The sequence below is a fragment of the Typopeltis vanoorti genome, chromosome 23 (assembly GCF_054136105.1).
Source record: "Typopeltis vanoorti isolate ZY-2024b chromosome 23, IOZ_Tvanoo_1.0, whole genome shotgun sequence".
NCBI lineage: Eukaryota > Metazoa > Arthropoda > Arachnida > Uropygi > Thelyphonidae > Typopeltis > Typopeltis vanoorti.
Genome location: NC_143571.1, coordinates 26372163 through 26485867, shown reverse-complemented (window position 1 = coordinate 26485867; position 113705 = coordinate 26372163). Strand labels below are relative to the sequence as shown.

General features: G+C 34.7%; 2 protein-coding genes and 1 pseudogene across 2 annotated transcripts; 1 reads left to right on the top strand and 2 right to left on the bottom strand.

The window, feature by feature from the left end:
- The first annotated feature begins 26750 nt into the window (after positions 1-26750).
- LOC150093704 (transmembrane protein 45B-like) lies at positions 26751-30111 on the top strand. Its single transcript, XM_090412503.1, has 2 exons — positions 26751-26769; positions 29411-30111. The coding sequence occupies exons 1-2, from the start codon at positions 26751-26753 to the stop codon at positions 30109-30111; spliced, it is 720 nt and encodes a 239-aa protein (XP_090268629.1).
- A 5635-nt stretch (positions 30112-35746) lies between these two features.
- On the bottom strand, positions 35747-72444 carry LOC150093702 (thymidine phosphorylase-like). The gene is made up of 8 exons (XM_090412754.1): positions 72102-72444; positions 59197-59399; positions 55981-56209; positions 54532-54650; positions 53149-53311; positions 49344-49574; positions 43529-43657; positions 35747-36054 (listed from the first exon to the last, which is right to left on the bottom strand). Exons 1-8 carry the CDS (start codon positions 72256-72258, stop codon positions 35879-35881), a joined length of 1407 nt encoding a protein of 468 aa, XP_090268880.1. The 5' UTR covers positions 72259-72444; the 3' UTR covers positions 35747-35878.
- On the bottom strand, positions 38828-39353 carry LOC150093703 (rRNA-processing protein UTP23 homolog; annotated as a pseudogene).
- Positions 72445-113705: the final 41261 nt, after the last annotated feature.

Here is a 113705-nt window from a genome sequence, read left to right as displayed (position 1 = left end):
GCGAAAATTGACCAGAGAGCTAGTTGGAATACCCCGCCGCCATACTGCGAGTTGCCCTAGCCGAACCTTATAGGAAGTCACGAACACTCAAAGTGCCCGTATATTCGTCTCCTATTCATGACGAAGCGACTGCTTTCCAAATTCTTGATGGGGAGGAGGTGGAGAGGATCCAGAGGCGAGTTACTAAGATGATAACAGGTCTATGGAATGAATCATATGAGAACAGGTTGAAGATTTGTGGGTTGCAGAAACTAGTTGATAGGCGGAAAAGGGGAGATATGATTGAGACATTCGAATTGCTAAAGGGATTCTATAGGATTAATTCAGAGGATATTTTTGAGATCAGGACTGGTGGTGGGAGAACTAGGGGACACCTATGGAAGCTGGGCAAGAGTGTGGTTAGCAGGGGTGTTAGAGCTGGGGTCTTTACTTTTCGAGTGGTAAATGAGTGGAATAAGCTGCGAGAGTCTGTTGTGGGTGCTATGACGGTGAACGAGTTCAAGGCAAGGTATGATAGATACTGTGAGAATGTAATCACATAGTTGTGTGGACATGATGTTTAGGGCCTCCCTCGATGAGTCTAAGGACTCCTCGAGTCGCCCGAAATAATAATAATAATAATAATTCCAGGCTTCCAACAACATAGATCATGCCGCCAAAAAAAAGGGGTGGAATATTAATATTTATCAAACAAAAATTAATAGCAAAAGAAACGGCCTATCAGTTTGAGCATGCTGAAACCCCATCCCACAATACTAAATGCTATTTACATGCCACCAAATCTAAACATAATAAAATTCTTGCACGAACTCAATTGCTGGCTTCCACGCCGAGAAAAATGCTCAGCCGAATACCTAATGATAATTGTCGATATAAACATAAATATTGCAAACGAAAACCAGAACAACACTGTAGAATACCTAGACACGCAAACCATGTATAATCTAATACCAACAATAACATCGTGTACTAGAGAAGAAATATTCGGAAATACTATCACTACCTCCTGTCTAGATCATATAAACATCCGAGCACCACCAAACAGTCGCACTGCATCAGTCATAAAGTGCAAAGTAGCAGACCATTACTTAACAGCTCTAAACCTGCACACCGAGACAATATCCATGCAATGTCCCACAGAAGAAAAACGACAGAAAACAATAATAGGCGATGAAATAGTCAACCACGAAATACGAGAAACAGACTGGGAACACCTGGCATCAGATTCAGCCGATATCTTATACAACAACATCAAACTCACACTGGAGGAAATATATAAGAAAGCTACAAAGAAATTCGGAATTCATTCAAAAACAACACAAAATCCTTGGATAACACAAAACTTAACCCTAGAATTATACAGAAAGGACGCTTCATGGAAAGAATTAAAGCGATATCCAAATAAAACATCTTTAAAAACTGAATATAAGATAATAAGGAATCGTTTTACAACACCAATCAGAAATGCAAAAAGAACCTACTACAGAGAAAAAATAACCTCTGCACAAAACAACATGAAACACACCTCTGATCAATAAGATACTAGATTGTGTTCCCAACACTACCGCCTCCGAAACCATAAAACACAGCTTCATTAAAGACGCAAAACCTATCCAACAACTAGCAAATGACTTTAACCAATACTTTGCAGACTCCATCCAAGAACTGCACAGAAATATTCCCCCAATCACAAAACTGACCCTCCACTTGGACCACAATCAAAACAGACATTATGGTTCCCAACCATAAAAGAAGCAGAACTTCTCTCTCTCTCTCTCTCTCTCTACAATACATCAACTCAAACCAAACAAAGGCCAAGAAATTGATGGTATAAGACTTAAAGATATAAAGCACATGCACCTAGTTTAAGTCCTATCCTACTAAAATTAATAAATAAAATATTTAAAACAGGACAAATACCAAATATGCTAAAGACCGCCATAATCACACGCATATGCAAACATGGAAAAAGAAATTTAATCAGCAATTACAGACCCATAACAACATACCAATTATCAATCAAATTATTATTATTATTATTATTATTATTATTATTATTATTATTATTATTATTATTTCGGGCAACTCCTTGGTGTCGACAGACTCATTGAGGGCGGCCCTAACATCATGTCATGAACAACTATTCGACATTCATACAGTATCTATCATACCTCGCCTTGAACTCATTCATGGTCATAGCATCCACAACTGACTCTGGCAGCTTATTCCACTCATTCACCACTCTCCAAGTAAAAAACCTAGCTCTAACACCCCTGCTAACCACATTTTTGCCCAGCTTCCATGTATGGCCCCTAGTCCTCCAACCACCAGTCCTATTCTCAAAAACATCTTCTGGATTAATCTTATAAAAACCCTTCTGTAATTTGAATGTCTCAATCATATCACCCCTTTTCCGCCTGTCCACAATTTTTGCAATGCACAAATCTTCACCCTATTCTGATAAGGTTCATTCCACAGACCTGCTATCATCTTGGTCACTCGTCTCTGGATCCTCTCCACCTCCTCCCCATCAAGAAGAAACCCTGGCGCCCATATCTGGGCACAGTAGTCTAGATGGGATCTTATCAAGGCTTGATATAGAGGAACAATAACTTGTTTGTCTCTGCTTGTTAAAGTATTTTTCAGCAACCAAGTGATTCGATGAGCTGATTTTGCCACTTTTGCAATGTGCCCCTAAACTTCAACCCCTATCCACCGACACTCCCAATTCCCTGGCCTCATCAATCTCCTGGAGTACGGTTTCACCAGTGTGATATACTGCTGCTAATCCTTTCACTCCAAAATGCATAACCTTACACTTTGCCACATTAAATTGACATACATTTCGCCTAGCCCAGTCCTCCAAACTATCCAAATCATCCTGCAATATTTTGACATCCTCTGCACTCACAATTGCTCTACCCAACTTCGCATCATCAGCAAACAAGTGAATAATTCCTCTCAGATCCTTCCCTATATCGTTAATGAACAAATTAAACAGCAGTGGTCCAAGAAAAGAACTGGTCACAAGCCGTCTTTTAAACTCCACTCCTGAATAATCCACTGTCTGGTATCTCTCCATCAACCACCCTCCTATCCATCTCACCAACCCTATATCCATTCCTATCTGCTCCAGTTTACTGATTAGAGTTCCATGTGGTATCCTGTCAAAGGCCTTGGCAAGGTCCAGTAAAATCACTGTAAACCCATTACCCTTATTCAGTTCAGCCGTCACTGTGTTATAAAACTTGAGCAAGTTACTGAGGCATGATCTACCCTTCACAAAACCACGTTGTCCCCCATACAATATCCCATTTTCATCTACCCAATCCTGTATTCTTCTCTTGACTAATTTCTCCAAGACCTTGACAACGATTCCTGATATGCTAATCGGTCCGTAATTTACAACAGAAGTCTTGGAACCTCCTTTATGCAGTGGAACTATTTTTCCCTCTTTCCACCCCTTGTGACTAACCCAGACCTGAGACTTAAATTAAACAAAATGGTCAAGGGTACTGACAATTCTTGAGCCACTTCACATACGACACGAGTTGATATGCCATCCATTCACACAGATGTATTGACATTGAGGTTTTGCAATAGACTACTAACCTATTGGTGAGTAGTCTATTGCAAATTATACGGGAATTGTGGTGAATTTCATTCACCACAATTCCCGTATAATCTATTGGTTTATTCATTTCTGCTGGAAGACCAGCTGGAAGATATATTATTGCAAAGTGCTTGCTCAGTAATACAACTATATCAACTGATTCGGTTACCTCCCTACCATCGACATTCTTTAAAATCATTCTACCATATACATTTTTTCTTTTACTTGCAACATATCGTAAAAACTCTTTAGGATTCTCTTTAGCCTGCATGGCCAATGTTCTTTCGTAATCCTTTTTTGCTTTTCTTACCACACTCGTTACCCTTCTGGCCTGCGCTTTATACCGTTCATGTGCCTGCGGTCACCTTTCTCCTTAAATTCCCTCAATAGTTGTTTCTTTTTTTTGCAGCTCAAGCTTAAAGGTGTTATTCATCCATTTAACCACTACTTGATGTTATTCGTACTCTAGGTATACAGTCAGCCATTGCTTCATGCAAACACTTCTTAACCGCCTCCCATGCACTATCATCTTTTAGCCCTTGCAGTTGTACATGCCATGGAACTGAACTAATCAATCTCCTAAGCTTGTCATACTTACCAGCCCGATAATTCCACATGTACCCTGTCTTAATTGTAAATTCCACACCTTTTGCCACCTCCCAAGTGAAAACCCTATGATCACTCTCACCAATTAGTGGCAACGTGGTCATATTTGTTACCAAATTCTCAGATGCAATTACCAGGTCAAGCACTCTCCGACCCCTAGTATTTTCCATTACATACTGTCGCAGATAGTTATCCCTTAATAACCGCATAAAATCCAAATCCTTCTTCCAATGTGTCCTCTTTCAATCAATGTTACCATAGTTGAAATCTCCCATAATAATTACCCTCCTTCGGCTCATTTCTGCTATTTGCTCATGCATACTATCTCACCATCTATTCAATGACCTGGTCTATAGCAGCACCCAACTGTATATTTTGTTCTGCTAGTTTCAATCTCACACCAAATAGCCTCAAATGTGCTCTTTTCTCATTCCTGCAGTTCCACTTCTATTCTTCTTGGCTGTAGAATCTCATCAGCTATCATCAATAACACTCCCCCCCCATTTTATTCTCCCTGTCACTCCTGAACACACCATACCCCTCACATTTAATCCCACTAGCTGTGTCATCTTCTGTCAGCCATGTTTCGCTAATGCCAATAACCTGTAGTCTGGAAGTGCCAACCAAGGCCAAAAATTCTTCTTTCTTGTTCCTAATACTTCTAGCATTTGTATACATGAATTGCAGAAGCCGATTTGTCCCATCCCTATTTTGATGCCTTATACTAACTATCCCATTCTGATTCGTGGTCTTTTCTACTCGCTTGGGCATAGTACAGTCTCCCTAAAATCTGCATATCTACTCCCCCCCTCCCTCCTTAATAACTCTAGTTTCCCTGATTCTGCACATTCACTTCCACTACATTCGACAACACCTTTTCAAGTCTCAGTACACCAAATCCATTCAAATATATATAATCCATTTAATATAAATCCTTTCGCCCATTGAACTCATTCCACACATCCACAAATTCCACACATCCACAAATTCCACACCACTCATCAAACATAATTCACGCATAAAGTCATTAGCAATTATGGCCCTCCTTCTATACTCTTCACTGTCATACCACAGCAACAGACTTACCATTGTAATTCTCTCACTCTTCTCTTTGGCTACCACAAGCAATTCCTTCACATCCTCACTCATAGCCATTTTGTTTTCTTTCAAATCATTTGTACCTGCCACCACTATCAATTCTTTCACCCGCTGCTTTTGCATTCTAATTGACTCGCTTACATTCTTAACTATGGAGCGGATCATACCGAAGAAACTCACAGCATACACAGACACCTTTCATATTATCCCCAAAACACAATATGGTTTTCAGAAAAATAAGGGAACATGTCTGTTGGAAGACTTTACAGACGTAATTAATACCGCCTTAGACAAAAACAAAATTGCCATGGTAGTCTTCACTGATCTAACTAAAGCATTCGATACACTCACATATCAAACCATGTTAGAAAAGCTGAGGCATGTTGGAATAGACGGGCCTCTTCACAGGTAGTTTACAAACTACCTTTAAAGTAGAAAGCATATCACACGTATCGGGTCAAACCGAAGCAGAGAACTACCAGTAACCTGTGGAGTACCACAGGGAGCTGTACTCTCCCCAACTCTATTCAACATTTACAAGCACGATATTAATCAGCTACCACTCAAAGGTAAGATATTCCAATACGCAGACGATACAGCAATAATATCCATCCACAATAACGCAAGCATAGCCCAAACAAATATGCAACATGACATAAATCTGATCACCGACTTGCTCACGAAAAACACCATACACCTAAACTCAGAAAAGACAAAAATAATGATATTCATAAATCCACTGACTCGACCAGTTGATAACAAATATATAACCATCCAACATCCACTTTCCAACATAAAAAACACACAGAACAGCAAAACCACTACACTCACTCGGGTTGAAACAATACGATACCTTGGAATTTACTTCGATGCAGATATGAACTGGAATAGCCACATAAGCCATCCACCAACAAATTCCGATTAATAAGTGGCACATTCTACAGGGTAAAAGACATAGTTCTCATACGCCAAAAAACAGTAATAATATACTAAATACCAAAATATACTAAGATACGCTATAACAACGTATGCTTTCTGTGCACCCTACAAATTAAATAGATTAATGTCGCTACAGTACAAAATGATAAAACTGATCTTTTGAGAACAAAGAGAAATTAACAACCTTATGTACATTGCAATGTCAGAACACAAAATACTGACAGCAAAACATTTATGTCACTATGGAGCTTTGCTAAAACATCATTTCGATGCCAACTACAGGACAGTCAGAAATACATACCGTATAACAAGACCTCAGACAACTAATTATATCACATATAAATACAATAATCACTACGGAAAGGCCATGCGATACTTCTACATCACAGACATGGTAAACAAATTACCTTTTGAATATAGAAACCTTACAAACTACAATAGCCTGAAAAGAGCTCTACTATAAACATACTATAAACAAGAAACACGCACCCAAAATACCATACAAACTTAATGAAACAATGTATTCGTTCAGGCTTCTAGTTCAGCGACGCATCAATACATTCCAAGTTATTGTGCGTGCGTGCGTGCGCGCGCGCGCGCGTGTGTGTGTGTGTGTGTGTGTGTGTGTGTGTGTGTGTGTGTGTGTGTGTGTGTGTGTGTGTGTGTGTGTGTGTGTGTGTGTGTGTGTGTGTGTGTGTGTGTGTGTGTGTGTGTGTGTGTGTGTGTGTGTGTGTGTGTGTGTGTGTGTGTGTGTGTGTGTGTGTGTGTGTGTTAAGTAGACGCGCATTCGAAGTTGCAATCATTTAACAAGATAATTCTAAAAATTTGCTTGAAAAAATAGATGGTGCCCGTCGCCCTATCGGTATTTTAGAATGTGCTCTAGGAAAGAAAAAGGTTGGGAACCCCTGCTCTATAGGGAGAAGGACAGGGGTTTTTAGCCCTATCTAACTTTTGGAGACTGAGGGCACCGTTCAGTTTCCACTGGTAGTTAATCAGAGATAACTGGCTCAAAAGTAACACTAATCATTCTCGGCATTGGTGAAGATAGATGTGGTCCCTAATCCTAACACTATGTTTTACTGTCTAAAAAATAGCGTAGGCTCTGTAGTGGCTTTTCTTGAGTTTATAGGACAAAATAAACGTCAGTTTCCTGGAGAAAATCTTCGTTGCAAGTGCCAGAGATCAACTAATTTTGTCATCATTATTATTATTAGTAGTAGTAGTAGTAGTAGTGGTGGTGGTGGTGGTGGTGGTGGTGCTGGTGGTGGTAGTATTTATACTTCTGTTGTGCATTAAAAATTATTGTTATTAGATGACAGCATTTACAAAGTTAAGAAATCTCATCTCATTTAGCACTGTAGTTGGAAGAATGGCGGGACAATGTGCTCATCACTTGCAAACGATCTCATTTCGATCGGCGTCATACCAACAGATATCTTTACGTGTAAATAAGGTGAGTTGACTGACCTTATACGAGGTAGCTTGGTTTTCATCTGAAATAAGGTAATCGTCTAGGGGAAAACATGCAACTGACAAAAATACCAGCAAAGGGAGGAAATGTGATGACTTTCATAATCTCTATGAAGGTGTAAGGTGATCATAATAATAAACAAAAGGCATTAAACTTAAATGAACTAACTAGAATTAAATCTTAAAAAAAAGATCTGAATTTTTGCCTATGGAAATGACAATTGCATCTATAGCATCTATAGGCAACTCAAAGAAACAACATTGTAAGTTCCATGCTAGTTACCAAATAGATGAACTTATTCTGTCTTTCTTCAGCTGGCTCCTGAGTTACTCAATTTCTGCCATGAGCATGTCGGTTTATTCTCACGAAAATGGGCTTTTGATCCCTGGACTCAAGATTTTGTTAGTTGAGAGATGAAATCAAGAAAACCATAGAGTTCACAGCATTCCAGACTATGATACACAATATTAGTGCTAGAGCCCGCGAGCTGAGGGCAGTTGTTTGCTATGATCTCTCCCCATGTGCCAATTAGGTTTAAATTTAAATACCGTTATACGCTGACTCCTTTTATTCCCCGAAGGGTATAGGCGGGATCATTTAGACCCTTCGCCAATTACAGAACTCTCACTTTGATAGTCTTAAATGAGCGTTCGGTGATTGGGGAAGGGTCTAAATGGCTTTGCCTACACCCTTCGGAGATCAAAAGGGATCAGCGGACAGTGGCATTTAAATTTTTATAAATAGAAGTGCTTTAACTTATCTTCAACTCTTTTTTATTCTTTTCATTGGCTTTCATACTATTTCTTTAATCGTTTTCCTCTCTCTTCCTCTGGTATATATTTTTATGTTCTTGCTGTAATCTGTTTGGTGGCAATCTTTTCACGTGATACTCCATTTGCTTCCATAATTATCTGTTGTTTGAAAAATTGATTCTTGTGTAAAATTTCTATTTCTCTGTTTAGTGTATACTACCATTCTTAAAATTTTCATTTCTGTTGATGTTATTCTTTGTCGGTCTATTTTTTTCATTATACATTTTTCACTTCCATATAATAAACGGGTTTAGCTAAACTATTGAATATTCTTAATCTCGTATTTTATTTTTTACTAAATTTGGTTTAACGATATTGTTAATCATGTCTATAAGTTTGATGAATTTCTTAATTTTACATTTTGGATTTGTTTCTTCAATGTAGTTTATAAATCCAAGATAGTTAAAATTATTAACTCACCTTCCACAATGAAAATTTGTTTTAGGTGCAAAGGTTGGACCAGGGAGTTATCGAGGAGCCACCTCATTCTTGCTTGAACTTCTGAAAATATTATTATCATTATTATTATTATTGTATTGGTACCTGCATGGAGTTCTAAGACTTATCATGGAAGTCCTCAATTATCCACACAATATTTCTCTTTTCTCTCTCTCCTTGAATCCTTTCACAGACAAAAAAACTCACAACTGATTCTGGGTGCCTTTTGCAATCATTCACCACTCTCCAAGCAAAAATCTTGCCATCACACCCTTACTAACTACACTCTTACTAAACTTCCAGGAAAGACTTCTCCTTCCCTCCCTTGAGCCAAGTCCTAAATTATTTTCTTCATATTAATCCTGTATAATGCTTTAAATAACTTGAATGTTTCTATCATATCACCCTATTCTTCGCCTAAAAACCAACTTTTCAACCCCAAAATCCCCAATCTATCTCCATAGGGAATATTTCACAGACCTCTCACCATCTTAGTCACTCACCTCTGGGTCCTCTCTGTCGCTTTCGTATCCTCGGAAAACCACGTGACAATACATGAGCACAGGAATCCAGATGTGGTTAAATCATGGCTTTATAAAGAAGACTGATAACTCCCGTATCGCTGCTTATTAATGTATTCTTCAATACCTAAGTAATCCTGTGAGCTATCCTGGCTACTTCAGAAATATGTCCTCTAAACTTTAACTCTGTATCTACTACTTTCCCCAAATCCGCAGTTTCATCAATTTCCTTGAGTCCCGTTTGTCAATGTGGTACACAACTTGTCAATGCATAACTTGACACTTTTCCATATTAAATTGCCACCTTTTCCATAAAAGTACTTCACCTGGATGATATACCCATTCAAAGTGTCACTTATTAGCTTATTAATTTCGTCTACCTCTGTGACATCTCTACCATCATCTCATTAATGAAGGATCAATCCTCATTCCAGTCTATGTCCACTAAGTTGAAGTCCCCATAACAATTATTTGATCTACACTCATTCCATTAAGTTTTGTACCTCCTGGCGTATAGCAGCAACCAATTTTCTATCTCATCCTATTGAACTCAGTCTCACACCATATTGACTGAACAGAACTCCAATCTGCACAACTGACTCCTACTCTTGTTGGCAGCAATTCATCCTATCATCAGTGGTAACCCATTCCCTGTCCAGTCTATTCTATCCTCCCTTAAAATACTAAATTCATCAAATTATATCCCTGTTACTACATCATCTACCGTTAGCCAAGCCTCATTAATTCCTAAACCATTTGGCGAGGTTGCACTCACCAAATTAGAAAAGCCCTTACTTTTATTTCTGATGATTCTACCATTAGCATATAGAAACCGTATATCCCCTTAGGTTACCAACCACCCTTTACATCCTGAATTGATTATCCAATTAGATTATGCGTTTTTTTTGTGTTAATTAATTTCATGGATACACTCACACACCCTCGCCTGCATCCACCCTAATTTCTTCAGTCTTTCTGACTTTTCACTTTCACACCCTCAAATAATGAAGTTCTATGTAGATACATAACTTTGAATCTACTTTGCAATCTTTCTGATCATTAAAATCAGATCATAAATCCAAATGTGACGTGACGAACCTTTATCATGTCCTTTCAATCAAATAGTGAGTTAGCTGGTCTCATGAAAAACTCTGTGTGTGTGTGTGTGTGTGTGTGTGTGTGTGTGTGTGTGTGTGTTTTGGTGGATTTTTTGTGTATTCCTTCTTACTTATAAATTTAATTAAAACTGAAAACATAATATTATTTATCATTATTTTGTATTATTTTTAATTCGCTTTAAGTGTATTGCTATTGTTTATTTATTTTTCGTTAAAATTGTCAATTCAGTAATTTTCTTATAAGTCCGGGTAAATGAATTAATTTGGATCAGTGGAAGTCAAACAGCTAGCCGAGTGAATACGAATATAAACAAAGTGTAAAAAGTCGATTGTAGCTTAAATATTAAATGTTCCAAAGCACATTACATCGATTTTTTACTTAGGTTAAATCCCATGTGAATATTGTAAAAAAAAACTTTGTTTGTCTCAGTATAGTTTGTATTAGATGTTTTTGTAAATAACTCTTTTGAAGCTAACTGTATATACTGCTTTAATAAGAATATATTAGTGTTAAAAACAAAGACAATGCTTTTGTCGCAGAAGCTGTACATGATGGCATTAGAAAGATTGTTATTGAAACTTGTATGTATGAGAAAGGCTTGCAGGCTCTAAGTGTAAACATCTCCGCAGTCAGGCAGAAAGAGTTCAAACAACTTTCCGATGGCCGACAACTTACAATCAAAAGAAAGCGGAGGAGAACAAAAGGCGTGCCGAACTTGAAACTTAAGATGAAAGACTCATACCGATTCTTTGGGGTGGCCAAACTTCATGCGAGGTCTCAGAGGAGGCCTAATAAAAAGGGACTGAAGCAAGCAGAAGGGGTCCCGGTTCAAGAATCTGTCAGAGAGGAGGCCGCCCAGTCCAGAATCGCCATCACAGAGACTGTCCGGATTCGCGTTGCTTGAGAGAGGAGTTTCCCGCTTCCAGAAAGGAGCTTCTCGATTTGAGAGGTCGCTAGAGAGAGAAACTACTTCTAGGCCGCAGGCAAGGTTTCAAATTGCCGAATGGAAGAGTTCCAATTGCCGGAGAAAAGTTTCCAGGCCAGGTTAATGTCAGACATTCACCAGTGTGTTGCGTTTTCATTACAATTTGATGAATCAAACGACTTCACTGATATTGCTCTGTTATTCGCATGGTATTTCAAGATTATTCAACTAAAGAAGAACTTTTGAAAATTATACAATTGGGAAAGACTAGGAGAGAAGACATTTTTTCTGCATTTGATGAATTTGTGAAACAACACAAACTTCCGCTTTTTAAACTTATGTCTATTACTACTGATGGTGCTCCTGCAATGATAGGTAAAATCGATGACAAATATCCCGATTTTTTAACGTACCACTGTATTATTCACCAACAAGTACTGTGTAGTAAAAGATTAAACACAAAAGCTGTTTTGGATATTACATTTAAAATTGTAAATTCTGTTCGACAAAAAGCCCTGCAACGGCGGTTATTTAAATTACAGACAGATAATGATAGGGAACTTCTGTTGTACAATAATGTTCGCTGGCTCAGCAGAAGTCAAATTTTAGAAAGATTTCTTGTATTAATTAACGATATAAAATTTTTTCTTGATGAAAAAGGAGATATTTATCCACAATTGAGTGATAAAGATGGTTACACATCATTTTTAGTAGATATCTGTACGAAATTAAGCAATTTAAATTTATTATTATTATTATTATTATTATTATTATTATTATTATTATTATTATTATTATTATAAAAACCTCCATGCAGTCAAAGACTCATCGTGGGAGATCCACTGTTATACACACAGTTTATCATACTGCGCCTTAAATATATTCACTGTCTCTGCACACACCACACTCTTGGGCAAAGCATTCCAATCACTCACCACTCTCCATGCAAAAAACCTGCTCCTCACTCCCTTGCTCACACCCTCCTTATACAGCTTCCAGGAATGACCTCTTGTTCTCCTGCTATCCTCACCCATTCTGTGCAAAACCTCCCCGACGTTAATCTGGTAATAACCACTCAACAGCTTATATGTCTCAATCATATCCCCCCTCCTCATTCTATCCACCAATTTCTTCAAATTGCATTTTGTCAATCTGTCTTCATACTCTACATTCCAGAGACCAGAAACCACCTTAGTCAATCGCCTCTGAACTTTTTCCAACAGAATTTCATAATTTAGAGTTACAAGGTAGAGATAAAAATTTAATTGACATTTTAAGTTCAATAAAAACTTTCCAACAATACTTACTTTTATTAAAGAAAAATATAAATGACTGCGAATTTAGACATCTCCCATATTTATTAAAAATTTCTGAACAAAATCAAGAAATGCTTCACTATGATTTAAAAGAATGTATTCGTAAAATAGAATTAGTTGAGGAAGAAATTAATTCAAGATTTAAAGATTTTAATAAAACTGAAATGATTGTATCTTTTATCAATAATCCATTTCAAGAAAATTTGAACATCACAGAAATTTCAAATAAAATTAGTGGGCTGTTTGCTATAAACCAAACTGAAGTAGAACTTGGGATAATAAACATTCAGAATAGTTTACATTTAAAATCAATAAACAATGAAGTCATTTGGAAGAATGCACATGAACAATTCCCAATATTAACTGATATTGGGCGAAAAATTCTCTCATGTTTCGGATCGACATACTTGTCAGAATCCGCTTTTTCAAATATGACCGTCATAAAAAATCAATTAAGAAACCAAATTACAAATGATTATTTGGATGATTGTCTGTGATTGGCCACTTCTTCATATCAACTTGACTATGAAAATATCACCATGTCCAAACAATGCCAAATTTCACATCGACATTTTTTTTTTTAATCAACCCGCATTTCCTGTAACTTGTGAGTTTGTAATTAGTCTGTTGTTTTTTCTAACTTTGGTTTTCCAAAATAGAGAAATAAATATTTTATTTCATTATATTTGTTTTTTTTTGTTGTATTAAAATATTTGTTGCATTAAAATAATTAAAAGTGATAAATAAATTTTTAAATACACAAATAAATTTTTTGTTGCGTATTTTTTTAGTTGTTTATTTTTAGTTGTTTATTTGTGCATAATCAGATATCAGCTTGGGGAAACGTGATCTATATAAGGGAATAGATCGCCGAATAAATTTTTATAGAAAAGTAGCTCGGTTAGTAAAAAAGGTTGAACACCACTGCTATAGAGTATTATATTTCTATCCACCCATTCCTAAATTTTATTTTTAACCAACTTTTCCAATACTTTAGTTACCACTACGAAGATATTAATTGGGCTGTGATTTGCTACTTCTGTCTTGGAGCAACTTTTATGTAATGAGACTATCTTAAATCTTTTCATTCCTGAAACTTAGATTAAACAACTTCGTCAGAGGCACTGCCAGTTCACTTGCACATTCTCGTAGCACTCGAGCTGACATACTGTCCAGGCCCACTGCTGTATTCACATTGATATTTTTCAACTGAATACCTCCAGTTCATCTACCTCAAAGATGACATCAGTCTCTATCACCTCGGTAACTGCAAAGTCACCGCCTGGATGATATACCCTTGCAAAGTGATCACAGTAACTGAATTATTTCTTCTGCTAATGTCACTTTCACACCATCTGCATGAATAAAATTATCTTCTCATAATCATTATTTCTCTTACTTGCTACGTAAAACTACGAGCATTTTGTTTATTAATTATCTTGAAAAGGGTAAAATAATAACCGGGGAATATTATTCCGATCTTTTAACCAGACTAGACAAAATAAGTCGTGAGAAAAGACCCGGTTTGCAGAAATAAAAAATCATATTTCATTAGGACAATGCACCTGCCCACACAAGTGTTTTGACAATTTGAAAATTAAGGGATCTGCGCTATTATTTGATGGAACATCCACTCTATTCCCCAGATTTGGCTCCCTCTGACTTCTATTTCTTCCCAAAACTAAAACTCTTCCTCGCTGGGCAGCGATTTTCTTCGAATGAAGAGGTGATTGCAGCTGTAGAGGGGTATTTTGCAGATCTTACTGAGAACCACTACATGAACGGGATAATGGCGCTGGAGCATTGCTGAAATAAATGTACTAGTCTTAAGAGAGATTATGTTGAAAAATAAAAATAATTTTGAAATTATAAATTCGTTTTTTCATTGTCAGACCGAGAACTTTTCAGACCACTCTTGTATATGAATTTGCTTTGGCCTTCCCAGCTAATTTTTATCTCGAAATATGATTTAGCTTTTCTTAACATACTGGTTTCACTCCTTGCTTGTGCTTTTACTGCTCATGGGCATGCTGATCATATTGTTGTTTATATTCCTTTCACAATGCATTCTTTTTTTGCATCTCCTGCTTTATACTTCTAGTCATCGACTTGATTCTTACGAAAGGATCAAGTCGATGACTTGATGTATGCACTCTTGCTCAAACAATTCTCAAACACTTCCCATGCACTAATGACATTCATTCCATGGAGCTTCTTATGTCATGGGACTGCTCCAATTTGCCTCCTAAAGTAGTTCATAAAATTCAACTTGGACTGAAATATCCATATGTTGAGCAACCTCCCTGGACAAGACTGCATGGTCACTTTCCCCGATAGGAGGTAGAGTTGCTACTGCATTTAGATAGATCTTCTGATGCTATTACCGAGTGCAACATTCTTTAGTAACATCATTCATTAGTAACTGCATAAATTGAATTTCATTTTGCCATGTGCCCTTTCTTCCTTCCAATCTATATAACGACAGTTGAAATCTCCCATGATAATTGCTCGGCCTGCACTCATTGTGCTATTCTGCTGACAAATGTCTCCCACATCTTCTTCTGAAGCCCCAGGTGTATAACAGCAAACATTTTATTTTAAGTTTAAGGGAGATGGTAAATCCCGTATTATTGTACAGCCGGGTACGAAACTCAGATCGAAATCAAAATTTCGTACCAGGCTGTACAATAATACGGAATTTACCATCTCCCTTAAACTTAACTTATATCACTTAAATTAAGGGGATATTGAATCCCACATAGTTTTAAAACCGAATAAGAAACTCAAAGATTGGAATCAGAGAGTTTCTTGCCGAATATAGTAAACTATAAAGTATCGGCGGACACTAGCGTTAGCCAATGCAAGTGATCCTAGTACATAGTACATTACTGGGCAACTCGTTGCAAAGGTGGAGGAAGAAGTTCAGATCGCTATTCTTAGGTATTTTCCATAATGTAAAAACACATTTCTTAGGAAATGTATGCTGTTATTACATTATGGAGGGAGGTCACTACCCAGACCGGTTTCAGCCTTTTTTGAGGCTTCATCAGTGAGCAGCTAGACCTAATACCATAGTGTATAGCGAAAAGAACTTATGTACTTTGCGAACGAGTTTTCCAAACAGGTGCAACCATTAAGTTACTAAAGTATAAAGAGCTAATAAGCTTCATTTCGGCAATGAAAACATTACTTAGCATTGGCTAACGCTAGTGTCCGCCGATACTTTATAGTTTACTATATTCGGCAAGAAACTCTCTGATTCCAATCTTTGAGTTTCTTATTCGGTTTTAAAACTATGTGGGATTCAATATCCCCTTAATTTAAGTAATGTTTTCATTGCCGAAATGAAGCTTATTAGCTCTTTATACTTTAGTAACTTTATTAACTTATATCGCCGGTAAAATAGTCTTTTGGCTTGTTATAACATTTTATTTTGTCCTATTGGCCTCTATCTCACACCAGACAGCCTCCTCCTCCTCCTGTCCTAATTCTTCTATCTTCTCTGAAAATACAATGTCCATTATGTTTTATTCATGTAACCACATCGTTCTCTGACAATCAGGTCTTACCTAATGCTAATACTTTTTGGTCAAGTTGAGCTGATGATCTCCTTCGACTCGTAGTTACCCTTACATAATATTATTCCATTCACATTCGCATTCGAATCCTGGAACCTGCATTATGTCATGGCCCAGCTCTTTACAATCATTTTTGTACTCATCTATACCAGGGATGACTATTTCCTCACAGTCATTTCTGTGTACAAATATTTATGTAGCTCTAAAAGTCCAAATATTTTCACAAAAAGTTTACAAAGGTCGAGCCCAGTAAGATCTGTGACTTGTACATAGATGTATGTTATATGTAAATAATCCCAATGAGAGTTTGTATATTGCTCTATGCCAAATAAGGGAATATTCTAGAAGGTGTAGTATTAAGGCAATACCTTGTCACTAGTAAACAGTATATTCAGAGCTTTGTAAAGACGTCAAACTTTGTGTGTGTTCTACATGGAAAGCTCAAGGTCAGTGCAGGTGGACCGAGAAAAGCTTCAAACGAATGTCCGCTGCCAGAACGAATATGATTTAGGGATTGTAGGAAGGAAGGGTCAGTCAGAGAAAAGGATCAAGGGATATCGCCGAAATATTCGGGGTTCACATATCTCCGCACAAGGATTCGGAAGTGACCGAATAAAATGCATAGGCGAAAAGATCGCATCATCGGTTCGAGAAATTTTCGTCAGTGATCCAGAGGTCGTGATCGAGAAGTCGCCAACGATTGTCCGGCAGATGTAGGCCATCGAATACGCGACTTCAGGAGAAATCATGCAAGAAAGATGACGAGGAGCCTATCTTCCAGGCAAAGCTGATAGTTGACGACGAATTGACGAGTCTTCGCCAGGAGCTGTTGTCAGAGGGAAGAAATTGCTCCGTTAATCCAACGCGCATGCAAGCATTCCACAAGCCGATAATCTTCGCCCGAAGTGCGGCAGGACAGAGTATCCTTGAAACATCAGTAGACCTATTGCCGGCGTAAAGAGGGATTGAAAAATCTGACAGGGAACGGAAGTCCAGTTCGAAGCCAAGTACACAGTGGGTAGCAGCTATAGAGTGAGTTGACCCGTTTGTTAAATTTCCTTAAGCTTTTAAGAGAACACTTATTAATGGACTGTAAGTAGAGACTGATCTAAATAGGCATATCTAACAGTTAATTAAGTGTCAGGAATTTGTAGTTTGAATTAAGTCATAGTATAAGTGTTTGCTGAATTGGTGAAATTTGCCTATAGAATATTCCCAGCATAGAAAGGAAAGAGCAATTGTGTGTAAAAGATATTGTTTGTGTTCGATGAGTAAGAGTTAACATTTAAGTAATAAGTACCATTGCTCAGTATAAATGATTTATGTGATATTAAGAAAATTAGTTAAATATGTGATATGATTTGTGTGAGAAAATGTAGGAACTTAACTAGTCTATTTATGCAGATTTGAATTGTGATGTATCTTTTTACTATTGAAAATGTAGTGTAAAATTTGTCTTATGTGAATTAAAATTTTGTTGTTTAAATATTAATAGAGTGTTGCCTGATATTTTAGTTTTTTGATGCACTGTTCCAAAAAAACAACCGAGCTTGTGAGCGGGGAAGATTGATAATTAATACGAGAATTAGATAAAGGGATAGCCACGACTGCATATAAGAGTAAGGAATGATATCTACCGAAAGTAGTAATATTTAATGCCATAAAAGGATTTCCTGAGGCACAGTCACTAATTCAAATAAATATCTAGAGATCCTTGGTATAATAAAAATAGGAATACTGGAGGTAAAAATAAGGAACAGGAGGATATAAGTTTAAAGTTAATAGAGTTGTATAAGGGAAAGAGACAAGTTAAAGATTTGGGAATTGACGATAAGATATATAATGTAGAAGAGAGATATAAAGAAATAAGATGAAGTAAAATATAGAAAAACCCTAAGATATTACAATGGCGCAGTAACGACAGGATATTAAAGAAATAAGGATAATAAGGATAATATAGATTAAAAACACCTCATATTTACATCTGCACTCACACTCATTCGTCCCAGGTGTGGCTATATACATGCTCGATTTCTTTCCCCCTAATATCTCTAGTTTCCTTGTTTTGCACTTCCAACCGCTCAATGAACAACATTTTCTCCAGTCATCTAACGATTTAAGTGCACTCCATCATGAATATACAGGTCCTTACATCCATCAAATTCACTTTCCACATCTACAACCTACACACCATTCCTCCTGCATAGTTTTTTCTTATTGACTTATTGCTATCATGACCAATCATTGCAATTTATTCATTGATAATCCTTGTTTGCTCTCATTTTAATATTTCAAATTGTATATACACACATATCAATGAAAAGATCATATAATTCTCCTTGATAATCTGACTATATCATAAAATATCATGTCATTTTTCTTTTTATTTCTTCATCTTCATTGCTGTTATTTGTTAAATTTTAAATTGCTTTGGATATGGAATAAAGAGCATACGGATTCAAAGATTGGGATATCCATTGACATAAAGTAGTGATCTGCCCAATTTGGCTTTCATGGTTGCTGATATAAATCTGATTTCTGTGGCATGAATATTAATATCATTTCTTTAGGACTGTGTGCTGTTTTCATTCGCTATTTCTTCTCTAGTATAGGATGAAATGGCTGAAACTGCTCCGAAGTTGGACATAATTCAAGTATACTCTGGGTTGCTTGATTCAGTATTTAAAGTATTAATGTTAACGTCTTCAACTATAATTATAAAAGGATTCATGTTTAATGCCTATTTTTGTCGGCAGATTTCCAATTCCTCCAAATATGAGTTAATGTTTTCTTTAGGCAGCCTCTAAATAGAAATTAGTATGAAACTCTCCCTCAATAACACAACTCTTAAAAGTCAAACAAAAGTTTTTCTCTAAATAATATTGATTTTGTTAACTAACAACGTATTTTAATTTAATTTAGATAATAATTGCCACATCCATTTATGCTGTAGTAACTCTACGTTTAGGGATCACTTACATGTGTACAGTGGATTCCCATTTGGATAATGAAGTGATTGTTAACTTTGTGGCAGTGAGGTAAGGAATTTGATTGATGAATCAACTCAAGATGCTTACTTGAACTAAATAATGTTTTAAGAGTCATTTGAATATGCATTGACATGGTGGTCGTCTTCATCTACATTAGGTCATATGTTTCCTAATTCCAGAAGTATCCAGGAACAAAGTCGATGAATTTTTATTATTAGTAAATGAAACAGAAGTACTGTAGGCACAATGGAAAGGGTGTTTGCATCTATAGTACTAGGCAAGCTAAAGAAATATCGTTATGAGTTCGATTCTAGTCATCGCCTAGAGGAACCTTTTCTAAGCCTTTCTTGGCCATATCCAGAGTTAATTGATCTATGGCACAGGGAAGCGGTTTTTTCCAGTGGAAACTAGCATTTTTCATCCCTTAAATTCAAGAAAATCTACGGTAGGAGTCATAATATTTCAGACCACGAGATGGCTGTAGCCTCTGCTATGCACCCCTCCCTGGACACAAATTAAAAATCACTAATATTCTTGGATCAACTATTCTATGATTGGTAAAGGAGGAGACTAGGTGTCCACTTGTCTTCAAAAATTTAGTAATCTAAACAGATGGGCTTTGAAATAATGCCGGATCTAATATACACTTGACATATAATTTTGCATCGCCGAACCGAAAGCCTTTTGACTCTTTATTTTAGTAAATACTTTACACATCGACTGAGAATTCGCCTACGAAAGATACACCACTCCGACATTTCAAGTTCTTCAATACTGAACAAGAGTTTTTGCTCTCTTAAGGTTTCTGCCTGGTCTCTGAGGAGAACCAACCAGTTAGAAACAGCTGTCAGGTCAGTGAAACCCTATCAAAATGGACTAATAGATGTTTAGGCAGAGTTCATGTTTTCTAAGTAGTCCGCGCTAAGGCAACTCATAAATGCCGGTGAGTGTATTCTCGTAAGCATTCTGGTCAAATTTATTTTTACAAAACTTTCATATTTTGATAGTTTTGAAATAATGCTGTATCTAATGTCCACTTGACTTATATAATTTTGAATCCGAACCGAAGCCTTTTGGCTCCTTATATGAAGAACTATAAGGCAAATGGTTATAAAAGAATGAAAGGCAGATTAAGGCAGAAAATTTAGCATAAAAAACAGCAAATACAGTAGATCCAATATCAGAAAGAATGTGATAACTCGACCCAGAAGTAATACATAAATTCCTGGATTTGAGGATATGTACAGAAGGTTTAAGTTTAGAGGGCATATTGTAAATGTGGACAGAAGAACTAACCATATTACCTGACTGTCGAAGAATACACTGACAAGCAAAGTTAGATAACTGTTGCTCTGTCAACATCCAGCACAGCGATACTCAAGGTGTGTCCTACACTGGCGGTAGGAAAGGACTTGTTTGAGTTGAATCTCATCTTTTTAACTTGTGTAATTAAGCATTCTTTTGCTGATGTTATTATTTTTTTTTTTCAATAGAGTTGTTCTTCATACATAACACGCATGTAAGATTGTGTACTCTGCAAGATCCACTTCACTTCTGGGATTTCCTTCAGACATGTATTACAACTTACATGATTGTATTCAAACTTCACTGAGAGAAAGACACTCAGTGCTTTGTAAAACTTGTTTTTCCATACTGTACTTGGAGCACATGTTTCAGGGTCGCCTAGTCGGCGAGAACAGTGATTGAATCACCCTTCGGTTTTGATGAGATTAGACTAACGTCCTAATGCTATCTAAGTATTTCTGATTAATCTTAACATTAGCAGGGAGATTGAATGGCACGCTTTCAACATAGCAGCTTAACGTTATGCAGTATCTTGTAGACTGCTAATATTAGTAGCATAACCTTTCGATTAGCTGGCTTAATCTATAGCTGTCACAGTGTGTGTGTGTGTGTGTGTGTGTGTGTGTGTGTGTGTGTGTGTGTGTGTGTGTGTGTGTGTGTGTGTGTGTGTGTGTGTGTGTGTGTGTGTGTGTGTGTGTGTGTGTGTGTGTGTGTGTGTGTGTGTGTGTGTGTGTGTGTGTGTGTGTGTGTGTGTGTGTGTGTGTGTGTGTGTGTGTGTGTGTGTGTGTGTGTGTGTGTTTACAGTCCCTCTCAGAATGGCGTTAGCCATCTTGATAAGGCTATACATGCATATGTTACTTTTCCATATCTTTGAACCACCAGAAGAAATACCGCAGTAAGAAACTTTTTCTGAACTTTTATATATTTATTACGCATATATTATACACTAAGATGTTCCTAGAGCACTTTGCAGATTAACTGTTCCTATTTTATTTAAATAAAGAAATACTTCAAATTAAGCTTATCTTATTTAATAATTCCGAATATTTTTGATATGTTTAATTTTTTTTTTTTTTTTTTACTTCCTTTAGTTTTCTACAAAACATTTATTTCAGTTTCGCTAGTTACGCCACCTAACCACAGGAAAATGTTTGCAATTTAGAATGGTAGATGATATGTTTTCCGTTAAAGTTTAGTTCCTGCAGTTAACAGTTCATAAAACCAATCATTTTTGTATCCTTATAAGAAATATTACATTTATATGGATACTTTTAAATTTAGAACTTGTATTATAACTTACCAGATTTGAAATGTTCACTTTGAATTGGCATGATTCGCAGTTATGAAAATATGGCTTGCAGCAGTTTTGAAGCTTCTTTTAAGTACAAATCCATGGGAATCAAATAAACTGGTAGGTACATAATTATCGGAAGATTTTGTTTTTAGATACTTGCGAGTTTTAAAGAAATGTTTCGCGCTTGCATGCTGCATGGCTACGTTATTGATATACGATATTTTATTTTCAGATTTTTAGGTTGTATCTCAATTTCGTACTAATTAAATACTTCTACCATTAACCTATAATGATCTCATAAAAAATAAAGCTACTCACACACACACACACGCATTGCTACATGCACATATGCATGTGCATGTAGCAATGCGAAGATTCTGTGAATCAGATTTTATTGGAGGTTTTTACATTACGAAGTACATCGTAACTTGAAGCTCGCTGTTCAGGCTATGTGCACTGCCGCACACGTATGTATAAGATTCGAAATGCTTTGCCAGGATTGTCAATGGAATATTAAGACCTTCTGCAGAATCAAAAAATCAAAAATAAAATAAATAAAAATTAAGAGGCCGAATTACAAAAGTGACTCTTATTGCTTTATTTGATGTACTTCAACAAAAATTTCGAACATAATATTATTTATGGCACATGTCTTATACGTACCATAAAAATGGGTTGGCAACCATTAACATAGCTGCCCAACACGGTACAAAGGAAAGTTTAAAAAAATTAAAAAAAACTGACAAGAAAAAGCGAGATAATAACAAAACCAATACAAAATATTTTCTTGATATAATTACATATTTATTTGTATACTTTTGCATAAAATATAGTTTCATTGTTTAATTAAATGTTTTGTATACTGTATAATAGTTTTAAATTCCAAATTTATATTTTGCGTCCAGCTGAACATTAGAATGAAAGTTGTTGTAAATCATGAAGCACGGCAAAAATATTATTGACTCGTATCAGCTTTTTACGGTGAAAGCAATGATATGTAGAGATACACTGCTTCCGTATGCTGCAGATTGGATTGCATTATACAACTAACATAGCGATTACAGCCAACATAGTGCAATTGGATTAACAACGGGAATTGCACTCTTCGAATGGAAAAGACCTGAGTTGGATTCTTGTCGTTAAGAGGAATCTTCATGGATTTCTCTCGTAATGGGTCTTTTCAATTGAAAGTGAGTTAGCCGGTCTCATACAGGCAAACCGACCATGATAGCACATACAACTGACATATAAAAAATACTGTTGGTGGTATATGGCGTTCGTGTGTAGTATAGAGAACTGTCGTTGGAAGGCTGCCAAGTAGAGTCCATTCATGTTGAAGGGGAGAAAGAAATAAGGCGATGTACGAATTGGTCACCAACACACGAATTTACGTGCTTTATACGTAAAAGTTTCCAACTGTTATACAAGCAAAATAGTTATCACTTAAAAAAAACTACAATGATCATAAAAGAGAAGTTAATTTTCCGACGTGTAGCAATAAACAATCCAGCCCACAAGACGGATTGATTACCCTATAATGGGAATGGATTCTCCTTCTTTTCACATGCGCAGAAGAGTCGAAGGGTCTCGAATCTGTGGGCGTACTATAGTGTCTTTGTGGTAGTAGCAGTTGGACGATTAAGTAGGGAAGGTGAGTAGTGTATAGTAAAGTATATTGCCCTCCCGCGATGAGTCCTTGGGTTCCGTGGACGTGTCACGTAGTAATAATAAATAGATAAATAATATTGCGATGTGATGTGATTGGAGGAACTTTTCATTGATAGTAACAACTAATGACAATTTGGGATTTTTTTTCTTTTTGGTAAGAGATAATATAAAAAAGTAGTACGCGCTGTAATATGCTGTGTATTATTTAATTTAATTCAATTTTATTTAGAGAATAGAATAGTAAGATACATAGAAATAACTAATCTTTCATCAAGTTAGTGGTGGGACCGTGAAGTTTTTCCACGGCAATCAAGTCGTACTGTACGTTCCTCTAGAAATATTTGAGATGTGTAACGTGGCCGATGTGCGAAAAGACACGAAAACGAGTCACATGACACACTGATATTGTGTGAAGAATACGTACATATAGATGTAAAAATATAAATGTAAATATCAATATTGATACAAAAAATATAAATGTTAATTAGTAGTCGGAAGCCACACGTAATACGAGTGTTACATGTAATATGCATATATGCATTGTATGCAATGAAGCATGTGGAAATAAATTACTTCCCGGTAGGGTTACTATTGGGAGGAAAACGCAAAATACACACACACACACATACACACACACACACACACACACACACACAGAGAGAGAGAGAGAGAGAGAGACTAAAAACAGGAAAAAGTTAGCTATCCTAACTTTTCAGCTAAAAATTAGCTGGTCTCATAAGAAAGCGGTAGGATTCCTCCTTAACGTGGGGAAATAATCGAAGAAAAACTACAAATAAAAGACTGAAAAAAGTAGTTTTACGCCTTATCAGAAGTAACAGCATGTCGTACTTTGATACTCAGGCACTTTGATTTCAACGTTTTCATGCTTGCGTCTTCTGATAAGACAGAGAAAAATAAAAGTGAAAGGAATCAGAAACGTTCTTGATGGAGAACAGAATCTCTCAGAATTTAAAAAAAAAAGATGGTTAACCTTGAATATAATATTAAAATAAGTATACAGTTCAGTAATAAAATACAGAATTAATGTTGTTTTCTAATTAAATTCAAGGTGTTACCGTGTTTCCTAATAATGAATGGATTTTGATATTTATATATAAATATTCAATATTCAAATATTCAAATATATAAAAAATTTCGAGAGCGGGCTTTCGAAATGTATTTCGAAACTTCGGGTTTTTCACTTTCTTTATTCTGATATTGCATTTGAAGGATGACAGTGATTTTAAATATTAATTTCACCTGTATCCGAATATCACATAATTTCCTGATTTATAATAATCAGGAAATATGTATATTGTCTGATTTATAATTTGCTAATTTATAATAATCACCACATAGTTTCAGTATCGAAAAATTAAAGTTATGTGGAACAATTACTAGAGAAAAATAACGAATTAAATAAAACTGTACCTATGTTTCATAACAGTTTTCGGGTGTGTGATAGTAATGCAACGGGGGGGGGGTTAAACTATCAGAGGCGAAATAAAGTTCAATTCTATTGTAAAAATATGGAAATGAAATTTCACATTTGATATACATATTTTGAATGATAAAAATAAGCAAATGTATCGCTTACTTTAAAAATTGGAGAATAAAATATCTGAATTATGCAGAAAATATAAATTTAAATCATAACTGTTAATTTCGTTTTGTAATGACCAATTATACAAGGAAACCAAAAAAGTGAAAGTACAGATTACTATACAACATGAAGAAAAAATTTAGTAATATGATTAAAGAATTTCATGTTATTCTCTATAAAGCAAAGTTGCTCAAGCGTGTCCTAAAGGAAATCTGTTAAGTATTATTCGATTTCGATGGTTTTGTACAAAAATAAAATTAATATAACCTGGAACGTCGGCAGCCGGTTTTCTTTTCTTTTTTTAAAAGAATATTCCAAATAATTATCGTGAATTGATGTCTTCGAGAACTAAGAAAAATCTTTTGTCTAGTAGCGATTAGAAAAAAATTAGCGCAAAAAAATAAAAAATTAAATTGGTTAAGTGAAGAAATTATGCAAGACCATTATTTTGTCCAGAAATTAAAATTGTATTGTACAATAAAAAGAGAAAACAAAAATATAAATAATTTCTCTATTTTTAGTCTATCATATATAACTAAAATCCAGTTCACCAGCATTGAACAAGAAAGTCCGTTTCTTGTTATAGGCAACTGAGAGGCAGCTACGAACGGGAGATAATCCGATTAACCTTTCTCTTCAGCGTGAGGGTTTATCACACCTTCTAATGGACATGACAGTCAAATTGCACTTCTTATCCAGGTTCTTTAAACAGGTGGGCTGAATCTTATCCAGATTTAGTTGGACGTCTGTAGACGTCCTAGCCGGTAGGAAGGTTAAAATGTACGTATTCCTAATTCCCACCTAACTTATGTTATGCATACATGTATATTTGTTATTTTGTTATGCATATAGCTCATTTATTAAAGTACACCAATACGTCACTATTCTTTTATATGACCTTGATGCAAGCACAGGGTGATCTGGAAAAAGAAAAAAAAGTCCCATTTAAAATCAAGTCTACTTTAAATGAACTCTTTTGTGCGGAGTTTCAAATGAATAAATTCCCCTAAAGCCGCATTCCTGCGTTAGGTGAATGAATTCATGAAATATGGCCGTATTAAATGTTATACAAAAATTTGATGATCGTCCAAGACACTCGGAAACCATTTCTGGTTTCACCCTAAAATTGTAGAATACAAGGAATACAAGACAGCTTCTTTAAAAAAAAAAAAAAAAAGAAGTCAGCCACTCAGAAATGTTCAGGATGCTTTTGTCGATAATCTGTTGTAATTTTCTGTCTTCATTTTGGCACTATCCTATTACACAGGTGGTAGATGTAGAGAATGGATTCATCGCCTGGTATTGTATCAGACCACCATACTGATTATTGGAGATATGAAGTGACTTTAACCATGTTTCTTAACTAGACTTTCCAGAGTATCCAACCATTATGCCACCAGCAGTATTGATATATTGTAGGTTAATAACCTTTCTTGTGTTGGATCAACATAAAAATGACGGCTCATATGGCAGGTATTATTATTATGTGAGACACTTCCATGGAGTCAAATGAGTGTATGTGGAAGAGCACTCACTCCACACCACACGACCCATCTTCTGTACCACTTAATCCACCGTCTATAGACACTGCACCACGGTACATAATTCGCCATCCCCACTACGACTCACTAATAGTATTTCTCATTTATAATATTTTTGTCTGTTAATTGCATGTGCTCTCTGGCTTATTTTCCTGAATGTGAGATGAAAAAGTTGTTTCCAGGAGAACTCACCCTACTACCTTCGCATGAGAATCAGCAAACTCGCCTTTAATTGAAGTAGTCCATACAGAGATTTCTCTCGTAACGTGTGCATCGAACTCAGGTCTTTTCCAATCGAGGGGTACATTGTATTCCATACAATATACCCTTCAATGATCTTATCAGCCAATCACATCACGATTCCTTATCTTATCTTGATCTTGTCACTAGTTCCTCCCCTACCACTACCATTGCTCCCTCTGGCCTGACTGTACACGCACAATCACACACACAAATACGTACGTCCGCACACAAATTAAGAGATCTAGACCATTCCTTATATCGCAGACTGGATTTAAGCTAAGATCTCTCTTCCCCAGCCGAAAAACAAGAAATCAGACAAAAAGACTATATTATTAATATTAAAACGGAAAGTAAAATGTTTAATATGTCCTAGTTTAGGTATTTCAGTGTTTACAATAATTCAAGAATTGACGGCAGAAGCAGACCAATTCTGATGACAGTGTACTATAACTATTAACTGCGTGAGTTCTTCTGGTTGGTTTGCTTATTTTCCGTGCATCCCAGACAGGATTCGAACCTAGAATCCTTCCAACCGAAAGGTAAATGTTTAGTCGTTTCTCGCCACCGGCACTCTTGAACCACGTTCACCAATTTGCTCATAATATTGACCAGAAAATGCAATTATTATTAGGAAAGACTGACCAAACGCAGGAATGTAAGTCTGATTCAGATTAATTCTGACTTTGCTCAGTGAGTATAGTACTTATTAACTGCAGCTAGTTAATAAGAGCTCCAGGTGCTCCAGAAACACATCAGAGATTCCTTCCTTTTTCCTATCACTTACACACAAATGCCTCTGTTGTGCTTTACGTTTTCCAATCACTCAAGTGCGCGGGTACGGGAAGTGATATAAAAGAATCTGTTTTTACTTAGATTTTGAACTCTGCCTTAAGATATATACATCTGCTTGGAAAGAAGTCAATCATAGTACGAGGAACAAACATCCATAGTGCTCACCTTAATAAGGTGTAGAGCCTCCTTTCGTTGCGATGATTGCAGCAATCCTACGGGGCATACTTTACACAAGATACGATAGCAATCAATGGGAATTTTGGACTATTCTTCCTATAATGAGGTCCTGGACTGTTGTGGGGCGGACGTCCCTTGACCTCATTTGACGCTCCAGTTCATCCTGCAGATGTTCAATAGGTTTGAGATCAGGGCTCTGTGGAGGCCAGTCAAGTGTGGTGAAGTTCATGTCCACAAACAACGTATTTACAGCAGCATCAGCCTTATGACACGGTTCATTGTGTGTAGAAACGCCACAAGTTAGGAAGCATTCCATTGTCCAGAATTCTCAGATACCTCTCGGAGTTTAATGTTCGTGGCACCATAATCAGAGATCCGTGGCCAAACCAGGAAAAACAGGATCATACCATCACACCGCCACCTCCAAATTTAACAATTGGGGTTACGGACTCTGGTAAGACGCTCACCGATCATCCGCTACACCCACACCCGTCCTTCTGCTCGGTAGGGGGGGGGGGTAGCTTGATTTGTGGCTCCATAACACAGCTTTCCAATCTTCCACGCCTCACTGTACACTTTGCACCACTGAAGACGAACGACGCTGTATGTTGGTTCGGGTAGTGTAGGACTTAAATAATTACGGTCCTACCATGAAAACCCAGTTTTCATGGTAGTAAAAACTGGGTTGTGAGCCTCGGTTCTGAATGTTTTTGTGCACATTTGTGTTTCTGTTGATGCCCTGAACTCCGCATTGAAATGTGTCGGCCAACGAATAGCGGGTTTTACATATTATCTTTCATAGCATCCTACGGGCACGTTAGGTGAGTGTGGTGGGGTCCACTGCGGATTGCACTTGCAGTTGACTCCATGCTCTGCCATCTCAATATGTATCACTGATTATTGACCTGGGATGGCCCAGTTTGTCAACAATTTGTGGAACAGATAGGCCTGAAACATGGCATCCTATCACAACGTCTCTTTCAAACTTCGTCAGTTCCTTTCTCGCAGCCGTTTCACAAGGACACAGTTGCACTGACTTGGGAGCATCATATTCCTTTAATTTATATCAGGCTACAAACACGTGACTCGTTACGTGGCACGATGCACCTTACCCATGGAGGTGTCCGTTAACTTATTTCCAACCAGTGTGCGTGTGTGTAATATTGATGTAATGTTTGTATTTAACTTTTTTATTAAACATTATTAAAGACATGTGATGAGTACATGCGAATTTGTTTATTTCAGAACTGAGAAGAACAGAACAACTTTGATAATATATACATCACATATTCTCTTCTCCTATTATTCATGGGCTCCTTCATTGGTCATATATTACCTGGTTCAGTATTCCTTTTGATCAGTATTTGGTGAACATTTAGATTTTGTCCGACTAATAAGACAAGATAAAAAGACAAGGTATCTTAGTACAGCAACGTTTCCATCTCCATGCTGTAGAAAATTTCCACTGGAAAGTATTATTAAGATCGTGTTTATGTCTGTCGGGATTACAGGAGAAGCATTTTATGGATTTGTAAATGGAACGGTTGTACGTATTGGAAATGCACAACATATTACCATGTACTTTTTCTTCGGACTGAATGGCCTGACAGATATTTTGATGTTTTACAAATTTCCTCTTCCACCCGATTCCGACTATTTTACTGGAATTATGGTATTCTGTGTAGAAGCCTTGCTATTTAAATTTCACCTAGAAGGACGCAGTAAACTGGACGTTCACGTACATATGCTTTTATTATATGTTATAATTGCCACTGCATTTGCGAGCGCCGCTGAGATGAGAAATCACAGTGTCATATACCCGGTAGTAGTTCGAATTCTACTCACCTTGGTACACGGTACCTGGTTTTGGCAAATTGGCTTTATCCTTTACAACCCAATACCTGATGCAGAACCCTGGAACCAATTTAGCTTCGACTATGTGATGCTTATTACTGTGATATTCATTTGTCATCTTGCAGGAGCATTCTTTTTCATAACCTTACATGGTTCAAATATAAATACACAAAAGTTTATCACATTGCAGATGATCATAGCAACGTGAACGTTAAAAAGTTTCAGGTATTAACCACAAATTCTCCAATTGTAATGGAAAGCCCATACTTATGTGACCCTACTGAAAAAGAGGATTGCATTCCTCTACTGAAACAAAACACAGTTTAAACTCCAATATCGATTTTTTGGTTAAAATCTTGAAACATTAATATGGTGGATCGAAAAGAATTTCGCTATGTTAGAAGAGAAATGGAAGAAAAACTGGTTTAAGCTTATTTGAATAAGTGGACATTTCTTTTAAAGGCTACTTTTAGAGAAAACACTTTTCGAGTTTGTAACTGTCTCTTTGCGAACGATTGTGTTAAAGAATTACCTTGCAAATTTGCTCTTAACAGTGCTTTAATTCATTTTGTCAAAAATGATTCGTCAGTATTTCTGATGATTTTATAAAATATATGCAGTAATCAAATATAAGACGACTTTTTTAAAGTCTAACCGTGAAGAACAATTATATAATTTTGTTTATATTTTGCTAATTAGGTATTCCTATATTGCCAATTCCTGTATATTTCCTATATTGCCAATTCCTATATAGTGACTGTATTGCCTATTCTAAATTTCCTAATCTATGTTGATAATATCTTAAAATGTAAAGCGAACGATGCACTCATAAACAAATTAAAAAGTCGTAATAATATGTTTAAAGAATAAGGTGTGATTCATATAATGTTGTAGTGTACTCTATACAACATCTTCAATTTTATATCTACTTATTGTTGTTGACATGGATTAAGAGAATTAAGTTTAATAGTTTCAAATGCGTTGTAAAGTGGTGTCTATTAGTAGATATTTCGCGTCTGCTTGTAGAGTTGCACATGCATATCGTTTTATTATGCTCTTGAGTCGTTGTTTATCTTTGTTTTCTCTTTTCATATAATTTTTTTCCCAATTTTTATGATAATTCCACAAATCTAAGAGGTAGCTTAACCTATATTACTGATATCAGTAATATAGGTTAAACGTTTATTTACACTCTGTTGACATAAGTAATTAGACATCTTACGTGGCATGCACATTTCGGATCTTACCACATGCAAATATTCAGGGAGTGTCTGTGAACGTCTGGTAATCAAAGGTGGGATGTGGTGCGGGTTTCGCACTGTATTCAATGTCAAGATGCCAAATTCGGCTGAACTGACAGACTTACAAAGTCGGATGGTAGTTGGATGTCACATCTGTAGTCTTTCTAACATTGCTACCCGTCTCATTATACCGTAATCCACCGTTGATGGTGCTACCACAGCAGGAAAACGCCCTGAGAGGCCACCCACACTCACTGATCGAGATCGACGAGCTCTGTCTCGGAATGTTCGAGCATCCAGCACGTCATCAAACGCGAACCTCGCAGTCACCTGCAAAATGCTTCAGGAACATCTGAAGTGAGAGTTGCATATCTTAAGTTACCAGGGCAGAGCTGCTGCGAACAAGCCACACATCATCCTCCCTCAACCCCAAACGACGTTGGACTGATGTCTTTGGCACTGTTCCTGGATTGTAGATGATTGGAAAAAGGTTTGGAGCGACGATTCACGCTTCCAACAGCACTGCATGTTCGAGACTGGTTTCCACGACACAACGTTGACGTGTTGGATTGGCCGGCCCAGAGTCTAGACCCCAATCTCATCAAACATCTCTGGGGCGAATTAGAACGCCGAATTCGCTGCAAACCATATCGGCCGTTATCAGCAATGGGGATAGCTTGGCACGAGAAATGAAAGAATATTTCTGTTGCGACGTATCAGAAATTGATTGAAAGCATGTACCGAAGGGTAGTTACTGTTATTCAGGCCAAACGTGGTCCCACTCGTTACTATAAATGTAATTAAAATGATTTTTTTTTATCACAACTAGGTGTCCAGATACTTTTGTCAAGATAGTGCATATATAAATGGAAAATTATATGTCTGTACTAGCAAAACTGCCAAGACTACTTAATAGTTTTAGAAATGAAAACAATTTGAGCGTGTACAATATTTAGTGGTGCATTTAAAGCTCTTACATAGTGTAGTTTGGACTAGAGCGATACACGATAAGATATTCCAATTTGGCGCTCATACATAATAGTGAACTTTCGCAATTCGAAATCGGCGTTTGAATGAACACCATTTCCAACTGATTCAGTATTTTATCTCAATGAATAACGGCCTTCTAAATGGTATATCACTTCGTATTATGCAACCGTCTAACTAGGTTTCAAATATATACTTTTCTGAAGCATACACACCGAAAGGCAGATGTTAAAGAGAATGGTGGTCATATACTGCATTGTCTACACCAAATCAACCTAATTTAGAATAATGAGTTTATTGTACTAAGGCCTATTATTTAGACTTCTTTCACGACGATATGATCTCCGAAGGATTTCTCTTCAACTAACACAGTTATGTAATTTTTTCCAAAGCAAGTAGAGTATCTGAAGTTCCATAAACCATTATCAATTATGGAATATTTCTTATGGATGTTGATAGGCCCTGCTTACAAGATTCAATATGTTATGTTGTGTTGCGTTATGTTGTGTCTGAGAATATTTTGGTACAACCATGATCTGAAGATCATGGTTATGATCGTCGACAAGGAAAATTCACTGTGAAAACTTCTTTTTTTCTCTTCTTTCCGAGAATCATTAATTCTCGGATGAAATCTGAGAAGTAATGATTTTTATTGGTGAAAAAGATCAAGGCTACTCTGTGATTAGTGCTAATCAAGAGGTGGCAAAATTCGACCTTCAGATACCTTACCTACGTTGGGAATGTGTACTAACTAAAGCGAAATCCCCCAGAGATTACCAGATCATTGTGGAAGAGGAGTAACTAATAGATTGGCCTTCATATAATAAACTCATGAATCTGGTTTTCCTAAAATGATAATTGGAAGTGTCCTGTAGCAACAATCTCAGGAGGACAGAAATTAGCTAGCTGTTTGTGGAGCATACGATGAAATAAGTTATACGTCATCAAACTTTTCTGGTTTTCCCATATCGTTTGTATGCTTTGTATCCTTTGTATCTAGGAGTTCTGAGAACTTCTTTTAGAGGATGTTGAGAGAAATTGTCCGTAATTTTTTGGGTTTTTTGTTGTTGTTGTTATAACCATTCAATTCAATAGAGCCACTTGTTTGTCAGTTTCCAATTTCTGTTGAAGAGATACTTCAGGAGAGCAGATTTTGTGTGTTGTTGATACTAAGGCTTTCATAATAATTCCGTATTTTTAAGATGGATGGTGGACACATAATAGGAATATAGTAACCCGTAAAATTTGGTTTGCTGTAGACCCAGAAGTGATCTTAAATATAAATAAATCTATAATTTCAGATGGAAATTCTTCGAATGAAAATTCTGTGTCAGCATGCGGACTATTTGTGATACAATATTGAAGATGACCATAATTATTTCTGAAGATTTGAGATTTATGCCTTTTATCTGTGAGAGAATATCTGTATTTTTTTTTTAATCAAAGAAACCTAGTGACCACTTAGAGGACTGAGTATGTTAGACGAAAATTTTGAGATTTTGTATGTAGAACTACCTGTAGAATCATTAATAGCACAATTGTTTTTATGGAGTTTTTATGTCATATAGATTCCCGACTGCTTTGCTTTTTTTCTTTTTTTTTTTTGTGGAATCCCTACTCATTACAGAAAGTGGGCGAAAGTGTGGAGACCCTTGTTACACCTTCAATTTGTTTAAAGAGCTAGTTGTTTCAGCTAAAATACTTTAGGTGCAAAGCAAGCAGATGGATTTCTCATATGTTCAGTTTACCGTAAGCCCACACATACATGGAGATATCAAAATGCCACTTCACACCACCATCCTGCCCAAGAACTTGAAATTTTTAAAACTTTAGCTTCCAGGTCAAAGCGAATTTCGTCCTCAGTACCAGCACTGTATCTTGAACAAAAGGCTTTACTCATATCATTCCCAACAAAATGGATACAACAAAATACCCTCGCCAAATTCAAAAGAAAAAAAAAGAACAACAAGTCTCCATTCTCCATTGACTATACATCTAAGGCAAAATGATAAACTTGGCTCCCTCCTGAAACGACATAGAATCAGAACGGTATACCAACCTCGAAACAAAATGTCTACCTGCCTAAGACAAATCAAGGATCGCCTAGATCCCCCCCCCCCCTCTCTTTTCCAGGCATCTACAGCATCCCCTGCCAGTGTGAAACTCAATATTTCGGACAGACAGGATGAACTGCTTTGGTCCGAAAAAAAAAAAGAACATAAAAGATACACACTATCGCAACATGCATCAGAGAAAGACTTTCATAAGATGCAAGAAAGCCAGGCTACTTTAAAAATCTCAGTTTAAATTGGGGAAACTGTTCCTAAAAGAGGCACAAGTTTTACTGAACCCTGTTAACTGTAACAGAACGGACGGTATGATTTGAAATAGATTTTGGCGCATTGCCCTGTCTATCCATCAACATCAATAGCAATAATCACTACGAAGAGTACCATAATATATTGTAACCTGCACAAATAATGTGAAGGTTACAGTATATTATGGCAGGATAGAAGAAACGGAAAAGGCGAAGAAAATTTTAAATTTTAACTGATGAATCTTATACGTTATAGTGGAGAACTTGGAAGGAAGGAGTAACCATAGCATGGTAGACATTTGTGCCATTTGGGGTGTGGCGTTAAGGTAAATATTTGGTATTATGCTTGTGTAGGCCAGGGTATATTCAAAACATGAGACCAAAATGTTTTAACGAATAAAATTAAGGTGGTGGTCATTATAGGTAACTTTAAATATCGTAATATTGATTGGGCGCACCAACCTCTTGATACATAAGAATAAATAAAATAACTTTTTCGAATTACACTGGTGTCCAAAACTAAGAACGAACACTATTTCTGAAGATTACAACCACAAATTCAGACGAATCAGCTTGTGACAATTTGTATAACTGAAGTGAATGTTCCCAAACTACAGTCTGACTGCCTCGTGGTCTCCTATATTTAATTCCACATTTTTTCGTCCTGATTGAAAAAGGTATGTACCTAACATCCTTCCTCCCAAAGGTTAATACCACATGGAGGCACATTCTACAATTTAATCACTAAATCTAACATATGGGATGTCCGTATTATCTTTTACCACATGCTGTGCTAAGTGATATTCTCTAAGTTTGTATAACTGTTGTTGTTGTGCGAGGGCATACAACTGATTGTATGCCCTTCATACAATCACTGAATCATATAACTGTACAGCAGCACAGTTATATGATTCAGTGATTCATATAACTGTGCTGCTGTACGAAAGTATATAACTTATGAGCACATTCGATCTCCAGGATTTAAAGGGCGACAGGGTTCTAAGATGATTTGAGGCCTGTGAAAATTTGACTGTGAGGACCGATAAGTGACTGTGGCTTATGGGGGAGGGGGTTTATGAGAGAAACATATACAGTAAGTTGATGAGGTGGATTTGTAGGATTTATAGGATGGATGGGAAATGTTTCAGTGAGAGGGGGAAACAATCCTGGGTTATTCTTGGAAGTTGTATAATAGTTCAGTCAACAGGGGAGCTTCTCGCTCCCCTGCTGATTGACCTGTGTTTAAAATGAACATATATTCATTTTAAATACAGTTATAAACGAAAACAAGAAAAACATTATTTCTGACTGTTTCTTTTATTGACAAACGGTTTTTATGTCTCTTAATACCATTGTATTATGCATTTTATATGCTGACATAGAAAAATGGAAATCATTCCTTTTTTTTTTTTTTCAATATTTACAATGAGTTACTGATTGGAGTTCGAGTCTTTCTTCTTCTTCTTCCCCTTTGATGGACTTCTTATAATATCAAGAATTCTACTTCGTATTGCACCGTCCTGTAAGAGAATTGCTTTACTCAGATACTTCATTTGAGTTTCACTCAGAGAGCTACTATCGTGATGAACCTTGACCCAAACGTCCCCTGAAATCAAAACAGTAATTTCGTTGTATTATTGAAATGTTTAAATTCTTTTACACTGATTATTTTCAAATATTACATGAATAGTGATCGTAAGCTTAAAAGAAACAAAGAAACGTGTAACATCTACCCACAGAGATCTCAGTCGTAAGATCTCTGTGGATTGACTTTGACTAGCTATTAAGTGTTTTAGAAGGCAAAAAATGAAAATAAATGGCAACAAGTACATTGACTACATTTATAATGCTTATAAATGAGCATGTATATTTAAAGGGCCTTATTTCAATTTCTTAAATTTTAGTATTGGAAAATTATTTTAAAATTGTATTTTCTTTTTAAACTAATAGATATAATAGTTCCGAGGAACCTATAGATAAAGACTAATATTATACAGAGTCCGTCAAAAAATGCATACACACTTCAGCAAAAGAAAAACTATAAAAATTGTAATACTAAATTTATACAGACATCAAAGGATGAATAAAAGTTACCTTTGACTTCTACAATTACACGAGGTCCTCAAAGTGGTTACCATTAGCTTCCAGACACTTATTATTACGGCGAATTACTGCTTGGGGTAACGTTGACCAAAGTGTCCAGTGAGATTGCTGCGCATGCCATTTCAATTTCTTTCCGAAGGGCCACCAGTGTAGCTGGTTTTCTTACGATACACTACATCCTTTAGAGTCTCCCCATAGGTAGAAATCCATGAATTGTTAAATCAGGAGAACGTGGGGGGGGGGGGCTCACCTCTTCGTCCTATCCATTGCCCCTGCAAACTCTCATCGAGGTAAGCTCTCATCATGTCTTGGTGGTAGTGCGCCATCTCGTTGGAAGAGAAATTGATCATTCTCATAAAGTGCATGAATGACAGGTAAAATGGATGTGCGTAGCATGTCTGGTACCCTTGACAAATAACAGTATCTTCAAAGAAGAAAGAACTTCAATAACATTCTCAAATTTGAAATACCACTTAAAAATGGTTTTGCGTTCCTCGAACGACGATCGTGCCTCGGCCATTTTGTTTGAGAGTCCTACCGGTCACGTGTTGATGCTAGTATTTATGTGAGTAACCACATATTTTGAGAGAACATCATACTACACATTGCTACCGTAATTCGATCAAACTGCGAAAAAAAGTCCATAGATGGCATCTGTTAAAATGTGTATGCATTTTTTGACGGACTCTGTATATTAAAATTAATAAAGAATCTTTCCCTACACGCTGTGTTTTAAAGTGTTAGAAAAACATTTATCCAATCGCATAAAATGGATTTAAGAACCTGACCGCCGGAACAGCATGTTTCCTCTGTATCCTATTTACTGTTCTTAAGACTTATTTTTTGTTTCGGTTTGATCACTGCATCATATATTCTATACACCAGACCGAGCTCTAGTTAGTTGTTGTTTTTCTCCATTGGAGAAAAACAGCAATTAACTAGAGGAATAAATTCTTTGCTTTCTTTGTTAGAGGATTCTAATTTCACAACGACTGTGATTAATCTGAAAATCATAATTAAACCGCTACCTATTTCTTTGTAAACAACATGTCTTTGTTTATATATATATATATATATATATATATATAATCACTTCTCTAAGAGGCCTGCTGTTTTATCGATAATCTCATGACATAATTCATACGAGAAAAATATCAAGGTAAGAAACATAAATAGATGAAAAATGAATATACAAGTTTAATATACAGGTGAGAAATGAAACATTTCTCACCTGTGTATTTAAGTTTGTAAATCGACTTCTCGAAAACCCAATTGCCCCCACTTTTGGCGCATATCCAGAAAGTATTGAACAAACCCTTAAATTAAAATATTTTATTTCTTTTATGTATATAATTTTGTTTTCTTTATAACTGATGAAACATTAATAGATATTAATAGAATCCTGATATAATCGTCAATCAGACACGCGACTATTCAATTTCAGACAGAAAAAAAAAAAAAAAACTAATGTAAGATGAAACTTCCATGAAATTTAATGCTAGGTAATATTGCAGTATAAATTATTCATGCGACGTTAATATTTATAGACATAAAAAGAAATTATGTAATGTAACATAATGACTAGTAATAGCACAGCAGCAGTGCTGTTACATGTAATAAACAAAAATAGTGAATTTATGATTGAGTGCGACAACTGAAGAACATAATACGGGAACTTACCTATGAATCACATAGTTAAGTTCATGTATTTTGTAATTTAGCCCGGATTATGTATTTCATGACGGAAGCAGCTGGCTAGAGATAAATCATGTTATTTACTGGTTGGGTTAAAAAGAAAGGGTGAACTTTTCAACACAGGCAAGTCCCACTTTGACGTGCTTTTCAGTATCGATACTTGATAATTCAAATTAGTGGGGAATTTTTTTAAATAAATATTAAAACGAATTCAAATTCTTTGAATTAATTTTAATATTTTAATACAATAACCATAAAATAAAAGTATTTTGTAAATTAAACGTTATTTAATTGTTTTAATTGTTGTCAACTATTATTATTAAAATATTTTTTTTGTTATTTATTATACAATTTATTTAAGATATTACATTTTTATCATGTTAGTATATTTTTTTTGCATCTTTCCGAATATTTACTTCTTCTATGTCTTTTCCTCTTGTGCATCATTGAGTAATGTTTCACAGCTTCAGATAACTGGTGTGTTTTCTTCTCTTTGTAAGAAAGTGGATTAGGTTCTTTGATCTTTTTTCTTTTTCTTTTATTTTGCACACATTCAGCAAATATTTTCTTTTTTATTTTTGTCAAAACACTTGTCTGATAATTTGATGGTTCAAATTTCTCACTGGGTTTTGGGCCATTAATGTTTCAGTGATTGTCGATGGTTTTTCAAGTATAATAGCATTGGGCTTCCTATAAAGAAGAGGAACTCCCAGATTTTCTCTTACTTTGTCACTCAGTTCTGGGTCTTGTGTTGTTGTGAAGTAATGACAGTGATTGCCATTTTTAACATAGAAAGCAGATATTCAGTTGCAGATAATGGATTTTTCTCATGTCCACATTCTCTCACCGGAAACTGTTTTAGAACTGACATTGCACCATATATTCCAGAGCCAAGTTTCTCAATTTCTATTATGACACAAGCGGTAGTCATCAGCTTCACTTCGCCATCCAAGTACTTAGTCGCCTGCTCTCGTATGTTTACTTTAAACTGTAGAGCTGAGTAACAAAACGTACATCAACGAGAATTTGATATCATAGGCGAAATCCAAAGTTGACTTTATAAAACGATAAATAACGATTTACACGCTTATGTCTAGTAATTTTCATTATGGAAAACACATATACTTTAAGCGTTAGCACAAATCCTTCCCATAAAAAATGTTAATGATAATAATAATAATAATAATAATAATAATAATAAGATTAATTATTATTTAAATTAAGGGGATATTAGATCCCACATTGTTTTAAAACCGAATAAGAAACTCAAAGATTGGAATCAGAGAGTTTCATGCGGAATATAGTATAGTATATAGTATAGTATAAAAACTATAAAAGTATCGGCGAATACTAGCGTGAGCAAATGCAAGTAGTCCTAGAACGTAGTACAAACACAGGCAACTCGTTGCAAAGGTGGGGAAAATTAATACCAAAGGGTATAGCGAAAAGAACTTATACTGTATACTCTGCTATACGAGTTGTCCAAAAGGTGCACCCATTAAGTTACTTAAATATAAAGAGCCCACAGGCTTCATTTCGGCGATATAAACATTATTTAAATTAAGGGGATATTAGATCCCACATTGTTTTAAAACCGAATAAGAAACTCAAAGATTGTACTACATTCTAGGACTACTTGCATTAGCTCGCGCTAGTATTCGCCGATACTTTCATAGTTTTTATACTATATTCGGCATGAAACTCTCTGATTCCAATCTTTGAGTTTCTTATTCGGTTTTAAAACAATGTGGGATCTAATATCCCCTTAATTTAAATAATGTTTATATCGCCGAAATGAAGCCTGTGGGCTCTTTATATTTAAATAAGATTAATATTAATAATAAGCTGTTTTAAAGTAAGAAAAGTGCTTCTTTAAGTTACTTGAAAATCATGTCTTACCGTAGCCTACATTTTAATCAGATGGTCACATGTGGGCAAAGAATTAGAGTATAAGCACATAAATGTTTTCCTATAAAAAGGCATTTACAATTAAGGACTCAGGGAACTCTCTTTCCTGCTATGTTGTTAGGCACAGCATTTCCCTAATTCTTTGAGATTGATGGCATATGAAAGATCGTCATAAGGGATCTATTACAGTGTAAGATGTTTCTAGGGAATGCTGAAAGTCACATAGTATTTAAAATTCATATTTTCCTGAAAAGTACACACCGTTAGCATGTGTGCTTATATTCCTGCATTATACAATGTGTTGTTAAAAGTATTTGAACACAGGGCCGCCGAGAGGAGGTGACATCTGAGACTTTTGTCACGGACTCAGCATCGAAAAGGGCCCCGACGTGTCACATAACTGTGTTTATAATGCATGGTTTTAATTATCGTAATAATACAACAATGATCAAGGATAATGGCACATCGAGAATGATACTGTGTTTTGTTTTAGACAGACGGCTACGCTCTTCAGCTCGCCGTGAGTGTCCGGAAGACAGTGATTCTCTCGGCGCAGATCGTTGTAGTTATAGCGGGTGATGACGTTAGTAAGCGTTCGTGCAAGGTTGTTGCAGTCAGCTGCGCTAGCGCTAGCTAGTAATTGCATTCACAGTAATGTTCCCTGCCAGAACGCTTCGTTCTTGTTAGTATTTTAATAGACGAAGGTTTTGTGATCGTTTGTAAAGTGTGCAACTGTATAGTATAGGCCTTGCACTAAAATATTTTTAATAATAAAAATTTAAAAATTCTCTTTTTATATAATGTTTGTATTTTGTATGGTATGTAATAATGTATCGGATTTTGAATTTATTGTACACTTTTTAAATAAATGTTTAATGTTTTATATGACTTTTTTTATTAAACAAAAGTGATGCACTTTTTTAAGTGGGGCACGGACCACAGACTTGTCACGGGCCTGAAAATTTCTCTTGGTGGCCCTGTTTGAACATCCCAGCAAAAGCTTGCATAATGCAAATTGAGGTTATTGAATGATGTATCTTGGCTTTCTAGGAAGAATATATTTATAAGGGAGATGTCAAGTTAGTCATCACGTTCGTTTTTTAATTAAATGAACTCCTGTTATAAAGCTTAAGCTCCACAGAGATGAACTGTAATAGTTGCTGTGACGCTTAAATCCACAAAGATTGATCTCTGAATTGCCAGAAGTGGATACAATTTGGAACGATGAATCTCGCTGCAGTAGGTTTTCATTTGCAGAACCTGCATATAGTTGTGCCATCCTGGCGAATGCCTTCCTGACTATGAAGCATGATGGGAGAGGTTGCCGGGATATGGTGATGTCTTTTGTTATGGAATTGATCCATTGGGTTTTATCGATATCGTCACCAATTACCATTCCCCAACAATAGCTTGGTTTGAGGATAACATCGAGCATCTAATGGCGTGGCCAGTTCCAATTCCACATTGCAATTCTACTGAACCCTTGTAGAAAGATGTGTAAAGAATCGTCTCCGGAGGCCATTATAACGTGCAGAATGCAAAACAGTTCTGCATTAAGAATGGAGTCCAGAAGTACATGGAAGGTAAACATAGTAAACGTACACTAAAATGCTATGATATAGGCTAAAGATGCAAGCACATTATTTAAAAAAAAAATTTTTTTTTCGGTATTTCATTGCTTTCGACAATGCAGTGTATAACTTTATCAATTTGTAAAAGCATCTAACTTACTGCAATTTTCCATGCGTACACTATTTAGTGTTAAACAGGAAGATAGGATGCTTGTTATAATCGAAGACTGACCATTGTTTGCAGAATCCAGTCAATTCAAGATTATGATAATCATTTATCGTTTATCTCTTTTTTTTTTTCGTATTCGTGATCATATGACATTTTATAACCAAACGACTTTTAAACTAATTTAGTTAGTCTCATGACCATAGCTTATGGTCCTCAAATGCGTACATTTATTATCGTTTCAGAGAAAATTCTCCACTTTCGTCTCTGCAGAGGTAGCAAGAACCTCTTTCAAGAAGGTTAATACCTTTTATTTGAGAAAGAGGAGGAGGTTTTGAGCCTCCGTAGCGCTCAGTCGGTAAAAACGAAGTCTTTGGGTTGGAAAGACCTGGATTTAATCTTCTAGGAAGCAAAGAATCTTTATCAGGGCTTTTCAACTGGAGGTGAGTTAGCCAGTCTCATACGGCGGTGGTAGGATATTTTCCTCCCTGAAACTGGGGGGGGGGGGGCTTCATTCCGCAACCAAGCAAACCAGTCAGTAAAACACACGCCATTTACAGACTCAAGAGTATTTATAAGCATTGGGCTAACCACCTTGTCTTCGAATAATGATTACAAAATCCAAGGCTACTTGAAAGGTCATGGGCGCTTAAGTGCCTGTTAGAGAAACTAGTGATGATCATGATGATGGAGGCGATTTTATTTGTATAATGCATAAACCTGAGTTTTTTTGGCGCCCTTGGCAAATTCGTAGTTACGCTCTTTTTTGTTTTATGATAATTTTTACGATTATTCGAGTATTTCCCGACCCACGAACTAGGAATCAACTCATATCAGCGCACAGGATTAACCTCTTATCGATTTAATTTCTTCCTCGGTATTTCGGCTGAACACTGAGAAAGAACTAAATCTATTTTTTCAATGTCAGAGCAGGATTCCCCAAAAACTCCGGTATCATTACTAATGTTATCGATTTTCGAGGCTTGGTGCTGTTGACATAAAAAAGGAAAAAAAATTGAATGCCAAACAATTCTTTACCCATGGAAGACTGCATGTCATAAACACAATACAGGGAACATCAGAAGTTGAAGAATTATCCGATCAACTTCTGATGTTCCCTGTATTGTGTTTATGACATGGACATTAACCATCGGCGTTGCTGTTACAAATGTTTGGCAAAGAGACATGTTTGGCCTTAGAAAATACTGTATACTCCAAAATGAGCAAAATAGTTCGTTTTCTTAAGTATTTTTCGTAGGTATCAAAATATTAATATTTTCATACACTTCTAGATGGGAAAGTGGCTTGAGAAGATTTTGTAACACCCAAGATCTCTAATTATATATATATATATATATATATATATACTTATTTTTTCATGGAAAATAGCTAATTTTTAGTTAATTGATTTTTCTAATTGCTTAAAAGCAATTAGAAAATTGCTAATAATTAGTTAATACTTTAAATTTGCGGTAGAGTTGTTAGGCTTCAAATTATGGATGTTTAAAATAATATGGATGAATACAATATATGGCGTCCATGTTGCGGACTTCAAAATTATGCTCGATTACTGCTCGCAAATTAATAGGAATTTAAGTTTTTGCTTTGTTCTATCAGTACAGGAAAGTTATTCTCACCCTTTTTAATGGTATCTCCACACTGGAATTTCAGCTCCAAACCCACTGCGTAGTTTAACTTCTTACTATGATCCATTTCTTCTTTCCACACTCTCGCTAAGCATTCGGCATCAATGTATCCTATACGACCTATCCAACAAGGCAATGAAAAATGTAAAAAATGTAGTAAAAATGAATTCCATTTTGCAAGTCAAATAAATATAATTTCGCAAGTAAAGATGCGCAATCCCTGAACATGTTGAGATTTAAGAAACAGACAGGTCGTCTCTGTAAAAACATTATTAAATAGTAAAGAAAATTGTGATTATGATGATACCAATTCTTATTCAGTCATTTAAAGAGGTAAAATAATTAAGAAAACCTTATTGCTACTTTATTTTGCAGCTATATTGAACTAAAATAAATTAAAACACATTATTGTCTGCATTATTAGCTTTTAGGAGAGATTGCTTATAAAACATAAAAAAGATTATGCACATTATTAGCTGTTCACAGTTTTTTTTTTTTTTTTTTTTCAGTCAGCATTATCATGGTCATCAATTTCCCTTCACATTAATTTGTTATTTGTAGACTAATATTGTTATATCTTATATTTGGGTCATTAAGGCATTTCTAATTGTATCAACCTTTATGACTGCAAGAAAGTAATCCAGATCATTCTCTGTGTCTGCTTTCCTGCCATCATGAACTTAAACACCTGTTTTGTTAACATTTCCTCTCATGGTCTGTTTAATTGTCTATACCAGTGTTTCCCAACCTTTTTGAAGTCGCAGACCCCTTGTAGCGAATGCTAATATGTCGCGGACCCCTGTAGCGTATTAATTCACCGCGACCCCCATAAAATCCAAAATGGAAATTTTTTTTCCATTTTGGATTTTATATAAAATATCATCTTTATGATATTTACATATCATAAAGACTGATCGTTGAAGAATTTGGCAGTACATACAATAATAGAGATCCATTAAATGTTAAATAAAAATTTCAAAATGTATTTTTCTTTACTTGAGTATCGATATGTATTTGGTATTTGCGCCAACTGAAAAAATCGTGCGATGATAATAATAATGAATGCAAAAAAGTACTACTATTGCTACTCAAATATTTCGTGTTGGTGAGATGTTACGATGAAATGGGAGATCGTGCATGTACTCTGAAGAAATCTGAGATTACGAGTCAGCACCGGAATTCTGCCTTTCAATCGTGTTATGTTATGTTATATTATGAAATTTGCATATATGCAAACATGACTATTATTTGTTCTCGTTTGGTAATGCAACTGCAATGGGAATTTTAACATAATTGGGTCCATACGAAATGTTGTCGAAAAATGTTACGATGTGAATGGAAATACTCTCAAGGAAGTAAATAAACTTTATTATTATTATAATAATTATAATTATAATTATAATTATTATTATTATTATTCCAGGGTCAGAACTTGTCTGACCCTAGAAGAGAGAGACCTAGCAGATCTGAGGGCTCTGAGTCAGTATATATCAGAAGAAACCTTTCTTCTTTGGAGAAGAGCCTCACCTGCTTGACTATGTTGCCTTTGCTTATATCTGTCAGTTCATCTATATACGCTTCAATGGCATGAAAGAGTTCCTGGAATCTGAATGCTAATCTTATCCAGTTTGCTGAACGCATGAAAGAACGTTATTGGTCAGACTGGGAGGAGGTCTGCAAGAGTGCTGAGGTAAGTTCTCATCTTCCAAAGAACACTGAAGAAAAGAAAGAGAAGGAAAAAGAGGGAAAAAAGAAAATTTAAAGGAAACAATGAAAAAATAAGTGATGCTGATGAGAAGGATAAGGAGAAAAGAAAAAGAGAAAGAGCCAAAGAAGGATGGAGAAAAACCTAAAGACAATAAAGAAGAAAACGGAGAAAAGAAGGCTGAAGGAAAAAAGAAGAAAGAATAAGGCTTCTGCCAGAGCATTCCCATTCTTTGAACTTATTAGTGACAGCATAACTGAATTGTCATTACCAATGATGAAAGGTCATCTTCATCATCATCATGCGTATCAAGGATTTAGGCCTAGCATGGCCTGTTCCGGCCTTAGAAGTCATCGTTGAATTAGGAGGACGTCCTGGTTTTCTTTTCCCTAATGGCTTGTACTTTAAGCTTGTTTTGGTAATCTTTCTGTTTTCATTCTTTGAACGTGTTCCATCCATTTATATTTATTTTTTTTAATTTTTTCTATTAACGATTCTTGGTTTAATTCTTTCATAATTTCATCGTTTCTTTTGTGATCAAATAGAGTATACTTCGTAGTTTTTCTCATAAACTTCATTTCTGCTGTTATTAATCTTCGTTTGTCTTTTTGTTTTATTGTCCAGATTTCACTTCTGTACAATAAGACTGGTAGGGCTAATGTATTGTATACTTTTAGTCTGGTTTGTTTTTGAACTAGGTTTGGTTTAAATATTGAGTTAATTACACCTGTTATTCTGAGATCACCTGTTCTTGTTATCTATTACTATCTTAGTTCTTGCTGGATCTTCTCCTTTGAAGGCCATAGGTTTTGATTTTTCTGTTGATATTATCATACCATATCATACCATAATGATGAAAGGTAGTGTGTGATTTATGAACATTTAGAGATGCGAAGTGGTATGTGGTAAACAAACAGGACAATGGTTAGGTGCGAATTTTAACTGGCTGAACTTATTTTGGCATTCCAAGATCAGTATTAGTTTTTCTTGTGTGTGCTTAAGTGATGTGAAGCCTTTTTAGTATATTTACACTTTCTTCCCTTTTTAAATTTAACACATTTGTCAGTGGAGTTGCTCAAGTTTTATCGTTTCTAAATAGGAACAGTTCATAATGGCTTAACTGAGGAGATGATTATGTGCAAGTTGCCTTTTATTGGTGCTACATATTGTTGGGTGCCGGTTGTGTTAACTTCCATATCGAGGAAGTACAGCAATTACTTAGACCAATCAGTATATCTGGAGGGGTGGTTAAGGTTTTGGAGAAATTAGTAAAAATTAGAATTCAGGACTGGGTATGATACTTTATAAGGGGCAACATGGTTTCGTGAAGGGTCTTGCTTCAGTAACCTGCTTACTTTCTATAATAAAGTAACAGTAGAATTGAATAAAGGAAATCCTTACTCAGTAATACTACTGGACTTTTCAAAGGATTGACATGCAATTTATGCATTTGACAGGATTCCACACGGAATCCTGTTGCATAAATTGCATAAATTAGAGCATAAATTGTTGCATAAATTAGAGCAATATGGATCCGAAACTATTGATTTGGATTACAGGGTGGCTGTTGGATAGATATCAAAGAGTGGTTTATGGAAGAGCTGAGTCCAGTAGAAGGCAGGTGACTAGTGGTGTACCTTACGGCTCAGTGCTTGGTCCTCTATTGTTTAATTTGTACATCAATGTGGGAATACTTTGAAGGGAAATATCTACTTGTTTGCTGATGATGCAAAATTAGGAAGAGCGATAGTCAATTCAGATGATTCCAGTTAACTTCCATATCGAGGAAGTTAACTGGAATACTTAGCCACCTTATACTTAGCCACGTTAAACTGATAGCCAGTTACCTTAATCCATATCGTCAATAGGTTGACGATATGGATTAAGGTAACTGGCTATCAGTTTAACGTGGCTAAGTATAAGGTGATGCATTTCGGGATGATGAGATCACATGCTGTTTACTATATTAACGGAACTGAACTGCAAGAAGTTGACGAGGCAAGGGACTTGAGAGTTATTGTGGACAGAGAACTTAAGTTTAAAGGGAATATTGCAATCATTGCCAATACATCACATCAAATTACATAGTTGTTGAAGAACACACTAACAACAGGGATAAGGAAGTTATTGTTCTATTTTATAAGGCATTAATAAGACCCTATTTGGAATTTGGACTATTGCGCATAGATCTGGTCACCTGTATTTCTTGGTGATGAAGAAATGGTGAAACGGATTCAGAGGCGAGTCACAAAGATTGTTGCAGATCTGTGGGATGTTTCCTACGAGGATAGATTGAAGATCTGTGGGCTCCAAAAACTAGCTGATAGACGTAGGAGAGGAGATATGATAGAGGCATATAAATTATTAAAGGGATTTTATAGGATTGATACTGATGACATTTTAAAGACCAGTGCAGGAAGGGAGAGAACGAAGGGCCATCACTGGAGATTGTGTAAGAGTGTGGTTAATAAGGGTGTTAGGACTAAATGTTTTGCCTAGAGAGTTGCGAATGAGTGGAATGCGTTGCCAGAGGTGGTTGTGAATGCTTCGTCTGTGAATTAATTTAAGGAGAAGTATAATAGGTATTGTGTAAATAATGGTTAGTGCCTCAATGTAAGGTCTCCCACTATAAGTCTTTTGATTCCATGGAGACACCGTTATAATAATAATAATAATAATAATAATAATAATAATAATAATAATAATAATAATAATAATAATAATAATAATAATAATAATAATAACCTTCAGGATTTAGTAGACTAGTAAAAATAAATTCATTTAAATAATATATTCATAGTTTTATGAGAACTTGTATAATAATAATAATAATAATAATAATAATAATAATAATAATAATAATAACCTTCAGGATTTAGTAGACTAGTAAAAATAAATTCATTTAAATAATATATTCATAGTTTTATGAGAACTTGTATATGCTCGAGGCACTACTTCCGTCTTCTAAAGAATTGTTCCTATTTAGAAACTGTAACCATTTCTATTTCTCTTGGTGTTCAGAAAAAAGTAACGCACATGATGGTTGACTCTAGATCACCTGTACAATTGCCATTAGTATTTCTATATGACACAGCCTGATAGTGACCAAAACAGATGAAAAAAAAGTAAATCTAGGCACCTTTTTAGTGTTATATTAAATATACTAACAACCAGACTATGCTCAAGTTCGTTTTCTCACCCTCTATACTGGTTGTGTTACAAGGGCCAATGAGAATTATCTTAAAATCTGCAGTCTTTTTTATGCTCATTTTATTTGAGAAAGGCATTGTGATTTATAAGGAATCATTAACTCTTGAAACTTTTCCAACTAATTGTATAATTGTGGCAGTTGATCAGTTTTTCTAAATGCAAATATTTAGAACTAGTCTTCTTACTGAAGAATTAATAAGGCATGTATTATTGCACAGACCTTAAAAAGAACTGTGCATTTTTTAAGCATCTAATATATAGTTTACGGCTCTCTGTTTACCTACTTTTTTATACAAAGATTTAAGAAAATTTTATAGCATCGTATGCATCCCATTTAGTATTTTGAAATGGGGATGTAGTTGAATCTTCCCATAAACAGTCTTGCACTATAACGCAGCACTCCTGATAAACTGTATAAATGTTTTCATAAATCAAAATCAAACCTGTAAATTCACTTCACAAAGAGAAAACGAACTGTGAATCAGGCTTTGTTCATCATTTTATTCATAAGTCATTTAAATCCACCTTTGAAGTGGAGTAAATGAGAAAATCCTATTAAAAAAGTCACTTATCCAAATGGATAATTCCATGAAGGTGACTCATTGAGTCGAGTAGAAATAGATACCTGTTTCATAGGTAAATAGCAGTTATGTAAAAGGTTGATTGTGTCGCATGCAATTAGTTTCATGTGTAAGTTTAGCAAGGAAGTATTTGGTGTTTTAGTCGTATATCTGATTCTTATTTTTTATTATTTATTATTATTTTTTTTTGCATTTGTAACCTACAGCCTGTAAAATGACCTTCAATAAATTTATTATTATTATTATTATTATTATTATTATTATTATTATTATTATTATTATTATTATGAGGATTTAGATATCTTCTTACCTCCTTTTTCATTATAAGTTATGTCTGTTACATGTTTAGCTTTCGGTAGATATTCCAAAGGGTTAGAATTGCCATAACAAAGTTTTTCTGCAATTTCTGGATGTACTCCTTGGGCGATTATCATCTGGTAAAATTTTTTTAGAGCCTCTCCATTTTTTAAAGCCTTCTTTATCTTTTCTGTTCCTTCAGTAATTGTTGAGACCTGTTCGGTCTGATATAACAGCTCAGCACCTATGAAATCAAATAAAAATAAATTCAGAAACTAAAGATACAGCAAAACAAACATCCAGCTGAATGGAGTAAATTTAAAATTTTGGTTTGGATTTTGTATAATTTATGATAAGGCTATGAAGAAGTATATTGTGTCTATCAATCGCATGCATTCACTGACTTGTTTGTCTGTGGCTGGAAGTAAAATCTCCCACCCCCACCTTCTGAGCATGGTTAACTCAGCATCATCTGCAGAGGCCTAGGAAGTGTTCTCTTATCCCTAATAAGTTTCCTTCCGAATGGTTTACCAACGAAAGGAAACATGTTTTACTAAAGTATTACAAAATATTGCATATTTAAGAATCATTTCAGATAATACAACAGATTAATAAAATCAGAATGACTGACCTATTATTGTGAAAAAAACTCTTACGAGGATGGTCTGAAAAGTTCTCGGCTTCGACAATAGATGGCAACACTATCGACACGATTTTTTTCTCTAAGTTGGTACATCTTTCATAAGCATAAGCATTCATGTGAAATTGCAAGTCATTCTATCAAGTGGTTTATTTTATACAGCTGTCTGACTGCATAAAATGTGTTGTCTGTATCCCTTGAAATGGATAAAATTGAGTATCGTGCAGTTATAAAATTCTTTGTAAAGAGAATGTTTAACGCCAAAAGAAATTCATTCGAAGTTCATAAACGTTTATGGGCACTCTTCTCCTTCGTTTTCGATAATTAAAAAATGGGCTGCCGAGATTAAGCGTGGCCGTACCAGCCTTGAAGATGATTCAAGTGAAGGACGTCCAAAAAGTGTAACAACACCAGAAATCATTGATCAAGTGCACGATATGGTATTGGATAACCATTGAGTCAAACTGCGTGAAATTGCTGAGACTATAGGCATTTCAAAAAAACGTGAAGGATATATTTTGCATGAAGAATTGCATATGAAAAAGCTTTGCGCAAGATGGGTGCCGCGCTTGCTCACAGCAGATCAAAAACGCACTCGCATGAAAATCTCTGAACAGTGCTTGGAATGTTATAACAAGAATAAAAGTGATTTTGTGCGTCGATTTATTACTATGGATAAGAATCGGATTCACCATCACACACAGAATCCAAACAGCAGTGAAAACAGTGGACAGAAGCTTGTTGTTCAGCGCCAAAAAGACAAAGTCGGTTCCGTCAGCAGTAAACGTCATGGCATCGGTGTTTTGGGATGCTAAAGGCGTTTTTTTTATAATTATCTTGAAAAGGGTAAAACAATAACTGGGGAATATTATTCCGATATTTTAAACACACTAAACCAAAAAAAATTCTTGAGAAAAGACCCGGTTTGTAGAAGAAAAAAATCATCTTTCATCAGGACAATGCACCTGCCCACAAAGGTGTTTTGGAAATGGGAAAATTAAGGGATCTGCACTATGAATTGTTGGAACATCCACCCTATTCTCCAGATTTGGCTCCCTCTGACCTCTATGTCTTCTCAAAACTAAAATTCTTTCTCGATGGTCAGCATTTTTCTTCGAATCAAGAGGTGATTTCAGCTGTAGAGGGGTATTTTGCAGATCTTACTGAGAACCACTACAGGGATGGGATAATGGCGCTTGAGCATCGCTTGAATAAATGTATTAGTCTTAAGGGAGATTATGCTGAAAAATAAAAATATTTTTGAAATTATAAATTCTTTTTTTTTTATTGTTAGGCTGAGAACCAGAACACCCTCATAAAAGCCAGAATATCTGGCTTTTATGAGGGTGTTCTTTTATGAAAAGAGTAAATAAACTGATAATCATTTAGTTATATATATTAAAATTATGGTAATTTTTCAAGGTCTGTGGTAAATTAATCTTAAATGGCAAGTGTCGTGACGTGCTATTTTCATGTTATGTTCTAAATCCGCCATCTTGGTTCAAGTCACTCTTATCAATAACAACTAAATGCAAATTGATCACCGATCCAAAAGTAGGGAAATTTATAATTATACTGCGCCACCCTATTTTTAGATTAGTCTATATAAAATAGTAGGATCAATTCTTAATTAAGTTAGCAGTCTCCTCATTTATTTAGGCCGAATTATTTACTACTCTACTTGGGGTTCTCGCAAGATTCGAATATTTATGAACGGTGCAATAAAAAGGAATTCAGGCAAACACAATATTTAGATTAACAAAATAAAACATTTAATATATAATATATAACAAGTACAAGAATTCTGCTTTAAAATGAAATAATACAATCAACTTAATACATCTTGCTAAGTCACTCATGCCAATTCAATGTTCTAAACTTTCACATACAATTCACAGCTTCAAAATCACAAGCTTTCTTAACTCAAGTTAATAAAACGAAACTTCTTATTGAATCAGCCTCCACATATCTATCAGCTGTACTTAATGTTTAAATTCACAGGAAGCACTAATCAAGGTACACAATATTCCAAGCAATCTTATTTCGGACTTTGAACTTCGAAGATATGTTAATGTTAGAATAAACAAACAAGTATGACTACTCTTACCAGATACAATCTTCAATACATCAATTAATTGTGAGCACACTTATGAATTAACTTATTTACGTTAGCGGAGCACATTAATAAAAATTCTCCAACGATTTAACTGATCTATTGTTAATTGCGCTTCACTACTCAAAAAAAAAAAAAAAACACATCAATAAGGCACTGATATCTTTCCTTGTTTACTTTTCTCAAACCAGTTAATTTCAATATAATTCTTCTCAGGGCAACATAGAATTAAGGCGTAATCCTAGACTAACTGGAATTAATCAGAATTTTCCATTGAATGTCCAGTTCTTTATTTATCCGGTTACAGCATTAATTTTCCTTTACAACACAGCTGACTTCACTTGCAGCTAAGTATATGATTCACTACGTTTTGGCTCACTTCTAAACACTATTCTCATGAATTTCTGCCCTAGAGAATTTATAAATTTCTTCTACTTCTTTTACTTGTATTCTACCTTCCTTCCCGCTCCGCAAAAACTTCCTCTCTTCTCTCTAATTAATAATCTTCTATATATTTTTCCTCTCCTTTCAGTACGAAGTCTCTTCGACTCGTGCTTGTTTACTTCATGCGTCTCCATGACAACAAATGAACGCAAACATTTCGCTAATGTAATGTATGCTCTACTACTACATGAGTGATTACATAACGTTAAATTTTCACAAATAAGAATAAACAGAATATTTGAGCTATTTAATCAGCTTTTTCATTACGTATAGAATTAATTATAATAATACTTCTCGTTACATCATATATATATTTTAGTTATTATAAATTCTGCATATATTATTACTTAATAAATTAATAGTAGGTTAAGTTTAGAATAAATATTTAAATAGTAATCCTAAATTAAGAAATAATAATTAATTTTCATACAAATCATGATTAATACATAATAAGCAATGTTAAATGTGAATGAAAAAATATAAATTACACAACATAGTTTCATTCACAATTTAACACAAGCATTAAATTATAAAATATCATGCTGTAATGTAATAATGATACCAGATCACAATACAGCCTGCAATTAGAGTATCGAAATCTAAATACTGGAAGAATATTACCCATTGCTTCTACAAGTTCTGCAATGTCTCCTGGTGCTTTTCCTTTTAGGCAATGAAGTGTTTCTACAATCTCCAATGAGTTGCCAATCATTTTACCCAGTGGTATTTCCATATCAGTGATGAAGGCCGTCGTATTCACCCCATTAGCGAAAGAAACGTCAACCTGCAATGAACGTAATTTGAGATAAGCAACATATTATAATTTATTGAGAAGTAAATCCTTCTCCCCCGTCCCGTCCTACACATAATGCATATATCACTTGAAACTTCAGAAACTTTAAAATGAAAACTAAAACTATACATGTACGATCTAGTCGCGAGAAATCTACTAACCCATATTTATACCATAAGCTGGACATTTGAACGAGCGAACTCAAGACAAAGAAATGTCGAGTGAAGTACATCACAGTAATAAACAAGTTTTCTCTTTATGTTCACTGTATTATTAATGAATTAATTTTGTGGGATCATGTGGAACAAAGTATCCGCCGGTAGATGCCAATGTCTTGTTTGTTCGTTGACTTCCTGTACGTTTATTTAGAATACCTCAGAACACCTTCCGTGCTTTAGTAGAATCAATGCTATGATGGGTGCAAGCAATTATTTCGGCCAAAGGAGGCTCAACAAGTTACTAGTTAAGCTACTAGTAGCTTAACTAGTTAGATGGATAATCAGAATGTTTATTTGTTTATTTTTATTTTTCAGAATGTTTATTTTTCGACTTAGTTTTTTTTTACTTTATATATAGAATAATTATAATATACGATTATGTTATAATTATAGAGACAAAATACAAAAAATATATACAGCAAAACGTCAATTATCCGTGGTAACTGGGGAAAGGGACACTAAAAGCTGAATAATTTGAAAACACGGTTAATCCAAATTACGTTTTATTGGGTTAAATACATATAAAAATCTATAAAAACATAAGATAAACATTCTTGTAGTATGTAGATACAAAACAACATTTTTAAACTTATTTAGATAGAAGATCCGTGAATTATTGATGAAGAGTTGCGCTCAGAGAACCAAAATATTGTTATATCTTTCACCAAAGCAGAAGATTAAAGAATATCATCTCAAGGTTGATGTGAATGCTGATAAAAGTACTTCATCAAAGCAAAAAATAAAGAGAAAAACGATGAGATATGAAGGTGGCGGATACAGAAAAGGAATGGTAAGCCGCATACATTAAATTGCCGAAAGTCCCAAATCAAGGGACTCAACCTGTCTGAGACGGAAAAGAAATGGATGGAATCAAAACTATCGCGAAGTTCTTATGGTATAAAAATCGGCACCACATTTATCGATCCCTGCTAATAAACATTGATATTATTAGACTGAATGTTAGCTCTTTGACAACTTCATTTAATCCCCTACCATTTTCTTTGCTAATTCATTTGCATCCTGCCTTGTCTTCATAAAAGATGCTTTGCCAACCTTCACATCCAACACCAAAGCATTGAGTCCTTCCGCCAGCTTCTTGGACAGAATTGAACCTGAAATAGTAGGAAAAGGAGTAAAAATATTAGACGTCTTTGAATATGAATTTTATTTAACATATTACCAATCAGCTTTATGCATTACATTAAAATTTTATTCTTAAATTCATTGGTAAAAATGAATGATACAAACATATTGAATGATTCATGGTACAGAACATTTCATACTCGGAGGATGAAATAATTTTTCTGATTAATTAATTTTACTAATTAAATCCATGGTATGATTCGTGCCAATGAAAAACGTTAGTATCAAGAGTGATTAGTTTGTATACGATCTGATTGTCGCCATTATACGAAGATGAGATAGATTATAAACGAAGAAGATGCAAAATATGGACGTACATTAATAAAAATTGGTTAGATCTATTGAAATTTCTTGGACACCAAATTAAACAGTGATTGAACATTCATAAATGGATGTTGTTATCGAGATGATAGATAAATACTCCATCTTCTTGATAATAAACCAAATTTGCATAAATGCTTTATACCAAAACTAGAGGGGAAAAGAAAAACAACATCCAATGCACATGCAATACGCACAACAACATATTGACCACATTGATTTAATGAGATAGAGTCTTGGGTGGTAAATTTTTGAGAAATACTCAAAAATATTTAAAAGTATTAGTTCTGAATTCTTGCCAGAGATGTTAAGAGAATAAAAAATACATTCTGTTGACTTAGATGCATTGATAACAAGAAATTGAATTTCCAGAGTACTTGTCAGTTCAAAATCGCTGGAATTGTTGTGTTCCGCTGGGTAAGAATTAGTAAGCTCGTAAATCTATCAAAGCATTTCTTGATTTGACTGGAAGAGGAGAAACTAGGTAAAGGGAATTGGGTGTGTGGGGGGGCAGTGAAGATTGCCATTATTAAAATTAGGTTTTGGTAAGTGTGTGGTCTGAAAACCTGAGTGTGAAACATACTTCTTTGAAGTAAATCGGGGTGCTACACGATGATGAGATGCTAAAGTATTTGCAATAGTATAGTTTGGTAAACTGAGTATATTCACTTCAGTATATTCAATATAATTCACTTCAATTTTGCATTAATAACATAATTTCGAATTTTTCTTTGTAATATAATTCAAACAAGTACATCCAGGGAGCATAAAACAAAATATAACTGTAGATAATTATATTTGTTGATATTTAACTGAAAATCTACGAGATTTTTTTCTCTGTATATCTTAAAGAAGGGACAATTCAGCTACCCGGATCTTAACCATGAAATGCGTTTTTATGTTTTTTGTTTTTTTTTAAGTATTCATTGAACGCAGGATTGAATTTAAGAAAAGAAAAAATGAGCAAAAAAATCTTACTTATTATTAAAGGCATACTTCCAACTGTTCCGGTGATATCTCGCATGGGATACATTATTTTATCTGCTGGCACAATTTCATCCGTCTGTCCTACGATAGTGAGACCAATGTCCTCGACGCGCTTTATGATTTCTTCTTTAGTAGCGTTCACGTTGAAGTTTGGAATGGATTCCAGTTTATCGAGCGTTCCTCCCGTAAGGCTTAGAGATCTTCCAGTAATCATTGGTACCTATGAGATTTAAAATGGTAGTTATAGACTATTTAACCTGCTCGTATTTGGACTGCAAGGAATAGTGAGGTGGAACCAGAGATGGCATCCGAAGAGTTCATCGAAAAGGCAATTAATCGAATGAACAATTCGTCGAAAATGCAATTCATAGAAAAAACAATTCACCGAAAAGTTTAACTTTTCGAAAATGTTATGATAAAAGTGATCCATTTAGAATAAATACTGAACCCTGCAGAGAATCCTGCTACTTTAATAGGGAATGATTATAGAACAATACGGTTTCTTATTGTCTTTCTTGTCCGATAACTGTTTCATGTCTGTGCATGGGACTGATTTGCCTGTTTCCGGGAGGAAAATCCCAGCCTTACGCAGACTCCATTATTATTATTGTTACTAGTAGTGATATGCGACTTCAGTACAGCAATTATTGTGGGATGAATTTTATTCATCCCATAATAGTTCTATTTGAATTATTATGGGATGAATAAAAGTTTCAAAGAGCGAATCTGATTCAGATTCGCTATTTGAAACTTTTACAAGAAAATGTCGAACCGTTCCAGTTTTCAGTTCAGCTATATTCGGGGCAACAAAGAAATCACGTGTCCAAATTATGTATTACAATAACTCTCTGACTTAAACGACTTAGTAGAAGTTGTTGGTACAAGAAGCTGTCTGCACGGTTCAGTTTTTGTTCTAAATGGATCACTTTTATCATAACATTTTCGAAAAAAGTTTCCAAATGATATTAGCAATTCCGCTTTGCCTTGATCAATTCAATGAAATTTTAGTTAAAATTTTCGAATTGTACATTCGATGAATTGCATTTTCGACGAATTGTCGTGCAATGAATTATCTTTCGATTAACTGTTTTTTCGATGAATTTTCATGGAACCAATGTTCATGCATTTTTTTTCTTACTCTTCAGTTCCCCCCCCCCCCCCCACACACACACAAAAAAAAACATAATATAAAAAATAAAACATTGTTATAAGACTACGGCAATGCCTTACCTACCCTGTTCAGGTCGTACCTGTCCAAAATTTAAAGTTGCATCATGTCTTCGAATTTTTAATAATAATTTCGATTGCATGTTCCCTAGGAGTGGGGAGTCTTGTAAGTTGGGCACCGTATTTCCTACACAAGTTCGACTGTATGGCTTTTGCAACCCGATTACCAATTATGCTTTGATTTATTAACTGCGCAATCTTGCTGGAAGAACTGATGAAGGAGTCCTCTGTTTCATCTTTGTCTTTAAACAGTCCGAATTTGCTATAACTAATCTTTTTCAATTTTCATCATTATTAAATTCATTTGCAATGCTTGTTCTAGAGCAGCAAGTAAGAAACAATTTGTTTCTTTCTTGATCAAACAGCTGCTGCCATCTTTCCCTTCGATTTTCCCCACCTATTTGCGTAATTCCAGCTCTTTATACTGCTTTTTTTTAATCTACAATCACTTCACTTTTTCTTTGTCAGCTTCCATTAGCATATTTTCTATGCTTACCTTGATGCTTGTTTCTCATTTTTTTAAGTGACTAAATTTTGTCTTCGGTTTTTGGTTTTCTTTCGGTGTCGATAATCATTTTGTTGTGTTGTACTTTTGACCTGACTCCACTTCTCTACGCCTGCCACTTTCGTCTACTTTTTTCCTTTATTTATTTATTATTTTTTTTTGAAAGATAATATGTAAAACATGCTAACAAAAATAATGCAAAAATAATTGAAAACACAAAAGTGCTTAATGCAAAATTAAGATTAGAAAGAGTACGAAGAGGATAAAAAAAAAAGGGAATAAAAATTATGCTAATTAGAATAGAATTATGCTAATTAGAGTAGACGCTAACGAAATAGTTTGATTAAATTATTTACATCCAAACAAGTTGTAGATTCCCTGGTCATTTTGGAATAGAATGTGAACTGCTCTTTGTTTTTGAGTTACCACTGCAGACTTATAACTTGTAAAGCCATTTTTAGAAATCATCAGTTCATCCGAAGCAATGTGAATCTCACTGGATCTGCTTGATAATTACTATTAAAGATAGCAATAATAAGGATACAGAGATTTCAAAGTGCCGTAGTTACAGATAAATTTTATCCAAATTTATTTACAATTTTATTTATATCCAATTGTATATATCTATTTACGTATAAATAAAATTGGATATAAATAAAATTTTAAATAAATTTTGGATAAAATTTATCTGTAATTTATCCAGACAATCCGCTGGATCTGTTATTACATAAATAAACATAAATAAACATAAATAATGTAATTTATGTGGGAAAATGTATGGAAAATTAAGCTACATTCTAAAGTCACGACGAGAAGACATGATACCAAAAAAGCAGTGGCTTTTTTTTTTCATGCGAAATGATAGCTTATACATACTCATCACTGCCACAGTTTTGATTCATTGCTTACCTCGCGATTTCGACAATCATGCAATCAGATCAGAATTGTAGTGATGATTATTTTTTGAAAATGTACTCGAAAGACAGTATCTATAGAAGGAATGTGTATATAGAAACTACTCGAAAAAAATTGCCAACTAACATTCTACGCGCCTCGCCATTCGATATAAAGCAGTTCAACGTTTGTAGAATCATGTCTTACAGAAATCCAATCATCAGCATGTGTACCACCAGAGTGGCAGTTATAATAAATATTTTGTTTTATTCTAATTATATTTATCCCTCGAAATATTTTAATTATACGAGTCTTCTGCAGGTCGTAGTAGAATTAGACAAGTAATTCTACACAGTAAAATTAGTCAACATAAAAATTTGTCAATGATAAAACTGTTCAGCTTCTAGATTCAGTGCTTCATTTCAAGCGGGGTTACAGAACCTAGAAAAAAATTCGAATATTTAGCATTTTCTACCACTTCTAGTTTTTTTTTTTTTTAATCATATTAGATGTCTTATTTATTATTGAATTTTAGTACAAAAGTATAGCATAACCGCAGTTTTTAAAAGCCAAAAGCCTACCTTTAAACCACATGCTGCGAGCGCAGGGACAAGAACATGACTGATTTTATCCCCAACTCCTCCAGTACTGTGCTTGTCTACTATAAGCTTCTTTACCTCTGGCTTCCATTGAAACACATGACCGGAATTTTTCATAGCCTTTGTGAGGTCGGTAGTTTCTTTATCGGTCATCCCATTAAGGTATACGGCCATCAGGAAAGCACCTAAAGAGAGATATATGCCATTTACAGACCGTTCATAATTTGACTATATTAGTTACGATACAATCAATAATAAGTAAATGTATATATTTTGTTATCTTGTATTTTGAAGTACTATAGTTTATTCTCTTTCTTTTGTGTAAATATTATTAAATAATATATATATATATATATATATATATATATATATATATGTGTGTGTGTGTGTGTGTGTGTGTGTGTGTGTGTGTGTGTGTGTGCGTGTGTGTTAATACATACTACAAGTAGGCAAGTGCTATGAAGTCTCTATATACAAATATACAAGTAACTATATACAAGTTACTATAACTATATGCCTCTATATACAAGTAACTTAAATATATTTCACGCGCAAAACTTTGTTTTGCTTAGTTGGGAAAAAAGATTAAAAACCAAGTACAAAATTTCTTGGTATGTATCTCATAATGCAAAAGCACACAGGCAGGCTCACTCTGCCACCGAGAAGAACTCTTAGCGTTGACTCTACCCGTGGCAGGCTCATCCCACAGAGTAGAGCCGCTCGTATTTCATCTGGGGTAACAGCAACAGCCGTGCCTCAGTTAAGTTCATTGGCTACAGCATTGCCATTCATTACCCCTCAGGACTTGGGTGACAGCAAGAGGCGAGCCTCAGTTAAAACTTCATGGGCTACAGCATTGCCATTCATCACCCAAGCTTCCAACCGGTTTCGACCTTTATTGAGGTCTCTTCATTTGAGCCAGACTCGGGAGATATACCAAGGTTTTTTTTTTTTGGGGGGGGGGGGGTAGATGGGCTGAGTCCCTGACTCTTTATCCCGTTATCTGATTGAGAATCTATGAATGGGGTATTATTATTGAGCTATATAAACTCTGATCATGGCAGGAGGGTAACAACAATAGCCGAGCCTCAGTTAAAACTTCATTGGCTACAGCATTGCCATCCATTACCCTCCCTAGGTACCCATTTTAGTCGCCTTGTATGACATGCATGGACTACAGTGGGATTTTTAAGTAAAGCTGCCTCTAAAAATTAAGACGATCCCCCGGACCACTCCCTAAGAGTAGCCGAAAGACCGTCCAATTCAGCGTTGGTTCCACTCAGTGACACCCCACCACTAAGCAGAACCGCTCATATTCCAGTGAAAAGCATCCACCGACAAGGCCCCTTACTGGCCACGCCGGAGAACACCCTCCCCAGAGACTCAAAATGCTCTCTCTCTGGGAAAACTCCCCGAAATCTAAGCTCCCCCCCTCATAGGGAGCAAAATTCCGGAAGAAACCTGAGAGAGCGAAACTCTCGTTCATTTCAGTCACCTCTCACGGCATGCATGGGTTGCAGCGAAGCTATTCTTAGCCCGGCCAGAACAGAACACAGGGATATACCAATACCAAGGTTGAAGTAATGCAGAAATCATATATATCTCATATACAAGTAGACAAAAGGTGCTTGCCCTCATTGACGTGAAATATATTCACGTCTAAGCTAATTGTATATACAGGCTAATGACTTCATACCACTTGCCTTAGTGTGCTTTGCATTATGGCAATAATGCAAAGCACACCCCCCTTTCGGGAGTGTATAATGCAATGCATAATGGAGGGCCACTATCCAGAACGGTTTCGACCTTTATTGAGGTCTCATCAGTGGAAGTAAGACCAGGGAGAGAGTAATGCAGAAGCTATATATATATATATTTATTTATTTATGTGTGTGTGTGTGTGGTAAGTTGTGCATGGTGGAGTAGAGGTGTCATTTAATAATAATAATAATAATAATAATAATAATAATAATAATAATAATAATAATAATAATAATAATAATAATAATAATAATAATAAATAATAATAAAGTTTATAGAAAGTGAGAGTAGAAAAAGTTAAAAGCAGTTTCTATTTGCATTTCTATGTTTTCAGTCGGTTACTGAATTATTCGATCTTTGACAGAGAACATTAAGGCTTTTCTATCGGAAGAAACTCAGAAAAAAACTGCCTGCAGAGCACACTTTTACATATATAAATAAGTGCACGTTAGAGTTCAAAACATTATTATCATACAGTACTCCTGTGTAATGCATTCAACCGATTCGACCATAGTGAGAGGCATAAGCTGTCTGTTTACCGATTTCCAAAACTTTCACTCTAAAAGAGGGCACCCCATTCCACTGCTACAGAAGGTTTAGTTTTATATTTTTATAGAAAATATCCTTATGACTATACAACTTAATGCAGCTGTGTACTTCGCAGACAGACACGTAATATCAATGCATATTCCAAATTAATAATATTTATCATATATTTTTCTGTTTCCTTCCAAGAATCTTTAACTTGTTCGGAGGCTTTGATATTGCTATGTCCAGATGCATTGTGGCTTTGAGTAATCAGCTTTACAGCTCAATTTCTTCCGTACTTAATTCGAAAGCATTTATTTTTTTCTCAATAATATCAAGAAGTTCCGAAATGTTGCCACAACCCTTGAGGACTTACCAAGATTAAAACACAATACTGATATATTTATAACATAGAGACGCCTTAGTAGAAACAAGATAATATTATCTTACTTTTTTTAAAACTGTGGCACTTAACACTCCTTTAAAACGATAAGACAACAATGTAAAGAAAGAGATATGCCAAATATTTATTGCTATCCAGTTAAAAGGTACTCAACAGGAAAGACAACAGGGACTTTCTAAATATATTTGTTTACAGTTTTCACTGGTGAAAAACAAGGTCCAATAAATGCTGCATAAAAAAACAAGCAATAACAAAACAACAGCACTAGTAGTATGGGGGTCACTTCTGACAAGATCAAGATCAAGATAAGATAAGGAATCGTGACGTGATTGGTTGATGACGTCATTGTGGGCGTGGCTTCATGGGATTGGAATGATAGGAATTTCCCTGTGGGCATATGTGTTAATGGCTTCAGTTGTTGTGTTTTGGTTCGTGTATGGAATTATGGGTGATGGTTGAGATAAGGAATCATGTCGTGATTGGCGGTGCACTTCTGACAAGATCAAGATCAAGATAAGATAAAGAAACGTGACGTAAGTGTTTGTTATGAGATGTAGATAAGTGACGTCATTGTTAGTTGTAAATAAGTGACGTTATTGTTTTGAATGGGAAGGATAATTTTAGTGGTTAAGGAATCGTGTCGTGATTGGTGGACACTTCTGACAAGATGAACATAAGATAAGGAATCGTGACGTGAATGTTTGTTGTTATGAGATTCAGATAAGTGACGTCATTTGTTAGTTGTAAATAAGTGCCGTTATTGTTTTGAATGGAAATGATGATTTTAGTGGTTAAGGAATTGTGTCGTGATTGGTGGACACTTCTGACAAGATGGAGATCAAGATAAGATAAGGAATCGTGACGCAAATGTTTGTTGTTATTATTGAGTTTGGAATGTTTGGAATTTCGCTGGGGCCCTTGTCTGTCAGAAATATCACGGGATGTTTTTGGTTCGTTTATTGCCTTGTGGGTGATATTTAGAGATAAGAATCGTGACGTTATCTGTTTGGAAATTCACAGTTTTGAGGTTTTCTGAATAATTTAATTATATGCTATGTCACTCAAACATACAGTTTTTTTTCTTCTTCTATAGATGGTTGTACTAATTTTTCCAATACAATTTGGGGTATTTCTTTACTGTTAAAGGGTGGGAATTCTTAGAATAAGTCATGATGGCAACAATCTTTCGAACTTTTCTGAATAACTAATTTTATACAGGTGTCACTCAAACACACACACACTTTTTTTTCTTCTATAGATGGTTGTACTAATTTCCAATACATTTTGGGGTATTTCTTTATTGTTAAAGGTTGGGAATTCTTAGAGTACGTCGTGATGACGGGTGTGATTAGGTAAAAAAAACTATTCAGTATTAGAATTATGCTTACCAAAAACATACGAGCAGTTGTTATGTTGAAGTTAAAAAAGTACTTACAGCTTTCCAGATGACTCTTCTAAATACGAATATTCCAAAAATAGTTGAATTTTATATCCACAACACAAACACAAAAACCACAAAGAATGAAATTTCTGTAAATACTGTAACCTGAACTAGTTACTTCGTCCTTTAGATTACAGACCGTAGATGCTGTGGTTTCGTCATTTGCAATATCCCCCAGCGAGCGATTTTCTTCAAAGGGGAAGACATGAGTCACATCCGTAAATTGGGGTATTGTTCAAAAGGTAGCATTTCCTCAAGTTTGGATATTTCTCAAATACTTACATATGACTAAGGGATTAGTATCCACATGTTTGAATGACACATATCCTAAAATTATTCATTCTTCATTACCGTCGGAGTTCATTGGTGTAGTAAATTAATGCTTACATTTAATTTTAATTTAGATTACTATCCGATTGGTTCTCTGTATTAATTCTTTCCCACTGTTGCCCAAGCTTGGTGGGAAAGTCTATGCGCCGTTTTGTTTAGGTTAAGTGTTATTTCCGGTTTCGAATTCCGATTGTTGTTAGAGTATGGAATTCTGACAAGTGAAATTATTATTTTTTTTTTTTTTTTCAAATTGAATGGTTATTTTTTGTATTTTACTTTTAAAGGTCATATTCTAACAGAATAACTGAGCAAAATTAATTCTGAATATTCTAAATTGTTGATTATTAACATATATTCACAGAACACAAATACAAGTCTGAAAATGCCATTCACTTTTTCATTATAGGTTACTGTGGCTAACATATATTCACACCACAAAACACACAAAACATAGGAGTTGAAAGATATTTCTGTAAATAACCAGAAAAGCTAGTGGACTACTTAATTTACATTACTATCCGATTGGTTCTCTTGTATTAAGTCTTTCCCACCCTTGCCCAAGCTTGGTGGGAAAGTCTATGCGCCGTTTTGTTTAGGGTAAGTGTTATTTCCGGTTTCGAATTCCGATTGCTGTTAGGGTATGGAATTCTGACAAGTGAAATGATTTTTTTTTCTTTTTCAAATTAAATGGTTATTTTCTGTATTTTACTTTTAAAATTCAGTTTAATTACATATTCTAACAGAATAACTGAGCAAAATTAATGAATAAATAAAATGTGAATTTATTTTCCAACACTGTAGATTTCTCAGTAAGTCTTATCTTAAAGATATCTCTCTTATCCGGTCGCCAATTTGTTGTGCCTAAGTGAGAAATCGTGTGTGTGTGTAGTAACGTGTTGGTTTAAAATATCTAATGGCTCTGTAAAATAACCAAATTCTAGCAGTATTGTAACATTTCAGGTGAAATCTTCTCCACTAAAATTCTGGTTATTAATTTAATATACCCGATTTCTTTTGCTTCCAAGAGTTGACAGTTTCTTGATATATTTGAGTTTTTGCATGAACAAATAAGACTTTTAATTCACTGAGTCAAAAAAATAAATAAATAACATAAAATAACAAAAATCTGGTTAGTTTGTGGCATTAAATTTTACAAGGATAAAAAAAAATGTTATGGTCTTACTTAAATTTGTATTTTGACTGTTGTCCTCTCACCCCGACTTTTTTTTTTTACAGTAGGGATATTTATATATTTTAACACAATTATTATATTAGATATTCTTTCCAACACAAAAAATAATTATGTATTCTTATTTCAAATGAATATAGCTCAGAAAGAAAGAAAGAAAATTGTAAAGAAAAAAATGTTTACCTTCAAATAACTATTTTGGAATCACAGCAAGCAAGAAATTTATCACCTTTTCAAAGTTTTGTAATTCCTACCCATATTGTTTTCATCATTTGGTATCCTTTAAATGAAGAACGGTTCTGGCTATAAACTTTGTTAATGTTATTGATTTTCTATTCCAATGGCGGTCATTTTTTTTTGATACATTTATGCTGGTTCCTTGTTATCTGCACGCTACGATACCTTTTTATTTTCTACAACAAACGTTTTAAGAGTTTAAGTAACGTGATTGGCTAAAATAGCAGCTGTTTGTCTCTGTAAAATAATAAAATTCTAACAGTCGTATTGTTAGAATTTGGTGCGACTGCTTTTCTAGTCTGGTGAAGGTATCTACAGATGGTAACAAATTGTCACTTATCAGTTCATTTTTACTTTATTCACAAAACTACAAATCCGTTATTTGGTGTGGTCTCTGTTTTTAATTCCCCCATTACTAGAATGTACGGGTGGTAAAGTTTTGAAATAAGTTTCGACTCGCAAGAAAAATAAAATATTTACCTTTAAATAAATATTTATGATCATAGTAAGCAAGAAATTCATCAGCTTTTCAAAGTTTGGAAATTCATACCCATATTGTTTTCATCATTTGGTATCATTTAAATGAAGAACGGGTATGGCTATTAAGTTTGTTAATGTTTTTGATTTTTCTCTTCCAAAGGTGAGTATTATTTGATATATAGATGTTGATTCATTTGTTATCTGCATGCTACGATACCATTTTTATTTTCTACAATAAACTTTTTTAGAGTTTAAGTAATGTGATAGGCTAAAATATCAGTTGTCTCTCTGTAAATAACCAAATTCTAACAGTCGTATTGTTTGAATTTGGTACGACTGTTTTTTTCTAGTCTCGTGAAGGTATCTACAGATGTAGTAACAAATTGTCACGTTTCAGTTCATTTGTACTTTATTCACCAAACTACAGCTATGTGTTGTCAAGTTTTGAAAAAAAGAAAAAACTTTCGACTGGCAGTGATATATTTTCAAACTTTTATCATGTACAAATATTTGAAAAGAAAAGAAAAATGTACCTTCTTTTCTTTTTTACATCAAGCTTTTTTAAGAGTTTGGTAACGTGATGAGTTAAAATATCTGCACTCTGTAAAATAACCAAATTTTTATCTTACTTTGTGTGGGAAAAGGTAAAATTTGTATTTATGTTATCTGGAGAGTACAAACGATTTTTCTATACCAAACTTTAAGAGTTTAAGTCGCGTTTTGGGTAAAATTATCTTCTTTCTCTCTGTAAAATCACCAAATTCTAACAGGTAGGATTTTCGAGTATGCGAAAGAAATGTTTACAGATAACTCAAAAAATGTCAATAGGTAGCATTAGACAAATTTCTAAATAATTAATTACAGGATATCAGGTTTCCCATGTTCCTGGCATTAATTTCACAGTAGTGATTTTTTTATACAATAATTAAACAGAATTGCATTAAGGTATAAAGTTATGGATTTAATTATCAAATTCTAAACTGAATAACTGAGTAAAAATTTCACTGTGGAAAACACAACAACACACATCTTTGTTCATTTAAGTTTTACAAATGCTTATTTTATTTTGCTGAAATATTACTTACAACGAAAAAAAATCGAAACTTGTAATTACCTAAAAATATTTCACAATATTTAGTTTACACTATTTTCCTGAAGAAAGAAAATTTCAAAGACATTTGTGGTTCACTCATTATTTTACTTTACTGGACACAAACACCACAACACAACACAATACGATAGTTGCACTGGATGAACGAATTGCAGTAACTGAAAAGACACTCGACTCGATTGTTTTTTCTTATAGTACTGTTTACCTGTCCCTTTACCCTGACCGTTCCTTCCAAAATGAAACTTTCGCGCAGATGACTCGCAGACATGTTTTCGCATGCTGGTGGATTGATGTGCGTTTATCTTACTTTGTGACATTATGGTACAAACTTTATCTCTGTGGCTCGAATTCATCCAAAGGAAGATGAGCGAGCTACCCATTTGTAGATATAAAGGAGATGAACGATCTCGCCATTTGCGGATGTCCGAAATTGTTGGGATGGAAAAAAAAAGTAGCATTATGTGTTGGGTGTGAAAGGGTAGTCGAGAGGTTGACAGTGGTCTTCCATGCAAGGCTCCCCCACCCTCCCTCTCCTCCAGAAGATGTCTGCTTATCTAAGGGAGATGAGCTAGCTTGCCGTTTTCGGATTTCTTTTAGTCATGTCACCTCCAACTGATGCTAAATGCTCCCCCACCCCATACCCTAACCCCATCATCCCTCTCTCCTCCAGCAGATGTCTGCTCAGGCTAGCGGAGATGAGCGAGCATATCATTTGCAGATATCTTTTAGTGATGTTACCTCCAACTGATACTGATAACTTTGGAGGAAAAAAAATAGCATCAGGTTGTGGAAGTGAAAGGGTAGTCAAGAGGGTAGACAAATAACGGATTTGCAGTTTTGTGAATAAATGTTTGCAGTTTTGTAACAAATTGTTACTACAGATGTAGTAACAATTTGTTACTACATCTGTAGATACCTTCACAAGACTAGAAAAGCAGTCGTATCAAATTTTAACAATACGACTGTTAGAATTTGATTATTTTACAGAGACAAACAGCTGATATTTAGCCAATCAAGTTACTTAAATTCTTAAAACGTTTGTTGTAGAAAATAAAAAGGTACCGTAGCATGCAGATAACAAGGAACCAGCATGAATGTATCAAAAAAAAAAAAAAAATGACCGCCATTGGAATAGAAAATCAATAACATTAACAAAGTTTATAGCCAGAACTGTTCTTCATTTAAAGGATACCAAATGATGAAAACAATATGGGTAGGAATTTCAAAACTTTGAAAAGGTGATAAATTTCTTGCTTGCTGTGATTCCAAAATAGTTATTTGAAGGTAAACATTTTTTTCTTTACAATTTTCTTTCTTTCTTTCTGAGCTATATTCATTTGAAATAAGAATACATAATTATTTTTTGTGTTGGAAAGAATATCTAATATAATAATTGTGTTAAAATATATAAATATCCCTACTGTAAAAAAAAAAAGTGTCGGGGTGAGAGGACAACAGTCAAAATACAAATTTAAGTAAGACCATAACATTTTTTTTTTCTCCTTGTAAAATTTAATGCCACAAACTAACCAGATTTTTGTTATTTTATTTTATTTATTTATTTTTTTGACTCAGTGAATTGAAAGTCTTATTTGTTCATGCAAGCCCTCAAATATATCAAGAAACTGTCAACTCTTGGAAGCAAAAGAAATCGGGTATATTAAATTAATAACCAGAATTTTAGTGGAGACGATTTCACCTGAAATGTTACAATACTGCTAGAATTTGGTTATTTTACAGAGCCATTAGATATTTTAAACCAACACGTTAATACACACACACGATTTCTCACTTAGGTACAACAAATTGGCCACCGGATAAGGGAGATATCTTTAAGATAAGACTTACAGAGAAATCTACAGTGTTGGAAAATAAATTCACATTTTATTTATTCATTAATTTTGCTCAGTTATTCTGTTAGAATATGTAATTAAACTGAATTTTAAAAGTAAAATACAGAAAATAACCATTTAATTTGAAAAAGAAAAAAAAAATCATTTCACTTGTCAGAATTCCATACCCTAACAGCAATCGGAATTCGAAACCGGAAATAACACTTACCCTAAACAAAACGGCGCATAGACTTTCCCACCAAGCTTGGGCAAGAGTGGGAAAGACTTAATACAAGAGAACCAATCAGATAGTAATGTAAATTAAGTAGTCCACTAGCTTTTCTGGTTATTTACAGAAATATCTTTCAACTCCTATATTTTGTGGTGTGAATATATGTTAGCCACAGTAACCTATAATGAAAATGTGAACTGTCTTTTCAGACTTGCGTTTGTGTTCTGTGAATATATGTTAATAATCAACAATTTAGAATATTCAGAATTAATTTTGCTCAGTTATTCTGTTAGAATATGTAATTAAACTGAATTTTAAAAGTAAAATACAGAAAATAACCATTCAATTTGAAAAAAAAAATCATTTCACTTGTCAGAATTCCATACCCTAACAGCAATCGGAATTCGAAACAGGAAATTACACTTACCCTAAACAAAACGGTGCATAGATTTTCCCACCAAGCATGGGCAACAATGGGAAGGAATCGGATAGTAATCTAAATTAAGTAGTCAACTAGCTTTTCTGGTTATTTACAGAAATATCTTTCAACTGCTATGTTTTGTGTGTTTTGTGGTGTGAATATATGTTAGCCATAGTAACCTATAATGAAAAAGTGAACGGCATTTTCAGACTTGTATTTGTGTTCTGTGAATATATGTTAATAATCAACAATTTAGAATATTCAGAATTAATTTTGCTCAGTTATTCTGTTAGAATATGACCTTTAAAAGTAAAATACAGAAAATAACCATTCAATTTGAAAAAAAAAAATAAATAATAATAATTTCACTTGTCAGAATTCCATACTCTAACAACAATCGGAATTCGAAACCGCATATAACACTTAACTTGAACAAAATGGTGCATAGACTTTCCCACCAAGCTTGGGCAACAGTGGGAAAGAATTAATACAGAGAACCAATCGGATAGTAATCTAAATTAAAATTAAATGTAAGCTTTAATTTACTACACCCATGAACTCTTACGGTAATGAAGAATGAATAATTTTAGGATATGTGTCATTCAAACATGTGGATACTAATCCCTTAGTCATATGTAAGTATTTGAAAAATATCCAAACTTGAGGAAATGCTACCTTTTGAACAATACCCCAATTTACGGATGTGACTCATGTCTTCCCCATTGAAGAAAATTGCTCGCTGGGGGATATTGCAAATGACGAAACCACAGCATCTACGGTCTGTAATCTAAAGTACGAAGTAACTAGTTCAGGTTACAGTATTTACAGAAATTCATTCTTTGTGGTTTTTGTGTTTGTGTTGTGGATATAAAATTTAACTATTTTGGAATATTCGTATTTAGAAGAGTCATTTGGAAAGCTGTAAGTACATTTTTAACTTAAACATAATAACTGCTCGTATGTTTTTGGTAAGCGTAATTCTAATACTGAATAGTTTTTTTTTACCTAATCACACCCGTCATCACGACGTACTCTAAGAATTCCCAACCTTTAACAGTAAAGAAATACCCCAAAATGTATTGGAAATTAGTACAACCATCTATAGAAGAAAAAAAGCGTGTGTGTGTTTGAGTGACACCAGTATATAATTAATTATTCAGAAAAGTTCGAAAGATTGTTGCCATCACGACTTACTCTAAGAATTCCCACCCTTTAACAGTAAAGAAATACCCCAAATTGTATTGGAAAAATTAGTACAACCATCTATAGAAGAAGAAAAAAAAACTGTGTTTGAGTGACATAGCATATAATTAAATTATTCAGAAAACCTTGAAACTGTGAATTTCCAAACACATAATGTCACGATTCTTATCTCTAAATATCACCATATTTAGAGATAAGATCCTGTGATATTTCTGACAGACAAGGGCCCCAGCGAAATTCCAAACATTCCAAACTCAATAATAACAACAAACATTTGCGTCACGATTCCTTATCTTATCTTGATCTCCATCTTGTCAGAAGTATCCACCAATCACGACACAATTCCTTAACCACTAAAATCATCATTCCTATTCAAAACAATAATGGCACTTATTTACAACTAACAAATGACGTCACTTATCTACATCTCATAACAACAAACATTCACGTCACGATTCCTTATCTTATCTTCATCTTGTCAGAAGTGTCCACCAATCACGACACGATTCCTTAACCACTAAAATTATCCTTCCCATTCAAAACAATAACATCACTTATTTACAACTAACAATGACGTCACTTATCTACATCTCATAACAAACACTTATGTCACGTTTCCTTATCTTATCTTGATCTTGATCTTGTCAGAAGTGCACCACCAATCACGACATGATTCCTTATCTCAACCATCACCCATAATTCCATACGCGAACCAAAACACAACAACTGAAGCAATTAACACATATGCCCACAGGGAAATTCCTATCATTCCAATCCCATGAAGCCACGCCCACAATGACGTCATCAACCAATCACGTCACGATTCCTTATCTTATCTTGATCTTGATCTTGTCAGAAGTGACCCCCATACTACTAGCACTAATTACAGTTCTTGCATATCGCGTGTCCAATACCTCTGTTGTTATTGTTTAATAACAAGTATGCAGCATAGTAATACCAAAGATAAAGGTGGAAATATTTTTGTAATTCTACGATGAAATGCAATTAAATAATTATTAGGATTATTTGAGAAGTTTATTTTCAGATAGAAAACCAACGAATCAAAGCATGTTTGCCGGAACATTTTTTGATTCGTTGACATGTTTGCTGAAGGATTATGTATATAGAATTGAGAATTTTAAATGCTTTGGAATTTAAATTAACTTAAAAGAATGTGAAGTACAACTGCAGTCACTTTAACACAATTTCTGGATGTTTTAAATAAACCATATAAAAAAATAAATATTTAAATATTGTATGAAGACCGACCAGTTTGCACTAATACATCAGTACTATCAGACTAGTGAAACATTGGAAAGACGGATTGCAATGAATATTATTCAATCCTTAGCCTACACACGTTACAAAATGTAATATAGGTTTACTAATAACCTTTCGTGAGTGTGAGTAACATAGTCTAAGGCGGAGAACAAGAATGCACTTATTACCATACGTTATGTTGAATATTTGATAAATGACTTTGACGAGGGTATTCATTTAAAAATTTTCATTTAAAAGAGAAGCAAACTCATGCAAAATTACATTTGCACTTACCCTCCCCCCGCCTTAATGCAAGCAATTAAAATGTCATCTATATGTACACAGCAATCTGTGTTCTATTATTTCACATCTGTATCGTAGATCGCATATTTATTCGAAGTTAATAAATATCGTTTGTTTGCCGACTCTTCTATTAAAAATATGTGGTTCTCAACTTACCGATTTGAGGCTGTTTCACTTGTTCGGAGTCCTTGATGTTGTTATGACCAGATGCATTATGGCCTTCAACAGTCAACTTCACAGCCAGTTCAATTTCTTCCGTACTTAATTCTAAGCCGTCTCTCTTTTTCTCAATAATATTACGAATTTGCGACATGTTGTCACAACCTTTGAGGACTAAATAAGATTAAAACACAATACTGATATATTTATAATAGAGGGACGTAAGCTTAACCGAGATAATACTGTCTGACAAGATTATTTCTCCTATTGCTGCACTTGACATTACTTCAGAATGATACACAGTAATCAAAAAAATAAAAAAGGATAGGCTGAACTTATCGCTTTCCTGCTAAAGTTACTAGACAGGAAACACAACACGAACTTTCTAAGTTTACACGTACTTTCACTTTACTATGCAAAGCGAAAGTACTTTCTTTGAATTGATAAAACGTATTGGCCTCGTTCCATTGGATACTGGATAAACACAACAAAAAAAGGAAAATGTAATAGCCTTCTCAGTATCGTTTAACCTACGTAGCCAGCTGTCACTGTTTTTTTTTTTTTTTTTTTGCTTGACAACAAGTAGGCATTAAAGTTATTTCAAGGTAATGGTGAAAAAAATTAAGTTTATGATGAAAAGATATTAAAAATTACTAGAATTATTTGAAATTTTATTTTCAAAAAGAGAAACTGAAGAGCGAATTTTAGGTAAATGTTTAGCAAAGGAGTAGGAGGATTATTGTTATAGAGCGGTCTATAAGTTTTAGGAAAAAATGATAAAAATGTCAAAAATCCATGAGAGAAAGATAAAACATATATGTTATTCGAAATATGATTCATTAGCAGCTATGTTTACAGCTTTTTAGATGGCTGGAACCTTCGCAAATTGGTGTCCTTTCAGCTTCATTTTTAACTTAGGGAACAGAAAGTATTCCGGATGAGATAAATCTGGCTAAGTGAGTGATAAAGAGTGGGGATACTTATGTATGTCAAATAGTAATGCGCATTTGTGAGTGGGCGCGTTATTGTGAAAGGAAAAGTCTCGCGACCAGAATGCGGCTGGATGAACATGTTGCATGCGTTTCAGGAGATGATCCATGAATTCTTTATAAAATTCCACATTCACTATTCTTCCCACAGATATGAATTCTTTGTGCACTAGGCCTTGAGAGTCAAAAAAAAACTATCAACATTGTTTAGATGCGTGACTTTTGGAATCTCGATTTCTTCGATGTGGGAGATGTCTTGTCAACCCATTCAGAACTCTGTCGCTTCGTTTCGGGATCGTAGACGAAATACCCACTTTCTCATCATCCGAAATGATTTTGTCAATCGTCCACATCCACCATCGCGATAATGTCCTGACAAGACGGGACTCGATCTTCTCTTTGCTTGGCTGTCCAGGAATGTTAGAAAAAACGTGCGCACAATTCCCTCTTCCTAAATCTTCACTCAGAATTCATGACGCTCGTAGGGATGGATGAAGTCTCCGCTATCATCCGTTATGTGATTCAACGATAATTCTTCACCAAGGCAGCTACAGTGGCAATGTTCCCCTCACGAGTCGATGTGGAACGGTTAACTTCTTTCGTCATCTTCTGAGGACTCCCTTCAGTTACGAAATCGCGAATACCACCGGAAGACTTTAGATCGGTACACAGCCTCATTTCCGTAGGCCTGTTGTACTTTCTAGGGTTTCTGTAGCAGAAGGACCCACTTTAAAATAAAATCTAATCATAATTGTTAGTTCACTTTCACATCCATGATGTACGAACAAAAAACACTTTCGACTACACGTCATAACTCGTACACTACGGAACGTAAATTAACCTCACTCTAGGGGCGTAGATATTAGTTGGTATTGCTTAGTGCATTCGCCGATAGATCGTTCCAATACTGTACACGCAACAAATCAAGTCCTAAAACTTATAGACCGCACTGTATAAATAAAAAAATCAACACACACAATTTATGTGTTCTTATGGCCGAGTTTGCTTGTTATGCGAAATGAAAAACCTGTTTCCAGGAGAAGAAACAAACCTACTACGCCTCCCCCGCCCTCGTATGAGAACAACTAACACATCTTCAATTGAAAAATCTTGATAAAGGTTCTTAGTGTCCTAAACGAGATTCTAACCCAGATTTTTTTTTCTACCAAAGGGCATTGTCAATACCGATTCAGCAATAGAGTCTCCTCTCAGACATATGAAAGGATTTTTTACTCAAGCAAGCTCAGTTTTATCATCCCGAAAACAGACACACCCGATAATAATTCCAGACTCGACTGTCTGTTGAGATCTCATTTGTGATATGATGAAGGCGCGTTCACCAAATAATACCATTTGTTCTACAAAATATAAAGAAGCTATTTTATCCTAAAATAAGCTAAATAGTCGGTTTCAGTTGAGAGATCCTTGTCAGTCGGAAGACATATTCCCACATCTCTGAAAACTTTCAAACGTTTCAGACTCTGAAGAACAAGGAAATCATTTTCAAATCTGAATTTGTCCAAAGACAAAAGGGTGGTGATTTGTGCTCTTGAATTTGTAATATCAAAGTGAAGTGAAGCACGCAAGAACTGAAACGCCAAATTTGAAGTCTTTGAAACCATAGAAATGCGATTCAAATTTCTAAGACAAATTTTTCATCCGTTTATATAGCTTTCTCTTCAGGTCTAATAGATCACACTCCTCATTTGTTTCGAGAAATCTTGCAGGTTAGTAAAATAGGTTAAGTGTTCTGAATTTGATCCAGGAGAAGGCACAGTTTTGACTTTTCTTGAATATGCTATTAGCTGTTGCTCACATATTCTTTTACTTCTTTCACATTCATTTTTCATGAGTAATGATATTGCATAGAATGTAAATCATGCTGACATGAGAGACTCTCAATTTCAGAAAAATTTCTCAATAAGACATTTCTCAACTTAAAACTTTCAAATTTGAGGAGGCAAAGATGTAAATCGTTCTAGTACTTTTCTTCTACTCAGCTGTCTCACATTCACAGTCAGTAAGATCTTCGAAATCATAGTCACTTCGTTCTTACTAAGATTCAATGAACTGTCGATGGATGAGAGAACCTCCATTTGAGAAGTATTTCATGATTTTCAGAATCATATCCATTCACTTTGTTAACGTGTTAGTTCGGGGCGGCACACAAATTCTCTTGATGCAAAATGCAATGGAAAACGGGCATCTTAGTTTTCATGCCATTCTAATTCAAATGCTACTTCAAAAGATAAATAAATCCCGATTTCCTTCCAGGCATGGCAAGTACGCAACTCCATTGTTACAGAAGCTAGTCTTTTTCATCTCCGAGTAACATTTTCTTGAAACTTCCAGAAATTGTAGAGTATATGAGTTCCACATGTTCAACCTTGTAGTCCACAAAAGAAAAGGATCTCTTTCACGAGTTTTAAGATCAAGAAGCACAAACCGAATTCAAAAGATTAACTGCACACTATCAGTATGATCGATTGACTGGTCCTAAGAGAAACATAGACTTTTAATTGTTCAAGTAGCTATTATTTTGTTTTCAGATAATTCTGACATTCTATGAACAACAATGATGGACTTAGCTACAAGTTTTGCAGGAGATCGTTCTTCATCTTTGTATCGTAATTCTCTAAGAGAGATCCATCACTGTGCTAGAAATTCCCTCTACCATCTCAGCATCGGAAAATGGTTTCTTCTTCTTTCTAGTCAAAATCCGGACTACTTTTCGCATGTTAACGTCAAATGCTGAATCAGCGTAAGAAACTCTTCAGGGTGCTTTTCTGATCATGAATTTGCGATCACAGATAACTGTTTCACTCATACATATCAGTCACGCATTCAGTGTAGACGTACTGTCTGTAAGAGTTTATTAAGTATTTTATTAGAGGACTTGGTGTATCTTTAGTATATTATTGTAATATTTAGTGTTATTATTGTATTTAATGTATTTAGTAATATAATTGTAGAAATAATATTAGTTTGGATGTATAGAGCGAGTTTCATTGTAGAAATGACCCGTATAAGAGGAATAGCCTGAACTTGAATGGATTTGGCATCAGCAGCTTGGAGAAATTATTTATTGGGGTGAGACCTAATGCCAAGAGTCAAGGAAACTAGATCATCATAGGAGGAATGGTGAGAATACATGTGTAAGTTCAGCTATGGTATGCAAACATGATAATGATATGAATGTCACTGAGCGTGTTATGTATCTGGCGAAGGGATTGAAATGTATTCTTTGGGTTAGGGTATTTCAAGTGTATCTGGAGAGAGAAACGAGAAAGTTGTCCAAGTGGTCCAAACAGATTCTAGCTTTCTTCTTCTTCTTCTTCTTCTTCTTCTTCTTCTTCTTCTTCTTCTTCTCTCATCCATTATCTATGTGGATGATGATGAGGCCTAATGAACTCTTTCCACTTCTGTCTGTCCCCGGAAAGTACAAACAATTCTGTCCAGTTTGGTGCCGCATGGTTTTGTTCTGATTTGGTTTTCAGTTCCTCTTTTATTTTGTCTATCCATCTAATTCTGGGTCGCCCTTTGGATCTTTTATCTTCCATCATTGTATTTAGGACTTTAGATGGTAATCTTTCTGTTCCCATTCTGGTCACATGGCCAAACCATCGCAGTCTTCTTTCTTGGATTTTGTCTACTATTGTTATTTCTTGTTTTAGTCGTTTCCTTATATCTTCGTTTCTTAGTCTATCAGCAGAGATACTCCAAGTAATCTTCTTAGCCAACTGATTTCAGTAGTTAATAATTTTTTTTCTCTTCAGCCTTTTTTGAGAGTATAAAAAATCCAAGTGTAAATGTTTTGTCTGATTACTGACGTATCCATAACTCTAAAGTGGTGGCGAAGATTTTTAGAGAAGTTTGGTGAGAACACGTATACAGAAATGGGTTGATAGACAAGCTATACTGTGTAAATACGAGTAACAGCATGGGTTTGATAAAGGGAGGTCATGTTTTATTAATTTGCTCCTTTTTATAACAATGTTACAAGTGAGTTGGATAAAGGGAATGGATGCAGTACGATATTAAAAAATATGACTTATTGTTAAACTGACCATAGATTTTAAATTCGTACGTATGTTCGTACAATATTGCCTACCGGTTTCGCTATTAACTGACTAGCTTTCTCAAGGCTTGCACAGTACAAAAAAAATGATAAATGCAAAAAAAGGTTTAAGAATACAAAAAACGTTAGTACCTGTTAGGTAGCTAAGGTAACACGTTCGCGTGACATGTCTGTATGAATTGTGACTTTCTACTCAGTATCATGAACACACGTTACATGCCAAAGTGTAATATGATTATTCGCGTACTGTAGTTCTGTTGAACTAAGGGAATTGATTAGATTTTTCCAAGTATCGTTCAGTATTGTCCCTTGATTTCTGTTTAGGTTGCTGCCTGTACGTAGCACTACTGCTGCTTCTTTAAATAATAGATGTCTGTAATCTTCGTCTACGTTGGGCACAGAGCTGTTATTCCAGTCTATAATGTGGTTCAAAGTTGAAAAGTGATGTGCTAACCCAGAGGTGATCGTTCTGTTGTGATTTACATCGCCAACATGTTCTTTCTGTCTTATTTCCAGGGTTCTCGAAGTTTGTCCAATGTAGGAAAGACCGCATGTGCATGGAATATTATACACGCCTGGATATTTATAAAATGGAACACTGTCTTTGGGAGATCTTAGAACCTGTCTGATACTAGTAGTTGGTTTAAATACAACCCTGATATTATGGGCCTTTAACAATCGCGCAATTTTGGTGGAAATTGAACCCATAAATGGGATGACTGCTGTTTAAATTTGCTGGGAGACTGTTCTTTCTTGTTGGTTATCTTTGTATAGAAATTTGTTGATGATGTTTCGAGGATAACCATTTTGCGATAATGTTATAGCGATTTGGGACAGTTCTGTTTGAACTTCTTCATCGTTGGAGATAAAGTATCTGGCTCGATTTCTCAACATGTGGATGATGCTCTGTTTATGTGACCTATGATGGTTTGAAGAGTAATGTAGATATCGTCCAGTGTCCGTAGGTGTTTTTGTAAATGGACAGTTTGAATTGTTACCTTGTCTTTTAACTAGTATGTCCAAGAAGTGTAGTTGTTCGTTGTTTTCTACTTCTAGAGTAAATTTGATTTTATTGTGGAGTGAGTTGATTCTATTGACAAATATATGTAGGTTTTCCATGTTGTCCTGCCATATGATGAAGATATCATCTACATATCTCCATCATATTGAAGGTTTAGGGGTAATGTTGGTGAAGATTTCATTTTCAAATTTCTCCATGAAAAGGTCTGCACATGGTGGTGACAGAGGGCTGCCCATGACTAAGCCTTCTAATTGTTTCTATACCTTGTTGTTAACTTTGAAGAAATTTGATTGTAGGCAATGCTTGAACATCTTTGTAATATCAGCAGGAAAGAGATCTTTGATAATGTTCATGACTTCTACTGGTACATTCGTGAATAAGGATACTACGTCTAAACTGGATATTATGTCTGTTTGTGTTATCTTCACGTTTTTGAGTTTATCAACAAAGTGTTGAGAATTTTTTATGTGGGATTCTTTTTGTCTAATTGAACCAATTAACATTTCTGAAAAGGTGTAGGGATTTATCTATCATCCTTAAATTCTTTATCATCAAAGGACACATTCAATCCATACAAGGATTCAATCCAAAAGATTTACCAAACGACTTCATTGGCACTACTCAGAGAAAGAATCCAACATATCAGGTACGAATTGAATATAAGTGTTGTTAATTGCCGCAACTATTTTGATGACATTTCTAATAGTATAGATTACACGACCTGGAATAATATAGACCACATGATAGAACAGAGCTACGAAAAAACTTTCAAGTTAAATAAAGTCAAACAAATAGAAAATTTGAAGAACTTTACAAGAAAAAATACCAGACACACACAGGCCTCCCAGATAACAAAGCGATTTTCAACATGTTGGATTACTGCCTTTCCAAACATGAATCAGATATCCTAAAGAAAGGTTTTAACTTTTCAATACTCCAAATTACATTCCTAAAATGGACTTTATGTGTGGAATTGAAAAAAGTCTCTACCCGCTAGCACAAGTTGTTGCCAACGATATTAGATTCCAAAGCACGATCATCCTAGCAACAGCAAAACAACCAAAACTGAATACCACTCCATATGATAGTAAAGATATTCGGAACTTGAGGAAGAACAAAGAAATAATAATAACTAAAGCGGACAAGGGGAACACAACGTCATCCTAAACTCAAAAGACTATTTCAAGAAGATAAACGACTTACTATCCGATAGTTCCACGTACAAAATCCTCAACAAAGATCCTACCATGAAGAACCATAATGAGACAAACTTTCTGATCCATAACATGAACACTTGGCCTGAATAACTAAAAAGAAAGCTTAAATCCTCACATCCCATTACTCCTAGACTGTATGAGGCGCCTAAAGTGCATAAGGAAGAAGTGCCACTTCGTCCGATTGTGGATGGCAGGTCCTCCCCCACTTACATATTGGTTAAGCACCTAGCGAACTTACTTAAGGGAAAAATTAGACAAACAGACTCCTACATAAAAAATTCTCAACACTTTGTTGACAAGCTCAAAAACGTGAAGATAACACAAACAGACATAATCGCCAGTTTAGACGTAGTATCCTTATTCACGAATGTACCAGTAGAAGTCATGAACATTATCAAAGATCTCTTTCCTGCTGATATTACAAAGATGTTCAAGCATTGCCTACAATCAAATTTCTTCAAAGTTAACAACAAGGTATAGAAACAATTAGAAGGCTTAGTCATGGGCAGCCCTCTGTCACCACCATGTGCAGACCTTTTCATGGAGAAATTTGAAAATGAAATCTTCACCAACATTACCCCTAAACCTTCAATATGATGGAGATATGTAGATGATATCTTCATCATATGGCAGGACAACATGGAAAACCTACATATATTTGTCAATAGAATCAACTCACTCCACAATAAAATCAAATTTACTCTAGAAGTAGAAAACAACGAACAACTACACTTCTTGGATATACTAATTAAAAGACAAGGTAACAATTCAAACTGTCCATTTACAAAAACACCTACGGACACTGGACGATATCTACATTACTCTTCAAACCATCATAGGTCACATAAACAGAGCATCATCCACATGTTGAGAAATCGAGCCAGATACTTTATCTCCAACGATGAAGAAGTTCAAACAGAACTGTCCCAAATCGCTATAACATTATCGCAAAATGGTTATCCTCGAAACATCATCAACAAATTTCTATACAAAGATAACCAACAAGAAAGAACAGTCTCACAGCTCATTTAAACAGCAGTCGTCCTCTTTATGGGTTCAATTTGAACCCATAAAAATTGTTAAAGATTGTTAAAAGCCCATAACATCAGGGTTGTATTTAAACCAACTATTAGCATCAGATAGGTTCTAAGATCTCCTAAAGACAGTGTTCCATTTTATAAATATCCAGGTGTGTATAATATTTCATGCACGTGCGGTCTTTCCTACATTGGACAAACTTCGAGAAGCCTGGATATAAAACAGAAAGAACATGTTGGCGATGTAAATCACAACAGAACGATCACCTCTGGGTTAGCACATCACTTTTCAACTTTGAACCACATTATAGACTGGAATAACAGCTCTATGCCCAACGTAGACGAAGATTACAGACATCGATTATTTAAAGAAGCAGCAGTAGTGCTACGTACAGGCAGCAACCTAAACAGAAATCAAGGGGCCATACTGAATGATACTTGGAAAAATCTAATTAATTCCCTCAGTTCAACAGAACTACAGTACGCGAATAATCATATTACGCTTTGGCATGTAAGGTTTGTTCATGATACTGAGTAGAAAGTCACAATTCATACAGACATATCACGCGAACGTGTTACCTTAGCTACCTAACAGGTACTAACGTTTTTTGTATTCTTAAACCTTTTTTTTGCATTTATCATTTTTTTTTTGTACTGTGCAAGCCTTGAGAAAGCTAGTCAGTTAATAGCGAAACCGGTAGGCAATATTGTACGAACATACGTACTAATTTAAAATCTATGGTCAGTTTAACAATAAGTCTTATATTTTGTAACATTTTACGTCCAAAAGCATGTATAATTTAAACAGTACGATATTGTTGTAGTTTGCTATGGCATTTTATAGGATACCACATTAAAGGCTGTAGCATAAACCGGAAAATATGGAATTGGTATAAGCATAAATGGATGTTTGATGGATAAGTATCAGAAATGGTAAATGGTGGGTATTAATCTATTAGATTTAAGGCGAACAGTGTTCAAGTATCTGTTCTTGGAGCGTTGTTGTTTAATCTAATTAATGTTCAGTTGTGTACTAATGATGTCATCAGTAATTGATAATAATAATAATAATAATAATAATAATAATAATAATAATAATAATAATAATAATAATAGTAATAATAATAATAATAATAATAATAATAATAATTTGAGTAATACTGTGATACTGCTTTGCTTAATGACAAAGAATTGCTGGGAAATAAGATCAGGGATGCTTTTAATATATAGCAACTACTGAATGAGTTGAATAGGCTGAAGATGTGAACAAAACACAATATCTATCAATTCAGTGTTAGTAAGTGTACAGTTATGCACTTTATCGTGATGAGAGTTCCAACAGCATATTCTGTTAGCTGGGTTATGCTTCAAGAAACTGAAGTTTCTTGAAGCATAATGAGGCCGGAGATCTTTGAGGTGGAGAGGAATTTGAAGTTCAAAGGTCACATGGCAAAAATTGCAAATACAACTCACACAAGGATAATTGCCATGTTGAAATGAACATTGCCATTTGCGTTTCAACGAATATGCAAGGATAAGAAAACCATTTTGTCTCTTTACAAGGCCTTGATATCACCACTACTGTAATCAAATTTGGTCCCCTTGGTTCGACGGGTTAAAGGAGGCTGTGGAACGGATATAGAAGAGTTACAAAGATAAAATCGGGAGATTACGGAATGTAGATTACGAGGACAGATTGAGAGTATGATATATGGACTGCAGACATTGATGAACCGGAGAAAAAGGGGATGATATGACAGAGGTATATAAACATCTGAATTGGTGTTACAAGATATCGTCTGATGAAATTTTTCGTTAAATGAAGGGTGAAGAAAGAACAAGGGGCATCCGTAGAAGTTAAATTTGAGAGCGATTAAGAAAGTGATAAGACTCTGGTTTTTCTCTAATAGAGCAGTGAGTTGATTATATAGAGAAACTGTGGAGAATTCATGAGTAAATTTAACACACGTGAACCACAGTAGTAGGTTTGTTATTACGTAAATATTTCGTCCTAGGTATATCTTAGGACATTATCAAAACTTGTTACCCTCGCCTAAAGACAAACTTTCACCTATGCTACCACCTGGTGTATACGAGGTTCCATGCTCCTCTAAACTCTCTTATTTTGGACAGACAGGCAGATCAGTTTTTAAGCACATTTCGGAACATCAAGACCATATCCGCCTCATCAAACCGCAAAAATCAGGCCTTGATTAACACGGAGTTGAAAACCCAAACCACAAGATCCATTGGAAAAAGGCAAAACTTCTACACAGATCTTCATATAAATATGAACGCTTATATAAAGAAAGTGCTGAAGCCCTACTCCACAGACCAAATCTAAACCGCAATGATGTTCTTGCCATCCCTAAAGTATGGGAAATTGTCATACAAAATTGGGTAAAATAATAACTTAACTGTAATTAATTTAATTTAAGTAATTTAATTCAATTTAATGTAATTTAAGTTCAGGCTGCAACGTGCCACTACATGTAATTTGATTCCATTGTACGTACGCGCCCTTTCTTTTGTCATTCCTAGTATTGCGATACTGTACTGATGATGCCCTAAGATACCGAGGACGAAATATTTACGTAATAACAAACCTACTACTGCGGTTCACGTGTGTTAAATTTAGAGCAGTGAGTGGAAAAATTTGCCTCTTGAAATGGTGAGTGCATTCAGTGAAAATGAGTTTAAGAGAATATGTGATGTATCTTCTCTGGTGTGGATGATTTATGGTTTCCTTCGATAGGTCTTTGACTACCTGGAGGTCTTAAATAATACTTTTCTGTCCACTGTGTTGGGCATGATTCGAGTGGTGTAATGTTCAAAGTTTTGGTCGAAGAATTTATTGGCTCCTCTAAACTAAATAGACTGTTCCAGTCAGTAATTTATAATAATTTTTTTAAATTTATTTTTTTAATATTTTTATTATTTCTCAGATAAATTACATACATTATAGGAGCACAATTATGCATAATAAATACTTTCTCGTACATAAAGTTTTTTTAAAATAATAATAATAACAATAACTGTTTACAACGTATATTATTATAATATTCATAATGATGATTATTACAGATGTTTCTTTGCTATTTTACACTCTATATATACAATATCAATGGATATAATCACTCTATATTGCATACTTTTGTTACAGTTATTACATACATTACATACATTTGTTTACATGTGATACGTACATTACATGCACTTGGTTACATATGATGCATCTTGGATGAGAACTAATTTCTCTGCTTTCATCCTTGAAGCTTATATGTAAGCTTATCTGAGGAAGACACCAGTTGGTTATTATGTATTGTTTTTTTTTCTTGCTGTTGGGATTTAATCGTAGTGATTAATGCAATCACTACGATTATATTTAATCGTATTTATATGTGATATAATTAGTTGTCTGAGGTCTTGTTGTACGGTATGTATTTCTGAACTGTCCTGTAGTTGGCATCGAAATAATGTTTTAGCAATGCTGCATAGTGACATAAATGTTTTGCTGTCAGTATTTTGTGTTCTACCATTGCAATGTTTATAAGGTCGTGATTTTCTCTTTGTTCCCAAAAGATCAGTTTTGTCATTTTGTACTGTAGCGACATTAATCTGTTTAATTTGTAGGGTGCACAGAAAGCATACGTTGTTATAGCGTATCTTAGTATATTTTGGCATACTGCTTTGTATATTAGTGTTTTTAGACGTATGGGAACTATGTATTTTAACATGTAGAGTTTGCCACTTATTGTTCGGAGTTTGTTGTGTAGATGGTTTATGTGTAGATGGTTCCAGTTCATATCTGCATCGAAGTAAATTCCAAGGTATCGTATTGTTTCAACCTGAGTGATTGTAGTGGTTTTACTGTTCTGTGTGTTTTTTATATTGGAAAGTGGATGTTATATATTTGTTATCAACTGGTCGAGTCAGTGGATTTCTGAATATCATTAATTTTGTCTTTTCTGAGTTTAGGTGTATGGAGTTTTTCGTGAGCCAGTCTATGATCAGATTTATGTCATGTTGTATATTTGTTTGGGCTATGCTTGCGTCATTATGGATGGATATTATTGCTGCATCGTCTGCGTATTGGAATATCTTACTTTTGAGTGGTAGCTGATTAATATCGTGCTTGTAAATGTTGAATAGAGTTGGGGAGAGTACAGCTCCCTGTGGCACTCCACAGGTTAGTGATAGCTCTGTACTTCGGTTTGACCCGATACGTGTGATATGCTTTCTATTTTGAAGGTAGTTTGTAAACCAACTGTGAAGAGGCCCGTCTATTCCAACATGCCTCAGCTTTTCTAACAAGGTTGGATGTGTGAGTGTATCGAACGCTTTAGTTAGATCAATGAAGACTACCACGGCAATTTTGTTTTTGTCTGAGGTGATATTAATTACGTCTGTAAAGTCTTCCAAGGGAGATGTTGTTCCCTTATTTTCCTGAAAACCATATTGTGTTTTGGGGATAATATGAAAGATCTCAGTGTATGCTGTGAGTTTCTTCAGTATGATCCGCTCCATAATTTGATTGATAATTGGTAATGTTGCTATGGGTCTGTAATTACTGATTAAATTTCTTTTTCCATGTTTGTATGTGGGTGTGATTATGGCGGTCTTTATCATACTTAGCATACTTGGTATCTGTCCTGTTTTAAATATTTTATTTATTAATTTTAGTAGGATAGGACTTAAACTAGGTGCATGTCGCTTTATGTCTTTAGGTCTTATACCATCAATTCCTGGGCCTTTGTTTAGTTTGATTTGTTGTATTGCAGAAATAAGTTCTGCTTATTTTATGGTTGGGAACCCTAATGTCTGTTTTGTTTGTGGTCCAAGTGGAGGGTCACGTTTTGTGATTGTGGGAATATTTCTGTGCAGTTCTTGGATGGAATCTGCAAAGTATTGGTTAAAGTCATTTGCTAGTTGTTGGATAGGTTTTGCGTCTTTCATGAAGTTGTGTTTTATGGTTTCGGAGGCGGTGGTGTTGGGAACACAATCTAGCATCTCATCGATCAGTTGCCAGGTTTGTTTCATGTTGTTTTGTGCAGAGGTTATTTTGTCTCTGTAGTAGCTTCTTTTGGCATTTCTGATTTGTGTTGTAAGGCGATTCATTGTTATCTTATATTCAGTTTTTAAAGCTGTTTTATTTGGATATCGCTTTAATTCTTTCCATAAAGCGTCCTTTCTGTGTATTTCTAGGATTAAGTTTTGTGTTATCCAAGGATTTTGTAGTGTTTTTGAACGAAATTTGACTTTCTTTATAGCTTTCTTATATATTTCCTCCAGTGTGAGTTAATAATAATAATAATAATAATAATAATAATAATAATAATAATAATAATAATAATAATAATAATAATAATAATAATAATAATTAATTTGAGTAGTCGTATTAAGTACTCCTTTTGAAGAGTTTTTGAATTGTGTAATTTACAATTTGTCCGATAGATGGCGACAAGCGCACGAGTTAAAGGCACTTGTTAAAGGCGCTCTGGAATTTTTGTAAATTTGCGAAACAACTAATTCTAGATTTTTTCAGGTTGGAAAAAATTTGTGGCACCTTCTATTTAGGAAGTTTATGTGGCTAACAAATCACACCTAGCGACAACTAAATAAAATAAAAGAAGAGGGATTGTGAAATTAAAAGCAAAAATGGATTTAGAATAAAATGAGAAAGTTCCAAAGTGCCGCATAACTTGCACGCAGATTTATTTTTATTTGTATATTTATTTATATTTATTCATATACCTTCCATTAAATTTTACAAGGCAACTTTTTTTTAATAATGAAACACATAACTGCAGTAAAGATATTGTACTAAAAATATACTGATAAATTATATTTCAGTATCACAGACTGTCCTCAGGCAGAAGAATAAAATATTGAAAAATTCAGTTATTATACAAGAAGATAACTTACAGTTACAGGGAATTTGATAAATACTAGGTAGCAACAAAGGGGAAATTTGGTCTTTAGGAGAAGGAAAAATAGGGTCTGATTTATTTCATAGGTTTGTATGCGGGTGTAAATTAAAATTTATAACGACACGGATACATGCTGAGAAGTGCTGTCTTTAATATATATATATATATATATATGGATAAAATTTCTATGAAAGTCATCTTTTCTCGTACAATTTGGAGAAAAAATATCGATAACTTTGTCGATGATTCCCTCTGGAAAAAAGAGCCACATGGAATTTTACTCTGTGTAGACGTTCTTGTCAAGCGAGAAGTTGACCGCTCTTTCACCACCTCCGTTTAAGGAGGCATTATTCATCAAGCATTATCCTTCACAAAAAAAAAAAAAAAAAAATACAGTATTAACAAATCGCTGCTGTCAAGAGCTCACATCGTGTGTTCTTCACGAGTGACTTTTTCAGCAAGAAATTTCTACTATCAACAAACTCTGATCTTAATGGCTATAACCAAAAAAAAAAAGAATGGTCGCTAACTTCTCAAAGTTAGCGACCATTTTCTCTAAATTCCACGGAAGAGGTGAATCCCATGGGATCTCTATCCCATATATTAAAGTCACTTTTGACAGTGTGTCCCGTGTCCTTATGAAATTTCAACTTACAGCCGCATACAAAGCTATTAACTAAGCTAGTCTATTTTTATCATTTCCTAAAGAAAGAAAAATATCCCCATTTGTTTCTACACATACTGGCTAATGAATTAGAAACTTGAATTTTATTCAGTGGTTTCCGTATAGGCATACGACTGTCAATACCGATTCCTTGATCATAGTTCGGTGGGATATCGCTCGGAACAGCCTTCATTAAATGCTTCGGTCAATTGCTACACACAGGAAATTCTGTTCGTCTGTACAAGCCTTCTCAGACGACAACGATCTCTTTCCTGACAGTCTTAGGACCACAGTTTACGTTTCTTAGACAAATAATGTGGGTTATTTTCCCACTGATTAAACACTCGGGATGTCTCACCTTTTGAGAAACCAGTCAGTTCTGTTGTTTTTAAAATGGAGGTTCCACCCACAATAAGCCCTTCATCGAACTCCGAATGATCCTTTCTTTTTCCTATTGTGATCAAGACTATTTCAATTACGGACCAGCAGCATTCTTAAATAATTGCCTAGAAACACTAAACATTGTGCATATACGCTGCATGAGTGATGTTTATGTACATCTACATAAAAGTTTCTAATTCAGTAGCCAGTATGTGTACCCGGCGTCTATCAAATTCCGTATAGCTGCAACTTATTCTGTTTTGAATAAATGGACCATTCCATTTTAAAACGTATTTCTGAGCATTAATCATATATCCAACTGATGCGAGTTGGCCTTGCAGAACATGGAATTAATAATATTAGTCCGAGTATCCTTTGGAATGATACAAAGTTGCTAGAAATTCGAATACCTTTACAAAAGAAAGTGCTGAGTGCTTCCACTTTCTTTGGACATGGATAATGATCGATTGTCCCTCTCCAAAATTTGGGAAATTGCTCTTAGCAACCTATTTATTTTTAAACTATTTCTTTATTCTCTCTCTCTCTGTTTTCATGCTCCCACTTAGGACAGGTTGTAAACTAAGTGCATGACAAAATAACCATTTTTTACGTAGTTTAAATTTTATTGTATCGAATTTTCCATGGTTTACTCTTTCTGCACTGACGATGGTTTGTAATACACAAACCCAAATATCTCTAATTTATCAGTAAGTTACCAAAACGTAATCACAGTGAGTATGTTTTACAAAATATCTTTACTGTGGTTACATTTTGGTTAATATAACAGCTGAGAGCATTATTCGATTTGAATTTCAATTCAGAATATAATATTAAGTTGGTTGTTATGAAGAGATATTTATACTTTCAGCTTTCGTATATTTATATACTAAAGTTGTTCGAGGTTTCGGGACTATCATAATTTTATGGTATGAAATAATATTGAAAACTTACTGACTGAAAAAAAAAAAAAAAGTTGAAAAGTGCACATTTTTGAGTAGTTTAAGAAATCTAGTAAGGTTTTGTATATCAAACGTTCATTTAAAATTTGAAAGCATTATATAATGATAAAGTTCTTTTAATTTATTTATTTTTTCTAAGATCTCCAAAACAATCCGCTTTCCTTGAGGAACATCTAGTCAGAGATGCTTTGCACTCCCTTAACATTTATGACATCTGTGAATTAGACAGTTGAAAAACATTAAATACTTCCTAAAGGAATAGGCTGGAGGTGATACGTAACAGCTGTACTTACTGTTTTTAAAACAATCATAGCCAGTTTTTCTAAAGTAAAGAGTGTTTTTTGTGTGTGTGTGTGTTTATTTTAATCATATATCCTCAACGATGTTTGTGCTACTAAACGTTAAGAAGGGAATGAGATGTGTGAGCTGTCGCCTTTAAAGGTCCGCACTAAGAAAGCTGACTCATCTGCATCTCTGTGTTTATTTGGGTTATTTATTTTTGTTTAAGTGTTTCAACATTATAACATGAACATTTAGTGTTATGATGATGTATTTATTAACTTATTTAAATCCTTGAAGAAGTTTAAATTTGCCTAATTTTTTTTTCACTTGAACTTGGAATTCTGGATTCCTTTAGTTTGTTTTTCAATCGGCATCGATTCAAATTAGGATTAAAAAAAATCCTAAATATCTCATAATAAAAAATATTTATACATATTGCAGGTAGAATTTTATAATGCTGAACACGTGTGAATTCTTTTTTGATCTATCATTTTGTGTGCGTTTATTTTACCATACTCTTTCTCGATAACAGATTAGCAGTGGATGAGATTCTAATTTAAAAAAAGAAATGAAAATTCTATCTTTGTCTTCTCTACTATCTACAATTTGCACATATCCATGAGATGACGTCTCACATTTATCATTTTTTACTGAAACCATGTCAACTCCATATAAACAACACCTCATATGGATGAGAACTTAAAAAAAGCACAAATTACGACGATATGAAAGTAGGCACAATATAAGAGTAAAACGCTGTTCACTCAAAAAAAAAAAAAAGAAGGGAAGAAACAAGGGGAAAAAAAAAAAATATATATATATATATATATATATAGAGAGAGAGAGAGAGAGAGAGAGAGAGAGAGAGAGAAACTGCACTTCACAATGTAAACAACCTGTAGCGAAAGGAACAACTTCAACATAGAAGATGAGTTTTTTGGTTATTACATAGAATAATTAAAGGAGCTTTTAATAGATGGCGCTACAAGCATAGATTGATGACTTTAAAAATTTTTACTTTCAAAATCATCAAACTACAAACGAAACTACAGTTCAAGACAACGAAACTACAGTTCATTGTCTTGAACTGTATTATTAAACCTATTAAATACACAGATCAATAAATAAAAAGAACTTTCGTATTAGACGTTATATTTAAGACGGCGATTGAATATATGCAAATTATTTTAAATTTAAACATATCTGCAGAATTAGTCTTGGGAAATAAGGTCCAACAAGAACTAGTGAGATTTACGTAAAGTTCGATATGAGCAACTCAACAACATAACTTACATAGAAAAACTCTATAAACAAAAGATATACACAATGCATAACATTGTGGGCTCTTTAGGGTTATGACACTCGTGTCAAGAAAGGTTATAAATCTATTGTGAAGAAATTTTAAGCCACTTCAGATCTGCAATAAACAGAGTAGTAGTTTTTAACCACCGGGCGGTTAAAATCATCTACCACAAAAATACATTTACAAACTTCTATGCTGCAGTGTTTTTTTTTTTTTTTAATTGTAGGCAAGTAAAGCTTTGAAGCTAATGTTAATTGGCTGTTAATTGCAGGTATTTTCCTGATTTTCTTTATTGTGTTGTTTTGTGGTATGAAAAATATGAAATCCTTGCGATAATATTGGAGGGTGTGTACATATCTGTTTAACTAGAATTTAGCTGCTGGCTGGGATAGGGTAAGGCTTGGCAGTTAGTCTCAGAACATCGCATCGTATAGGCTTGAAGAATGCGATAGGAGAGAGAGAAAGAGAGAGAGAGAGAGAGAGAGATTTGGATGAATAAATTCCGGTGGAGAGTATGATCAGACATTTCATTTCTGGAATAGAATGTTTATTTTGTCATTTGACTCAGGTTGAGAGCTTTATTATCCAGTGCAAAAACTCTTCAGAGATCTTGACCTAATCATTGTCATATCGACCACTTTTTTGGCGATGTAAAAAATTCATATCTTTCAAAGCCGTCCCACATGCGTTTCGAGACACAATAATCTAAAACTATGATTGTTGCCTGATTTCTTGAAGGCTATCGACGATTTTTTTTTTTTTTTACTTTACCCCCTCTCCTTTGAAATTTAGCAAAATTCCATATATGTCCGCGAATAAGACGATATTTGAAGTTAAAACCATGAGTTTTGTTATACTTCAGTGTAAAAAAAAAATGAACCATTGAATGGAAACTTCGTTCAAACCGATTGGCTAGCTCCCACAGTATGTACTTTGTTCTAAGTTTTTGGAATGTTAAGATACTGATATATTTGCATATTAATGTATTTTGTATATAAATTTAGACCAACTTTTACGAAATAATTTTACAAGTCGTCTCCTACTGGAAGACAGGGTTCATAAATTGCAATAATAAATACACCTGAGATGATTGCTATGCCTGTATTATATTAATAGACAAGTAATGTGGAGGAAGCTATCAGCAGTAAGAATAGCATTTGTGGTCATCTTATCCAGCGAGTATAGCACAAAATAAACATTCTGAAAAGACATTTGAGGTGGTCGTCTTACGGGTACAGTCACCTTGCGGTATGAATCATCTCCTCTACAAGCGTTTCAATTGCACATAGGATATAATAATAACGTAGCATTACTTTAGCCTTAGCTTTACTCTACGATCGGAATCCTAATTCAGTTAATTACTGTTACAGAAGATATCTTAGTAATATAGTCAGAACTTAGGATTTGCATAACTGATTTCTTCATAAAAGTCAGTCATTGGTATTAAGATGAAAAACGACATGGATCATCACATCTTCTAGTGAAGTGATTGCTTTATAAGAAAGAAAGAAGAGAACTCCAATCTCCCATAGCTTTGAATTTTGTAGTAACTGTGTTCATCTAGAGGCTATAATACATACTGAAACAACTTACAATTGGGAAGAAGAATTCAATAGATCACCTACTGAATGCAATGGCGCAGTCTGCATAAGTGAAACACTTATATTTTATTCGTTCAAACTCTTTTTTTTTTTTTTTGGCAATCCTCAAAGGATAACAATTGGCCAAAATATACATATGAAGTAACTTGTTTTATTTCAAGGTTTTCAACTTTGAGAGTTCTATGGTTTATGTATTTAATTCATCATTATGTTTGATTTTTCTCTATTTATTTTTAATCCAATTACTCTGGAGGCTTCATTTAGTTGATTTAGCCTTTCTTCCAGATCTTCAAGAATACTAGAATACAAGAATACCCACTTTGGGCCGTCTTTAAAATGTAATGTACTAAAAGGCGGTTTGTATAGTCGAATTCTTTAATGACCCAGTCCACAATATATCCCATACGTTAAATTTGAAAAGAATTAGACTCTTATAATAGGTCTCCAATGCTGGCATAATCCTGAGCCGTCTGTTATGTGGATGACCAATTTGAGTAGGTTTGAGTCTTTAAGGTTAATTAACGTAGCCGCAGTTCGTGTGTTTCAGGTGTAAATGTTTTAAGAACTTATGTTGAAAGGAAGGGAGCACAGAGTATTTCGACATGAATATGTCGAGATAAAATCTTCTCAAGTTTGAATATGTACCGCTCCTGAAACAGGTCTGAAAACTCCGACGGCGTTCCTGGAAGAGCCGTTTACTGGTTTACCTGCTAAAGATGCATATAATCATCTCACTGCTCTTTCAGTGCAGCCGATTGGGATGGTTATCACCGTCTTATATGAAAAGTAACATAAGAAAGTCTATGTGACCAATTAGGTGTGAACTATGTCTTCACATCCTCTAGTCAGAGTTGTAGAGAATGTGAAGTCCAAATAGAGAAGTTCATATCTACAAGTGTATATCTATCATTCTCGTGGAGTTCTAGAGACACGTCTAGAAGAAGCATCAGACAAATGTCGAGAAGTGTCAATGTGCTGTCTTCTAATGGAAAAATTGATCCCAAATAAGCCAAGGTATTAGATTGCCCTGAGAAAGTTGGGATGCACAATTTTCAAACCATGAAGGAGATAGCAATCTTTAAGCACGTGTTGCTTCTGGAATCATCATAGATTGGATTGGATCTCCGACTCCAGTTTCGTCTAAACAGTATTATGAACATACTTTCAATTACAAAATATAAGACTTATTATTAAACTGACCATATATTTAAAACGTACTTCTGTTCGTACAAATTGCCTACCGGTTTCGCTAGAAACTGACTAGCTTTCTCAAGGCTTGCACAGTATAAAAAATTGTAAATGCAAAAAGGTTTAAGAATACAAAGAACCGTTAGTACCTGTTAAGTAGCTAAGGTAACACGTTCGCGTGACATATCTACTCAGCATCATGAACAAGCGTTACATGTAAACGCGTAAAGTACTTTCAGTTCCTAGTAATCACCAACTAATAAGAGTCACAAAACAGCTGACCGAGATCTATGAAGAATGATGCGCGACCAGCAGGATGCGAAGACTCTTGTAAAGGATCTTCGCATCATTTTACTGCAACTGTCAGTCCATCAGTATTGCGTTGCATTGAATATCTGTAGGAATCCGTTTGTAGAACAACTCAGGCAGTGCCAACTGTAGGATGCACCTAACCAAAGTTTAACTGCGTTGAAAAAGAGAAAGAAAGTTTTCTACAGAAACAGGACTTGAATCTTTTGGAAAAAATCAAACCCCACAAATAATCTTGTTTTCGAGTCTTACGAAAATTCTATTCGTTAAAAGTACCAAAAGTATTTTTGGTATGTTGTACCAAAAATCCTTGTTTGATGTATGTTGTTGGTTGAGCCTTCCTGATGAGGGATTATGTATATCCCATGACTGTAGCCTGTGTGTTCACTGGTCCGGTTTGCCTGCTTGCGGGATGAAAAATCCCTGATAAACTGGGGAGAAAAACCCTGCTGTCCACGCCCAAGATCGGCTAACTTGGCTATGGCTGAGGAAGATCCTTAAGCTCCTCACGTCGTCGACGGGAATCGAATCTAGGACCGCATCCCGAGGCATGCGGTTGCGAAGCGCGCAGCCACTAGGCTAACCGCGCGGACATGTCTGAATGTAATGCATGTGTAGTATAGTTAACATATTTTTTGTTTGTTTCTGCAATTAGTCTTTTTTGCTGTTACTGCTACCCTTGTTTGATGTATGTTGTGTGTCACTCGGTACCGGGGGAGACTAGACCTGTTTCCTGATGATGATGACAGAGGATGAAAACTTGATCTTGGTAACGCTGGAATATTTTCTTCATAAGATCGATGTGTGTCCAGGAACCGTATTTATTGTCGGTACCGCTGCATTTCCAATAGTACTGGTAGCAGTCATCCTGATTGTGACCCGAGTTAGAAATATCTGGATATTCACTGTTAACTGAGGTGCACTTCCTAGAGCGACCTGCTGATTCCGATGTAGTTAATCATGCGCCTGAAGTTCGAGCCTACTTCTAACAGTCTGTTTTCATCTGACTACTCCCTTCCGTTTATAAAAATAAATTTTCCACTTTGGCTTAATCTTTTCATTGAAATGTTGGTTTGTTATTTGTGATGGGTATAGTGGGATGATTTATTTTTTCACTATGAGATTTTAACTGGCAGCTACTGTATACAGTTTTTCCTAAAATAAATGCTTTTCATCCAATCATAAGTGCATCATGTAATTTTATATCAGATTATTATCAAAATAGGTGCTCTCTGCATATTTCAGTAATAATATATCAATTAGTACAATGGAAACAGAAACACTGCCTGTACTAAGAAAAATATCACTTCAAAAACCTCATCATCAGCAAGGCATTCTTTAAACGGACTTTTGTCTTCTTTTCTTACGGCAGTTTTATCTAGTCTACATCCTAGTGGATGAAGCTGCGACGGTCTTCCTCCACTTATCATTGCATCCTTTTCCGTGGCTCCCACTTCCATCATGGTAACCATTAAGAAATATTTTATTCCTTAAAGGTCACTGACTCTTTTTCGGACTTCCCTCTTTTATGCGCCCTTTCTTCATAATCGACTCATCCTTTTTCCCTCCTTCATACCTACCCGATCTTACCCCCCTAAAATGTCTTTTTCCGGCTTTTTTGTCTTTTTTAAAGTTGAATGAGTCCTTATATCCTCACTTTACATGCAGTCCCTTTCTCAGTATGTAATTAAACAGATATTTTTCTGTTCAATCAGTTGCCCACGTGTCTGCCAATATGCAGACGACAACTGGTAGTAACGCCAAACAGACATTCGGCATATTTCACAGAAAGGCATCGTACATCTTTTTTCTTTATATTATTATTATTTGACACCTCCAGGGAGTCCAAGACTCCTCGAGGGAGGGCACCTCCTCTACAACTCTCCGTCTCCACCACTCAACCTCATCCACCAATCGTATCCTTTACATCAGCGCCATCTACTGTCCGCCATCAGTACTTTCACAAACAGTCACAAACATCCATGCCCACGGCGGGATTCGAACCCGCAACCTTTTAGCTGGAGAGCGGATATGCTAACCGCTCGGCCAACCAGGCTGGCAATATGGCATTTTTTTTTTTCATTTAAGCATAATGGAATTATTTAAGACCATCGTAAATATATAATAAACGCTAAAATATAACATAATCTTCAATAATGGGTAATTGTTGTGAAATTGCAAAAAAAAAAAAAAATCGCAGAAATAGCGCCTATGGATATATATGTAAACACTTAAATTCAACCATGATAGTTTTATTAAGGTAATATTGTAATTAATTTTATTTTAACTAATTAAATTTTAGCTCGCTGATAGGCTCTGGTAATCCAATTATTGTATACAGTTATAGCTTCATGGAGAAGAGCGCTAATCAAACTCCTTAATTCCTCGATTAACGCCGATTCGATTAATGCGCTTCTTTAATTAACGCAGTTTATAAAATGATTCCAAGTCTAGAAAAAATGCAGATCTAAAATTCATTTAAAATGGTGTTTTTCAAGGATTGAATTATTTTTCATATGACGTGATTGAAATGATTATCGGCAAAAATTAATGATAACGCTCACATACGCACACATCATTGAAACCTTCAGTTTGTTCCAACCTTTATTAGGTATACATAGGCTGGTTGTTTGTCTTTGCCAGAATTTCTGTAAAATTTCATGAGAGTAGTTTGAAAAGATCTTTTATGCATTATTCAAGTGAGTTTGCTGTCTTTCAATGTTATTGAAGAAATAACTAACATTGGGAGAGAGAGCTTGTTTAGTTCGACTTGAATCACATTGAGAAGAACTTTGCAATGATGACTTCCTTAACTCAGATGGAAACACGTGCACACGATGATGCAAACGCTTAAGTACTCCGACAGGGATGTCCCCTTTCAGCAACTCTTTTTAATAATTATCTAAATGAAATAATAATAAAATGGCATAAAAATTTCATTAAATTTTCTCCTACTGTGAACTTAAACACTCTCCTTTTTGCTGATAACCAAATAATAATTACAAATTCTGAAGATAACTTACAGAAACTATTTTAGATCTAAATAAGATAGACAAAGATTATAGAATGATAATATGAACAGAAAAATCAAAAACGATGGCCTTTAAAAGGACAAGATCCAGTAAGAACTAAAATAGAGATAAGAAGATTTTACGAGTAGAACAGGTGAATTAATTTAACTACCTAGGACAGTGGTGGCGAACCTTTTTATGTCCGCGTGGCATAAGTTTACCAATCGAGTTGCTGACGTGCCGGGCACGTCAGCAACTAATTAATACAACACTTATTAATTAATTAACATTAATTAATACGAAATTAATTGCAGAATTTTATTGAGACAAGTTTAAAAATTAATATAGAATTTCATAATAATGAACGCATAATTTGACATAGACATTGTCGTATACAAATCAATATTAACCTATTATCAATTTATTAATTTATCAATATCAATATATCAATTTATTAATGAGATTTTTGCTGTTGTACATTAGATGCCAAATGCTTTATATCAGGTTCATATTTTGTCACTTTTAGTAATACACACGCAGAACTAGATTCATCAGTCATTCTATTTCTTAAACTGTCTTTTATAAAATTCATTTCGAAAAATAATGACTCACAAGCATATGTAGAGGAGAAAATTGATAATATAGCCATCGCTAGTTTTTTTAAACAACAAAAGGTTTCGGGAACGGCATTCCAAGTTCTCAATATTTCCTCTTCTGCATTCTTTTTAATTGCCCCCAATAATCGATCATTTTCCAATATTTCCAAGTCATTTCTCAAATCGACAAACTTTTGTTTCCATATAGAACTAGATTGAAAATCGATTAGTTGCATTTCTATATCTTCCAAATTCAGCCACTCGAAAATCTCTAAATTGAGTTTATCTGTTGATGTTTGTCCGGATGCAAAATAAACATTGATGTCTCTGCAAATTGCCTGAACTGCGTAAATCTTAAAGAAAATTCGTTGATTATCGACTGAATAACTGTAGAAAACTCTTTTGTCAATTTAACTTGATCTGTTTTTTCATGGGAGTCTAGATCTGCAAAGACTTTTTTTGTATTTGGAAAATATCGGAAGGTATTGGAAATGACGTCACGATTAAAAATTGGTAATTTAGCTTCGAATGCTTTGATGAAATCAAACATGACAATAATTGTCTTATTAACACCTTGCAGTTTAATATTTAATTCATTGAAATGTAAACAGAAATCAGCAAAAAAACATTAATTTCGAAAGCCATTTGACGTTCATTAATTGATTGTATTTTTCAATGATTTTTCTCATTATGTAAAAAAAGTCTGACTTCATCTAAACACTCAACAAATCTTTGAAGAACTTTCCCACGACTTAACCATCGGACGTTGTTGTACATAAGTAAACCATTGTACACCGAGTTTACCTCACTTAATAATTCTATAAATTTTCGTTTATTTAAAGCGCGTGCCGATATAAAATTGACCAATTTTGTTACAATGCTCATAATATCTTCCAGTGGCTTGAAACTAGCCTTTGCGTATAAAACCTGCGTATAAAACCGTATAATACAATGAAAACCCAGAACTGAATGTCCAATATATTTGGTAAATAAATTGACGAACCCATTTTCCTCTCCAATCATACTGCGAGCACCATCGGTAGTTGCTGATACAATTTTGGAGGGATCTATATCTCTTATCTCTTTCAGCAAGTGCATTTACAACTACGTTGCAAATATCTATTCCTTTGGTTGTTGTTGCTAATGATGTTAAACTTATCAATTCTTATAACAAGCCAAAAGGCTATTTTACCGGCGACATAAGTTAAGTTTAAGGAAGATGGTAAATCCCGTATTATTGTACAGCCGGGTACGAAACTCGGATCAAAATTCCATCGAATCCTAGAGTTTCATGCCGAAAAAACTATCGGCGAGCCCAAGTGTAAGTAATCACTTGGGAAGTACAACACCAGGGCAACTCGCAGCAAAAGTGGAGCAAGATCCGTCACTATCCTTAATATTCTCTGATAATGTAAAACATCAATTCTTCTTTGATGTTATTTCCAACACAATAATGAATAAAAATTGCTAAACGAGCTGATCCAGTTATGTCAGTATTCTCATCAAGACAAAGAGAAATTAAACCAGAAGATTTTATATCTGTTTTTTGTTGATGAGTTATATTTTTAGCCATTTCTATGATTCTATCTTTCACCGTGTTTCTAGCCAAAGGCATATCTTTTATTCTTTGAATAATTTTTTCCTTGTTTTCAAAATCTTCAAAGAGAACTGGTGCGCATTTTAACCATGCTTCTTTTATATATTCCCCATCACTGAAAGGTTTCCCGTGTTTGGCAATTACATTTGAGGCAAAAAAAAAAAAAAAAACTAGCAGCAGTTATATTTGAACGACTGCCGATAAATTTCATTAGGGTTGTTGACTGGATATTCCTATTTTTAATTGCCCGAGCAATAAATTCTTTCTGTTCGTCCTTGCTTTTCTCAAGGAGCGATTTATGGTTTGTCTCATAATGCCGTTTTACTGACGACGTTCTGCACACAACTGTCCCGAAACGTAAAACGCATATTGCTTTATTGTCTTTATTAATCATGCCATACTCTTCAGTCCATCAGCTTTGGAACTCTCTGCTGCTTGACTGTGATAATTTTCGTTGTTCGGTAGAACGGTAACAAAATAATTCACAACTTAAATCAAATGCATTTTTTTAGTTTCAAAAAAATCAACATTTTATTATATGCCTGAATTAAATTATCTTTATAATTCCCATTTACAGTAGCAAAAACAAAACAGTGCACATACGTAATAATAATGCACTTGCCGCTGCTTATTTCTGCCTACTGGCGGATGCGCGGTGCGCAATGCATAATGAACGCACGTGCGATTAGAAAAGGGAAAAGTCAGGGAATCCTAAAGATCAGTCGTTCTCAATTCTGTTTCTATAGACTGCATTTTATTTATTCTTACTGTATTAGATGGCTCAGTCCCAACAAACTTACTCGTAAATACCGTTCCCATTTTTTTAAAGTTCATACATTAAACTAACATAAGTATTAATATTATATAAATTAAGTGGATATTAAATCCAACATTATTTCAAAGCCGACTACAGTAACTATAGAATTTTCGTGGGAAATTTGGCGAGCGCATTCCTGTAAGATCTGTGGTCAAATTTAGCAAGAAACGTCTATAGTTTCTGTAGTTGGCTTTGAAATAATGTGGGATTTAATATCCACTTAATTTATATAATTTTGTATCGCCGATGTGAAGCCGTTTGGCTATTTATTTTAGTAAATAAGTATTAATAATTAATCATGGCATAATCATAAAGAGTATTAATACACTTAATGTATACGGTGTAGCATGTCGACAAATATAAAAGTACGCAATTAAATTAGTTATCAATCACAGGACTAATGCTACAATATTGTAGTTTCCTCAGGCCAACATCATTAGATTAACTTCTGGTAAGTTTCATAGACATATCCCATTCTGATCACCAAAAATTTATAATATTATTCAGTATTAAAATTGATTATTGCATTATTAAATTGATTTTAATGATGTTGGTTTGAAGAGAAAAAAAAAAAAAACGGTAGTGAGAAAATTATTTATGCATTATAGCTCACCATAGAAGTCAGCGGAGCAGGGGAAGCAACTTTACGAAAAAAAGACATTAAAATGTTTTTCACATATATATCTCCCACACAAAAACAACACGCCTTCCCCAACAGCCATTATATACTGTAGATGCAAGGAAAAAAAAAGTTTTATTGTGTTCACTGAATAAGATACAGAGGCTTTTGCAGTCTGTGTAATATATTTCTCAACAAATAGTGCAATTAGAGAGCTGGAATAAAAAGGTACTAACTAATGAATCACATGTACCCCCTCTCACAGAAACTAGGCTGTATAGGCAAGCAAAACCATATGTTGCACCGGAAACACAGTATCTAACTAAAACTATTGTCCAATTTTTCAGTTACATGAAATAAGCGTTTGTTTGATTGCATTTGAAATTCTCGATGTCATTATGACAGATCACAAAGGCTTACTTCAAATAAAATCCTACTACGAATTGAAACACGCCATATAATGCTTGTGTGAGTTCCCCTTCCAGCTCAAACAGGGCAATAAAAACCAATCATGGGTTGAAACTTTGTGTGAGTTGAGCCGGCTGGTAATGAGAAGTTCTGTCGGAACGATAAACGATACCCCGTCGTGAATGTCTTAAAACTAAGAAATATATAGTGAATGTTGTTATGACAGTTGCAGATGTTATGGAATTCGGTTGAAGAGAATTAACATTTCAACTCAAAAATTGTCGGTTCCATTTGTCTTTAAAGGGTCGCGTGATCTTTTGTTAATACCGCACCAATCAAATTCATGTCTTCATAGCTGCTCTCTCCTGGAAAACAAAATTTAACTTGTACGTATTGTAACAATTAAAAAAAAGTGGAATAATAATAATAATAAAAGGATATCACATGTAAATCGTTGACGTGCCAGCAAAATTCTTGGGTGTGCCACTTCTGGCACGCATGCCATAGGTTTGCCACCATTGACCTAGGATATATGATTACTTATGAAAATTAAAAAGATGTAAACCTAGTAATTGCGAAATATTTAAAAATAACAGGTCTAATTAACTCTATATTTAAACCTAACCTAGTCAAAAACAAACCAGACTAAAAGTATACAATACATTAGCCCTACCAGTCCAGTGAAATCTGGAAAATAAAACAAAAAGACAAACAAAGATTAATAACAGCTGAAATGAAGTTTATGAGAAAAACTGCAAAATATACTCTATTCGATCACAAAAGAAATGAAGAAATTATGAAAGAATTAAACCAGGAATCAGTAATAAAAAAATTAAAAAATATAAAACATAAATAGATGGAACACGTTGAAAGAATGAAAACAGAAAGATTACCAAAACAAGCCTTAAAGTACAAGCTATTAGGAAAAATAAAACCAGGACGTTCTCTTAAGAGATTCAACGATGACTTCTAAGGCTGGAACAGGCCACTCTATGCCTAAATCCTTGATAAGTATTATTATTATGATGATGATGATGATGATGATGATGATGAATAATTAAGTGATATTCATATATAATTACCTTTAATTAAAATTATATCCATTTATTCATGCTTATTTGCGTTTACTTAATTATGTACGTGTTAAAGGTAATAAAAATAAGAATTCTCGCACTTACTGGCCCTTAAGGCCATGGCATCCTCCTTAGATTGGCTTTCATAACTATACTTTTAGGATTAAAGCAATTAGTCCTATGCCTTAATATATATTTTTGTGGGCGTTCTTCATAACACAGAATTGTGAAAGTAATGACTTTTTTTTTTTTTTTAATTTATGCGGTGGTTGCACCGTTCACTCGGAAAAATCATCATGGCATTCGTCCTATTCTTAGTATTCATTCGTTCATTGTCCGTTCTTTTAAGGTTTTCATTTAGTTTTCGTTCTCTTATAGATTAAATTTGCAAATCAAAATTAAAAAAGCAACTATTTTGAGATTGATTTTTATGCATTCTGTTGAAGTATGGAATTCTGGTTTATCTTTTTGTTTTCTTTTTCGCAGTTTTTCTTACCAAGGTCAGTAGGGTATTAACATCCTGCGCAGTTTAGTAAACATAATGTTGACACTCGCATGCTTGCATAAACTTAATAGTTCCGGTGGATAATGCGCCGTGACCCTGATGTTTACACTCATACGGTACTGGCAACAGACTTCAAATTTTAATGGCTTCATAAATGGCCTATTAAGTTGAGGCCCGGAGCATTTATTATGACTATGATAGGTCAGTTTGTGCAATTATATGTAATATCAGTCACGAAACTATTTGCGATGCAGCAGGCTAGTCCCACTGACCCTCCCTTATCTCATAATATGCTAGGGTTGACGACTGCTTCCTTTTTTTTTTCTTTTTTTTTTCTGTTTTATTATAACAGACATTCCAGGATTTCCTTATCTTCTAAACTAACGATGAGACCGATTTCTATGTAGCATATGTCAGCAAAATATTCCTATTTAACTCTATGGGACCGGAAATAGTTCCCCTTTCTAACTAAGAGAGTTGTTCAGTTTGTTATGGTAAACGTCTGATGGGACTTACACTCCTAAACAAATAGCAAATGCTGGCCATGTGTTTCGTTTAGTTTTAGGAAAACATATTTATATTTCTTCGATGGTATTTCTTTCCCTTAACAGTACGAAGTAGTTGTTTGTATGCACCTGAGATAAGCTGTATTTTTAAAGGAAATGGTCATTATCATCCGTTAACCTTGAAAGGATTACAGTTGATTATCCTCCACTTTGTGTGCGTGTGTGTGTGGGGGGGGGGCTTGCTATTTTGACTTTATAGAAGTGAATGCATCATTACACAATGCAGTATGCCCAACATCCTATTTAAGGTTAATTTAGTATCGGTAATTTCTTCAAGAATTATCGAATTTCTCGCAAGGGTTATTCTTGAGAGAATAAATTTACCAAATGTAAATCCGGTTTGGTATAAAAAATCAATTAAAGACTGCGAGATCAGTATTTAAAAGTATCCACATCTTCTATTCCCTGGAGTTTACAACAAATTGCACAAGTTTTTATGGGAGTATCTTATTTCTCCGGAATCTAATTCGAGGCTTCTTCATTTTTTCCTCCTACTTCATCGAAAACAAGGCAAAACTTAATAACAATTATTAAAATTTTACTAAATTAACAAAGTACTTTATTGTTTATCTTGACCTAGAGATTTATTCATAGCTTTCAATAAAAGGTGTCTTAGCTTTCTAAAAAAATGTGTAACAGCAGTTTAAATCCGGGACAGTCCATTTCCACTCCGACAAATTAACAGAAAAGGCACACTATAAAGTCTGGAATTCAAACAGCTTTCTGATCTCAGGTAGTCTTTGTCCTATTACAAGACTTAAAAAAATAACCCAGAAACTTATGGCTTTCGTTGAAATACAAGCTCTAAACTTAGTGAGTATAAAGAAAACACACCCATGACGACCAACACCACAATCCAACAAGAGATAACTTTTATTGCTGTTACAACTTTGTATTGCAGTCCTACATTTGAGATTACATGATGGTCTTCCTTATGGCATCTTTGCCTATACGTTGTGACCCGGTCTACTAACTAAACAAATCTTCACAGTCTTTTAGCAAAGGAAAAAGATTTCTTACTTCGATTCCATTTAGATTCTTCTGGAGTTTAAAGAAATGTTGTAAGTAGTCATTTCAGAGATGCGTGACTGATGTGGGGTGCGGAGAAAACCAAAGAACCGTTACGTTAATAAACTATAACTGACATCATTATGCTAGTAAAATTTTATCATTTTTATCAATTATGTCTACTACATTAGTTCAATGTCCACAATGTATAATTACAGTGAATAGTGGGGCATTGTGAATGGACATTTGAACATTATATTAAAATATATTATTTTTTTTTTTACAAAACTAATCATCTGTTAGTAATATTTTACGGCTGAAAAAATATTAGTTTCCGTCGTATTATCTCCGTAATAATATTTCTAGTTAGCAATAAATTTTAGTATTTTTATTCCATTTTTTTCTTTATCTAGTGGCTACCATATGCTTCGATAATAGTAGCCACTAGCATATGGTAAAAATCGGGATGTCTTTGCAAATTATACGTTGGGGTACCTCCAGATATAAATATATGGTTGGGGAAGATAGATAATTTTTATGAGATTAATTAACTCAATAAAAACTTCTTTATTTTGAAAATATCAAAATATACTACTTCAAAATATATTTTCCACTTTATGTGGAAGTAATAGTATCAATATTTTACAATTTACTATACCAAATCATTATATTTGACATATAATATATACATTTTCGATGCTTTATTTCGTCACATGCTCACCAAATGTTAGAATTGCGTAAATCGATACTTATTATTCTTACTTGTGAATCTAGCTAATTTAACACGAAAATCTCTCTCTTAACTACCGCTGCTTTGCTGTATTACAATGCTTAATTACAATCTGTTTTGCCACAACAAATATATTTCTTGCAGTAAAGAATATTGTAATTAAGATTGTGAGATTGTAATTTTCATTTTCTACTGTTCCTTTAATTATCTATAGTTTTTTTTTTTTTTTCACTAACGATGACAACTCGTAAACTCCCTTAGTAGAATAAATACATTGAGCACAAAACTTCACAGACTAACTTTATTCCATTCGCACATTAAGACAGTACGAAGGTGCACAGAAAAGTTGTTGAAGACAATGCATGTGCATGCATGCAAAAAACGAAAGTCAAATAAATCTCCCTAGCTAGTTTTGGTTCAATTAATAATAATAATAATAATAATAATAATAATAATAATAATAATAATAATAATAATAATAATAATAATAGGATGGGTATTCGGAATACAGTAGTTTTGTTCATTAAAAACAACTAAATTAATTAAATACTAAATCCGTTGTTTGTTAGTTTAGTATTTTATTATTAATATCTTACGTAAAACGCGAACGAGTTTTATTTGATAGATGTGATTAGCACTGGATCTAAGGAGAAGCTACGACGTGCTAAAATGAACGACAACTATATTCTGATGTGTAAAATTGATTATTTAAACTTATGCATGAAATATTAATTGTCCTGACGGAAGTCAAAACATGCATAATAAAAAATTCTAAACAATTATAAAAATAAAAAACTTGTAGTCAAGAAATAAAAAGAATAACATTGCTAAGAAAATATTCAATATTAATAATTAAAAAAAAAGATTTATTAAAACTTTCCAATACACCATTTTATTTTATTCATTAAATTTATATATAAATGGGTGTGAATGAATGAAAGGAATCCAATATTCTTGGAGGGTAATGGATGGCAATGCTGTAGCCAGTGAAGCTCTAACTGAGGCTCGGCTATTGCTGTTACCCTCCTGCCATGATCAGAGCTTTAATTGCTCAATAACACCTTATCCTTACACTGTCCTCTACAGATAACGGGGAAGATGAAAAGCATTCTTGCTTCGCCCCTTTAAGCCAGTCCTTATAAGGATAAGGATCAGTCCCTTTTAGGACTTCCAAGGTAACGAATGGCAATGCTGTAGCCAATGAAGTTTTAACTGAGGCTCGGCTATTGCCGTTACCCAGCCATGACTAGAGCTTTTAGCTCAATAACACCCCATCCACACAGATTTCCTTCATTCAGATGACGGGATAAAGAGTCAAAGACTCATCCATCACCCAGATATTAATACCCTTGGAAGGTAATGGATGGCAATGCTGTAGCCAATGAAGTTTAACTGAGGTTCGGCTGTTACTGTTACCCTCCTACCATGATCAGAGCTTTAATAGCTCAATAACACCTTATCCCTACACTGTCCTCTACAGATAACGGAGAAGATGAAAAGCATTCTTGCTTTGTCCCTTTAAGCCAGTCCTTATAAGGACTACCCCGTGTGGTGGCCGGGATAAGAATAGCCCCACTGTAACCCATACCCATATTGGAATGCAAGGAGATTTGGAGGAACTTATTATGAAAGTTAAAGAAGAACGTGCTAAATATGGTCTTAAACTTAACCTCAAAAAGACAACAGTTATGGCACATGTAAACTTAATGCTTTTCAAGTAGATGGGGAGAAAATGGAAGCAGTTAACAATTTGGTGCTCCTAGGATCACGAATTGAATCAAGATGGTTATTGTAGTGAAGAAGTTAGAAGAAGAAGATTATTACTCGGAAAGAAAGCAATGACAAATTTAAGCAAGATCTTTAAAGATAAAGATATTAGCCTCGCAACAAAAATCAGAATCATAAAAGCAATGGTATTCCCTGTGGTACTGTATGGATGTGAAAGTTGGACTCTGAGAAAGAGTGAAAGAAGGAAGATAGATGCATTTGAATTATGGGTTTGGAGACGCTTACTAAGAATACCATGGACTGCAAAGCAAACCAATAAATCAGTGATAGGCAGAAAAAAGCCAGATTGCTCCCTTGAAGCTATGATCATCAAGCAAAAATTGTCATACTTCGGGCATATTATGCGAGCAAATGACAGTCTGGAGAAGATGATGATTGCTAAAGTTGATGGAAGCAGGAGAAGAGGAAGACCAAGAATTAGATGGGTGGATGGAGAAGCAACTGGAATGCGCTTGGAAATTCTGAAAGATATGGCCAAAGACAGATCTGAATGGTGAATGTATGTTCATGAGATCACAAGGAGTCGAAAACGACTCGATGGAGCATAACAAAAAACAAACCCGTGCATGTCGTACGAGGCGATTAAAATGGGTACACAGGGAGGGTAATGCTGTATCCAATGAAGTTTTAACTGAGGCTCGGCTATTGCTGTTATCCTACTGCCATGATCAGAGCTTATAGCGCTATATTACCCCATCCATACATTTTATTCTACAGATAACGGGGAATATAAAAAGCATTCTTGCTTCACCCATCTAGCCCCCCCCCCCCCCAAAAAAAAATGTGTATATAGCAATGAATAAAATTGCGTTTGCGTAAGTTTGCTTTGTTGTTTTCTTTCAATAATCTCCCCACTTTTATGCTCAAATGGTCAACGATGAACTAAACTAAACTAAAAAAACAATATTATCCAATTGAAAATATGACTATTTGTTTCGAATGCTACTTAGAAAATAAATCGTCTTATGTCAGTGATAGTATTTTGTTTATGGCAGCTAATTTTGTTGACCGCTCGAAATTTAGTAGTTATCAATTTGTGATTTCAGCTGTGGGGGTGGTGTGCTTGTGGATGTGTTATTGCACGTGCAAGAACTAGTATCGTTTCTGACTACGAATGGATTCTTTGCGATGCTAATCTTCTGTTAACAGAGCACGATCTTTTCATGGTTTGACATTACGTTCTTTAATTGCTGTAATAGGTGGGTGACGTGAGGCGAGGTCACGCTTTTTTATGCACGGACTGGTTTCTTATGGCCCACAGCACTTTCACTGACTTTAAAGTTCGGGTTGGTTTAATGATGATGATAAAGTTTGAGGAATGACGAAGCCTGTAAGTCTGAGTGAAGTTTTTAAAAAGTAATACATTTGGCTCATCGGTACTATTTTCACGAACGCAGAAAATCGTGAACCTGTCAGATATACAAAATAGGCTTCTGATTGAGGGATGCATTTCTGACACCCATTTTCAGTTAAATTTTCAGTTAAACCAATTTCAGTTAATGAAGTTTGCTGTTCAATACAATAGTATTTTCAAAACATGACAGGTATTTGTAGTTGCTAAACCTATGAGCATTATTTTCATTGATATCATTTTGAGAAAGCTTGCTTATAAAATGAATAAGCAAAAACCAACTCAACAATGAAAATCGATGATTATTTATTTAAAGAAATACAAAACTTTGAACTGTTTTATATAAGTTCACACTGTTTCCGCTCATGACGTCACAAGGACGTCATGCATACCTTTAGACATTCCGGTATGTTTTCCATAGTTCCGCTGCGTGTGTCCTGTTTTCGAGATTTGAAATCTGGTCACCTAAGCTTTGTTGCATTGCAGGTTATATAATGCTTAGTGATGTGTAAACCAGTTTGACCATAAAATGGTTGTTAATACTAATACAAACATTTAAGAAACTAGTTGCTCACAGTATTTTATAGATGGCACGGTATGAACTTTTTTCTTCTCTCATATGTACCGTTTGGATGACTATTTATTATTTGTAATTATTTATTATTTGAATATTTATTATTTGTAATAGAAGAGCGGAGGGAGAGAAGAATATAACTATAAGATGCTCGTTTTTTTTTTTAAATTAATGTTTAAAATTGACATATATATATATATATATATATATATATATATATATATATATATATATATATATATATATATATATATATATATTTTTTTTTTTTTTTTTTTTTAAGAATAAATATTTAATGACTTAAACCGAGATAAAATATAAAGTTTTAATGAAACTGATACAACTAGTTTCAGCCTTTTACAGCCTTCTTCAGGTATCCACTAAAGGTAGAACACAATAATAAAAATTGAAGTTACAAAAAACTGAGAATTACAGGCAAAAATGCAATACATAATTGATACAAAAAACGTTGTATTTTTCAAGTTGTTCTAACTAACGCGCTATTGTTTGTTGCATGCGAGCTTACACTACTACTTTTTCTTAATAATGTTGACATTATTAGAAAGAGTCTAATAATGTCAACCTCGTTGCTCATTCAATAGTCGCTGTTTATTGATTACACCGCAGAACTCTAACAAGAAAATGTGGGAAACGTGTTTGGAAATAGCTATTAGGATAGGAAACCAAAAAAAAAAACGTGCCATTCTTGGAACTGCAGATATCGGTGTAGTTATTTGATAACATCTGGTCTCACGAAGATCGCCCTTAAAAACTTGAAGTAAACAATAATGCGCATTATTATCCGCGTGAAAGAAGATCAATTTTTGCAAGGTAATGCATCTGAAACCGCGGTTTTGTTATCTCTTCATAGTATTGTTTTATTGACCGTGTGTAAGCCCACTTTGATCGATGGGACAAACAAGCTTGGCGTGCGTACGTCAACCGCAATTGATCTGCATAAAAGTTATGCGTGCAAAAAGGTTATCGCTTATTTTGTTATGTAACAATACACTTCCCACGCACGTGCCATGGTCACTCGAGAACCTGTTCTGCTCAGTGGCAGCCTCATGTTTGGCCAAACCCACCTTAGCAGACATAAACAGGTATCATTAAGGCCAGAAAACACTGAGAACTCCCATCCATGTAATGTGTACTCTTCCTGCTCCAAAAACACACACACTGCATAGCAATTAGACTCGTCAAATACCGACCATCAAGTCATTAGAAAATTTGTTCAGAAAATAGCGTGTCTGATGTATGGGAAAATACAGAAACGCTTGAAATAATATTTGTTGAAATAAGAATAATTTCTTTAGCATATTCGGTCATAAAATCACAGGCGATGCAGAAAAGTGCGTATGAAAATTTAAATTCATAATTAACATGGTTTAAGGGATTTAAAGATACCCATTTTTTATTTATTTACAGTCCGTCTCTTATTTTATTTATTTATTTATTTTTGTTTTACATATTGAGAATGATTTCATTAACTTAGTCATTGTAATTTGTTTTCTGACTTAATAGATTTTAACGATCTTGGTATAACCAAGCGATATTTTGATCACCAGGAAAACTCAAATAATTTATTTTTATTTTTATTTATTTTGTGTGATAATTTTACATTGATGTGCGCAACATGTGTACTATTCACCTCAAGATACTCAACGATGAATAATAATAATAATAACAATTATTATTATTATGTGACACCTCTAGGGAGTCCAAAGACTCATCGAGGGAGTGTGTGCCAACAGCATCGAACGATTGAATCCCTTCCAACTACTAACCGCGCTCAAACTTGCTTAACTTTTTGCGTGAGCCATTAGTAGCAGAGACTCTACCAATCGACCAACCTTTGCTTTCCATATCGATAACTCGAGCATTTTGTAGCGGGTTCAAAACTCTATTTTAAGAAGTAAATGTTTGTGGAAATTACAGCACCGGTATGGTAAAACATGATGAAGGTTTGGAAGAAGAAAAGAATAAACCATTAGCATTGGATGAGCTAAAGCTGAATTGAACTTTTTGCCACATCGAACTTAGCCTCTACAGAAGCCTCTGTAACGCGTCCTCCGATGAACATCCGGACTTTTCACAAAGGACAAGTTAGCTAGTCTCACACGGATGTGGAGGCGAGAATTCCTCATAAAACAAGTCACCAGGAAAAACCTGCGTATTACCTGATATAGCGAATAATAGTTATACTGGAACCCCAAAAGTGCTTGGCCGTATATATATATATATATATATATATATATATATATATATATATTTAATTTTATTTTAACCAGGACAGCTACAAATGTTGAAAAATAACAATTATAACCAATCCAGTACTTTTCCCTCAAAGCATGATATTATTGCAGTTTCTTCAACACTTTTGACTATTCTGACAATTTCTAAGATTACGAACAAATTAAGTAAAACCTCATTTAGGATTTTTTTAGTAATGTAAAAGCTATTCATAACGCTTCTATCTATCCCAATGGCTTTAACAGGCCTTTAAGGCCCATAACCTTCCAAGCATGCTTGGATTTCGTAACCGAAATACGAGGATAGAATGGTCACTCCTATGCCTCAAGGTATTCTTGGCTGTATCCCTGTGTGTTCAAGGGGCCGGTTTGCCTGTTTGCGGGATGAAAAACACCAGATAAACTGGCGGAAAAAACCCTGCTATCCACGCCCAAGACCGGCTAACTTGGCTATGACTGAGGAAGATCCTTCAGCTCCTCACGTCTCCGACGGGAATCGAACCTAGGACACTCCTTCCCCAAGCATATGGTTACGAAGCGCAAAGCCACTAGGCTAACCGCGCGGACATTCATAACGCTTACATTGACTTTTATTATTTAGATTTTCTCATTTGATTAACCCCATCACGAAATAACGGTCTACGTAAGTACTTTGGATGGGCTAAGGATTAGGCAATCCGGAAACTATGCACTTAAAGCCAAAGCCCATGTAACACTTTTAAGCCAATTCAGGTTCAAAAAAAAAAGGATGATAATCTCACACTGAGCGATGAAATTCATCTAGCACCTAAAGGCATTCACAAACCTCCAAGTTCATTGAAATCGAACCCACTACCTTTTGACTGGAGACAGGAAGCATTTTCTAATTGACCAGCAAAACTAGTAAAGAATTTTGTTTGTGTTATATTTAATATTAAATGAAATAATATTGATAAGAAAATTTGGATCAAAAATACTCATATTACAACGTTCTAAGGACTATACAATTCATTAAAGGGCTGCTCTAGAGATGTGGATTTATTTATTTATTTATTTTTTTGATTACTTTAGGCTTCCAACTTAACAGGACGGTGGTCCAACAGGTGACGAAGTTCACTCTCAATTAAGAATATTCACAAATATCTCAACCAAGTAGACGACAATATATAGTAAAATAAAATCAGTGTTAACATCAATACATTACAGTTACCTACTGTACATTATTTTACATTGCACACAGATTTTACTCATATGGGTATATTATAGTCAGATATAACATAGCGTATTTTTCAAAATGTAACATTTAACTTGGTAATCATTACCTATATCATATATGAGGTTTCTCATCTCCCGTAGATAAATGCACAAGTTTCATTTATTTGTCATATAATTTTTTTATTAAATTAAATTAATTGATTGATTGATTTTTTTTACAATCAAGAGAAGGCTTATGAACTCAAAGAATATCATGCTCGTCTAGAGCAGGCTTTTACCAACACCCTTTTGCTTAAGGTGGGTTTCGAATGCACAACCTGTTGGTTGGAGGGTGGGTATGCTTATCCACTCGGCCAACCAGACAGGGAAATGCTCATTTTTTATACTCAAAAATGTTCAATAATTATTTTTTTAAAGTAATAACAATAAACAAATGTTCATATACAATATATTGATAGCATTCTAGAGTAGTAATTGGCTAACCATCTCCGTAGTAATTGCCTTTGGTTTAAAAAGAACTAAATTCAGTTCTCATCGTGACGAGAGGAATTTTTATATGTGCTTATTCAACCGAAGGCGAATTCATCGAATTCAAACGGAGGTAGCAGTTTTTTTTTCCCTCCACAAAAGTGGCTTTTTCATTTGACATAAAAACAAATCTGCACTAGTACACATGGACAAAATGCACTATTAGCGGAGCTAGATGGCGCTGTGTAGTGGATGGATTGTAGCATAGCATATATAGATAGCAGCATTGTGTATACTTGGGGGGGGGGGGGATATACAGAATAGATGGCTGTATGGAGTGGAGTGTCCTCCGTGTATTATGTATATATATATACTTAATTTCCAGATGAGTTGGATTTTTAACTACACATACTGGCCACTGAATTAGAAACCTTTATGCCAATGTACGTAAACGTCACTTATTCAGCATATATGAAAAATACTTGGTGACGTGCGTGTTGCTGGTCACAATGGGAAAAGCAAATGATCTTTTGGAGTTTGATAAAGGGCTTATTGTAGTGCCCATCAGACTGGGGACATGATTTTGAGAAAACAGCAGAGCTCACTGTTTTCTCAAAAGGTGAGATATCCGGGGTATTTCTGTCAAGAACGAGATCGCTGTCTTTTGAGAAGACGTACGGACAAACAGAAACTTCCTGTGTGCAGCAATTGACCGAAACATTTAATGAAGGCTGTTCCCGACCAACGTCTCACCGAAGCTATGCGCAGGGAATTGAAGAGGATCGGCACATTTTATGTATAGGCATTGGCTTTCGCATGCCTATACATAAAATAAAAGTTTTTAATTCAGTGGGCGGTAGGTACGAAATCGGCAATATACAGTGACGTATTATCTCTAGCATGGAGAATTAGTTGGATTAACCTTCCTATCAATCATAAAATTTGTGAATTTACTCATAGATCTGTAAGTGGCTTCAGAATGGAATTTTATCTTCTCACGCACACAGATTTTATTATCACAGAGCTGAATGAACTTAGATGTAGTAGTGAATGTATACAGTTACATCATTGTACTTTTTTTTTTTTTTTTTTACTATATGATGTTTCTAGGATTTTTTTATCACCTAAAACCTGAAGGTACTCTTATCATGTAAGCATTTTCTGCAGAGGAGACACATTCTTTCTTTGTGCAGTGCCGTAGCCTGTTTTGGATGATGCGAATTATATTGCTATCGCCTACTTGCTGATTACTCTTTGATTTATGCATCATAAATTCAAATTTCGATGCATGCATGTTTATTTTGTTATGACAAAACGACTCTCTGACTAACGGCAGATGTCATTCTATCATGCTTTATATTTCCGTATTTGTGTAACTACTGAAAAGCACGAAAGAGTCGTAGCCAAGGTGAGTTCAAGGATTGCCATTTTGCAGAGATCATAAACAGATAAACGAAACGGGTCTTCAACCGATCTTTGTGGTATTCCTTTGATTATATGTAGCTACATATCCTCTTTTGATTTTTGAGTTCCTTCTAGTAGTTAAGAACCGATAAACTAACTTGAGAATAACTTTCCTAATCCTAGAATTTTGATTTTTAATAGCAAGTCATGAGTAAAGAAGCCAAAAGCTTCTAAGAATGCAATTAATATAGCTTTGGTAAGACGCGGAGATTAAACTATTGCTTGTGGATGAATCTCTTGCATATTGGTTTTATAAGCGAGCCCCCCCCCACCCAATTCGTATGCAGAATGCTGTATTCATCAAGAATTACACAGCGTTAATTACGTAGTTCAGTCGCTTATTCTATAATTTCTATTTGTCTTTGCATTGTTTTAAATCGCTATCCACCTAGCGGAAGTTTATGGAAATTTTTTACAAATATTTGTTGAGCATTAAGGCAACAGAAACATGAACTTTTTTTTATGTAATGTTTTCCGTTTTTTTTTTTTTTTCCCCGTTTTCTTTTTTGGATGATGAATGTGCGCTGATGCACTCTCGCAGCTTAGACGGAACACTAGCGCGTCTGTCTAGTTTATTACCTGTTGACCGTTTTCGGGTTAATTTTGATATTATAAACGATA

Bases quoted from the DNA above. Each gene is read 5' to 3' on its own strand.
- LOC150093702 (XM_090412754.1), bottom strand. From the start codon at position 72,258: ATGTCGCAAATTCGTAATATTATTGAGAAAAAGAGAGACGGCTTAGAA. The intron at 54,651-55,980 runs GTAAGATTTTTT...CTACTATTTCAG, and splicing joins AAGTATGCCTTTAATAATAA to GTTCAATTCTGTCCAAGAAG. The intron at 53,312-54,531 runs GTAGGGGATTAA...CGTTCATTGCAG, and splicing joins ATGAATTAGCAAAGAAAATG to GTTGACGTTTCTTTCGCTAA.